At 41.1% G+C, this 144,179-nt stretch overlaps 1 protein-coding gene across 4 annotated transcripts; it reads left to right on the top strand.

The window, feature by feature from the left end:
- Positions 1 to 22,800: 22,800 nt before the first annotated feature.
- On the top strand, positions 22,801 to 143,031 carry LOC108696457 (histone-lysine N-methyltransferase 2A). Of its 4 annotated transcripts, XM_018225852.2 has the most exons (37): positions 23,197 to 23,326; positions 34,388 to 34,547; positions 51,902 to 51,971; positions 53,190 to 55,804; positions 65,376 to 65,553; positions 65,740 to 65,974; positions 66,064 to 66,128; positions 66,215 to 66,610; positions 74,267 to 74,340; positions 76,080 to 76,205; positions 76,360 to 76,473; positions 77,005 to 77,151; positions 80,781 to 80,876; positions 81,655 to 81,775; positions 82,829 to 82,942; positions 83,082 to 83,266; positions 87,671 to 87,844; positions 89,366 to 89,476; positions 90,073 to 90,146; positions 93,700 to 93,890; positions 94,844 to 94,995; positions 103,190 to 103,327; positions 104,617 to 104,775; positions 105,349 to 105,466; positions 106,432 to 106,510; positions 107,998 to 108,170; positions 109,080 to 109,262; positions 116,377 to 120,346; positions 121,185 to 121,265; positions 124,300 to 124,370; positions 124,568 to 124,735; positions 127,376 to 127,450; positions 128,519 to 128,693; positions 129,703 to 129,810; positions 132,081 to 132,164; positions 133,275 to 133,404; positions 140,408 to 143,031. In XM_018225852.2, exons 2-37 carry the CDS (start codon positions 34,476 to 34,478, stop codon positions 140,681 to 140,683), a joined length of 11,298 nt encoding a protein of 3,765 aa, XP_018081341.1. In that variant the 5' UTR covers positions 23,197 to 23,326; positions 34,388 to 34,475; the 3' UTR covers positions 140,684 to 143,031. The 4 variants fall into 4 exon arrangements, with proteins under 4 accessions (XP_018081340.1, XP_018081338.1, XP_018081339.1 ...); XM_018225849.2 differs by lacking the exon at positions 34,388 to 34,547 and having other exon boundaries at positions 22,802 to 23,326; XM_018225850.2 differs by lacking the exon at positions 34,388 to 34,547 and having other exon boundaries at positions 22,803 to 23,326; positions 94,889 to 94,995.
- The last annotated feature ends 1,148 nt before the right edge of the window (positions 143,032 to 144,179 follow it).

The raw sequence follows: 144,179 nt of genomic DNA, 5'->3' as shown, positions 1-144,179 counted from the left end.
CTGAAGAATGTGAACTGTGAATTATCAAGAGCTTACCTGTCTTTCTCTTTTTAGGCAGGCAGCCTATTTCTTCCATATTGATGTTGCCTAGAAGATAGATAAATATATAGATATATCTATGTATATATAGAAAAATAGTGTTAACAGAATATCTTCTATAATATGATGTATTTTACAACTATGGGGTCATTTATGGTGCAGAACGCAGTGTGCAAACAAATATGACACAATCAGCCACTTTTTTGCACTTTGCACACTGTGTGGACACAGGCCTCAACACTCAGGCCCAGGTAAATCTAGGGGAGGCACTTCTTTGCAGGACTGGATATAGTTGTAACTACAGAATGATACTTGTATAAATCTATTAATCCCCAACTTTGTTACGTGGCTAGAAAATGCCCTGACCTTAAAGTCATGCTTAAAACAAATCTAAATATTAAAAAATCTAAAGACTAACTAAAAACGTACCCATTTTTCTTTTTCTGTTGACTGGCCCATAGTCCGCTTTGGTGGTATCTAGTAGGAAAATATAGATAATAATAATTAATTTTATCAGCTCAGTACACATGACATACAATATAAATATAATTATGTACATGGCAGGATTTAGTAATGGTATAACCTACCAGCAGTTGGGCTCTCTAACTGGGCTTTTTTTGCACCTTGGCTTGAAGTTGACTGGCCTATCGTCTGCTTTGGTGGTATCTAGGAGGAAAATATAGATATATTTAATTTTATCAGCTCAGTACACATGGCATACAATATAAATATTAATATGTACATGGCAGGATATAATAACGGTATAACTTACCAGTAGTTGGGTGCTCTATCTCGCCTTTTTTCAAACTTGGCGTGAAGTTTTGGTTGACTGGATAAAAATAAATATTTTCCATAAAAATCATAGTATAATGATAAAATGGGAATTATAGTTGTAAAGATAAGAATCTAACAGGGTATAATGACATGAATTTGAATGCAATTCCCATTACAGCTCACTGGAGTACCACAAGCCTACACTGAAATTATCCCTACAGACAGATCAATGAAATTCCACCTACCGAAAGTTGGGCGCTGCAACTTGGGCTTCCACACTCGAGTGGTGTTCTGAAAGACTGGGAAAACATATTTATTATAAAGATCATAATGATAAACAAGAGAAATATTATTTTATATAAACACAATGTCATTTGTATTTCTTTCACCCTCATTCATATTATCTGGCCTGGATCCTCCCAGGATAACCAATCAGATCACTAGCTGCCATTTGAAAAAGGATTGGTTGCTATGGATTACTGCCAAAGTGCAAATTTGCCCAATTTTGATTAATGACAAACCTAGGACCAAAAGCACTTGATGGAAGGGCAGCCCGGTGGCACTTTAGGGTGATATTTAGGGTGAGTGTCTATCTGCTGTTTTTGTATTTATAAAAACGCAGTTTATGGGATAATTAGGTTAAGACTAATTGGACACTTCTGGATATTCTTGATATGGGTCAAAGGAAAAGGGGATGTGAAGCTAAAAAGTTCAAAACCCACTGCCTCAAACAATAAACATTTTTAAATTTAAAAAAAAAATCTTACTGATTGTATTGTTCACAACAGCCCCTTTGTCTTCTGATTTGGTGGAATCTAGAATGGGGAAATGTACAGAGATACTTTAATGAGCTCAGCACATAAAATACAAAGAGGGTTATGAGATATAAGGAGCAAATTTTACAGTTCTTATCACCTATAGCAACCAATAAACAGGTTGAATTTACTTGTCACCCGTTTGAAAGTAAAACACCTGGGTTTCTGCACCTGTGCAAGCTGTGTAAGCTGTGTGCCTTTTATTACATATGGGGCAAATACATTTATGTGAGTATAAGGCCAATGATTTGAGAGGAAACTTCTTCTTGACCCTTCTCCATATAATTTCCCAGACCTGCTAGAGTCAGTTCATAGTTGACTTCTCATTCCATTCCAGTCTTCCAGTGTCCCACATTGGCTGGGGCAAGCACCTTACATAACTCTAAAATCCCTTTGTGTCCCTACTAGAAGTCACACATGGGACACCTGAAAGAAGAAGAAGATGGTGGCATAGCACTGATGTGCCAGCCAGGAGTAATAGGTAGGCAATTAAAATCATAGAGGGGGACTTAACTTGACACCTCCCAGTAATAGTAATTATGTAATTATTAATAGCCGAAGCTTACCAGTGTCGCTTTTTGTTGCCAGGACATCTGCTGTGTCTTTATCGATGTTATCTAGCAGGTATAAATATATAAAAAGTCAATGCTGTTTAGAAGCTGAACACAAATGATAAAAAATACCATCATACAATAAATACATACAGCATCAATGGTGTATATATAGAGAACCATGGGCAAGGGCAAAAAAAATGTAAACCCTATGCTACAGACAGGGAGGTGAAAAACTAAGACTCAACTCCCTGATATGCCTAGGCCCCTATACATGTAACTGCTCCAATAAATGGCATTCGAATAGTCCAAAACTACAAATTAACCCACAGAACCTCTTCCTCCACCAACTGGATTGTATGCTAAAGGATTAGATGAGTAAAGCACAATTCATCGACTTTTTCTTATTAATTTAATAAAGATTCATACCTGCCTCAACTTCCTACTCTTTTTCTATGAGCAGATCTTTAACAGATCCCGAGTGCATAACTGAGGCTGGGTCTAAAAAAGAAAAAGTGAAAGAAAGGGTAAGTTCTCGTTATGTTTCACAGATATACCTCTGTATGAAACATTAATACAGTATATACTTGTACAGGCATGGGAACTGTTATCCAAAATGCTTCCATAATTTGGAACTTCATACTTAAAGTCTACTTGAAAATCATATAAACATTAATTAAACCCAATAGGCTGGTTTTGCTTCCAATAAGGATTAATTATATCTTAGTTTAGATCAAGTACAAGCTACTGTTTTATTATCACAGAGGAAAAGGAAATCACTGTTAAAAATGTGGATTATTTGGAAAAAATGGAGTCTATGGGATATGGCCTTTCCATAATTCTGTTTCTGGATAACAGGTTTCTGGATAATGGATCCTATACCTGTATATATAAATGTAGATATAATTATACCTGTTTTATCATCAATCTCCTCCTCTTTCACCTCTAATTGTGGGACATCAATTTGTGGTCTCCAGTCCTTTGCTGATAAAAAAAGAGAACGAAGGGTTAGCTCTAATTAGACCACACAGCAAAAAAAAAATCTTGAAAATGAAGCCATAGAAATCTATACATAGCACTTTTCAGCAAATAATTATGATTTATACCTGATGGTTCTTCTCCTTCTGCCTCCTCTCCATTTTGAACATCCATTAGAGACCCCCAAGACCTCATCACTGGGGCTTGATCTGTCATGGAAAAGTTGAAGAAAAGATTCTTAGTTGAATGAAAGTATGTTTATCTAAATTATGGGAAAAAACTCAGCAAGAGATCCCATCGTACATATAGATATAATTATACCTAATTTATCATTCTCCGTCTCTTCTTCCACCTCTGCTGGTTCTCCTTCTGCTTCTTCTCCATCCCTAAGGTCCATCAGAGACCCCCAAGATCTCATCACTGGGGCCTGGTCTGTCAAGGAGAAGTAGAGATACGGTTAATCCTCTAACAGATTGGTCTAACTTTTAGTTAAAAAAGAAGACTCCTCAAACTTCAGTTAAAGTGGACTTGTCACCCAGACATAAAAATCTGTATAATGAAAGTCCTTTTAAAATTAAGCAAGAAATCCAAATTCTTTTTTTTATTTCAGCATGAATAGCTGTTGTAAACTTATTTAAAAATCCCAGCTGTCAATCAAATACTGCCTGCCTGGGGCAGGCAATTACTTTCACTTTCCATTCAGCACTTCCTAGATGTCACTGCACTCCCCACTTTGCCCTGTTCTCTTAACCATTTAATAGTGTAGCCAGGGCATGGGGATGGACAGGTCCCCCATTCTGGTGCACAAACAAGATTTTGAGATGATACAAGGCTTTACTTAATAACAGTGTCCACAAAATGGCTCCTGTCTGCTTGTTATAATTATGAGTTCCCAGACAGAAGGAAACAAGATTCAAAAATGAAAGTTCATTCTGGTTGACTAATATTATAAAAAATGATTTGGAATATTTTTTTGAGTGACAAGTCCCCTTTAAATATACTCCTCTGTATAAATAGCCTACTAATACAGAGGTTAGCCAAATGTTGCAAAATTGGTTTGAACCCTAAACTGGATGCTGGGTTTGGTGCATTCCTACTTTGAGAAGCCAATTTTTCTAAGACATTTTAGAATGATATCATTGTATTATTCCAGAAATACCTTAAGTAACTTAAAAAGTCCATTACCTACGGTAACTAATAACCTTGTAAAAGTATACTTACTTGATGTTACTTGATTATATACAGAGACAACTGTATATAATGCTACTTTTCTGTAATACTTATGAATGCTCCTTTTTTTTATGTTATGTGTTTGTGAAATTTAATCTCAATAAAAACAAATTTATAAAAAAAAAGTCCTTTACCTAAATCTACAATATCAACATCCTCCTCGTCAAGATGTTTCTCCATTCTTTATCTAACATAGAAAAATAAAAGAAATTAAAACATTTCATGATCGCAACAATTAATTTTTGACATTTATTAAATGCATACTCATACTGCACCATTATCATATTTATTATGTCTTTATAAATTACCAACATATTCTGCAATGTTTTACAGGTATGGCACCTGTTATACAGAATGCATGGGGCCTCCATAAGGGTAAACATTAAATAAACCCAGTAGGTTTGTTTTGTCTCCAAAAATGATGAATTATATCTTAATTAAGATCAAGTACAAGGTACTGTTTTATTATTAAAGGTATGGAACCTATTATCTAGAATGCTTGGGACCTGGGGTTTTCCGGATAATGGATCTTTCAAATCTTAAGTCTACTAGAAAATTATGTAAACACTATCCTTATTAGAAGCAGAACCAGCCTATGGGATTTATTTAATGTTTTCATGATTTTCTAGTAGACAGGATATGAAATTCATTTATCTTAGTTGGGATCAAGTACAAGCTACTGTTTTATTATTACAGAGAAAAAGGAAATCATTTTTAAATATTTGGATTAGTTGATTATAATGGAGTCTATGGGAGATGGCCTTTCCGTAATTTGGAACTTTTTGGATAATGGGTTTCCGGATAATGGATCCGATACCTGTACTGAGAAAAATGAAATTATAACCAATTATTTGGTTAAAATTGAATCTATGGGAGATGGCCTTCCTATAATTCAGAGCTTTCTGGATAAAGGGATTTAGGATAATGGATCCTATACCTATAACAATAAATGAGTTTATATATTGAACATACATTGAATTACATAGATAGCAAGAGGTGGGGGCCCTGCCCAAAAGAGTTTACAATCTAGAAAGAGAAGGGGCTGAGACAGTGGGGGTCATTTATCAATACTGGGTAAATCTGCCCATGGGCAGTAACCCATGTGAACCAATCATATTGCTGCATTCATTGTTCTACTTGCAGCTGGCTTTAAAAAGCTATTCTCTGATTGGTTGCTATGGGTAACTGCCCATGGGCAAATTTGCCCAGTGTTGATAAATGAGCCCCCTTGGTGTGGGAATAGGTAAGATCAAAAGTAAGTACGAGATGTTGCATGGGGTATTGCATATTTATCTTTTTAGATAAATTCCCAGCCATGTCTTGGGCCCCTTTTGTCTTCAGACCCCATGTGTTAGGCTGGCATGGCCTGTGGTGCAACATATTGAGATTCACAAGTTGCAAGTTTTGGATAGAGGATCAAGTGGTTCTCTTTCAACATTGTGATTGGCTCTTCGACACCCCCAACTAAACAGGGGGGTAACTACAGAGACCCCATGGCTGCAGAGAACCCAGGAGATAAATGGCCCCATGATTCCCTAATTCATATATCATTTCAATAAATATTGGTAAAATAGGTCAATCTCTAAACATTTTGGGGACCTGAAAAATCATTTCTGTGGGGCCCAGAAATATCTAGTTTAACCTCTGCAACTAAAGATCTTTTACTAAACTGACACTGCTGTACTCAGGCAGAAAATAGAGTTATATGGCAAACATATTGCTTCAGGAAACTCAGTCAGTGATGGTAAAAATCTTCAACCATAGGCCTTAAAGGGGTTGTTCAGCTTTCAGTTTGATGTAGAGTGTGCAATTCTGAGTTCATTTATAATTGGTTTTCATTTTTATAATTGTGGTTTTAAGTTATTTTGCTTTTTATTCAGCAGCTCACCAGTTTGCAATTTCAGCAATCTGGTTGCTAGGGTCCAAATTACCCTAGCAACAATGCATTGATTTGAATAAGAGAAACTGAATTGGAAAGGCCCTGAATAGAAAGATAAGCATTAAAAAGGAGCATTAACAATACATTTGTAGCCTTACAGAGCATTTGTTTTAGATGGGGTCCATGACCGTCCGTGTTAGAAGAAGAAGGCAAATAATCCAAAAACTAGAAAAATGAAGACCAGCTGAAAAGTTGCTTAGAATTGGAATTTCTATAACATACTAAAGGTTATAGTAAAGGTGAACTTCCCCTTTAAAAAACTTACTGGTATTTGCTACTTTAATGGGTCAGGAAAGCAATGATTACATACATTACTAACATACACTAATTCTACTGGCTGAGCAGCCAAAATGAATGTAAGCATGGGAAGGAAACTAGAGAATAATTGTATGTTTTATGTTTGCTGCAGCTAAATACATTCCCACCTTTATACCAGATGGGAACCTAACCAATGAGGTTTACATGTACATGTTTATTTATTTTGTGTTTTCTGTGTGAGTGTCTATATCCATGCTGTTATCAACTATCACTCAGGCCCATTGCTAAAGGCAGTTGGTTTGCCGTTAATAACTGTAAGAAGGGCATCACTTCTCTATACAGACTGTAATCTAGGGATTTGTTATAATAAGAAGCACATCTATATTAAAGGTTTGTCTAGAACATGACCTGCAACTCATGTTGAATAACTCCCTTTCCCTCCAGTAAAGTCTGATTTCCTTATAAAAAGCCTGCTTGGCATACAGGGCAATAGGAAAGGACATTGCCTTTTTTCTTTCATATTTCACAATTTTAACATACGTGAAAGTCCTTATTTCTCATAAAATACACTGCTGAAGTGCAATAATAATGCTATATCTAGCAGGGAGCTCTAAGTAATAGTGATAGTGTGCCACATTTAAACAAAATTCTGATACTAATACTCAGACACTGATCCATGGAATAAGGGCTAAATGTAGCGCTTCTAGTCTACTAGAAAATCATGCAAACATTAAGTAAACCCAATAGGCTGGCTTTGCTTCCAATAAGGATTAATTATATCTTAGTTGGGATCAAGTACAAGGAACTGTTTTATTATTAGAGAGAAAAAGAAAAGCCTTTTTAAAAACAAAAATGAAAACATTTTTTAAAAATGTAAACTATTTGGACGAAATGGAGTCTATGGGAGATGGCCCTTCCGTAATTCAGAGCTTTCTGGATAACAGGTTTCCAGATAACTGATCCCATACCTGTACCAGGAACATTCTTGCAGGGTCAGACAGGCCTACCAGCAGAGTTTTTATTTTTCCCATCAGGCTCTAAATTAAAGCAATGTCATCATCCAGAGAGTCCATTTTAAGCCAATAATTCAACATTTTTTAAATTAATGAATACAAAGAAGACAAAACCTTGTATGTAAACTGAACTAAACCCCACATGATAGTGAGAGGATATACTACTGATATTATTCTCATGGTTTAATCTTTTTGCATGAATAATTAAGCTTGGGGTGCCTTCCTAAGAAACCTAGCAGTTGAAATTGCGGTGTTTTTTCAAAAGGAATAGGTTTATGTCCCCTTTATTATGCCAGGTTCATCCTCATTAAAGGGGTGGTTCACCATTTAACTTTTAGTATGTTATAGAATGGCTCATTCTAAGCAACTTTTCAATTGGTCCTCATTGTTTATTTTATATAGTTTTTCAATGATTTGCCTTCATCTTCTGATTTCCAAATCCCCATCTAAAAACAAATGCTCTGTAAGGCTACACTTGTATTGTTGTTGCTACTTTTTATTACTCATCTTTCTATTCAGGCCTCTCCTATTCATATTCCAGACTCTTATTCAAATCAATGAATGGTTGCTAGGGTAATTTGGACCCTAGCTACCAGATTGTTTAAAATGCAAATTGAAGAGCTGCAGAATAAAAAGCTAAATAACGCAAAACCAAAAAATGATAAATAATAAAAACTAATTGCAAACTGTCTCACATCATAAAAGTTATCTCAAAGCTGGACAACCCCTTTTACATTACACCTTTCATGTTACTCTCCCAATAGAATTTTGTAGATGATGGTAGTGCCGGGCCAAGGTATTTTAGCACCCTAGAAAACGTCAAACGATGCTGGCACAAGCCTGGACCCACTAAGTAGTAAAGCCAGAGTCAGATTGTAAAAGGGTTCAAAAGACTTACATTTTATTTTACATGATTAAGAACCAAGGCGGACACATTAGTCATAGGCTGCTACCCCTGCTGAAGGTCTGGGCGTGTTCACCCGGGCCCACCATATACAGCGTTAAGCTCAAACAAACGCATTAAAACTTAGTATGTACTGGTTAAATAATTGTATATTTTAGCATCCTAGGCAAGGGCTTCAATCAGCACCCCCCCCCCCTTCATTTCCCACCAGACCATTATGGTTTTATTTTTTAATAAAGAAATCTTACAAGCCATTAATGAATTAAAGTTTCCATTTATATGAACATGTAATGTTAAGAAACAAAAATAAGGTACCTGTACCTGTGCCAGTAGCCATCATACTGCCCCACAGTACCTGTGCCAAGTGCCAACAAGCCCGGCAGCCTTCAGACTGACCCCCTTTACAGTGGTGTAACTACCAGGGGTGCAGTATGGCTTAGTTCTGACAATCTGGGCCCCCTGATTGGGTGAGCTGTTTCTACAGCCTCAGCTGTACGGAGAAAAGCCAGGGCTACAGCTGATGATATCACGGAAGGGGTGGAGCCTTCATCGGTTCCTTCACTCTCCTTCCCTGGTACAGCTGCTGCCACTGTAAGCTCTCGCACTGGTCTAGAGATTTGATTTTATCGTGTGGGGGGCGATTATGTGAAACAGAGGAGCCAGATATGCTGTGACACTAAGGGTCACACTGTCAGCACCTGCTATTACTGAGGAGAGAGATAGTGATTAGATATTGTCAAAACTAAGCCATACAATATAAGTAGTACAATCGCTGTATACATTGGAGTTGTAGTGTGCCTGAGTCTGTGTGTGTCTCAGTGTGTGCGTACATGAGTCTGTGTATGCCTGAGTCTGTGCCAGTGTGAATGCGTGCTGGTGTGTATGTGTGCCTGAATCTGTACGTGCCTATGTGGATGTGTGCCTGAGTCTTGTTTGGACTGGTGGACAAGTCTAAAGAATCTCACACTGGGAGAAGCTGTGCCTCAGTATTGTGGCAAGTAATGACAACAGATGCCAGTCTATACGGCTGAGGTACAACGCTCAGCTCCCGGACTTGCCAGGGACGTTGGACGCCGCAGGAAGCAATACCGCCCATCAGCATATTGGAAATATGGGCCATATGCAATGCTGTCTACAAGTGGTCACACATAGCACTATGCATACTGTTGGACAATGCCACCACTGTTGTTTACATTAACAAACAAGGTGGCACCCGCAGCAGGGCAGCACTGCAGGAAGTGTTTCTCCAACTACTGCACTGGGTAGAAGCAACAATATCCGCAGTATTCATTTCAGGCATACTGAATTGGGAGGTGAACTACCTGAGCAGACAATCGATAGACAAGGGAGAATGGTCCGTCCACCTGAGGTGTTCAAGGAGATCATATGCAGATGGGGATGTTCAGACCTAGACATGCTTGCCTCCAACAGGAACCACAATCTAACAATGTACTGAGCCAGAACCAAGGACCCAAAGGCCAGGTTCCTGGATGCACTGGTAATATGGTGGGATTTAGAATTGATTTACGCATTCCCATCATTACCAATCCTGCCCAGGATCGTATGTTACACAATGCTGATTGCCACAGTTTAGCCCAACAGAACATGGTATGCATATTTAGTAGCACTGTCAATTTGCACACCATGGAGGCTACCCACCAGACCAAACCTACTAACACAAGGTCCCATACAACACGACAGGTTACAATCCCTCCATTTAACGGCTTGGAACTTGCTACCCTAACATGGATTAACAAGGGATATTCCAACCAAACAGTAGATATTTTCCTTCAGGACAGAAGACTGACTGCAGCTTGGGCATATTACAGAACATGGAAAACTTTTGTAGACTGGTGCTTACTGCACAGCACCAACTGAGCAGCATCAGACCCCATATAGGGACCCCACCCCACCATGGGACCTTAACCAAGTACTTGAAGCCTTATAATGGCCCCCCTTTGAACCCGTGGCATCCATAAATGCAAATTGGCTTACTTGGAAAGTGGTATTCCTAATGGCCATTAGCTCTGCTAGGAGGGTGTCAGAGTTAGGTGCATTATCATGTAGGGAGCCTTTGCTCATTACACATAATGAAAAAGTGGTCCTTAGGACAGTACCAACCTTCTTACCAAAGGTAGTGTCACAGTTCCACATTAATCAGGATATAGTTCTTCCCTCCTTCTGCCCCAGGCCAGGCAATGACAGGGAGAAATCATTACACAAGTTGTTCATGGTGAGGGCAATCAGATACTACACCCATAAAACAGCTGCCTAAAGGAGGTCTGACACCTATCACATATGGCCATAAGTCACAAGAGCAGGTGGCCTCGAAAGAGACACTAGGCACACATATGCCACTTTCTACTAAAGCAGCTAGTACCTCTTGGGCATTGAGAAACAAGGCATCTATGCAACAAACTTGCCAGGATCACTCCATGTGTTCACCAACTTTTACAGTTTGCAGATTGCAGCCTCAGCAGGTGTCGCAGGCTGCTGTCACCACTCAGAACTAATTTTCCACCCTACAGGGGATAGCTCATGGATGTCCCCTAACGTGTGCACTGACAGTAAAGGGCAACTAGAGAAAAAGGGAGTTTGGACTTAATGGAAATCCATTTCTCGTAGTTTAGTTTAGTCAGTCCCACTTTGTATTTGCATTAGTAGAGAATGGTAGTGTAGTGTATTGTTTTGTGCCTTCTCCTCTGCCTATTTCTCCATTCTACACCTTTTCTAAATTCTTCCTTTTTTCCTACCAACTGCTATACTGTACTATCCTCTTTACAACGAACTGAGGGGAAGAAGAGGAGCCAGCGGTATGTAGAAGAAGAGAAGTTTTGTCCTGCCTCCAGAGGTGTCTGCATTGACAGTTCGGGCCTATGACAAAATGATTTTCCATTAAGTCCAAAATCAATTTTTTGTACTTTTTGTACTTTTGCTCCTCATAAAATTCTTGTAAATGTGTTGATATTATGGAATATGGAATTACAGAACTGTTAATATGGGGTGTCTTCATTTTGGGGGCACAACTTATGCATATCAGGCATCAAACTATTCAGCAGATCCCTGTTGTTCATATTAAGGGTGTTTTATCTGGGTGCCTAATGATTTATGGAAGATATGATACTATAAACTGGAAGCTTTGAGGTCATTTTAAATATACGTTTAGGAAAGAATTGCAACTTTATAGTTTGGAGTACAAATATATATTTACCCATTTTGAATTCGCCAGAATCTGTTCTTTCCAACAATGTATAGTTTTCTAGGGTAAATCTACTGTTGAATGCCCCTGAAATCAGAAGTAGACAGTTGCTATTGGCACGTTCAGGAGACATGGAACTTTACAAATCTGATGTATTCTCCTGCATAAAATAAATTATGTTTCTGTTATATGTGTTTGTATTATGGGAAACATTTTAAAAGATTTTTACACTATATCTTTTTACAGAAGTGTAAATCAAAGCACATTTTGAAAGCAATATATTGTTCTTTTGGGTAAACTAAAATACCCCCCCCCCTCAGGAAAGGCCCCTAAACTGAAAGAGTGCAAAATTTTCAAAACTGGTCTGGCAATAAAAGTACTAAATCAGTCAAACTGACTGGTAGTGAAAGGGTTAAAAGTACACTTAAGAAACAGGCGGGCAGTCCAGTGAATGAAAGAAGCCACACGGAAATCTTAAGGAGGGTATAACCGTTAGCAGGCAAATTGTTCATATAAAGGTCCAATAGTCATGATTGCCTTTTCTTTCATGTAACAGTAGTGCTGGAGACTTCACTGCAGCAGGTAAGTACAGCAGAACCACCACATGGGAGAACAAGGGTAACCCAGCCAAGGTAACAGGTAATCAAACTCTGTTCCAGTAGAGAAATTCAAACTCAAGCAGGTAGAACAGAATCCCAGATCAGGAGAAAGCAAGCAAACGGTTAAACTCTAGACAGGGAGCCTGCCAGTGAATAGTTAAGGGCTCTTACACACGGCCGTTCCGACCTGCGCTCCCCTGCGTTCCGTTTTTTGGCGTTCAGCCGCAGGGGAGCGCAGGAATAGACGCAAGTAATGATTTGAAATGGGGCTGTACTCACTCAGGCGCGTGTAGGCGCCGAACGCAGGAAAAATGCAGCATGTTGCGTCTGAACCTGCGTTCGGCGCCTACACGCGCCTGAGTGAGTACAGCCCCATTTCAAATCATTACTTGCGTCTATTCCTGCGCTCCCCTGCGGCTGAACGCCAAAAAACGGAACGCAGGGGAGCGCAGGTCGGAACGGCCGTGTGTAAGAGCCCTAAAGGGCACCTTTTTGGGAAAAATATTTTTCCCCAACCAGAGGTGCTAATTGCACTCCAGTTTGGGGTAACAGTTTTTTTTTTAAAAATTGCCTCCCGCCAGCACTAGAAGGGAGCTCCGGTTCGAGCTGCCATGTTGGGGCACACACATGCTCATAATTAGCCAATGCTGTAACTTGCTCATTATGCGTGTGATGTTGACTCTATTAGCAACAGGTGCCCTTTAAACAGAATCTCTTTGCAGGGAGACCACCAGTAAATAGTTAAAGCAAGGCATGTTCCAAGGAGACGGCCAGTAAAAGTTTGAGCTCAGTATTGCAGGAGAATGCCTTCAAACAGCAAATTTATACTTCCAAACTTTTCTAGGGAAGTCAGTCTGTGAAACATCAAAGCCAGAGGGGTTCAGAATAATCAAGTCCAGGAAGCAACCAAGTCGTAGCTTTAAATTCTGTCCAAAGAATCGAAGTGCAGGAAAGGAGAAGTTGAAGCTGAGAACTTTGCTGAAGTCAGGACCAGAAACTGGAGGGAGCCGGACACAGTATCACCAGATAAAGCTGCAGAGGTGAGCCACAAACTCCAGACTGGAGCGGCTGCTTCACATACTGACATCTAGCTTGTAACCCTATGTGGCCCAATGGTTCATTCATAGTAAAGTCGTCTTTAGGCTTGGCCCCCCATTAACTAACCCCCATGGAAGAAGCCAATTCCCTAATTCTCTCTTGTAAAACACATTGCTCCCATACATTCTGTTGCTGGGATTTTTATCTTACTTAGGGTTTGGGGCCTAGTCAGAAGGCCAGATAGAGTGGTATTTGATGTCACTGTTTATTTCATCTCCTAAATATTTTAGGCACCAATCTAAAGTCCACTTAGGGCTGAACACTTAACTGCTTTCCTATATATTATAAAAATTATGTCAGGATGGCTTATACAACAGTATCAATATAGCCTTACTAAGGTGGGAGTTGGGACAGCTAGCTAGAATCATAGCAATAAAACAGGGCAGGACTGTTGCTTCCAATGAGGATCAGATAGGATATGTGCAGCCACTGGAACAAAATGCTCTGTTATGCAGATAACTAGAATCTCTGCCATAAAGCAGGGCATGACTGCTGCTTCCAATGAGGATCAGATAGGATATGTGCAGCCACTGGGACAGAATGCTCCGTTATACGGATAGCTAGAATCACAGCCATAAGGCAGAGCAGGACTGCCACGTACAATATATAAAGCTGCAAGGGAGCTTTGAGTGAGAGCCGGGCTGCAGGTTGGAATAGATAAAATGAAGGTGATTGACCCCACTGGGTGATTGATTAGACACATTTGGTTGGGGGTTGTCAATCGCTTCATTTTTGTGCCAATGGTAATTGCTTATGATATGCAGCAAAATCAGACCTTTTAGGAAGGGAACCTGCCTATAAACATATGTTTAAATTATAAATCTATCAGTGCTTGGGTCATAAGGAAAGCTGAGTGTCCTGAAACATTGGCTTTATAGATTGATCATTTGCTGCTCAGGACTGATTTTAGGCTACAGCAAAGAGGTAAACTGTCTTGGTCCCCAAACTCAGATGGGGTTCCTGTTATTTCTGTTACAGCTGACTACCATGTGGCCTCCAGCTATTGATGACCTTCAACTCAACAGCTATAGCCTCAGGCTTCCCAGGCCTGATTTCTATAGCCCCAACCCTTCAGATATTTTATAAGAAATATTCCCTTTTCTCTTTTTAGAACCAGCAAATAATCCTGTTCCTGTGTGACCCACAAAGGCCCGGGCATAGGGCGGCAAGTTTTTAGGGGTGGCATGCCACCCAGCCGCAACCTAAGGAGCACTGGGGACACGTACACCTGTACGCATAATCCCCCAGTGCTCCATTGCATACATGCACTTGCTAGGGCCTCATTGGCCCCAGGGTAAGACATGACTGTTACTTACATCGCAGTATATGATAATGAAAAGGTAGGGCAATTGATACTACTCCTCTAATTGCCCATGACCACAGTATTATTCAAGTAACGCTGGTGTGCGCTGGCCAGTGAGTAGGACTAGCAACTTTTTCTGATTGCTTTTTATTGTTCACCATTTTACAGGTTTCTGGAAGGTAAATGGATTGGGCTTTTTGGGATGCTACAAGTCTGACTTGGACTGCATGGAGGTGAATACACAGGTGAACACACCTTCATATAAGGCCGGCCCAAAATATTTTGGCATCCTAGGCAAGTGCTTCAAATGGTGGCCCCTGTGAGGTCCCGCATTACAATTTGTCCTTTTCAGTTTTTAATAAAGAAAACTTACTAAAAAGTGTATTTCTTTTTTTAGTTGTAATAATGGTGTGGAGGCAGTCATCTCAGGTCATTTTGCCGGTTCATGTGCTTTAAGAAAGAGCCAATGCTGCACTATGGAATGGCTTTCGGGCAGGCTATTGTATCTCCTAATCAATGTAACTGAAGAAGTCGCAGTGGGACATGAATTTATACTCTTGAATGCTGTTCTTATGTCTAACAGGGAGCTGTTATCTGCTTACTTTCCTACTGTTCTGCTGAAGGGCTGCTGGGGGTGAAGGGAGGGTTGACATCACTCCAATTTGCAGTGCAGCAGTAAAGAGTAACTGAAGTTTATCAGAGCACATGACTCGAGGCACCTTAGGAAACTGACAATATGTCTAGCCCCATGTCAGATTTCAAAATTAACGAATGTGTGAAAAGAACATGTTTTCCCATGACAGTATCCCTTACAAAAAAAACTATTAGGGTCCCTGGCCACCAAAGTTTTTAACTCAGGGCCCCAGGCCACCAATGTTTTTAACTCTTAAGGCCCCTTGCCACCAATGTTTTTTTTTTAACACAAGAGTTAACGCAGGGGAAGGTATTTTCATGAGAATTATCACCTGACAGTAGCACAGATTTATTGTGGGCAACAAACTTCTTTGTTTGCCATTGCCCTTATTAGGACTGGTTACTGTTTGACCAATGGATTTAACCAAATAGCTCCTATTTACACATCAGAAACTAATAAATGGGATTTAGGTTAAGTTAGGTACCTGCTTAAAGAGTCCTCCTTGATGTGGTGGAATTCATGTCCATGTAAACAGTGGTACTAAGTAGGGAGGGCCATCACGGGTCCAGGGGCACGGTTGGCCCAATTTACCCCTACCTTGCTTATTACACCTCAAATTGCTAGCTGGCCTAGCAAACAATGCATTGTGTCATTGTGGGGGAAAGAAGAAATTGAATGCTCATCCGCCACTTTAGCAGGAAACTCTCACTCCAAAAGGATGTCTCATAACCTGAAAATTAATCCAGCATAGGCATTACCGAATATCAAGCACCTTCATATACTAAATGTCTGGTGTAGTATTAATAGGCTGGTGGGAAGTGGTTGGAATTCCAATATTAAGAGAGGGGGCATGGACTTAAAAATGCTATTGCATTGTGGTCTACAGAGTAAAGCAATAGTGTAGTTTAGGGGTGCCCAGACTTTGTTATGCTGGGATGTACTCTTGACACCTGGCCCCCATCAGAAGATCTACCTTGATAATGCGCAGTGAAAATTTTTGACCACGCCCCACTAATTACCATGTTTATTTTACAGAATTTGGCAGGTTATGAAAGTTTGAACACACTCCCTTCCCCATGCTTGCTGCTCTCGGCTCTCCCTGCTGTCGACCCTCCCTTCCCCTCCATACCATGTAATACCCCTCCGTGCCTGCAGCTCTCCCTCCTCTGTCCTTTCCCTCTGTGCCTGCAGCCCTCCCTTCATGCTGTTCTTGTCTCCCCACCCTGCTGTGCTGCTCATCTTCATGCCTATCTTCTCCCTTACCTTCTCTTTGTGCAGCTCGTCTCCCCTCTCTTCCCTTTGTGCCGCTCTTCACCTTTCCCTTCTCTATGTGCCGCTCTTATCCGTCCCCTTTTTGCCACTCGTCTCCCTTCTCTTTGTGCCGCTCGTCTCCCCTCTCTTACCTTCGTGCTGCTCTTCTCCCTTCCCTTCGTGCCGCTCATCTCCTCTCTCTTCCCTTTGTCCGCTCGTCTCCCCTCTTCCATTCTTACTGCTCTTCACCCTTCCCTTCTCTTTGTGCTGCTCTTCTCCCTTCCCTTTGTGCCGCTTGTCTCCCCTTTGTGCTGCTCTTTGCCCTTCCTTTCCCTTTGTGCTGCTCGTCTCCCCTCTTTTCCGTTTATGCTGCTCTTCTCCCTTCCCTTTGTGCCACTCGTCTCCCCTCTCTTCCCTTCATGCTGGTCTTCTCCCTTCCCTTTGTGCCGCTCCTCTCCCCTCTCTTCCCTTTTTGCTGCTCTTCTCCCTTCCCTTTGTGCTGCTCTTCTCCCCTCTCTTCCCTTTGTGCCACTCGTCTCCCCTCTCTTCCTTTTGTGTGCTCTTTCCCTTCTCTTTGTGCCGCTCCTCTCCCCTCTCTTCCTTTCGTGCGCTCTTTCCCTTCCTTTCTCTTTGTGCTGCTCTTCTACCTTCCCTTCTCTTTGTGCTGCTCTTCTACCTTCCCTTCTCTTTGTGCTGCTCTTCTACCTTCCCTTCCCTTTGTGCCGCTCTTCTCCCTTCCCTTTGTGCCGCTCTTCTCCCTTCCCTTTGTGCCGCTCTTCTCCCTTCCCTTTGTGCCGCTCTTCTCCCTTCCCTTTGTGCCGCTCTTCTCCCTTCCCTTTGTGCCGCTCTTCTCCCTTCCCTTTGTGCCGCTCTTCTCCCTTCCCTTTGTGCCGCTCTTCTTCCTTCCCTTTGTGATGCTCTTCTCCCTTCCCTTTGTGCCGCTCTTCTCCCTTCCCTTCGTGCCGCTCATCTCCTTCATTCCTCTTTTCTTCAAGTCAGAGACGCCGGCCCCAGACGGTCTACCAGGAACATTAACACAAGCAACGTCCTGGGCACGTCCTGGTGTAGTTCCTTCCAATCATTAGAGATCAGTATGTGTCCTTTCAGCCATCATGTACATATTGATCAATTAACCCTGTAGACATATTAACCCATTTCCTTCTTTAACTAAACCCCTGTATCAGCACCACCACTAAGTTTTACACCACGCTGCCCATTTTGAACAGCCCCCCCAGCGGTACTAATTGCCCTGTCACACAACTGGTCAGTCATCTTTAGTAGAATGAGGCACAGGAGCACCTTCCTTCAATATTCTCCAAAGGGATTAAAGAAAAACACAGAGACATATGTATGGGGGAAACCTGGCGTTGTGCACAGAATTTATTAAAATTAATAGCCAATTTATGTTCGGACACCCTGGATCATGGCTTTATATGTTTGTTAATATACAATATTTCCACAACACACACACATCCACCCACCCCCTTAAACACAAGCACCAACCAACATACTCACACAGCCACACTCCCCCTAACAAAGGCTCCCACCCACAACTTCTACTCATGTACAAACCCACCGTCCCACACCCATGCACCCTCCCTCCTATACATACATACATACATACACACACATCCAGCCCCATACCTCCTACATGCATCCATCCACCCACCCTCCCTCCTACATGCACACACCCACTCTCCTATACGTAACCACCCATCCTCCTACACGTAACCAAGTTACCTCTAACTCTAACATTCTAACATGAATTAAAAAAGCTGATGATCGAGAGAAAGGCAAATCCCTCAGTGCTTGGGCCAATTTGCACTGAAGGTAAAAATTCCTTCCTGACTCCTAGAAATGGCAGTCGGTTCTACACCTTGGATCATGCCTTTATATGTTAATTAATATATAATACTTCCACTACACACACATCCACCCACCCCCTACACAGGCTCCCACCCACACCTTCTACTCATGTACCAACCCACCCTCCCATGCCTATGCAACCTCCGTCTCACACACATCCACCCTCCTCCTACAGACACCCAACTTCCCTCCTACACATACATACCCACTATACCACACACATGTATCCACCCACCTATATACACGCACCTATACACCCTCTCTCCTACACACACATGTAACCACCCTCCCACACACACACGCACCCACCCTCCCTCCTACACACGAACATGCACCCATCCTACATACACACATCCACCCATCCTCCCACCTACATACATGCATCCACCCACCCTCCTACAAACACACACCCACCCTCCCTCCTACACACACCCACCCTAAAATGCCCTGAAAAAGATGATAATCCAGGGGAAGGCAAAAAATCCCTCAGTGCTTGGTAAAAAATTCTTCCTGACTCCTAGAAACGGCAATCGGTCCTACACCCTGGATCATGGCTAGACACATACACAGACAAACAAACATATATATGCTCGCAGCAGGGGTGAAAGGGAAAGGATTCAGGCGATGGTGGTGGGTCGACAGCAGCAGGCGAGTCTTATGGTGCAATGCTGAAATTTAAAACGTGTTGAAATAAGAATAAATTACAAGGACAAATAATGTTTTCAGAGCACACTTTATGTTGGGCCTGTGGGGACTGTTTGGGGCTCTACACATGGAAAGCCAGGGCCTATTATGAATCTCAGTCTGAGCCTGCACCATTTATTCTATTATAGTCTTTGATCACCTGTGCCAGTCCATTACCCAGTGGCAACGATTTCAAAAGGCGGATATCTAAACCAAATGTCCAGCAGCCCTATACGAGTTACCTACCTCCACTGTTATTGGCCTTCTATAGAATCACTACTCTGCAGACTTAGATCTCAATCTCTGTCAGCAACCTTTTACAACCTAAATGCAACCATACATTGGTCTATCAGGTAAATCCTCAAAGTGATCAGCCTGAGGACTGAACAGATATGGTGTTGACTTCCTTTCTATTGTTCTCATTGAAAATGCTCAGAACAGCAGAAAGTAAAGTGGAGCTGCATTGGATAACATGAGGCATCTCTAGATGAAGAGTAATTATCAGTAAATAGATACATTACCCAAACTCTCTGGAGCCTTTTCATGATGACCTTCCTGGCCTGTTTTTTGTAGAGGCTGGCCTTTCCACCACCGGAGGGGATCTTCTCTTTTTCTTCCCTTTTCTCAGGAGCTACAGGAGATCGCTCTTCTTTTTCTTCAGGAGCTCCTTCTTGTTGTTCTTCTGCTGCAGGAGCTTGCTTTTCTTCAGTAGCAGCCCCCTCGTGCTCCTCCATCTTTTTCTCCTCTGCAGCAGGGGCTTGGTCTTCTTGCCTTTCTTGCTCTTCTTCATCTCCTTGTCTTTCTTGCTCTTTTTCATCTCCTTGTCTCTCCTATACAGGTGCTTGATGTTCATCTGCAGGAACTCTTTCTGCTTCTGCACCCTCTTCCTGCTCCTCTTCTGCAGAAGCTTGCTGTTCATCAGCTCCTTCAGTTCCATCTTTCTCCTTCAACGCAAGGGCTTGCTCTTCTGCTGCTGCCGGAGCTCCTTCTTCCTTTTCTTCAGCTGCAGGAGTTTGGTTTTGTTCTTCACTAGGTTTGAAGGGAAGAAAATGTAAAAGAACAAGTCATTATTGTAATTTGTTTCCAAAGTGTTGTAAGTACAATTCTGATCACTGGAGGATTTAAATACCCATATAGCCTTGTACCTAAGTAATAACATACCTGCTACACACCTGTCCCTATTGTAACACATTGGGCAGGTACTGAGCCTAGTAAGTTCCATGCTAGGCTTTACCCATTGATACATGCTGAGATACATACATGCCTTGGTTGTAGGAACCTAAAAAGGTTTCTTTTTACAATTAGTTTGGCCCAAACACCCATATGTTATATAAGGTACAAGAAAACATCTATTTTTTTAATATGTTGACTGTAACTGTAATTGAAACTGTTAATTGTTAATCACTCTACATACTGTGGTAGAGTGACTAGGAAAAGGTGGCAAAAGGTCACTCTAGCCTTTAATTTCTCCCCAGGAAGGGAGTTATTAAACAGAATCAGCACTCTGTTTAAAGACTTAAGTAGCCAGGGACTCCATTCCGCAGATCCAGTGCAGAGATTGGAGTTCACCTTCCACAGGAAAGCTGTCCTGTGGAAAGGCTATTTAAAGTTAATTGGAATAGGAGAGTGTGTCTCTCATTAGAGCACAGCAGGTAGGAGACCTGGCTGTGTTAGGAACTCCCAGAGGAGCCTGATACTGCATGAAGCAGAGGGAGCCTGTGGTTGTGACTAAGAGCCAGATTTGTTGTCTGTGTGACATTGAGGAAAAGCCAGGAGGCTAAGAAGTTCACTCAAAGACTGTGAGTACAGGGGTGAGCCACAACAATTGTTTTGTTTGCTGGTAGTCCACAAGGGGCCCAGCCTAGTCAGGGACTGCTTCAAAGTTGGAAGGTAGTGCCCAATGGGCTAGGTTTTATTTTATGATTTGTTTGAATGATAAAATGGTCACCCCTGTGTTTGTGGACAATACACTGTTTGTTTAAAGTTGGAAAATAAACCTGTGTTTTCCTTGAAGAAGCTGTGTGTCCCTTTCTTTATGCTCCTTTGTCATATGCTGCCTGCCTACCATTGACTAATTCCCCAAAAAGTTACGTGTTCAAGCCGCCAGCTTGCCACAATACCCAGCAGCTTCTTCTCCTTCTTCCAGATCATCATACCAAGCTGGCAAAGGTGAGGTTGTACAGTCTGAGCACAAGGATAGGAGCAAAGGGGAAAGAAAAGAGAACAGTTAATATGCCTGTATGTGTGGTGGTAATAGTACCTTTATACGCTGAGGGTATGAGATTCCCTGCCGCGTGAAATAATCAGGAAACTTATATTCTGCAGATACTGACTATGCTGCCTCCATATTTGATATCCTACTTGTGTTTCCTGTGGAAGAAGAGAGTCAATGTTAAAGGGATCCTGTCATCGGAAAACATGTTTTTTTCAAAACACATCAGTTAATAGTGCTACTCCAGCAGAATTCTGCACTGAAATCCATTTCTCAAAAGAGCAAACAGATTTTTTTTATATTCAATTTTGAAATCTGACATGGGGCTAGACATTTTGTCAATCTCCCAGCTGCCCCTGGTCATGTGACTTGTGCATGCACTTTAGGAGAGAAATGCTTTCTGGCAGGCTGCTGTTTTTCCTTCTCAATGTAACTGAATGTGTCTCAGTGAGACATGGGTTTTTACTATTGAGTGCTGTTCTTAGATCTACCAGGCAGCTGTTATCTTGTGTTAGGGAGCTGCTATCTGGTTACCTTCCCATTGTTCTTTTGTTTAACTGCTGGGGGGGAAAAGGAGGGGGTGATATCACTCCAACTTGCAGTAAAGAGTGATTGAAGTTTATCAGAGCACAAGTCACATGACCAGGGGCAGCTGGGAAATTGACAATATGTCTAGCCCCATGTCAGATTTCAAAATTTAATATAAAAAAAATCTGTTTGCTCTTTTGAGAAATGGATTTCAGCGCAAAATTCTGCTGGAGCAGCACTATTAATGGATTTATTTTGAAAAAGATGTTTTTTCCCATGACAGTATCCCTTTAAGCACTGCTTTGTACCAATGCCATTGTGCCCATGTGGCCCCTTGTAATAAAACTCTATGCAGTATCTGTGCATAACCTCTTTTTTATTGCTGGATGACACTTAGGTGGGTTTCTTTAGATGCCCCCCCAGCAGGAGATACAATAAGTAATAATGTTTGTAATTATTATAGAATGCCTTTTGTTTCTATTTTTGTGCACATTCTGTAACATTCTATTAATAAAAGTTAACTCGAAGTTGAACCACCCCTTAAAAATCACTTGCCTTCAGTACAAAGTCAAGCCTCAGTGGCGGGTAAATGTACTCTTTGCTAAACTTACATTCATCCTTTAAATAGAAGCAACTATGCGAATTGTGAAGTACAGGCAGATAGAATGAGTCGCAGACAGTTCATTTACAGTAGTTTGCATAATGTGACTTTGACAAACGGGACATTGTGCTGGTTATTGAGCCGTTCCGTCTGTCTGGCCCTTCACTAGACCCCCTACTAGGACTGTTTACATTGAGGACTGTACACATTCACATGACTGAGTCTGTGAGGCGAGAGCGTGTTATTGGCACAGGAGGAGGGTTCTGCTCGATATACTGTCTGAAATCCTATTCCCGGGCCCCACCTCTGCCCTCGCCAGGCCCTGTCTGTGTGTAAGTCATAGGCAGTGCGTGTAGTTGGGCATGTGCTTATTGTTACATGCATATTCAGGGGCCCCTTCTTGTCACAGCCCTGTGCGCTGTATATTCAATACAACGCTCATAGACTGACATAGAAAGTGTTTCCTTCTCCATAGTCTCGGCTTTTCAGTCTCTCCACCCCCAGCCCCGCTCAGTGCTGCTGCGCTCCAGCCCGCGGTGATAATAAGATCCCAGGACACAAAATGGCGCACAGCTGTCGGTGGCGGTTCCCTGCTCGGCCCGGGACTGGCCGGAGGCTGGGGGCTCGTCACCGATTATCAGCTGTACTCCTAGACGATTCGAGCGACTACAGAACCAACATTTGCGCCTTTGGAAGCGTTGGCGCAAGCTCCGCAGGAACATTGGCCCCCGGGGGCCCTGGGAACTGTTTGGGGGTTGCACCCGGATTTGATGCAGCGCTGCAGGTGTCGACGGCGATTGGAAACAACCTGAGAAGATTTAGGGACGTGTCCGGAGGAAGCAGCGGAGAGGTGAGGGGAAGGGCTGGGCGGGGGGAGGTGTACACACTGGGATAGACATGTGTGTGTTAGACGAGGGGCTAAGTGTGTTTACTACATTCAAAGGGGGCCGAGCTGCGCACTTGGTACAAATAAAGGAGCAGGGTGTGGCGGAAGAATAAATGGGGTACACTGGCTATGGTGGTGGAGGGATACGTTTGTGTAAGTGAAAGGGGGTGTGTGCGCGCCACTTGTAAGGATAGCTGTAAGGAGAGCTGTAAGGATGGGCAACTTGCGGCCCACTAGCGTTTGCTGCGCTACTACAAGTCCAACAGTCACTGGCGCCTGATTTGCTATTTGTAGATACAAATCTTCGGGTGGGTTTGTAGGTTGGGCATCCTTGGAGTTGGGCATTCTTGCCTTGGAAATTGGTACTAGGCTTAGATGGAAGGATGTGTATGAACTAGTGCAAGGGACACGTAGGAGCAGGAGGGGTAAATGTAGGCTGGAAACTGGGGGCAAGTGTCTGGAAGGGGCGGAAGCAGGGGCACAAGTATTGGGGGAGGGGTGGAAGTGACACGAGTAGCAGAGGGCGCAGGTGATGATGATGAGCGTGTCAGTTAGGGTCATAGTCACGGGTTCACTTACCCACACTTGCGCTAGGGGGTGGAGAGGAGATTATTGTACAAATGGATATGAGTAGTAGGGAGATAATATGGAAGGAGACTTGTATTTTGTAGAATAATGGTTGTGCTGGTAACTGAAGAGCATCGACATGTGTGTTGCGTATCATGTGATTGCCTGGCTGTGGCCATCTGAAAAGCTAATGGGGCAACAACAGCTGGTGACTCTGAGGTTGAGTAATAGGGCACAGAGAGGAGTGAGGAGAATGGGGCAGAGACATGAGAGTGGATGGACAAGGCGCTTCACGTGCAGCTAAAGGGGGTGTGTGGTCCCTGGAGAGAGAAGTGCGCGTAGGAGAGAATGAGCTAGAAGTCCTAGTGGTACAGGGGATGCAGGGAGGGCAGCTGAGGGGTGTGCGCTGATATACGCGGAGTGAGAGCATTTGGCAAATGCAGCAGACAAAAGGTGTAGAGGGGGTGTGTGCTATTAGGAGCTGTAGAGCACAGTGCGTGTGTGTAGCGCGGGTGTTGCGTACATGAAATGATAGAGAGGCGGGGTCACTACAGTGTCATTCTCTATCCTGTATGTATTTAGGGGAAATGCTTACTGTGTCGGGGTCAGAAACCGGAGAAGTTCATGTGAAGGTTGCAGACGTGCCATTATCGCACTAACACTAAGGTGTCTGTATAAATGTGCGGAGAGTTCCCGTGAGGGCCATTGGTACCATTACCGGGCGTATATCACTGCGCGTGCATCTCTACAGCCTCTACATACAGCTCCTTGTAAACAATGTTGATGCGTACACGCTGTATGCATAAAATATACGGCTCAGTGGAAAGATAGCCGCTCAAGACGATACCATTTGATGTGTCTTCTTTTGTATATTACATGCACATCTCTGCTGTTACTGCAGTGCTGCAATGTGTGCCGTTTATGTGTTATACTGGAGGGGGTGTGTCTCACATGTGGAACGTGATGCTCCATGGAAATGCTTCTTGCTCTATGGCCCTGTACACTTCTAAGAATATACCCTTGTTGTTGCTTGTGCAGAATAAAAACTACCAGCAAATTCTAAATACTATTAGTGTCCACATGCGGCGATGAGTTTTCAGAAGTCGCCCAAAGTTGCCTCACGAGGAAACTTCGGAAAACACAGCGCTGCGTGTGCTTTAGCGCAGGCGACTTTTCATTATAGCGAATGGGAAGACACACGGAGGCAGTTTGGGGAGATTGTCGCCCAGAAGAGGCGATTAGTCTCCAGGCAACAAAATCTCCCCTGATCTCCTTGTGTGAACTTACCCTATTGGGGATGAAAGAAACTTGGGCTTCAAGGGATGGTTTGTTCTGATGGCAGAAGAGCTACAGTACAGTAGAGTTTTCTTGCATCCTTTTTTTCCTGCTGTATTGTGGCCAACCTTTCTTTCTGTTATGACCATTTCACTTGTTCTGTAGATAAACAAAATGTTGGAGCAAGGCACTCTGATAGGTCATGCATAGATCAGACTAATAGTAGGTAAAACTATTTGAAAGTTTTATTTATGTAAACATCTCATGCCTAATGCGTTTCTTGTCACTAGGACACTTAGCCAAGCCTATGACTAAGTTTCCTAGTGACAAGAAACGCATTAGGCTTGAGATGTTTATATAAATAAAACTTTCAAATATTTTTACCTACTATTAGTCTGATCTATGCGTGACCTATCAGAGTGCCTTGCTCCAACATTTTGTTTATCTACATACGGATTGTCCGCTCCCTTGGGCTGGGGCAGGAGCACTTGGGCCACCTGTTCGATTTGGTGAGTTATTTCACTTGCAAAGTTTTTATGCTTAAATAGATTTCATTTCACTTGTTCTGCCACCTGTTACAGGCAAGCAGTCATTGCACATGCATCTTTAAAAAGCAGTTTATTTCAGGATAGGCTGTGCAGATGTGGTATGCTTACGTGGTTGGTAGACACTTTATTTCAGTTGCAGAAGTCTTTTTCAGTGCACTAACTGCCCACAAGCAGACCCGAACATCCATGTTTGCTTCTGGAATGCAAATACAAGCAAAACAATGCTTCCTGCTTGTAAACACTAAGTTGATGTCAAGGACCCAGCGAAAGTATAGGCTGTTGCTAGTAATTGAGTAGAATGCATTGTCGGACCCAGAGAGAACATTAGAGTAGTATTCCTAAATCCAACAGCATAAAGATACCTAAGCATTTGCAGAAGCCCATCCAATATATGTACACAACTGCCTCTCCCTTTAGTTCTTTGTATGACACCTAATTTGCCCCTTGGTCCTCTCTGATCAACCCTTGCCCATTATTCTGTCACTGCTTCTTTAAGACCTGCAAATGTATTGCCTACTATCCTAGGTACCTTGCCCACTATCCTAGGTACCTTGCCCTTCCTCCTTTATAAGTAGTACTCATCATCTCCCTTCTGTCAAATGCATCAGACCCCTCATTCTCCTCTGTATCCTTGTGGTATTTTATTTACAATGGCTTCCATATCTAGTAATTGTATTCACTTTGTCTACAGATACATTTAATTGTAGTCTTATTAACAGCTGTTATTTCTGTTCTTTGATGCTATACCTCCATGAAACCTCAGTATAATGTTTATAAAGAAAAGGGAAGATGCTGCTGTTGCGAAGAAAATAGTGTGTGTAATATTTTTGTTTTTAGTTTGCTAATGTATACAAAAGTTGTACCAATATTAAAATATTCAAAGCTTTCAATTTCTTTCATTAGTTAAGATGTTATGCAGCATATATACCTCCCCTGTATGAGAGAAGTGCAATTTTTAGTGGCTCAGTTGTTATTTACAGTCCTTAGTTGTAGTCATCTGCTGCTTGTACGCTACGCACTTACATATTCTGAAGCTATGCTGTCTGTGTTTCTATTGCTTTGTCACTGTAGGAACACGTGAGAAAGAGGAGGTGTGGCTGAGTTACTGCAGCTTCTAAGCAGGAAAAAAAGGGTTGTGTATTTGTATGTTTTTTGCATTAACTTGCCAATGTTTGATAAACACAAAATCTGAAGCCCTGTGTATCTTTATCAATAAATGTATTTAGCTTCACTGTATATGTTAAGGGAGAGCATGTTTCATACTGTATTATACTAAAGGTGGGCACAGTTTAAAATTACTTAGCAGGCACTCTTAACAGTTCTCTCCTAGCCCCTCTAGTTCTCTCCTACATTTCTTACTATTATTTCTATACTTATAGAAAAACTGATTTTTAAATCACTTGACATACACAATGTGTGAGGTCGAAAAGTTCAAAGGGTTCCCAAAAAGTAAAGAAACCACCATCTCCAAATCAACTTATAAAAACTTTCTTGAATAAATTCTTTGGCTACCTTATCACAGATTGTATTAAACTATAAGGTTGGTGCAAAGGTAATAGTCTGTCAAGCAGCACAGTGGTTCAGGTAGGAGGTTTTGTATTCTCTCCTAGTGTTGACTTAGGTTAAATGGCTCCTGATAAAACTGACCCTAGTGTGTGAATGTGAAAAGACTTAGACTGTAAGGGCTCTTACTCACTAGTGTTCTGACCTGCGCTCCCCTGCGTTCCGTTTTTTGGCGTTCAGCCGCCGGGGAGCGCAGGAATAGACGCATGTCATTATTTCAAATGGGGCTGTACTCACTCAGGCGCGTGTAGGCGCCGAATGCAGGAAAAATGCAGCATGTTGCGTCTCAACCTGCGTTCGGCGCCTACACGCGCCTGAGTGAGTACAGCCCCATTTGAAATAATGACATGCGTCTATTCCTGCGCTCCCCGGCGGATGAACGCCAAAAAACGGAACGCAGGGGAGCGCAGGTCAGAACGCCAGTGAGTAAGAGCCCTAAGTGCCACAGGGGGTTGGAACTAATGTGAATAAATGACAATTTCTGTAAAGCTCTATATGAATAACATAAATAAAAATGCATTAGAACGTATGTGCACAAGATGTTTTTCAGAGTATTAAACCTGTAAGCAGAGTTTCACATTTACACAATTTAGTGTTTCCTGCACAGTCAAAGTGGGACAGAGTGCAATGAGTAACATGCAAACCCCACAGGCACTTGTGAGCAATATCAGTCAGGCCTTTTCTAATCTGTGGGTGCATTTTATATACATGTTAAGTTTTTGGTTGTCACCTAAATCTACTGCTTTGTGATAATTGACCACTTGTATGAATATTGTCCAGTGAACTAATAATGAAATAAGGATCTTTAGGCTGTCAAATGTTCTATTACGATAGCCAGCTTAGCCTCAGTTTTCATTTGAATTTTAACATTCTTTCAATTTACACTTGACATTGATAACTTTTTTCTTCACTGCCCTGCACAGCAATCCTATCCAGGGGCGATCATGGTAATTTTGCCACCTGAGACGACCTTCCTTTTGATGCCCCCACCCCTCTCCACGGCACTCACCTCTTCAGTGCCCGAGGAGGTCGGGGGCGATCCACGTTGCACCAGAGGGGTCGGGGGTGGTCCACGTCGCTAGTGCAGAGAACGCGATTGTGCTCTCTGCACTAAAAGAGCCAAATTTCCGTGTTGAAAAGCGGAAATTTGGCTCTGTTACCAGGAGAGCCATTTTTGCCGACCCTGGCAAACGGGGGCGCTGCCGCCTGAGGCGAGTGCCTCAACTCGCCTCATTGGTGGAGCGCACCTGATCCTATCACTAGCTCCCACTTCGTTTTTCCAGATCACCATTAACCGATCAGTGACTTGAGGGGGGGGGGGGCACAGGGGACATAACTGTTGCTTTTGAATCTGCGAGGAATGCTGAGGATCAATTACAAACTTAATGAACATTTATGTCCTATGTGGCCCCCTTTCAAGTCGCTGACTAACTCAGAGTTAGAGAGGAGGAAGTAGTGTTCTGCTAGACATCTGCACAGAATTTATAGACTACATTTACACAGCCTATCTATTTACCCAGTTTTTATTTTTACACTGAACTGTTCCTATATCTCTAGGAGTCTAGGGCATACCTCCCAACATTTTGGAAATAAAAAAAAGGAACAAAAAAGTTGGCGCACATAGTGTGCCGATTTTTTTTACCATGCCCATTTTTGTGGCCACATATCGTAATTACCATGTTAATTTTACAAAATTTGGCAGGTTATGAAAGTTTGAACATATCTGTTTTTTCCCAGTTATTACAGTTTTGCAAATGAAGGTGAATTGCCCTTTAAAGGAAAATTCAACCCGTAACATAAAAAAACCCTACCCCCCTACCCTACGTAGACCCCTCTCTCTCCTCCCCCCCAGCCTACCTGGTACCAGAGGCAAATGCCCCTAACTTTTTACTTACCCGTCAGTGCAGATTCTGTCCTCGGGAGTTCACAGGCGCCATCTTCTTTTCTTAGTTAAACTTCAGACCGTCGTTTTCGGTGCATATGCAGTTGGGAGTAATATTCCAGTCCCGAAAGTCTCGAAAATTTTCGGAAATTTTTGTGACTTTTAAATATGCAGTTGTTTGGGACTGGAATATTACAACAACGGCGCATGTGCCAAAAAATTACGGTCTGCTTTCGAAGTTTAACAAAGGAAAGAAAATGGCGGGCGTGAAATCCAGAGGACAGAATCTGCACAGAGGGGTAAGTAAAAAGTGTAGGCGCATTTGCCCCGGGTACCAGGTAGGCTGGGGGGGAGGAGGAGGGAGGTGGGTCTACGTAGGGTAGTGGAGTAGGTTTTTTTTTTGTTACAGGTTGAATTCTCCTTTAAGCTACGAGTCTTACTTCTCCCAAGGGACCTGTTATCTTATATTGTTACAATTACTTATTTGCTTATCTCAAAATTGTTACAAAAGTATCTTATATGCAGCTGTGGCTGTTCTGGGCTCTCTGCCAAAAGCCAACTAAGTTAGAAACATTGTTTCTTTTTCCGGCTGTTCATTGCAAAAAAAACGGTACTTTCTAGTACAAAGGAGGAACTGCTGGTTGAACTGTCCCTCTGAAAATGGGACAGTTGGAAGGTATGCTCTCTAGGGCAATTAACTGTATGTGTAAGGGTTAAACCATTCTAGCTGCATCTCTGAAAAGCAAAGCCTTTGCCTAAAATAGCACTTTCAGTTGCGCCAGAAGCTCAGAATATAATTTTTGGCCCATGTGCTTTTTCTGTGAGCCTGTAGATACAAACAGCCCTATAGAAGAAAATGTTTTACACCTCCACATCGCTCTCCGTATTCACTACAGTGTGGTAATCTAAATTGTGTTCGCCTTACACTGGATCTCAATGTGGATTCTACGGTTATTAACCTTGTACAAGTACTGCTGTTTACAGAGAGGCTAAGTGATATTAAAGTTTCTCCGACTACACAGAATGATATGTATTGTGTTTATGTGGGTGTCTTCACAACTTCATACCTGGGATTTGACCAAATAAGGCAATGTACCCACAAATGTAAGTGTCATACCTCCCAACATTTTGGAAGTAAAAAGAGGGAGAACAAAAATTTTCCGCGTGCAGCATATTTTTTTCACCACACCCCCTAATTACCATGTTCATTTTACAAAATGCGGCAGGTTACGAAAGTTTGAAAATATTTCTCCTTATCTCAACTGTTTTTTTTGTGTCACAAAATGTCAATGCAAGGATGCGCAAAGTTAGTGGTTACCCTTTGTTAATACCCATCTTCCCTGAAAAACATCTGGTCTATCCTGGTTTTAACTATGTGGTGTTAAATTCACTATATTTTAGCTTAGTGAATAAGGCGAAAATATCACATGTGGAGGTAATTACACCGCAATAAAAAAGTAACGAGGATTCCGCTAATTCTCAGAGATAACTCCCACTTGATATTTTATTCGTATTATCATCTTGGCACTTGTCACAAAGAATCTTATTTGCACCTGTTAGCTGTTCTGTGCTCTCTGCTAAAAGCCAATTATGTTAGAAACTTTGTTTCTTTTTCTGGCTGTTCAGTGCAGAGAAAATAGGGACTTTCCAGTACAAATGAGGGGCTGCAGGTTGAGCTGTCAAAAGAGGGACTGTCCCCTCTGAAAAAGGGACAGTTGGGAGGTATGGTGTGTTCCCTGTGGAGAGCACTCTCGGGGAAACTCAGATTACCGGTGGTCACAGGACATGTGCATATTCAAATTCTGCACAGTCAGAACAGGCAGCTAAAAGCAACTTTACAAAATTACAAGTCTGTTAATCATTGGTGAATTGTATTTGCTTCAGCCACAATCATATAGTTAGGTTTTGCATTTGCCTGGGCTTTCAAAGGGCACAAACGCAGAACCTGTCACTAGTCTTCTAGTCCTTAGATCCAGCACCATAGATCACATAATACTAAAGGGCTTAATATGAAGTCTGTATGGTTTTTGCCATATTTATGTCTTTCTGTTCTTTGATTTCTTTTGAAGGCATAAGGAGCAGTGTTATGGAATAATTATCCAGCTTGTATATCAACAAATATATCCTAAAGTATTGTGCTAGTAGGACAGAGAAAAGGGTTCCCAGGTAGCTACTCTTACTAGAATTTACCTGTGTCAAGTTGGCATGTGTTCATTCCAGGGCTTCCTTGCATCTGTGGGCTTTTTGTAAGGCACTTAGAAGATGTGAAAAGCATATATTATTTAAAAAGCTGCTCACAGCTTCTGGCATTGCCATGCCCCATAGTTTATATATGACAAGTGAACTGAGCAACGTCAACAGAAATAATTGTGATAATACTTTATTGGTGCAGCATGCAAAAGTGAGTATTTCAGGCTCTCTATCCTTTGATCAGGTCAATGCAACATCTTATGTGCATGTATGGGCACAGTTTTAATTGCAAGCGATTTTGATGAGCCCTGTATATAGATATGGAATCCATTATCTGCAAACCTGTTATCCAGAAAGCTCAGAATCTATGGAGAGGCCGTTTCCCATAGACTCCACAGGTCCAATACCTGTATTTTATAAGCAGGTATATAATGGATTCAGTAGTATTCTGCAGCTTAGATAAGCATATAGGCAAAAAGGAGTACAAAGGTCCCTGCCAAATCTGAAAATAAACTTAGCGGTGAATCATGAGTGGAGCTTGAACTTACTAGAAATTCTTATGTAATACTTGGCTTTGCTGAAAGTTTATATAATGCTTGGAAGTGGTTATACTGAAGGGGCAGTCCTGTTGCTTTCTAAGATTTGTCTGCCAGTGAATGCACACACATTTCAGCTTCATTCCTGTCTCGTGTAGTATTCGTAAATATAAACAACATTAGTCTACGAAGGAAAAAAATGTACCCCCCCCCCAGAATCATCAAAATATCAAATTGTAGTATATTTTTCACCTACTTTTATTTAACAAGTTATTCTGATACAAAATACTTGGCTACGTCTTATGGAAATTGAAAAAAGGCTATATGGCACAGGTTAAATAGTGGATAACACATAACACCATTGTGTTCTACAGAGCTTATCTGCGATCTGCTGTGTAACCTGAGCCTTTTCTCCTTTGAATGGCTGCCCCAATTGCTATAAAGCAGCATCTTTATAAAAACAATAATCAAACACACTGCATTATACATTTATTATATTACTTTAAAACAATTAAATTTTTTGCTGTTACGTTTTCTTTACATTTCACTAAGCACATCTACTATGTATGCCAAAAATGTGAATAGATCAGCTTTGTGGTGGATGCATCTTAAAAGTGGTGGTTCGCCTTCAGGTTAAAGTTTAGTGTGTTACAGAATGGCCAATTCTAAGCAACTTTGGCATAATTTTTTTTATATATAGTTTTTGAATTATTTGCCCCCTTCTTACTCTTTCAGCTTTCAAATGGGGGTCACTGAGGCCATCTAAAACCAAATGCTCTGTAAAGCAACAAATGTATTGTTATTGCTACTTTTTATTACTCCTCTTTGTATTCAAGCCCTCTCTTATTCATATTCCAGTCTCTTGTTGAAATCGATGCATGGTTGCTAGGGTAATTTGAACCCTAGCAGCCTAATTGCTGAAATTCTAAACTGGAGAGCTGCTGAATAAAAAGCTAAATTCAAAAACCACAAATAAAAAATGAAAACCAATTGCAAATTGTCTCAGGCTATCACTCTACATCATACTAAAAGTGTCAACAACCCCTTTAATGGTCCTTGCACAGATACAAATTAGGATATGGGGAAAAATATGCTGTCATTCCCTGTCAGGTCCACCTAGTTGCTAATTGGCTGACATTCTACAGTGGTTAATAGTGAGTCACTGACTCCTGCTAGTCTAGGAAAGTATCCAGCAGGAAGTGGATTGTCTGCCTGCAAATTTTTCAGGGGAAATTTCCATTAAATCAAAAGGTGTATATAGCAAAGGCATGAACTTATTGATACTCTAGGTTCTCAATAATAGTGACAATTAAAATATGTCTACTATTAGAATTGGGTGATATTGAACTGGTATGATTATTTAGTAATCTTGTCAAACAAGCTGATCCTTCCATGAATTGTCATCTTGTATCTCAATAGCAGACTATCTGAACGAAAATATCATCTGTGAGCCGATGCAGCTGTTGTCCCAACTGCCCGATTTTCATTCAGTATGGCAGGCCCAACTCAGAGCCTCGTTGCACTGGCAGATACGCGGCTGACTGGGTCTGAATGAGTAGAATCGGCGGGTTACATCTGCCCATGTTTTGCCACCTTTAGGCTAGAAATGTTACACCTGTCTCGAGTTTTTGTACAAGACCAAATTTACCATAGTTTAACATTAAAGGGATACTGTCATGGGAAAAAAAACTTTTTTTCAAAATGAATCAGTTAATAGTGCTGCTCCAGTAGAATTCTGCATTGAAATCCATTTCTCAAAAGAGCAAACAGATTTTTTTATATTCAATTTTGAAATCTGACATGGGGCTAGACATTTTGTCGATTTCCCAGCTGCCCCAAGTCATGTGACGTGTGCCTGCACTTCAGGAGAGAAATGCTTTCTGGCAGGCTGCTGTTTTTCCTTCTCAATGTATCTGAATGTGTCTCAGTGGGACATGGGTTTTTACTATTGAGTGTTGTTCTTAGATCTACCAGGCAGCTGTTATCTTGTGTTAGGGAGCTGTTATCTGGTTACCTTCCCATTGTTCTTTTGTTTGGCTGCTGGGGGGAAAAAGGGAGGGGGGATGATATCACTCTAACTTGCAGTACAGCAGTAAAGAGTGATTGAAGTTTATCAGAGCACAAGTCACATGACTTGGGGCAGCTGGGAAATTGACAATATGTCTAGCCCCATGTCAGATTTCAAAATTGAATATAAAAAAATATGTTTGCTCTTTTGAGAAATGGATTTCAATGCAGAATTCTGCTGGAGCAGCTCTATTAACGGATTCATTTTGAAAAAAATGTTTTTTCCCATGACAGTATCCCTTTAAAACTCTGCAATCCAAACATGTTGCCAATATGCGCCTATTTTGTTTTCAGTTGATTAACTTTTTGGCCAATTGGCAGTTACTTTAGCTTAGGTACAGAATTTCAATGTACAGTACATTATATTTACAATTTAACTTAAGGTGCCCGTTTGCAGGGGAAGTACCCCGTTTCAGAGCTGCTGTCCCTGTGCAAATTGTCCCCGTTGGCTGTCCCCGTGTAGAAAAAATGGATGGAGGAAAGGAATGCAGCAAGACAGCAGCAGCACCGCTCACAAATCTGGCTTCCATGAAGTGCAGGGATCAAAGTATAGCCAGGTCAGTCAGACCCTGCCCCAGAGTAAAGTCAATCTGCTTGACCTTGCCATTCTGGACTGATTTTTCCCTCCACATAGTCCACATTTACAGTGTTGCATTGTGTACATAAAGAAAGTTTTCACATATTGTCACCTATGCTGTAACTTGTAAGTGTCTCTTATCATTCAAAATAATTTACTTAGTACTGTCTTGGAGCATTATACATAAAATTACCACTCTGCCATCCTACTATATGAGTTCTGGGAGTATTTATACATGAAATAATCTCTGTGCCAACCTACTATGAACTCGGTGATATTTATTCATGGAATTTCCTCCGTGCCGATTTGCTATGAATTCTGGGGGTATTTATACATGAAATAATCTCTGTGCCAATTTACTATGAATTCTGGGGGTATTTATACATGAAATAATCTCAGTGCCATCCTACTATGAATTCTGGGGATATTTTTACTTGAATAATCTCTGTGCCAACCTACTATGAGTTCTGGTGTATTATACACAGAATTGCCACTGCGTTCCTTTATATACTCACAGAGATTGTATTTGTAAAATAGGGAGTGGTTTGTGGGGGGGGTGTCTTGCACAGTGGGCGTGGCCTATAAATTTTGCCGCGGCGCACATAGTGCGTCGACATTTTCTGCCCTGTCCCTGGATTTCACTCTGATAATCTGGTCATCTTAATTTAACTGTGATTAGTTAATTCAGATTTACATTACATAGGAGCATAGAATTCCACATCATGATTGATTATTTCTCCTGCTCACTTTCTGACCCCTGAAAGCAGCCCAGAGCATACTGAGCATGTGCTGTATCACTAATAATCCAAAAAGTCATAACTTTAAAGGAATAGTAATACCAAAAATAGAATGTGTTTTGAAGTAATTAAATGCAGGATGCCTGTGCACATTTTGTAGGGTTAAGATTCGTTTTGGCTGAATCCTGCTGAAAAAGGATCTGATTCGGCTGAATCGGTGCATTATGATTACTAACTTTATGTTCTTGGTGTTACTGCTCCTTTAAACTCTTTAAAACTGTGGACGTGACCATTAGTCTTTATAATCATGTAATTAGGTTGGGTTTAAATTTGGGATATGGGCAATTTTTTTTGTGGAAGATTTGGTGTTTTGCATACCATTCTCTTAGTTGGCGAGCATCTTTTTAGCACAGTTTTACATAATAATCGCTATAGCACAGTGCTGCTCTGTTTTTTCAATTGTGGCATTTTGGTCATACTCTGGTATGCTCCTGACTTCTCAACACTTCCTGCATCTGGTAATTTCGGAGCAGTGTATGGCTTTTATGTCTATTATTGACCTATTAAAGGAGAAACAAACCCCCAAATGAATGAAAACCCTTACCCCCTACCTTCCATGATCCTTCCTCCCTGCCCCCACACACACACACAGGTGTTAATACCTGTAAATGCCCCAAAGTCTTTAATTACCCCTCGATGCAGAGTCAGCGCAGCGGAGCTCACGTGGGGCCATCTTCACTGCTTGGGGAGTCTTCAGTTAGCGGCACATTTGTAGTTGTAACAATATTCTGGTCCCGAACAACTGCGCATTCTCTGAAAGCCACGGAAATTGCTGAAGGAACCCGAAGATTACCGAAACACAGGAAGATGGTGCCTGTGAGCTCTGCTGCGCTGACTTGGCATTGAGGTGTAATTAAAGATTTAGCGATATTAACGCCTGTGCGGGGATGGAGACAGGGAGGGGGGACTATGGAGGGTAGGGATTTTCATTTAGGGGTTTGCTTCTCCATTTAGGGTTTACAGTTCAATACATTTGTCTGCATCAGAATACTGCGGTTGGTCATTCTAACTTTGCAAGAAATCTGCTGAAGCTTTCTAATGCCTAAATGTTTTAGATGCTTGTCCTACTGTATGTCAAGATGCTTCAATAAATATCAAAAAAGGTAATTGGCTTGGGCACAGTAGTGCAACTACGCTATGGTCTCTTCTTCCGTTGAAGACTTTCCAAATATGAGAAAATGGAACAATGGTCAACTAATTTAACATACAAATCTTTCCACTATTTTACATTTCCCAAGGGACTGCATGGATGCGGCGTGAATCTCGCAAAGCCGTTAAATTTGGGGAAAAAACACAGCTTGCTTGAATGGGATAGCGACAAAATGGTGTCAGTTCTGGGAATCTGTGAAATTGGTGGCTCTGTGGTAATTGCTTACACCATCTTTGGTGGCTCGAAAAATCTAAACTATACTATTATGTGATATGTTTTTTAGTTAAAAGTTCAGATTTTTAATTTTTTTTATATTGGCTCATCTGAATGAGTTTACCCATCGGATAATTCAAAGCATTTAATGAACCACCACCCTGACTCGCCTACCCACCTTCCCGGTTCATAAAGCACAGTTACCGGGCTGTATGTAACTTAACATGTTGTGACTTTTTATCTGATTGACAACATTCACAGATCTGAACTGATATTCTGTACCTTCTACATTACTACTACTGTTTGGTTTAAAATACAAATGGCAAATGCCAACCAACCAGGCTAATGCCCATTTAGTATCACATTTATTCAAAAGGATACCATTTGCCTGCAAGCAAAATGCACCATGTGCCATTGTGTTTAAGCATATTTTGGTAGATTTAGATGAGGACAACATTAGTCCAACATATTGTAAGGACTGACTTTATACCGTACTTGCAAAATATAATAGTGCAGTTATTCTCAAACTGTGAGACTAGTCTCACTTAATGCTGAATGCTGAAAACTTAAGCTGCCCAAGATGGTATTGGAATTTTGGCTTAATGGCTGACATAGAAAGTGTTTTCCTGTACAGGTATGGGATCCCTATCCTAAACCTGTTATCTAGTAAGAAACGAATTAAAGGAAGGCCATCTGTCATAGATTTCATTTTAAGCAAATAATTCTATTTTTTCTAAGCATGATTTACCTATTTCCCTTGTATTTGATCCTAACTAAGCTGCATACATGGGGGGGGGGGGGTGCTAAAAGTTTGGAAAAAAGTTTGTGTCCTTTGACACATCTCTGTGGTTTTATTACTTGAAATTAGGTGTACAGTAGGTACCCTTTTGCCTTATTTGAGGGTTTTATGTCTTGCGTGTCATAATAAATAATTGAATTTTCAGCTTTTGTTAATATTGCATTATTTTTTAATAATAAAAGTTGACAAACAATATATAAGTGGGAGGCAGATTATTTTTAGGAAAAAAATAAATGTTAACACATTTTTATTACCAGTATTGCCTTAAGTGAGCACAACTTACAAGGGTAATTTTGCCTTTACCTGGGATCAACTTAAGTGATTATGTTTAGTCGTAATTAATGAGGTGTTCCCGGTAGGATTTCCCATAAGGTTTCTTGAATGTACAAGAGATAAATGAGACCCACGAGAACAATGAACAAAAGATTTATGGGATCTTACTGCTATAAATGTACATATCAGCAGAGGGATATAAATAATTTCTAGGGCATGACATATATTATGGGACACCGTGAAAATAATTATCAAGCACTGAAGAAAATATAGTGGCACAAAGATAAAGGGCAGGATGGGCCTTATTACAGCCAGGTAGAAAGTTATTTGGAGTTACCAGCCTTGGGAATTATGGCAGTAATTGACCACTCCCTGCATATAACACCTATTAGAGCTATACATACTGTATATTTGCGTGTTCTTCTCAGTAGTATGTAGGCAAGATTGACGTTAAATAAAAAGATCCAAGCCTGTATAAATTTTTTTAAAAAGAGATATCTGCTATGTACCATGACTGGGTACAGTTGTGAAGAATATAATTAAGGATGGAAATGTACCTTGGGATTTAATTCCGCTTTAATCTGAAAGTGTGTAAATCTTTACTGGAATATTGCAAAGTTTGTTTGGGGCAGAGAAGCCAACCACAAATAAATTGGAGCTGATGACATCAGTCACCATAACATTTGATTGCTGTAGCTTTGCTCTTCAGATGTTTCAAAGTTAAATAGAATTTGCTTAATTTGCATCTTATTGAATCATACCTCCCAACTGTCCCATTTTTAAAGGGACAGTCCCTCTATTGATAACTCAACCTGTAGTCCCTCATTTGTACTGGAAAGTCCCGTTTTGTTTCAGCACTGAACAGTCAGAAAAGGAAACAAAGTTTCTAACTTAATTGGCTTTTGGCAGAGAGCCTAGAACAGCCACAACAGAAGATAAGATACATTTGTAACAATTCAAATGTATCTAGATAAATAATCTAGATAAGCAAGTAGTAATTGTAACAACATAAGATAACAGGTAAAGTCCTGCGCGGGTCAATTTTTTTGAGCCCGTATTCGACCCGGACACGCAACCTGCATTCTTACCCGCTTGGAACCCCTTACTCGACCCGCAAGTACCTTATCCGCAACCCGCGACCCACTGACCATTAAGAATCAGGAAGTACTGTCGCAAACCGGACGTGACATCGGAAGTAGGCATGGTCTGAAAAAAGGAGTAAAAATCGCTATCGAGAAGACCTGCGGCCCGACCCGCATCTATACCCACACCCGGAACTTCAACCAGCAGGGTACCGCAGGTTTTTGTGGCTAACCCGCGGGTACGGACCCGCTGCAGTACTCTGTGAACTTAACTTTGTGAACTGTTAATTTATTTGCACAATTCTAAAGTATACACATGTATATATCCAATTTCTGCCAATATATTTCACATTTCAAATGTTTACATATTTATTGTGTATTCTAAATGCCTTTTTGTGATAAGTACTAGCTGGAGCCACGTCATCTTGTCTCACTGTGTATTTGTATACTGCTGAGATGACAATAAAGTTTAGTTTGACTTTGACTTTGACTAATAACAGGTGCCTTGGGAAAAGTTAGACTCACAGCTTAAAGGGCAATTCACCTTCATTACCAAAACTGTAATAACTGGAAAAAACCCAGAAATATGTTAATTTTATAACCTGCAAAATGTTGTAAAATGAACATGGTAATTAGGGGGTGTGTCCACAAAAATGGGTGTGGTCAAAAATTGCCACACTAATTGCGGCAACTTTTTTTTTTTTGTGCCTCTTTATTTCCAAAATGTTGGGAGGTATGTTGAATATCTACAGAGTGTGCGGCCGTCAGTAAATCTCATTTGACCAAGAGATCTGAAGGCTGAAAAGTATTACCAGTTTACCCTTTGCCAGCTACCATTTCCATCCTCAGGTTTATTGTCCGTAAAACCTACACAATCTGCGAATTAAGCAGTAACGCAAACACATAGGGAAGCAGTCCAGAGCTTTATTTCTTGATTTTCCCAGGCAAGCAGCACTTTTTATCAGGTGTGGGTGGCATTTCTGTCCCAAAGAGTAGTTCTGTCAGACTTAATCCATGCTGTGGCCCCATAACCTAATTGAAGACTTCTTTGGGGGGGGGGGGGGGTTGGCATTCATGGACCTGTAAACACACACACACACACACACACACACACACTCTCTGTAATATGTGAATAGCATCTTTAAAATCAGAGTGGCGGGTATTTAAAAGTTAATAGTAACTCTGCAGCATCCATTTAATCACTTAGGCTTCCTTCTCCTCTAACCCACCTGGCCTCTCCATTGGAAATTTTCTACTGACTGAGCACGCTCAGTTCTTCTCAACTCAGATAACTAAACACAGACAGTGATTTTGACATTATGCACTGCAGGTATCCCTTAAAGCAGTGCTGTCCAACTTCTGTGGTACCGAGGGCCATTTTACTGGCCTATGTGGTCCACTCCCCCTTTTAACCACACCCACTGTAAACCACACCCATATTACCACAAGATCATATCCACATTAACGGCGGTAGCACACCAAAAATCCAATTTGTTGGTGCTCACTGCAGGGAAATCCCTCATCACTCATATGTGAAAAATGTAAGTTATGTTAAAAACATACCCTTAAATCCATATGCCGCCTCCTCCCCTGTGGATAATACAACAACCCCCTAACACATGATTAACACCTTAGGGGCCCTTAACAAGAATTTCCAAATGTTAAACCCCAAGAACAAACCCCTAACAGGCTTACATCCCACAGGTAGCATAGGGCAAGCAGAGAATGGCACACACAAGCAGCACTGGGCAAGCAGAGAATGGTGCTCAAAGGAATTAGATACTCGAGATTACACCTTGCTAATTTATTCCCTTAGGGAAATTGAGGTCTGAAGATTTCAGATAGAATTAAATAAATTTAAAAGAGAAAAAAAACCCTCTTCCACCAAAAGCTAAAAATCCCACAGTGTTAATCCAAAATGACACTGCATAAGGTTAGTTAATTACCACTCCAAGTTTCACCTTAGTACTGGAGTTTACCAACTATTAGATTAAAGTGCTTGTGCAGTTAATAAATAAATAAGTGAGACACAATTGATAGTACCTAAACTATATACCGTACAAGTGCTGGTATAATAGTTTATGAAAATATTTACTTTATGCAGAATTTTTTTTTTTTACATGAACAACGCCATGAAACACATGGCATAATTTATACAGCATTAAAAAATAGTATACAATATCAACCACCCATAGATTATATATGGCAAACAAGATATCAACAAGGAGCGGATACAAATTATACCATGTGTTTCATGGCGTTGTTCATGTAAAAAAAAAAAGTTCTGTATAAAGTAAATATTTTTTTGAAACCACTCTTATCTTCTAAGTTGTGTTTGTTGTGAGTGTGCGAACATACGGATAAAGTATATTGTTATAGGTTACCTTAAGTAGGGGTAACATTTGGTTCTGCACCTCTGATCATTTTCTGAAAGATTTGGTGTACCCTCCATTCACTATTTCTATTATAGTTTTATGAGCAAATGATTACCATGTTAACTCAATTGTTGATTTTTAAAGTGCAAATTCATTAATTTTCATTGAATTAATTAATTTCTTATTACTAAATATCAGTTATTAAAGTGCAGTGCTAACAGATGAATTGTACCCATATATTGGTAATTCATGAAATAATAAAAAGCAATGTGACCAAATTAATGTTTGAGGATAAATTCATTCAAATGGACTCCGTTCAAATCTAAAATAGTGGGAAATGGGGAAAAAAGAGAAGGTGGAGTTGTCCCAAAAACTTCTGCCTATATTGTTACTAATCTTGGGACACCACAAAGAGGGAATAAGGCAGGGTAACCAAGACTGTGGTCTCAAATTTAACTTGCCCAAACTTTTTAAAGAGCTATCTTAGCCTCAAAAATCACAAATCATTGGTCCCTTCGGAATCCCAGTGCGGGACTGCAATAGAAGAGAGAAAAGGAGATTGAACCAAATACCAATTCGAACTAGAGCCAGGCCTTGAGAAAGCCATTTAGCGAAACGTGCATTGGCGGAATTGCTGTGAAAACTTGTTTTTATAATTTTATTTTCAAAGCCTTTATTTAAACAACGGAATTGGTCGGGCAGGAATTAATGCTAAAGGCTGTTATACACGGACTAGCTGGATTCCCTCTCCAACTGATCAGCCCTCAGGCTGAATAGATGGAGAGTGTATGAGGAGCCATACATAATATGGCTGCCTTTGTACTGTTCCTCTTCCTTACCAGTCAATGCACTCTATTCTGGTTAACACAATGCATTGGCAGATATCAAATCCTCAAACTGACCAATATCTTGTGCAAGGATATCGGTTGGAATCGGTGGGGCCCCATACATGTGCACACAGTAAGTTGTATGATTTTATCTGTGCATGTGTGACCAGCTTTAGGGCAGTGGCATGTGTTGTGCATCTGGCAGTATCAACATTTGCGCTCAAAGTGCCTGAACCGCATCCATAGACAAGCATTGAAATTGCTTGGAAGTACTTGTCAGGTAATTGTTGCTCTTGAAATTGAAAAAAGTGTCCGCCTGGCACACAAGGACAGTTAGGGCAATGACACATGGAGTGTTTTGTTGCTTGCAAATAAATCATGGCTACCATCTGTGACAAAACGTGGCTTGTTTCTTCCAACTGGCTAAAATGCAAAACGCCAGAGGGGAAACATTCCTGACCAAACTTGCCCAAAGCTTTCTTTCAAGGAAACTGCAACCTAGCTTGGGAAGTAACAGCATTGCCTATGTTTCCCAACAGGTTATTTGCAGTTTAGACAGACGGAAACAAGGGAAGGTTTGTCATCGGGGTAACTAACATTTTATTGCATCCGACAAGACTTCCCATGTGCCATTGCCCTTGAGAGAGGAAATCTCCCACATGTCTGATCATATTATATTCATTGCATCATAGAGCTACTCGGCTAGACTTGTGGAAAAGGACATACACTTTGTGGCTCATTTATAAACAGTGGGCAAATTTGCACCTGGCCAGTAACCCATGGCAACCAATCAGATGATTGCTTTCAGTGCTCAACCTGCAGCTGTTTGAAAAAAGCTAATCACTGATTGGTTGCTATGGGTTACTGCCCAGGTGCAAATTTGCCCACTGTTTATAAATGAGCACCTTTTGGATTTTAGGGCAAGGCCAGACGTGGCGTTTTTACTTTGCGTTTGTAATAAAGCTCTGTCGGTCGTAAATACGAATAAACTGCACTGAAACTAATGGAAAATACACTATGGCAATTCTCACAGGGCACTTGCAAACTGAAATACGCCACAGGGCGCCAGTATTGGCGTTTTTTTTTTTTTATAACATTGGTTTTTATTAGAAAATTTTCATCACCATCATGTCAAGCAGATAAGATATGAAGATAGCAATTACAGTAGCAAAGTTTGCAGTGATACAGCGTATAAAATGAGTACAGTCAGGCGATCCACAAAATAATAATAGGCACATGGTAAGTCGGCTATACAATGTACACCAGAAGAGCTAGGCAGTGATGATAAATCAGTGAACTGAATCAAACCATAAAAGTATCAAAAGGGAAAAGAAATAACTTCCTGTACATGAGCAAATGGAGCGTCCGTGGAAATTGAGTAGGAATAATAGTGCAATTGGGAAATTAGCACCCTAGTGCTCGGGTGTTAGTATGCAGTTGTCCGGGAGTAATGTACTGAGGTCAGGCCCCAATTTTCTGATTACCCTATGCATGGTGAGAGAAAGCAAGCGGGGTTATAATGACAACGTAGCATGGTTAAGGCCATGGGGAAAGTTATACCGAACCCAAGGGTCCCACACCACCTGAAATCGTTTCTGTTTGTTGTGTAGTATGCTAGTCAGTTTTTCCATTATAAAGGTAGCGTTAATTCGAGCCTTCAGTTCCCCAAATTTTAAGGAAGTAGAGAGCCAGGACTTTGCTATAATCTGTTTCGCAGCTGTAAAGATATGCGTTATCAACATATGTGCCGGCGCTGGTATGTCCTTAATAGTGCAATTGAGAAGCGCTTGTGCCGGGTGTTTGGGTAGATTGATATCTAAGACTGAGTAGACTAACTGGTATATTCTACGCCAAAATCTCTGTGCTTGCGGGCAGGACCACCAGATGTGACTCATCGTGCCCTGGTCCCGGCAACCCCGAAAGCAGCAAGGGTTGGCCGTGGGGTCCCATTTCGCTTTGCGGGCAGGCACCATGTACCATCTGCTCAGTACCTTATACGAGGTTTCCTTAGCAGGTATGTTAATGGAACAGTGGTTGGACCGTTCTATTGCCTGTATCCAGTCCGCTTCCTCCAAATCAAGTTGCATTTCTTGGGTCCAGTCTATAATATATTTAAGTCCCATTAGCGGAGCAGTGTTTGTCAAATAATTATACAATGGACCTATGAGCCTTCGAGACGTAGGGTATTTTAAGCAGTAAATTTCGTAAATGGTGAAGGGTTGCTGAGAGTAGTTATTACAAATAGACTTGGAGTAGTGCTGAAGTTGGTAGAAACGGAAGGTTTCGGAGTCAGGAGCTTGAAACTTATCCCGGAACGAGGGCCAATCCTTGACAACGTCTCGGGGTAAATGAAACAATTTAGTAATGCCTTTGTCAATCCACCATTGAAATGGTGAAGAGTGTAATCCTGGTGGGAAGTCAGGGTTATTGAAGAGTGGTGAGGCAGGGTTACAGGAAGAGATGACGGAGTGTTGTCGCCTAATTTTGTCCCAGGTCAGCAATGCAAATTGTATCACCGGATTAGAAAGTGGGGGGCGAGAACTTTTTGTAATCCATAGTAGATGTTGCAAGTCCAAAGACGGGCAATGCGACCTTTCAATATCCACCCAAGCAGGAGGGTTGGTGGTTACATGCCATTTAACAAGTTGTGCCAGTACAGCCGCATGAAAGTAGTTTAAGTACTTTGGGACACCCAGGCCTCCCTGGTTGCGGTGGCGAAATACTATAGACTGAGCAATCCGTGGCCTTATACTCCCCCACAGAAACTTCTGGCTGGCTCGTTGCAACTGGGTAAGCAACCCTATGGGTGGGGTGGCTGGTAAAACTTGGAACAGATATAGAATGCGAGGCAAAACGGACATTTTAAGTGCCGAAACCCTACCGAGCCATGAGATATTATACTTCCCCCAATTTTCAAGGTCTTTGAGAAGAGATTTAATGAGCTGCGGATAGTTAGAGGAAGCTAACGTGGAATACTCCGATGTAATTTTGACTCCCAGATAGTCCATACAACTTGCCTTCCAAGTGAAGTCAAAATTCAATTGTAACAGTTTTTGAAGCGGGCGTGGTAATTTAAGTCCCATCGCTATTGTTTTGGTGGGGTTGATAGTAAGGCCAGAGACGCAACCAAAGAGGTGCAAGATACGGTACAAGTTGGGCAAGGATGTCATCGGCTTAGTGATAGTGAGTAGGATATCATCGGCATATTGACAGCATATATAATCCTCCTTAGCAAGCGTCAAACCAAAAATATCAGGGCATTGCCTAATCGCCTGACTGAGGGGCTCCATGCATAGGGCAAACAGAATAGGGGAGAGGGGACAGCCCTGCCTCGTTCCCCGTTGGATGAAAATCGGATCAGAAGTGAAATTCATATACTTAACTTTAGCAGTTGGATTCCGATACATTGCAAAAATATGATTTAGGAAGCTCACAGGAAAATTGTAATGAATCAGTGTTTCACGTAAATACACCCAGGATATAGAATCAAATGCTTTTTCAAGGTCCAAGGAGAGGAGCACCATCTGAGTGCCCCCCTCCTTGGCCCCATGTAACAAATTCACCACCCTTCTTACGTTATCACTAGCTTGTCGGTTTGGCATGAAGCCTACTTGGTCTTTGTGAATAATGTCAGTGATGAAGGTATTCAATCGGGAGGTATAAATCTTGGCCAGAATTTTCAAGTCTAAGTTGAGCAGGGATATGGGTCTGTAATTTTCAGCTTTCGTGGGATCTTTAGATGGCTTGGGTATAGCGGAAATATATGCACTTAACGTCTCCGGGCAGAAACGATCAAGAGTGCCAATATCTGCATATAAACGGCATAAATGAGGGGCTAAGAATTTTGCAAAGGTCTTATAATAGAGTGCACTGAGGCCATCAGGGCCCGGCGCCTTAGAGTTTTTAAGGCTCTTAATAGCCGAAGTAATTTCAGCAATGGATATGGGTTGTGCCAAAAATTCCTGTTGGACATCAGTTAGAGTAGGCAAGGACAAGTCTTGTAGATAGGCTTTACATTTAGCAGGAGATATAGCCTGTACTTGCTTATATAACTTTTGGTAGAAGGCCTGAAATCGCATTACTATATCCTGTGGATGGGCAGTGGGGATTCCCTGCAGATTAACAAGCTTTTGGATAGGTGTGAAGCCCGTTTTACCTTTCAATTTGTTGGCCAGAAGAGTGTCGGCTTTATTGCCTTTGTGATAAAATTTCTGTTTAGTCCACCTTAAATGCTTTTCAGCATCGTTCGTCAGGCACAAGTTCAATTCCGTCCGTTTTGTCCTAATTTTATGTGCCGTAATGGAGGAGGGAGACAGTAACTGGGAGTGCTCTAGCGAGCGCAATTCGTTAGTGAGATCGTCAATCAATTTGTGGCGCTGTTTTTTCCGTGAGCTTCCTAACTTTAGAAATATGCCTCTCATATATGCTTTATGTGCTTCCCATATTACCGACATTTTGACACCCTCAGTCATGTTAGTTGCAAAATAATAATAAAAGGAATAGCAAGCATGGATTCGTTCAGTCTCCACAGTCTCTGATTAGCTTGAACATATATACCCGTGATAGACAGTTTGACTGGGGAGTGGTCAGACCAAGAACAATATAACATGCTAGCGTGTGACACATTAAGAAGGAGTTGTTGGGAACAGAGGATATAGTCTATCCTGGAGTATGTTTTATTCGGGTGGGAGTAAAAGCTATATTCCCTCCTAAAGGGATGTCGGTCCCTCCATACGTCAGTGAGGCCATTATCCAATATATGAGTCCTGAGGGATTTAGCCGCAGGGTCTGAGGGTAATTTGGCAGGGTCATGTGGGTTATGCCTATCCAAAGTGGGCTGTAGCGCTGCATTAAAATCACCACCCACGATTACCTGTCCCCTGGCATGTATTGCCAGTGACAAAAAGAAACGCCTGTAAAATTGTGCTTGGTTGGTGTTTGGAGCATAAGCGGAAGCTAATGAAACAGGGGTGTCTTGAAGCTCACCAGTAATGATTACAAAACGGCCCTGCGGGTCTGCAATGTGTTTATTAAGGTGGAAACCAATACTTCTGTGTAAAAGGATCGCCACACCTGCTTGTTTGCGTTCCTGACTAGCCAAGTAATGCAATGGATAATTAGCATGAAAGTACTTAGGATAGGAGGCCTTACTGAAGTGAGTCTCTTGGAGGAATAAAATGTGGGCATTCAGTTTAATATAATATTTTAGGGCGAGGGCCCTCTTTACCGGGCTATTGAAGCCTTTGACATTATGGGATAGAATATTAAGTGCCATAACGATATTTGCGAACAACATAGATAGTCACCATAACAACCCAATAGAGAAACTCAGGTGCAATAGTAGGTACCACGGTAGATGCCATAAGAAGTGAAATCAAGTACAGGAGATAACAAATGAACAGTTCAAACATGTAAACAAATATAACTGTAGTGTCGCCCCAGAGGGCGAAAATGTCAATCGCAAATAGCAAGGCAATAGTGATTGTCAATGTAGCCGGTCGTGAACCCTCTCCGGATCATTCCCACTTACAAAAGTGGGGGAGAATGAAATAGCATGGGGTGCAATTTACTGATGTATAGTTACCAGTCAGAGGCAGGTGAGGGCGGTTTAGGCGAAAGTGAACTATCATCTGCAGCCCCCGGTCTCCTGGTTCCTTGGGCGCTTTGCCAATTCGGCGAGATCGGTAGTCGGGGGGACGCCGCCGTTGGGGTTGCCGGGGCTGGAGGACGTAATGGAGAGGTCGGGTCCGCCGAGGACTGTGCGGGCAGCAGACGAAGCTTTCGCATGGTGTCCATCCCAGCGTCCAGATCTTTGATACTGTGGTGTTGGTTTTGGTAGGAGAAGAGCAAACGGAACGGAAAACCCCAACGGTAGGCAATCTTCTTCTGATGAAGTGCTGTGGTGATCGGTTTCAGCAGTCGCCTCTTCTGGATTGTGGTGGAGGCAAGATCCGCAAAGATTTGGTACGCATGGTCCCCATAGCGCAGAGGTGAAGTCGTCCTCGCCGCCATCATGATCGCTTCTTTAGAGGCGTAAAAGTGCAAGCGAGCAATGATGTCTCTTGGAGGCCCCCCGGGTTTCAGCGGGCCTAGTGCACGGTGGACTCTGTCCAGTTCCAAGCGCTGCTCAGGTATATCCGGGACCAGGGTGGCCAGCAACTTCGGGATCTCTACATGGAGGTCTTTAACCACTTCTGGTAGGCCGCGGATCCTAATGTTATTTCGCCGCGAGCGATTTTCAAAGTCCTCCAGGCGGTCCTTGGTGGACTGATGATGGGACATCAAGGTATCAATTTGGATGTCGTGGTCATTGACCCGCCTGATCACCTCATCCAGCTTTTGTTCAACTTGGTCAGTCCGAGTGCCCAGGTCTCTAATTTCTCTCGTGAGCTGTTTGGTGATGGTGGTCGTGACCGTGGCTAGTTCCGTTTGTAGCAACGTCTTGAATCTAGCAAGGAGAGTGGCATCACTTAGTGGCATCGGGCTTTGAGGGGGGATCGAGTCCGGTTCAGAAATCAACGATCCCGGGCTATGCGGAGATAAGCCAGTTAGTTGCGACGCCATGTCAGGCTGTGCGGCCTCCATGGCGGCGGTGCGCACTTGTGCCTCGTGCGTGCAGAAACCCTTAATGGAGCCCTGGGTCGACTTCTTTTTCGACTTAGCAGATTTAGGCATGTCCAGGTTCTAGTCACACACACTTGAGACGGTAGTCGGCTCGTAAATCTGAAGCTTGCACCCTTATAATTCCAGAGAGGACCGGAGCAACTCTCAAGCGTGTCAGCTCAGCAGCGCATCACGTGACCAACCGTATTGGCGTTTTTTAGCAGAAACGCCAATACGTCAAACTACCAAATCAATACACTCTATGGGATCTGCAAGTTTGAATCCACACTTTTCTTAAATACACAGCGTATCTTAAATATGGCGTCCAAATTCTCTTGAGATAAATTACGCATATATGTTTTTATGGCCAGTGACGTAATTACGTTGCATGTTGCCAATTATTCCTGCTCCATTTTGCATGTAAATAGTTGTTCTATTTTTAAATAGCTTTTCTATTTCCAGCCAGTCGAATTATGGGGAATAGGAACAATGAGAAGTGCATGTTGGGAAAAGAAACCTACATGCTGAAAAACGCATGTTGCCGGTTTCAGTGGCGTATTTACGCCAGACGGAGCTTTTTTAAAAATGCAACATTTAGCCATGCCCTTAGAAGTGCTGAGAATCAGCCTGTCATCCATTTACTCCAGGGGTGTCCAACCTTTTGGCTTCCCTGGGCCACATTGGAAAAAGGAAAATTGTCTGGGGCCACACATGAAATACACAAACACTTTTGATTTGTAAAAGTAAAGAAAATACACAGAAAAGAACTACAATACCAGTTGGATAATCAGATGGAGCTATACACTGGAATATGGGACACCTGGATATTAAATAGACTTACCGGTATTATATTATTATTATATTTCCTCTGGAACTGAGCTTATCAAGCTGGGCCGCATTCATATCCATCCTGGGCTGCAGGTTGGAAACCACAGAGTTACACCAAAATCACATGCCTCCATTTGACTGTTCAATAGTATCTGAAACTACAAGGCGTTGTTACAAAGAACAAGACACTCACCTAGGGATGGTCAAAGGTGTAACATTTCACTCTGCCATCTGTCTTTCCCACACATGCCTCCTTTCTGACCATTGACATCTGGCAGCTGCTTTTCATTTGGTTAAATGTGAGATACGTTGTTGCATGGCACTCTGTAACTCTGCACTCTTTAAAGCAAGATTAGATAGGGGACACAGTCACTGTTGCTGTGAAACCACATCTATCATTCAAGAAAAACTATTGTCGGACAAAGGTCATTTTGTGTGCACTCAAAGTGCCTGAACCGCATCCATAGACATCCATTACTGGCATTATAGAAAGCACCTTGGTGATCAATATGCCCATTGGTGCTATTAAAGGAGAACGGAAGTGTTCAAATAATCCTAGCCCCCTTCCCCACGCAAACCACAGTGGACTCTCTTAACTGCATACTGTAGATTGCTGTACCTGGTTATAAAGACCATTTGACTGGGGCCATCTTGCTCAGCTTTGTGTCTTTTTCTTTTGCCAATGTCAAGTATGTACAGTTAAAGGCAAGTCCAAATACACTTCCACTGACTTTGCTTTGTGTACTCGATCTACTCTGTCTCAGAGAGGAGTACCTGAAACTGCAAGAGATGGTGATTGCTTGCACTGGTAGGCTACTCTGCATTTTTTTGTTACTAGGTATAGCAATTGGTGCAGTTATGTTATTGCTCTGTGGTGTGGTTTTGAGAGTTGGGAGGGGATGGGTTTGCAGGTGGTTAAGGCTTATACGCACCGATTTGTTCTGTACGGTAAGTGCATTCCCCGTTTGTGGCAAAACTACAGGGAAGCAGACCCTCTAGTTGTGGGGTGTGAAGGGGGGTAGTTTGTAGTGCGAGCCAGGACCTTCCAGAAATTTTTTTTGCAGGGAGGCGCAGCGCATTGTTGTTACACCACGATTCCCTGTATAGGTATAGTGAGCACAAACTCTGCTTATAGATAGGGTACAGTATCTATTCACTTTAAGCCATCCAGTTCCTATAGGTATGAGACCTGTTATACAGAATACTCAGGACCTCGGGTTTTCTAGATAAGGGATCTTTCCGTAATTTTAGATTTCCATGCTTTAAGTCTAGTAGACTTAAAGCATGGAGATCTAAAATTATCTTAAAGTTACACATTCAATTAACCCAATATTGTTGTTTTGCCTTCAGTAAGGATTAAAGGACATGTACCGTATATACTCGAGTATAAGCCAAGTTTTTCAGCATCCAAAATGTGCTGAAAAAGTCTACCTTGTCTTATACTCGGGTCAGCGGGCAGTAGCTGAGATTGCAGTCACTTTTAAACATTAAATTGGCACTAGCATGTCAGTAAAAACATGTAGTCATGTTAAAGGAACAGTAACACCAAACAATTTAAGTATTTTAAAGTAATGAAAATATCAGGTACTATTGCCCTGCACTGGTAAAACTGATCTGTTTGCTTCAGAAACACTACTATAGTTCATATAAACAAGCTGTTGCACAGAAACCAGTGCAACTAGCATCAGAATGTAATAATCTGCCCTGTAGCATCAGTTTATATTACAGACAAACTAAATTTTCTGCTTGATAATTTTCAACAACCCCTAAGCTTAGCTTCTCAACAGCTGCTTGTGAGAGCATATGAGTGTCGGAGACACTTTCCAAGATGGTGACCCCCTGTGACAGGTTTGAAATCCTGGATCATTGCTGCTATTGAGAAGCTGAAACTTTAGACTGATGCAGTAAGGTATTTTTCGCCATATTCATTTTTAGTTTAGTTCTTCCTTAAGGCCATAGATGTGTGACTGCAATGAGACAGCCCCTGAGAGTAGTAACTTTCATAGGACTTCTAGTTCATTATTTTCATCTTTATACATGTTATTGATTTGAGTAGGAAATAACAAGTATAGGATCTGTTTTCCGGGAACACTAATTAAGTGAAGGCCTTCTCTTATAGACTCCATTATAAAAATAAATACCCTTTTCTCTGTAATAATAAAACAGTAATTTGTACTTGATCGTAACTATAATATCAATTCATACTGGAGGCAAAATAGTACATTTGGGTTTATTGTTACATTGTTTTTTGGTAGAATTAGCGATATGGAGATCCAAATTACAGAAAGACCCCTTATTCAGAAAATTCCAGGTCCTGGATGAAATTGTGCTTAAATTATTATTCTGCCACTATATTTTACAAGCTAACTCAGTATATTTCTCTACAGGAGGAGCAGTTTCTAGGATTTGGCTCAGATGAGGAGATTAAAAGTCGCAGCCCTGCAAAATCACCCAAAGGTAACTGAACAGGGGTGGAATTGATCTGACATTATAGGTATATATATACTACTGAAAATATTATAGATGAATGCAGGTAACTAAAATGACAGGATTTATATATAGTATGCTCTGCGGATGCTTTGCAGATTTAAAAGAAATCCAAGGACGTCCCCCATAGGCTAAAACAGCAATTCAGCAGGTTTAAGGTGGCAAATAGTCAAATTGGAATTCTTAAAGGACCTTTACATGATAAATTTCAAAAATCGAATTTGAATTTGTTTACTCGAATTGAATTTTAACTATTCCCTAGTCTAATTTTACTTCGACCCTTGATAAATCTGCCCCTTAGTGTTAAAGGGGTGGTTCACCTTTAAGTTAACTTTTAGTATGTTGTAGAATGGCCAGTTCTAATCAACTTTTCAATTGGTCTTCATTGTTTACTTTATATAGTTTTTTTTTTTTTTTTTTTTTTAATGAATATGCCATTTTCTTCTGACTCTTTCCAACTTTCAAATGGAGGTCACTGATCCCATCTAAAAAACAAATGCTTTGTAAGACTACAAATGTATTTGCTACTTTTTTTTTTTTTTTACTCGTCTTTCTATTCAGGCCTCTCCTATTCAAATTCCAGCCTCTTATTCATCATACTAAAAGTGAACTTAAAGGTGAACATCCCCTTTAAGTTATCTTTTAGTATGTTATAGAATGTCCAATTCTAAGCAACTTTTTAATTGTCCTTCAAGTTTTTTCCTTCTTCAGACTGTTTGCAGCTGACCCCATCTAAAAACAAATGTTCTGCAAAACTGCAAATTTATATTTTATGTTTTAATATTTTTTATTACTCATTTTTATTCAGGGACTCTCCTATTCATATTCCAGTCTCTTATTCAAATCAGTGCATTGTTATTAGGGTAATTTGGACCCTAGCAACCATATTACTGGAATTGCAAACTGGAGAGCTGCTGAATAAAAAGCTAAATAACTTAAAAACCACAAACAGCAAAAATGAAAAACAATTGCAAATTGTGTCAGAACATTACTCTTTACATCATACTAAAAGTTAATTTAAAGGTGAACAACCCCTTTAAGGGATAGAAGCATTTACTCTGAAATACTTTGTTAATTGAATATTATATGGCATGCTTTATAGGATAAATTCCCTTCATCTGTATGAGTTAAAATATGTTTAGTTACTTTGTATCATGTAGTAAATTGCTCTTTACTCTTTTATCTCAGTTCAGACAACACAAAGAAAACCTCGTGGTAGACCCCGCAATAGTCTGTCTCGAAATTCTGATGCATCATCTAATCTTGCCGAAAACACCATATCAACCCCAAATAAACAGGAAACCAGACCTCCAGATAAAGTAAAAAGGGTGGAGAGTAAAACAGAAGAGAAAAAACGGGGAAGACCTCCAGCACATGGCAATGTTAAGTTTAAACTGCCACAGGAGAAAAGGGATGGCACTGAATCCATCAAAGCTACTTGTGAAGAAAAATCAAAAAGGAAAAAACCATCTGCCACATTCCAGCATGCTGCCAAAATCAAGAAGCTCAGAGCAGGCAAACTATCTCCTTTGAAGTCAAAGTTCAAGAGCAATAAATTAAAGTTGGGTACAAATGGAGGGGTCTCCATTGTCCGAAGACGTGGAAGACCACCATCTTCAGAAAGATTCAAGACTGACACACAAGGATCATTTGGAAAGCAGGTTCCTACAGAGAGAAATCAACGGGGTAATAAGGATGTTTCACCACAGCCTTCAAAAGAAGATACCAGAGTGTCGGTAAGGCAGAGCCCACGTAGAATGAAGCCTGTGAGGATAATTCCTTCCTCCAAGAGGACAGACACTGCCATTGCCAAGCAACTTTTGCAGAAGGCCAAAAAGGGGGCTCAAAAAAAAATGGAGTTAGAAGCAGCAAAACTTCAAGGCTGCAAAGGTAGGACACAGTTAAAGAACATCCGTCAGTTCATTATGCCTGTAGTTAGCACGGTCTCATCCCGTATAATCAAGACGCCAAGAAGGTTTATCGAGGATGAGGACTATGAACCTCCCATAAAGATCGCCCGTTTAGAATCGGCCCCCAATGGTAGCCGATTTAGCACTGCCTCATGTGGATCTAGTGAGAAGTCAAGTGCTGCATCTCAGCAGTCTTCACAGGCCACCTCAGATGACTCTCGCTCTAGTAGTCCTAGTGTAGACACCTCAACAGAGTCTCAAGCCTCAGAGGAGACGCCAGTTGTGTCTGAGCCACAAGGACGAGTTGCTGAGACCATTACATCAGTTCCAACCCAACAACAACCCCTAGAAAGCAATTGTGTAAGGAGCCGAAGGTTACCCGTTTGCAATAAGAACTTTAGTTCCAGGCCTGCTAAGAAGATCATTTTACGTCCATCTTTTCAGCAAACTGCCTCTGTTTCTCCACCTCCCCCGCTACTAAGTCCACCCACACCTCTACAGCCTTCTGCCAGCCTCCCTGATCACACACCTTGGTTAATGCCTGCTATTCCTGTGGCTACACCTTTTATCTCTGCCTCACGTATGCATGAGAAACGAAGGTCTATATTACGGGAACCAACTTTCCGCTGGACTTCCCTAAAACATTCCAGACTAGAGTCTCAGTACTTTTCTTCTGCTAAATACGCCAAAGAAGGGCTCATAAGGAAACCAATCTTTGACAATTTCAGACCACCTCCTCTAACTCCAGAGGATGTAGGATTAGCTACTGCATCAGGATTCCCTTCACATTCTGTTGTGGGACCCGGAAGACTTTTTTCCCATATCCATTCTTCAGGTGCTAGGTTTGATGTGCACAAAAGAAGCCCACTGCTTCGTGCACCCAGGTTCACTCCTAGTGAAGCACATTCTCGCATCTTTGAATCTGTCACCCTTCCACCATCTGCTGGTCGCTCCAGCGGGACAGCTTCCATGATGGGCATTTCTCGGAGAAGTAAAAGGAGGGTGTTCAATCCCATCCGCAGCTCTGAGCCTAAATCACCATCTCACTCCATGAGGACGCGAAGCAGGAGAGTAAGCAACAGCAGTTTGTCTGTGCTTACTTCACCCTCGTCCACGTCACTTACAGACATATCAGTTAGTCCCCTTGCCGCCAGTGCCTTAAACCCTAGTTTCCCTTTCTCTTCCTCTTCAGTGACTCCAGCATCTGTAGATATTGCAGAGAAAATTCAGAAACAGCGAAAACCAACCAGCACTCCTGCAGAACATTTCTCTTCTTCACCCAGTGGCTCTCCAGCCCTCTTCCCTTGGTTCCCTTCAAGTGTACAGATGGAGAGAGGAAAAAGTAAAAACAGGGGATCGGTGGAAGCTTCCAAAGAAAGGGAAGTTGAGAAAAACAGGGAGAAAGACCGTGAGAAAGAAAATTCCCGTGATTCTAGGAGGGATAAACGAAAAAAGACCTCTGACTCTGTGTGTAAAATAAGCAGCGAGAGAAATGATGAAGAAGGAATCATGACTGCAACCCAGATTAAAATGTCAGGAAGAAAGAAGCCTGCCACAGTGGAATCCAACATAGACATTTCCCCAGCCTCAGTCCATACTGATCAAATGCCTGCTAAAAACAAGATATCCAAAAAGGGCAGAGCTGTATCTGAAAAGCCCGAGCTGGAAATCTGTGCCAAATCTCCAACAGCAGAGACTCAAGCACAGCTCCCTGCCCAACCTGTGAGTAATCAAAAGCCGCCCTCTACATCTATTAGCTCTATGCTGGCTCAAGCAGACAAATTTCCTGTCTCTGACAAACATGTGGCTGCTCTTCTGAGAAAGGCAAAAGCCCAACTGTGTAAGATTGAGAAGAGCAAGTTCCTGAAACAAACAGATCAACCCAAGGCTCAGGTTTGTAACTCTTGTGCTTGTGTTTTCTTATAATACCATACTTTTTCCATGATTATCTCTAATCTTTTATCCAAATCTTCTTGTTCAAAGATGGTTGTTGGCCTAGGGCCAATTGATCAAATCGCCCAATATGGACCTGAATATAGATACTAAATTGGGCAATGATTAAATTAATGATTATCAAACAAGTCACAATAATCACGGCAAGCTTAAAGGAGAAGGAAAGGTATTCTTACTGGGTAATGCCAATATGTTGGCCATACCAAGTCTTAATTTGTTTACCTGAGACGTGGGGCTGGTGCTCCTGTTTGCAAAGCATTGCCTATGGCTGCTCTAGAAATGCAAACGTATAAATTACACACAGTATAGTGTTTTCAGGACTGTTAGCAGCAGACATGCATACAGCAAAACTGTTTACTTTCCTGTGGCTCCTAAATTCCAGCTTCTCACCATCGTATGATTGCATTTACAGGCACACTTCCACAGCTGCAGCTTCCACACTATAGAAAGCTATAAATGTAAATGAAATATGTTGCCTCATTGAAAATATTGAATGCTTATGAGGTCCAGATGTTTTTATATCAGTATGTTGGGCCAGCTATATTGTTTCTGCTTGGCCATTTAGTTTCCGCATGGACTTTGTATGAGCAGTTTTTTTTATTGCCTTTTTATATTGTTTAGAAATTCACAGCCTATTTTTAATATCTTAAATTTCCAGCATAATAAGCACCAATAAGTTATAACAATAATATATATATATATATATATATATATATATATATATATATATATATATATATATATTTTAGTTCCAATTTATGTAATAGGCACTACAGTTACTGCCCATCGAATAAGTTAGATGTGCTTTCCAGGGATTTAAACGAACAGTAACAACAAAAACTGAAAGTCTATCAAAGTTAATTAAAGGGTTTGTTCACCTTTTAGTATGATGTAGAGAGTGATATTCTGAGATATTTAGCAATTTGTTTTTATTATTGAAGGTTTTTGAGTTCTTTAGCTTTTTATTCAGTAGCTCTCCAGCTTGCAATTTCAGCAATCTGGTTGCTAGGGTCCAAATTACCCTAGCAACCATGCATGGATTTGAATAAGAGACTGAAATATGAATAGGAGAGGCCTGTATAGAAGGATCAGTAATACAAAGTAGCAATAACAATACATTTGTAGCCTTACAGACCATTTGCTTTTTAGAAGGAGACAGCGACACCCATTTGAAAGCTGCAAAGAATCAAAAGAAAAAGACAAAGGGGTATATTTATCAAAGAGTGAAGTTAATAGTGAAGTTCCCCATTCATTTCTATGGGATTTTTAAAGGCGTATTCATCAAAGGGCGAACTTTCACTTTCACCCATTGATACATACGTCTTTCAAAATCCCATAGAAATGAATCGAGAGCTGCGGAATTTCACTCTAGTGGCGGAACTTCACTCTTTGATAAATTTACCCCAAAGAACTATAAACACCAAAAAAAAAGTTGGTTAGAATTCGTCATTTTATAACATTATAAAAGTTACCTTAAAGGTGAACCACCTCTTTAAAATATAATGTATTGTTGCTCTGCACTGGTACAACTGATGTGTTTGCTTCAGAAAGACTACTATAGTTAATATAAACAATTTGCTGTGTAGTCATGGGGGCAGCCATTCAAGCTGGAATAAAGGCGAAAAGGCACAGGTTACATAGCAGATAACAAATAAAACATATTTGTATTGGACAGAGCTTATTTGTTGTCTGCTATGTAACTATTGCCTTTTCACCTTTTTTCTACTTGAAAGGCTGCCCCCATGGCTACACAGCAGCTTGTTTATATAAACTATAGTAGTCTTTCTGAAACAAACACACAGCCTTTACCAGTGCATGCTTACAGTATATTATATGTTAATTACTTTAAAATGCTTTAATTAGTTGGTGTTGGTTACTGTTCCTTTTGGGCAGAGACACACGTGGAGATTCGGGGAGACTAGTCACCCGACGACAAATAGCCTCTTCTTCTACTAATGCCTTCCCGCCGGCTAGAATGAAAATCGCCGGCGGGGTGGTACTTGGAGCACTTTATTTTCCGTAGTCGTCTGAAGTTTCCTCGTGAGGCAACTTCGGGCGACTTTGGAAAACAAAGCACTCCAAGTGCCATCCCACCGGCGATTTTCATTCTAGCTGGCAGGAAGGCAGTTCAGGGAGATTAGTCGACCGAAGAAGAAGCGATTTGTCGTCGGGCAACTAAATGTCCCCGAATCTCCAGGTGTGTCTCAACCCTTAAACTTGCCCCACATGGGCAGTTTTAGTCTGCGCTCTTTGAACAATCCTATTGTCTTAACAAACGTTTTACCCATCCACAGTAAATGATATGTGAAGAGACTTTGGTCTGATCTTTGTCACGTAGGCTGCAAAATTTATCATAAATTAACCAATCGCTGGCTGTCCCTTTGTTTACTTTTGCAAAAGGCATGCACAGTAAACAATCTTTCAATGATGATTATCTTGCTGCACCATTCACTGACCGATTTCATTGTTTCACAATGAAAATGTGGTTGGAATAATAGTTTACATCAGCGCTGTTCAACTTCTGTGGTAAGAAATTTTAATGGCCTACGTGGTAGAGGGCCGATAATTGAAGTCAGTGTTGACCACTCCCTCTTTTAAACCACACCCACTGTAAACCACACCCATGTTTAACACAATTACTTTTAAGATCATATCCATATTAACTGTGTTAGCAAACCAAAAAACCAAATGGTTGGTGCTCACTGCAGGGATATCACACACATGTGAAAATGTAAGCAACCCCCCAACACATGATTAAACACCTTAGGGGCCCCTAACAACAATTTCCAAATGCTAACAAACCCCCAGAACTCACCCCTACCAGGCTTAAACCCCACAGGTAGTGTAGGGCAAGTAGAGAATGGCACGCCCTGGCAGCACTGGACAAGCAGAGTATGGCACACACAAGCAACACTGGGCAAGCAGAGTATGGCACACAAAGGGAGCATAGGGCAGGCAGAGTATGGCACACACAGGGCGCATAGGGCAGGCAGAGTATGGCACACACGGGCATAGGGCAGGCTGTGTGGCACACAGGGGGCATAGGGCAGGCAGAGTATGGCACACACAGGGAGCATGGGGAAGGCAGAACAGAGCAGAAGACAAGGAAACTTATCAGGACCACTCTAAGACGTACTACATTCAGTGACACAGTGCTGGTGCCCCTCCAGCAGTTTGTATGAATGTGAACAATGTGGGCAGTTTCAGTCTGGGTCTTTCTGTTTCTCAGGTGTAAACAGTACAGGGCTTTAGTGTGTGACCAATAGAGGTGTCATAGAGGTGTCACAGGTGTGAACAATACAGGGGATTACAGTCTGAATTTGAGGTTTAAACAATGCAGGGTCTTAAAGTTTACACATGATAAGCAGACACAGCAGACTCGTGGGGGGCCACACAAGGGGGTCAAGGCCCGTGGGCTACAGTTGGACAGCCCTGGTTTACATTGATGTCATAATAAGTAGAACATTGTTTCTCTTGCAGATATCTGTGGGACACAGGGACCATGGGGTTTAGCTTCTACCTTCAGGAGGCAGGACACTAGAACAAAAACTGACTCCGCCCCCTTCAGCTATACCCCCTACTCACCGCAGGGGATCTCAGTTTTTCTAGTGTCCTCAAGGAGTCAGGATGTTAATCCAGTCAGGATTATTCTGCGGCCAGACCTTGTGTTTGGCACCAGGGGTTGTCCTGGAGTTCTCTGCTTAAGGGAATCTCCTTTTAAGGCTTCCCCCTTCGTGGGATATCTGCACTGGGGCGAATAAGTCTCTTATGGAGCGAGCCACACAGCATTTAATGGTGTCATGTAACATGAGCCGTAGCTGTCCAGAGCAGAAGGCTGAATGCGGGCATCCTGTGATATGATGGATGTCCAGGGTCTGTGAGTATTGGCGTTTTTACGCTGGAGCATTTATTTGGCGAGTAATGGTGTTTTTCGCCCCCTCAACCTCTCCCCTGGTCCTATTGTGTCTTCCGACTTCGGCCCCAGTGTGTTCTGTTAGGCGCGTGGGGAAGGGCGCACCTGGAGATTAATTCTGTGAGACTGCGTTCCACTGCGGAACGCATAGACGTAGCTCGGGTCGGCGATGACTCATCACTTCCGTCAGCGCCATTTTAAGTGCGCAAGGGATTCGAGCAGCGTGTGGGTGTTTGCGGCCAGCCGACAGTCAGCACCTCAGGGAGAAAAGGTTGTCGGCGGTTAGGAACGGAGGTGTCAACACTCCTAGCGTGCGTGTGCAGGACCCGTCTCGGTGTTACTAGTCGGTGCTTCGCTGACTCAGCAGTTGTTCTTCACGGTCAGACACAGGGGCCAGGGGTGGGGAGAAAGTGCCGAGGGGGGCAGGCACAAGGGTAAAAGCTTCCTCAGAGCTACCTCAGAGTGTGTTGGTTTTAAAAAATACATAAAAAAGTTTTTCCATCATGGCGGATAAAAAGTCTGAAGGACCGTTTGCTAGGACCAGTCATGCTGCTTCTAAAGTTAAATATTTAGCATGCTCCAAGTGCCGCAAACGCCTACCAGCTGGTCATAAAGAGACCTTATGCAGTAACTGCGTTCCGCCTTCTTCGGCTGAGGGGTCACTGAGGGCTCAGGAACTGCAGGAAACTGCTGTGACAGACAATAGGGAGGATAATTCTCCTCCGCATGTACCGACCGCCACTGCTCAAACTCACATAGTCGCTGAAGTAGCCCCGCCTGCATGGGCAACCCAGTTATCTTCCGGCATTCCTAAATTGGCGGCATGCTTAGATAAACTTCTAGACAGACTAGATCAGGGTACAGTGGAACCTAAGACCCGTGGCCACAAACGTGCAGTTCCTTCAACATCTCTGGAACTCAGTGAGGAAGAATCTATAGCCAATTCTCCTACAGAGGATGATTTTTCACAAAGTGAAGGTGAAATATCAGATGGCCAAGAGGATAATGAGGAGCCGACTAGATCCTCAGAATCTATAGACAAGTTAATTTTGTCGGTAATCAAGTGCTTGGATCTCAAGGAATCTGAGCTTTCATCAGATTCTTCTCAGTTAATGTTTAAACGTCAGAAAAAATCGGTACCAATATTTCCTTCTCACCCTCAACTAGACAACATTGTTCAGTCCAAGTGGGAACAACCGGAGAAGAGATTTCAGGCTAATCGTCGTTTTCAAAGACTTTATCCGTTTCCAAAAGAAAATATTGACAAATGGGGTTCTCCTCCATCTATAGATGCTCCGGTTTCTCGACTGTCTAAGAATACAGCTCTGCCGGTTCCAGACGCATCGTCCTTCAAGGACTCTATGGACAAAAAGTTGGAAGGACTTCTGCGTGCCATTTTTTCCTCATCGGGAGAATCCTTAAGGCCCATTTTTGCAACGGCATGGGTAAGCCGAGCTCTTCAGACTTGGATTTCATCCTTGATGGATGATATTGCTTCAGGAAGACCTAGACAAGAACTTCTGGACATCACTTCACAAATTAAGGATGCGTCTGATTATATTTGTGAGGCATCTCTTGATGCAGCCCAAGTAGTAGCGCGTACTTCAGCATTATCGGTGGCGGCACGCAGATCCTTATGGTTGAAACTCTGGTCAGCAGATCTATCATCAAAGAAATCTCTTACCACTCTACCATTTAAAGGAAAACTTCTGTTTGGGTCTGATTTGGATAAAATTATTAGTCAAGCCACAGGGGGCAAGAGCACGCTCCTTCCACAAAATAAACCTCGGTCTACTTTTCGGAAAGGACGATTTTTTCGTTCCCCACGCTACACCAAGACTTCAACTTCCAGGGACTTCCAGCCTCAGTCTTCAGGAAACAAAAGTAGATTCCAGAATAAGTTCAAGAGCAACTGGCAGAACAGACGAAACCAGGCAAAGCCGTCAGACAAGTCATCTTCAGCATGACTATCAAATCGATCTCAGTCTGCAACCTACAGTCGGTGCCAGGTTGCTTCACTTTCAAGAGGTTTGGCGAAGAACCACTCAGGATTCTTGGGTACAAAAAATTGTATCCCGAGGGTATCAGCTGGAGTTTTCTTCCATCCCTCCATCTCGATTTTTCATGTCAAGAGTGCCAACAGAACCACAAAAAAGACAAGCCTTTTTCGCAGTAGTACTCAATCTAGTACAAGAAAAAGTCATTGTACCTGTTCCCCCAAAGGAAAAATTTCGAGGGTTCTACTCAAACCTCTTCATTGTGCCAAAAAAGGATGGCTCCTTCAGACCAGTATTAGACCTAAAAAAGCTCAATACATTCATTCGACCAGCTCATTTCAAGATGGAATCCCTACGCTCAGTTATTGCCAGTATGAGACCGAACGAGTTCATGGCCGCTCTAGATATCCGGGACGCGTATCTTCATATCCCGATTTTCCAAGTCCATCAGAAATACTTGAGGTTTGCTTACCTAGGACTACATTTTCAATTCGTAGCACTACCATTCGGCCTAACCTCGGCTCCACGGATCTTTACCAAGGTGATGGCAGCAGCGGCGGCATCTCTCAGAGTACAAGGGATATCCATTACGCCCTATCTGGACGACATTCTTCTGAAGGCGCCATCTCACCAAGAAGCACAGAACAATCTGGCCCAAGTGATACAATCACTGACAAGCTTGGGTTGGATAATCAATACCACAAAGTCAAAATTAGTTCCCAGCCAAAAACTAAAGTTTTTAGGTATGATTTTCGACACAAAGAAACAGAAAGTTTATCTGCCGCAGGACAAGATAGAGAATATTTTAGCGTTGGTACGACGTCTCACCAAGACTCCGAACACTACTGCTCGGTTTGCCATGAGACTACTGGGATCCATGGTGGCCACAATAGAAGCGGTTCCCTTTGCGCAGTTCCATCTCAGGGAATTACAATGGAACATTCTAACACAGTGGAACCGAACAAATCTGTCTCAGAGAATTGTTCTACTTCCCAAGACCAAGGTGTCATTGACATGGTGGCTGAACTGCAACAACCTGTCCAAAGGGAGAAACCTTGCAGATCCCCAATGGCGGATCCTCACTACGGACGCCAGTCTAAAGGGCTGGGGGGCAGTGTTCGGCACACTCACAGCTCAGGGGATTTGGTCATCAGCAGAAACTCAACTGCCAATAAACATTCTAGAACTAAGAGCGGTGAAGAGGGCTCTCAGTTATTGGCAACAGATAATGAAGGGAATAGCCATCCGAGTTCAATCGGACAACGCGACAACGGTGGCTTACTTGAATCACCAAGGAGGTACTCGCAGTCGACAAGCACTCCAGGAAGTAAGCCAAATTCTGTCGTGGGCGGAAAAACACAATGCAACTCTATCCGCAATATACATTCCGGGCCTCGAAAATTGGGAAGCCGATTATCTGAGTCGACAGACATTGGATCCAGGAGAGTGGTCTCTAAAGCAAGAAGTGTTCACCTTGATCACAGAAAGATGGGGAATTCCGGACATAGATCTTATGGCATCAAGAGCAAAAAGGAAGGTACTACAATTCATGTCTCGTTGCCGGGATCCTCTAGCACTCGCAGTGGATACCATGACGGCTCCATGGGAGTTCCAACTAGGCTACGCATTTCCCCCTCTGCCTCTGCTACCCAGGTTAATTCAAAGAATTCAAAGAGAAAATCACACAGTGATTCTAATAGCACCACACTGGCCTCGACGAGCATGGTTTTCCGATCTGATAAATTTGTCCAGAGAGGAGCCATGGCCACTACCGAATCTACCAGATCTACTATCTCAAGGCCCCATAGTACATCCCAACTCGAAGATGCTCAATTTGACGGCATGGCTACTGAGACCCTAGTGCTGAAATGAAAGGGGTTTTCTTCAGAGGTAATAAAGACCATGATAGCAGCAAGGAAACCAGTCTCGTCGAAGACTTATTACAGAGTGTGGCGTTGTTTCAAAGATTGGTGTGTTCAGAAAGGAATACCTTTTGAGGACTGTTCAATTCCTGGCATTTTAGAATTCCTTCAAGTTGGTTTGAATAAGGGACTGTCTCCGGCATCATTAAGATCCCAAGTATCAGCACTTTCGGTTCTGTTTCAAAGGAAGCTGGCAATTAATGCGGATATTCGAACATTTTTACAAGGAGCAACTCATATAGTTCCTCCATATAGAGATCCTCTTCCTCCGTGGGACCTGAATTTGGTGCTGTCGGCATTGCAGGGTCCTCCGTTTGAACCCTTGGCTTCCATTCCTATGGCGTGGCTTTCCTGGAAAGTGGCTTTTTATTAGCTATTTCGTCAGCGCGCCGAGTATCCGAACTGAGTGCTCTATCATGTCAACCACCCTTCTTGACATTTCATCAGGATCGAGCAGTTCTACGCACCATTCCTTCATTTGTACCCAAGGTCATATCGGATTTTCATATCAACCAAGACATCACAGTACCATCGTTCTGTCCTCATCCTGAATCAGCTAAGGAGATTGCCTTGCATGCCTTAGATCCTGTAAGAGCCATCAAGTTTTATTTAGACAGAACCAAAGAATTTCGAAAATCATCTTCGTTGTTCATCATTCATTCAGGAATACGCAAAGGTTTTCCGGCATCTAAAACGTCCATATCCCGATGGATAAGAGAAACTATTAGACGCGCCTACGTGGCCAGAGGAAAAACTCCTCCAATACTCATCAGAGCCCATTCAACGAGAGGTGTCAGCACTTCATGGGCCTTCAGGAATCACGCCTCAGCCGAACAAGTTTGCAGAGCCGCAACATGGTCCTCTATCCATTCATTTACAAAATTCTATAAATTTGAGGTCTTTGCGGCATCGGATGCACGCTTCGGGAGGAAGGTATTACAGGCCGCGGTAGTTTAAAGACTTCGGCCTCGCTTCCTCCCTCCCTATTAGTTGGGACAGCTTTGGTATGTCCCCATGGTCCCTGTGTCCCACAGATATCTGCAAGAGAAAAGGGGATTTTGTGTTACTCACCGTTAAATCCTTTTCTCTTCAGCAGTCTGTGGGACACAGGGCATCCCGCCCAGGAAGCGATTCCTCAGACTGTTATTCGCCATCAAGTGGTTGTTTGTATATAGTTATGGAGTTCTATTTCTTCTTGGTTAATTCAAAACTGAGCTCCCCTGCGGTGAGTAGGGGGTATAGCTGAAGGGGGCGGAGTCAGTTTTTGTTCTAGTGTCCTGCCTCCTGAAGGTAGAAGCTAAACCCCATGGTCCCTGTGTCCCACAGACTGCTGAAGAGAAAAGGATTTAACGGTGAGTAACACAAAATCCCCTTTTTGGATACTGCTAAAATCAATCGTTTCATACAACATAATCTCCCTGTGTATGGCCACTTTTAGTCTGAACGGCAAAAGGGTTGTGACTCAATCATAAATTTTCTGCAGAGCTTTAACAGTCACGGTGTAAAACAGAAGAGCTTATTTTGTCATAAATCGTGTACTTATATTAGGATTTACAGTTAAAATTGCATTTCTTTACTGGAAAATGTATAAATATCACAAGCCCTATTAAAATACTTTTAATGAATTATTTAATACTTCTTTAAATACATATAAAAAACAAATGTGGTATTTACTTTAGGGCCAAGAAAGTGACTCTTCTGAGGCATCGGTTCGCGGTCCAAGGATAAAACATGTTTGTCGCCGAGCTGCCGTGGCCTTGGGGCGCAAAAGGGCGGTTTTTCCAGATGACATGCCCACATTGAGTGCCTTACCTTGGGAGGAGAGAGAGAAGGTCCTGTCTTCCATGGGAAATGATGGTGAGTTTATAGTTTAGAAACACGAGTAGAGGATTTGCAGTACACCGCTTCTGTTATTCTTACAAGCATCCAGTAGATTTCTTGTATGCATTCAAGGGTTGGTATTGTCATTGCTGTTGCAATGGTAATTTTTTGTGTGTGTGTGTGTGTTGACAAGTCCCTGTTAGCCCTTCTTTTATCTTACAGACAAGTCCTCCATTGCTGGATCAGAAGATGCTGATCAGCCAGCTCCGCCACTCAAACCTATAAAACAAATCACACGCAACAAGGCACAGCAAGAGCCTCCTGTGAAAAAGGGACGCAGATCTCGACGTTGTGGACAGTGTCCAGGCTGCCAGGTTCCTGATGACTGTGGCATATGTACTAACTGTCTTGATAAACCTAAATTTGGTGGAAGGAACATAAAAAAACAGTGTTGCAAGTAAGTTGTTTTTATTACTACCTCTTTCGTAGGTTAAGAATACCAACATAATATACATTTATCTTTCATTGCTTTACATTTTTCTGTAGGATGAGAAAATGCCAGAACTTGCAGTGGATGCCATCTAAGGCTTATCTTCAGAAGCAAGCTAAAGGTAAGATGAATCATATTTCATCCAGACCAGACTAAAGTTACTTGTCTTTTTTAGTTGCTGGAATTGAATATTTCTCTCTCACTCAGCTGCAAAGAAGAAAGAAAGGAAATGCAAGGTGACTGAAAAGAAAGAGTTGCCACCTATTAAGAGCCCTCCAGAACTAAAACCCGCCTCTGCCCTTGGCACCAGTTCTCCCTCTGTACAAGAAGAACCTTCAACCCCATCTCTGCTTCAAAAAAAGAATGAGCCTCCTAGGAAACAGACTGAGGATAAAGTAGAAGAGCAGATACCTGCCGCTTCCACAAGCGAAACCAAGCAATCCCCAAATTCCCGTAAATCCACCAAGCAGCCTGCTTCACAGCCTTCCACTAACCCTTTACTGGTCCCATCAACCTCCACACCACCTGCAAAAAAAGATGCTCCAAAGCAAGTTCCTCCTGAATCTAGGAAAAAGCAGCCTCCAGTGCTCCCAGAAAATACCTGTAAGTAAAAAGGCCTTCTTAACTGAAACTGTTTTGGAAAGCAAGGATAGCTTGCCTAAGAAAACACCATACTGAGTAAATGGAAACTACACCTTTTCATCTGTAAAGTTTACAATTGTTACTTTTCTTTATGCTTTGGTTCCACTGTAAAATTATGTGTACCTTTGCTAAGTAGCGGGGTGGGCGGCTGCTAGTCACGCACCTCTTCTGTTGCCAACCCCTAGTCTGGAACCTTGTCCCCCAATGCATCATGGTCAGCATGTGTGCATGTGCTCTTTTGGGGGGAGATGGTGGCGATGAGGTGGCTTGGTCTTCTTGGCCCTTCATTGCCCTTCATCTGCAGTTTATAGAGGGCTGCTCTGTAACAGACTTAATGTATAGCGCAGTACCTTCTCATTCACAAACTCAAAAATCTGCATTTTCTCATTGATTGATTAATAAATAGATGTGAGAAGTCATGGGCTGAGTAAATTATGTGGCTAGTTTTTATCAGAATGGCATTATTACTGTGCATGTGGCTTAAAGGAATTGTTCAGTATACAAATAAAAACTGGGTAAATAGATAGGTTGTGCAAAATAAAAGTATTTCTAATATAGTTAGTTAGCCAACATCTATAAAGGCTGGAGTGACTGGATGTATAACAGAACAGAACACTACTTCCTGCTTTTCAGCTCATTGTTTCCACTGGCTGGTTACCAAGCAGTAACCTGTCAGTGACTTGAGGGGGGGGCACATGGGACATAACTGTTGCATTTGAATATGAGCTGAAAGCTAAGGATCAATAGCAAACTCACTGAACAGTTATGTCCCATGTGACCCCCCCCTTCAAGTTTTTATTTTTACACTGAACTGTTCCTTTAACGTTCTTCAGTATACACTTTAGGTCTTATTTATAAAGAAGAGTTTCAGGACCATCCAGTCTTGTTCAGATTCCCTCCGTCTGGCAATCCTTTCAGGGGCTTGTTTCCATGAATCTACAAATAATATCTGTGAGGCTTTGCTAGATACAGTGCAAGTGGTCAGTCGGATTTCTGCACTGGCAGTTGCAGCACAGCATTCTCTCTCAATGAAATTGTGGTAAAGAACGAACCTACATTCCCTTCAAGGGAAAACTTCTCTTTGGTCCAGATTTGGACAAAATAATTAACTAGGTCACTGTGGGCAAGAACACCTTGCTCCTACAACCTAAGACCCTTCATTTATCAGCAAGAACATTTTGTTGACCAACAAGCAAAGACTCTAGCCCATAGCCTTCCGACCAGATATCCAGCAGCAAGTTCGGTAACAAGAAGTCCAGTACAACATTCTACATACGGGGCCTGCATACAGCTATAGAAAGATTTTGCCACTTCTCTTGCACTTAATCAAGTCCTTGGTTTACCATTTGGAATTTTACTCCTTTCCTTTTGCCTTTCTTCATGTCCAGGATCCATCAGTACCGCATGAAACACCAGGTCTTTCAAGACATTGTTTCCAATCTTCTACACACACAAGCAGTTTCTCTGATTTCGCTTGGGGATTGTTTCAAGGGCTACTGTTAGTATCTATTAATAGTTTAAAAGAAGGGAGAATCTTTTTGCCAGGTGTTAGACCTAAAATTCACCCAACCCTGGAGGTTCAAGCTGGAGTCCCTCTGGCTTGTCATAGCTGCTATGACCCCTGGGCTTGTGACATAAAGGATCTATACCTTTATGTATACATTTCCCTCTACATCAGAGGTACTTGCGATTCGCATTCTGAAGCCACCACTATCCGTTTACAGCACTTCTGTTCTGACTGCCGTCAGTTCCATCTGTTTTTACCAAGTTAATGGTGCTTGACATAGATGTGATCTTCAGCGGGAGGATTTCCATCACCCCCCTACCTAGACAATCTACACACCAAGGCTCCATTATTCATGGAAGCTGATCACATTCCCTACTCTTCTATGGACCCTCTGCAGGAGCTCAGTTGGTGCCTTAACAAATCATTCCCAGTCCCTTACTGTGCAGCAAATGTTTGTCCCAATATTATTCACTTACAGTCCTTAGTGATAGTCCTCCTGGCCAGATGCTTTATGCAACTCTTGGGGTTATGGTGTTGAACATCATCTCCCTCAAGAAATTAAACGTCTTACTTCAGAAGATTGGTTTTCCCTTTAAACCTGAGCAATGCAAAGCAACCACCTCTCCTCAGACAGGTCCCTTGCCGACCTCCTGTGGTAGATAATGTCAACAGGTGCATGCATTTTAGGCTGGGGAGCTGTCTTGAAGGATTTCTTTGTGCAAGGCTATTGGATCCTATTGGATAAGAGTCTACTGATCAGTCCTCCCTGAGCTCCGAAACATTTGACTCTCCCTTCATCACTGGCAACAGGAGCTGAGAGATTGTCCAATCGGACAACTTCACAGCTGTAGCATACATATACCACCAGGGCGGTACAAGGAGCAGAGCAGCACTTAAAGAGGTCAAGCTCATCTTTCATTGGTTAGAAACCATTTGCCCATGATTAAGTTACCTTGCAGGTACGAAATATGTAGGGCCTATGGAGATGCATTTATACTTTTAATTATGACTAATAAAGACCTTTTTAACTTGTATTATTGGCCCTGTGGATTCCTCTAAGTGCCGAATAGCCCTGTTCTTTTGCTGTGTGTTTCAAAACCCTTTTGCACTCAACTGTCTGCATCTACATTCTCGGCCATAAAAATTGGAAGACAGAATACTTAAGCCATCAGTCACTGGATCCATATTAAAAGTCTTCTGTGAGGTAACATTGAAATGGGGTGTGCTGGAAGTGGACCTCATGGTGACAAAACCAAAAGATACAAAATATCATCACCCATTACTGGGACCCGCTGGTGGGAGCTGTGGACACGTATGCCTTGACCTTTTATCTGGCTTACACCTTCTGAATGCTTCTCCTCCTTAACAGGATGATTAACGGGGATGTAAAGGCAAAAAGATAAAATCCAATTTTTTACTTTCTTTGTTGAAAAAGAAATCTATCTCCAATATACTTTAATTAAAAATGTGTACAATTAACCTGATTGTATGCAGTGAAATTCCCTTCATTTTATTTGCTTTGATTGCTGCCGATAGGAAACTTCAGACGGTCCCTAACTGCTCGGCAAGATATCGATTGGGGAAGCCCATCGGAGGGCCCCATACACGGGTCAATAAGCTGCTGACTCCGTCTGTCAGCAGCTTATATCGGCCCATGTATGGCCAGCTTAAGACTCCTGTTTTCTCTGGTATGCAACTAGTCCTAGCTATACCGGTTTGGGAGTATAGCTAATAGAGAAGTTTGTTTCTTTTTTTGTTATGTCCTGCCTCCTAGTTGTCCCAGCTATATGCCACTGTTCTTCTGTCCCCTAAGTGATTGAAGAAAATGATTTAACAGGAAGTACACTAAATCTTCTTATTCTCTACTTTTAACTTGAACTATCACCATGTTAAAATCTCAATTCAAAAGATTAGTAAGTACTAGGGTAGTAAGAATGTGAGTGAAACATTGCATAAACATCTGTTTATGGCTAGTAAAACCAGTGAGTTTATAAAAGTTATTTGGTGGTTCCACTGAAGTATAAGGTTTTGGCGTAAATTCGCGGTAAACCGTTTTGTAATATACAAGTTACACCAAAGAAGACCCCTGGGATTCTTTTAAAGTGGAAATTTTCAAATACTTTACTACTGCACATACACAACAACGTAATACAAATCAGAATGAATTAATCATTTGGATGGGTATAAGTGCTCATCAATGGCCCACAGCAGCAATGACCACTAACACCCATTCAAAATGAATGTGTGGGACAGCTTTGAGCAGGACACATTGTAATAAATGTGTACATTTAACAGTTAGGAAAGGGTTGATAAACAGGAGTATGGCCACCATTAAAAATCACGGGGCCCCATACAACATTTTTGGGGGCTCTGCCCCCAACCCCAGACCCCGTCCCCTATAAGTTTAAAAAAAAACAAAAAAAAACAAACATTGGCACCAGGGCCCCCCATGAAAGTGGGGTGGGCAGAGCCATTCAGTCGTGGGCAGAATCTCTAGTCCATGACATACAAGAGGGCTCTCCTAGATCAGATCTACTATAAACAGCAAGGTCAATGCTGCAGGCATCGGACTACTTGTGTGCGGCCATTCTGAACGCAGTTCAAATTATTGCACATTCTTCTGCGCTCTTTGTGGTGGCATGGCAAACACTCTGGTTAAAGAACTGGTCAGCAGACATCGGCTCAAAGAAGTTGCTTCTCTTCATAGGGGAGTCTCCTATTCGAAGAGGAGCTAGAGAAAATTATCTCGCAGGCCACGGGTGGGAAGAGCACCCATCTTCCTCAATCCAGGGCCCGCTCGGTCACGCTTTCAAGACGTGGGAAATTTGTGCGGACTGCTTCACCACACTTAATACCTCTCCACAGAGATCTGGCTTCAAGAACATACCAGGAGAGCGAAACTGTTACACATGGAAGCCCAGCAAATCACATAACAAGCCCCCTTGTTATGTGATATTTATGCAATCTTGAACTATCACCATGTTAAAATCTCAATTCAAAAGATTAGTAAGTACTAGGGTAGTAAGAATGTGAGTGAAACATTGCATAAACATCTGTTTATGGCTAGTAAAACCAGTGAGTTTATAAAAGTTATTTGGTGGTTCCACTGAAGTATAAGGTTTTGGCGTAAATTCGCGGTAAACCGTTTTGTAATATACAAGTTACACCAAAGAAGACCCCTGGGATTCTTTTAAAGTGGAAATTTTCAAATACTTTACTACTGCACATACACAACAACGTAATACAAATCAGAATGAATTAATCATTTGGATGGGTATAAGTGCTCATCAATGGCCCACAGCAGCAATGACCACTAACACCCATTCAAAATGAATGTGTGGGACAGCTTTGAGCAGGACACATTGTAATAAATGTGTACATTTAACAGTTAGGAAAGGGTTGATAAACAGGAGTATGGCCACCATTAAAAATCACGGGGCCCCATACAACATTTTTGGGGGCTCTGCCCCCAACCCCAGACCCCGTCCCCTATAAGTTTAAAAAAAAAACAAAAAAAAAACATTGGCACCAGGGCCCCCCATGAAAGTGGGGTGGGCAGAGCCATTCAGTCGTGGGCAGAATCTCTAGTCCATGACATACAAGAGGGCTCTCCTAGATCAGATCTACTATAAACAGCAAGGTCAATGCTGCAGGCATCGGACTACTTGTGTGCGGCCATTCTGGACGCAGTTCAAATTATTGCACATTCTTCTGCGCTCTTTGTGGTGGCATGGCAAACACTGGTTAAAGAACTGGTCAGCAGACATCGGCTCAAAGAAGTTGCTTCTCTTCATAGAGGAGTCTCCTATTCGAAGAGGAGCTAGAGAAAATTATCTCGCAGGCCACGGGTGGGAAGAGCACCCATCTTCCTCAATCCAGGGCCCGCTCGGTCACGCTTTCAAGACGTGGGAAATTTGTGCGGACTGCTTCACCACACTTAATACCTTTCCACAGAGATCTGGCTTCAAGAACATACCAGGAGAGCGAAACTGTTACACATGGAAGCCCAGCAAATCACATAACAAGCCCCCTATGGATAAGACCACCTCAGTCTGACAGGGCACGCCCTCCGGAAATCCTCAGGCCTGTTAGGGGGAAGACTGTTGACAGAGGGGTATTGTGCCACAGCACAAGAGATTCTTTAGTTTTTACTCCAGCCTGTTTATCATCCCGAAGAATGACAGATCAGTTCGTAAAGTCCTGGATTTGAAGGGCCTAAACAAATTCATAAGATTGCGTTCAAAATACAGACATTGCGGTCGGTGTTCCAGGCAATGTAACCAGGACAACTCTGATGTCCCTGGATATCAAAGATGCCTACTTGCATCTCATCCAAACCATCAAATGACATTCTTAGGACTGGAGTTCAACACCTTGCTACAGTCAGTGTCCCTTCCCCAGGAAAAACAAGACAGGATCCAGAAACAGATACAGTTACTGATGCACACCCAGACTCACTCAGCCGAAATCAACTAGATCCAGGGGAATGGGAGCTTCACCTAGAAGCCTTCCAGGAACAGGTGTGCCATTGGGGCATCCCTCAGATAGACCTGATGGCGTCCAGAACCCACAGAAAAGTGTCAGTGATAATGGTAGCACCCTATTAGCACCCATGGAACGTCCAATACAGCTAACCCCTAGGAGGGATCTTCTTCTACAGGGACCCATTGCCCATTACAACCCAGGCTTCTTGACAGAATGGCTGTTGACACATTTGGAGACTTAAGGGACTTTCAGAGAAGGTCATAGACTATGAATATGAGCCTGTAAGCCGTCCTCGTCCAAATCCTATCATAGGGTCTGGAATTGGTGCAGAGAATTCCAAGCACTGTTTCTCCAGCTTGACATTACACGAGTGCTGATGGCACTTACAGTTCTTCTTCAATCACGAATAGCGCTAGACGACTCCATTAGAACATTTTTGTAGGAGTGGCACATCTGGCCCCCTCTTCTGACCACTGGTCCCAGGTTGGGATCTTAACCTTGTGCTTGAGGCTCTACTTGAACCACCCTTCAAACCCTTGGATTCAATCTCTGACACATGGAAAGTGGTACTAGCAATATCCTCCACTAGAAGGGTGTCCGAATTGGGAGCTCTGTCATGTGACCCCACATTCTTGATTTTCCACAAAGACAAAGCAGTGTTGCGCACCGTTCCATCCTTGCTGCCCAAAGTATTTTCTGCCTGCCATATGAATCAGAAACTTGTAGTTCCATCTCTTTGCCCATATCCCAGGAATCAGAAAGAAAACACCCTGGATGTGGTCAGTGCCTTGCACAAATACTTGGAGCGCTCCATGCCTTTTCGTCGAACCCAGGCCCAGGAAAGATCACGAAGCGTCCAAAACGTCCATTGCTAGGTGGATTTGGAAGACTATTCGGCATGCCTACTTGTCAAAAGGAAAATATTTTCGTCAACTGAGGCCTCTCTTGGCCGAAAGGTTCTGCATTCAGTGGTGCAGATATCTCTATGGTATCCCATCCTACTGGAACTGGGGCTGCTTTAAGTCCCCATACATTCCCTGTGTCCCCCTTTAGACAGCTGAGAAAATAGGATTTTTGTTACTCACCGTTCATTCCATTTCTCTCTTGTTGAAACGGGGACACAGGGCTTCACACCCTGTAAAAAGAATGAAAATCTTCATAGTCATCCCCTTTCTATGTTGTGCCTTATAGGTATTCAAGTTATAAAAGTTAATAGTTATACACATACAGACTTTGGTACCAAATGATGATAGGCAGAGCTAGGTGTAGGAGTAAGCCGAAATGGGCTGGCACATCCCCTATGCAAATTAGCATTGCGTCCTGCCTCCTAGAGGATGGAGCTTAACCTCATACGTTCCCTGTGTCCCGCTTTGACAACAGAGAAATGGATTTATCGGTGAGTAACAAAATTATTTTATAGTGCCAGCTTTGGCATTGTTTCAAGCATTTGGTGTGTTGCTAGCACTGTACTGACATATCAGAAATCTGACATGAAGCATCACTGAATGTTGATTCTTTTCCAAGAATAAGCATATGCTAATTTAATGAGTTGCTGTGATGAAATAGCAATACATTTTATATTTATGCAATCCTTCCTAAACGGACATATCATTTGTTACTTTTAGCAACTGAACAGAACAAACAGAAAAAGCTGGCAATGAGGCTTGGGGCTCTGCTGAAATCTAAAGGCAAGGAGAAGGTGAGGAGATTTGTATGGATGGAAGGTTTTTACATGCCAATATAAACATATTGGTAATGTAAATGTCTTCCTTCTCTATGTATACCTATGTATTATGCATATTTATCCTGAGTGTCAATATAAAACCAGAATATGCAAATACTTCTCCTTAGACAAGTAAAGTATTATTTTTTTATATATAATAGTTTATTTTTGTTTGAAAACAATGGTTGTACATCCTCTCTAGCAATTAATCAACTCCAGAGTTTATTAGTCTGACCGCTGAAAAATTAGCAGCTAGATGACACTACAGCGTGGTTTAAACCGATTACTCAACATCCCATTCTTTTTTTCTTATTCTTTGAGTACCTGTGTGGGGCTGGAAGTACATGCCATAATATCCAAGGGTACAATTCTTAAAACCTTGTTTGTGATGATGAGTGCTAAGGCCTCTATAGTCTTAGCTTGAGCAGCACAGTGTAGCCCCACTGCATGGGGTCATCTGCTGGAATCTAAGAAAAGCAGCGGTGACTAAATCTTTTTTTCCGGACCAAATATCTTTTGGCACAGCCATTGGAAAGCGGGTAAATGGGGCTTTAGGGGATATATTTTGTACAGTAACTAGATTTCTCTCTGTTTACAATTTCACTCTTGCCACTAAGATTGAGCTGATGCTGAATACTTTGTACTTTTTTAGTTTTCTATGACAGCTGACTCCCAATTATGTGTTTAGCACCTGTTCCCTTATGACATGGAAGGCCTGCCACTAAAGCTTCAAGTGAACAGCAAACCAAAATGTGCATCCCTTGCTGGATTTTTACTCACAGAGCAAAAATGAGTATTGGCACTCTGCCTTTCTAATGCTGATAAAACATCAGAATTATTATTGATGCCATGTTGGTAGTTTTAGTGACTGACACGGAGTGGCTTAGCTAGCAGTGCTAGTGATGGCAAAATTCACTGAGCAAAGCAATCTATGTAACATAACTCGGAGGAATTCTTTAAAGTTTCTTTTGTTCAGATTAAACCTGGAGAAATTAGAAATGCGGTTTTGTTTATGTGCTATCTCTTTTTTCTTTTTATGAAGTATTTAGTGTGCTGGTGTGTATCTGGTATAGCAACCATCATTGTCTTGTCTGGTTAGCAGTTTGCATTTCTGCAGATGTTAAAACATACATTTGATTAAGTGGCTTATATCTGATCCTTTTTTATATTAGGAAGGCTCATATTTTACTGCAATATATTGTTTTCATAAAATAATACCCACCACTTTATTACTGTGTCCCTTCATGCATCATTGTCTGTTTAGAGAGTTGTGTTTCAAAACAAGTTTAAATTTGGTTTTACTTCTAAGCATTTAGCATAGTGCGAAAACAGAAAAACTCACTCTAAACATTCCTAAGGGATTTTTGGAAGAATGTATATAATTCAAATGTTAAACTCTAACTTTCACTCATTGATAAATGTGTCTAAAATCCCATAGAAATGAATAGAAGGTGGGTGAGTTTTTCTGTGGTAAGCTTCAATTTCACCTCTGATAAAGTCCCCAAGAAAGACTGAAGCCTGTTAAGATTATGCACTTTATCCACCATGTATGCTGTACTGATTTCTGATGGTTTTAAATTGGAAGAATAAATGTGAATGCATTTCGAGATATTGATTTAGATTGATTATTAGTCACTTTCGTTTTAAATTCTACTTTCACAATTTGCTAAATCTGTCCCAAATCTGTAAATAAGATGTTCAACCTGTTGTTATAGGACAAACCTCAAACTCCCAGCAAGCCTGAAGTCAGTTTTAACCTCCTGAACACTTCATGTAATGGTGGAACCACCAAACAGAAACCTCCTTCTGATGGGGTACATAGAATTTGTGTAGATTTTAAGGTATGTATTACTTTCTACATATAGAGCTGATAACCCAAGAAGCAGTAACCTGTTTGATACATAATTATTTATTCTGTATGGATTTATTATGATACACTAGTACATTTTTTCTTTTAAAAATGTGTTCTCCCAACCACCCTCCCTCCCCATACAGCACGATTTTGAAGTAGAGAACGTATGGGACATGGGAGGCATCAACCTGCTAACAACTGCACCTGTCACACCACGTGTCGTCTGCTTTCTCTGTGCTAGCAGTGGGCATGTTGAGGTTAGTTACCCTGGATTCCTTTTGCCTTTTATACCAGTATTTCCATTATTACTGCATACATACATAATGTAAATGCCTTACCTTTTAGTGGACCATGCTATTCTTTAGAACAAAAAACACATCTTGCTGTGGTAATTTGCCATAAAAATAAAGGTTTTATTTTCTCATACTTTTTGAGATAGAGGGGTTATTAGTGTGCATCCTCAGCCTAACAATTTCTCCTGCTGCAAACTCTTACTTGTTGTATAAGAAAAAAACATTTTGGTTGAGGCTCAGCTCACAAATAAATTGTGTAAAAACGAATCCAAAAGACAAAACTTTGTAAAGTCGATTTATGAAACATTACTAAAGTTAATTAGATTTTTATGGATATGTACCCCTTTAAGTTTTTTTTTTCTTGTTATTTAAACGGAATTCAGTTGTTTCTCTGCCTTTCACAATATTCACTATATTATTTTCTGCACATCTTTTTTTAGTCTTTCTCCATTAATTGTTCTGAGATGTTCTGATTCTTGTACCCTTCCTTCTTAGTTTGTTTATTGCCAGGTGTGCTGTGAACCATTTCACCGCTTCTGCCTAGAGGAGAGAGAGAGACCTTCTGAAGACCAGCTTGAAAATTGGTGTTGTCGTCATTGCAAGTTCTGTCATGTATGTGGGAGACAGCAGCAGGCTACCAAGGTATCATTAATGAGATAAGATCTTTTATTTTTTGCCTCTTCATTAAACGTGCTGGAAGAATTGGCAAACGCTTTGTAACTACCGTCCAACATTGCACAATTTAATTTAAAGGAGTACTGAAATATAATCACATGATATGGCTTTAAATGCAGTATTTACTGAACGTACTGTGTCCACAGCTCAGCAACTCTATAACAAGCATATTGTATCTTCTGATCTTCTAAGGGCATCTTTTGTGTTCATTAGCAATCTTTCATAGAAGCTGCTGCTACAGAGTAAATTCATTCTGATGCAGAATCCTCTGGTTTCTATGCAATAATGAAACTAAGTTAAAATTACAAAGCCTTAACTTTAAATTTTATATTGTATGGACTTACAGTATATTCTGCGTATTATGCGTCAGTGACTAAACTCTGGCAACTGAACAGAAAAGAAGACTTTGGAGGCATAGATCTTCTCTAGTAAGGTGCGATGCTGGCCTTGACTGGTATAGAAGACTAAATCTTGATGTGTAACATGACAGTAGCTGTAGAATTATTTCTACAGCTACTGTCTATTTTTAAAGGACATGTAATGCCAGAAAGTGAAAATTTATTTTGGCGTTTTAGTGTGAATGGCTGCTCCCATAGTTTCGGGATTTGGCCTTTTTCAGCAGGATTTGGATTCGAACGAATCCTTCTGCCTGGCCGCACCAAATCCGAATCCTAATTTACATATGCAAATTAGGGCCAGGGAGGTAAATAGTGTGACTTTTTGTCACAAAACAAAGAAGTAAAAAAAAGTTTTTGCCTTCCCACCCCTAATTTGCATATGCAAATTAGGATTTGGTTCGGTATTAGGCCGAATCTTTCACAAAGGTTCGGCCGAATCCAAAGTAGTGGATTCGGTGCATCCCCAATATATAAGACCACATGGTCTTGAGAAAGTCTTAGGAACAGACCGAAATTTTGACCCCCTGTTCTTAATATATTTAAATAAAGACATGGATATTTAATTTTTCAAAGGCTCCCTGTGTGCACCTTCATTTTTGATAATTAAAGGCTCTATGCATTTTTTTGTTGGTTAAAATTTGTTTATTTTAATTTTTTTAGAAGTAAAATAATTTGTAGTATAGTGCCTACAGTTAAATCTCAGAAGATCTAGGAAATGCTTATAAACAGAATATAATACTGGGGTTTATTTTGTCTTCCTTATTCTATTTCATAAGCAGTTTAGCAGTAGTGCATTGATTATTATTAGTAATAAAATGAACACATATTTATAAAGCGCCAACATACACCTCAGCACTGTATAATAGGTGCAAAAACCAAACATATACATTACATACAAAATGCAACAAATACTAGAGTTTAAATGTTTAATGTCGAAGGTAAATGTAATACAAAGTACATTTGTATTACATATAAATTATAAATGTAATACAGTGTATTTTTTGTTATATACATCTTTAAAATGTTTTTCTGCTTATATAAGGGCATTAGTAGATTTGAATACCCCCATATTAACACATATAAAAGAACATGCTGGAATATCAAAGTTGGTAATACAGTACTATTAACTATTATTAACAAAATAGTTAAGGCTGTAAAAGGACAGGAGTTCAGCTTTACATGGATGCAATTGCATAAATATAAACAAATAAAAGCATAAATCACAAGAGTTAAAAACTCTGCTAAGCATTCGAGAAGTTTTGACACAAAATGGAGGCTGTGTACAGGCTGGTGTAATAATGACATAACTCTAAACATTTAAAGAATTACTGACTTTTTTAGCCAAATATATCAGGTCTGTCATTTGCTGATTGTAAATATTTTTCACATAAATGTTTGGCTATAAATGTATTTTAAAATGTCTTACTGTTCGTATATTTATATTTTCAATATATTTACTAATGCATATTTATTTCTTAAAGTTGTATATATGTATGATAATTTGAGGAACCTGAAAGCTCCAAATATAGTCAGAGTGTAAAGCTCTTGTCAGATGTAGGTTTTTTTAACTTCCACTGCCATTTTGTGGAAAACAGTGGGGGTCAAATCACTCCTGGCCACCTGACCCTGTTTTCCATACTAGTCTATTGCAAACATTGTGCCTAAAGCACATGTAGCAGTGACTGATGGACCTCTGCTTAGAAGGCAGAAACGTCAGTATCAATAAGGTGGCTTGCAACATTGTTTTTAGGAGTGAAGTGTGTGTAAACAGTCAGACATATATACGGCTTTTAAAAACGTAGAATGTCAAGTAGAGTCCTGCATCGGTTCGGGCAAAAAGTCCCAGATTCCTTGGCCATTCGTGTAGTCCGCTGGTGACACATTTAGATACCCAAGAAAAGTGCGGGCTTGATTCCTCCCACCCACCCTTGTGGTTCTTCAAGTTTTTAAATTTTTGTTTGGGAAGATTCGGCACTGGAGTGACATCACTTGTGTCAAATGTGACTTCACTTCCTGTTTTGCGTGTCCCTGGGTCGGAGGGCTAGTTGGCCTATTGTGGGTCTGGTAGCGGGTCAAATTGCGGATACAGGTTTCAAAAAATGGACCTGCACAGGACTCTTAATGTCACGGTAAAGCATGCTGTCAGCTGTGGTTGTGAAACATAATGGTTGTATTAAAGTAACATTGTTCAGACTGTGGCTGCATTGAATGCAAAATTACAATCCAATAAGAGTCCCACATGATCTTTGTTCCTGCAACTAGAGCTGGAAACAATGCAACACATTTTCCAAAGAACTGAACAAATGAGCCCTTTAACCCATGTTAGTAATATAATATATTGTAGTATAGTGTAATATAGTGCAGCGAAAATGACAATCATTTTGGCAAAATGACTGACATAGTGCTACTAGTCTGCACTATCATTGGTGAGTTTTCTCATATTTATAATTATACATATAGTCATTTTCTGTAGAAAAATAGGGGGCACATTTTCTTTAAAATCATTGAAAATTTGTATTTAAAAGAGACCTGCCACCCATACATGAAACTTTTATAATAAGTTATTTTTAAAATTAACTGAAACACATTATTTTTGGCTATTTTTTTTATTAAAACACCCATGCTATAAACACACTTAAAAATCTCATCTGTCAGACAGTCTTCCCAGCCTCAATGCCAGAAGTACAGCACTCTTTCACTTTCAATTCTGCACTTCCTAGATGCCCCTGCACCCCTCACATACCGCCTATTTATTAACAGTCTGTTTTGTGTAGACCAGTGCATGGCCAAAATTTTTCTTAATAACGGAGCACCCACCTTCTTCTTTTGTTTGTGAAGTGACTGAAGGAAATAAGATTGAAATAATTTGTAAAGTGTATGCCAATTGTACATGTATTTTTATTCAAATATATTTATCAAGGTATTACCTTTTGTTACTGTGACTTTTTTATTATTATTATTACCAATCAACACATGACAAATCACCTTTAAAGCTTTTGCTACATTCTAAGTGAATCAGTAAAAAATCTCTTGAGCAATGTATAGCCAGATATTCCTCTCTTGATTACATAATAATTGGTTCTTCTGTTTGACAAACTTGTTTTAGATACCTGTTTTGAACTTGTATTAAATATTGTGTGATTCTTTCTGCTGTATTGTCTGCGGTAACTTACATGAACCCATTTTTTCAAAACACAGCAGTTACTGGAGTGTAACAAGTGCCGCAACAGCTACCATCCAGAGTGCCTCGGACCAAATTACCCAACCAAACCCACCAAGAAGAAGAGAGTGTGGGTAAGTACTTAATGTGTGTGGAAAAACACAGTTGCCCCATGTTTGCAAATGATCATTTTAACAGACCGTCCAGTCACCCTAGTTGGTAAAATTTGGTTTTCCTTTAAGTATTTAGCATGGTTTTTTGGATATAAGAGAATCCTTACAGCTCTTTTGAGTGGTACAAAAGCATGTCCCTTACCTCACACACTTCATTTGAAAAGTAGGTTATAGAAACAACACTATTTATTTGCAAGCTTCTGTACACATTGTGTACTCGAGGAAGGGAGTTGTTCCCCCCCAAAACTTTGATTGAAAAATAGGTTATCAAAATATTTTATTTGCAGGCTTCAGTACAAAGTGTGTGCAGTAATACACATAGTCTGATCCAACAGTGGCTAGCTAAACAAGACTTCATTGTCACCACTACATTGAATTCAGCTGGTGTTACCAACCATTTGTTTAAACTCTAAGGCAGGTTGATGTGATGAGAATTTAAGGGTTGCAACAAGCACGGTTTCATCTCACCTACCCTTCTTGTTGCACTGCTCATGCATCTGAGGGGCTTGCATGGTTCTTCAGGCATATCAATTCCTCGAAAAAGATTACAAATTGATTTTTAGTAATGTAGAATAAGCCTAAGGGAATAAAAACCAACTTTGATGATTTACATAATACATTTTAAACAAACAGTGACTTTTCTTTTCTATATGAAGCGGAACCATCACTTTAGGCTTACTGATTTCATGAATAATAGTCTATTTTTTCTGCAAGGGTATTCTCTTTGATTGTGTTTCAGATTTGCACTAAATGTGTGAGATGTAAGAGCTGTGGTTCCACTACACCTGGGAAGGGATGGGATGCACAATGGTCACATGATTTCTCCCTGTGCCATGACTGTGCCAAACTTTTTGCCAAGGGTAAGACAATTGGCTCTTTAACAACTATGTGTTATTTTGTACAGCTTACTGCTTTTTATTTATTGATTATGTGTAAATGCATTGCTTCATCAGTTTGTCTTAAGCCGTCTGTATAGTTTTGTATCTTTCTTGTTATATCAAACTCTATGACCTGATGCAGCCATCACCTGCGCCACCCACTGTTTAAAACACGAGAGCAGGGATTAGTTTGCATTAGATGTAACATAAGTAAAACTCTGACTAAGCAACACTAGTTGGTACAGATTAGAAAAGCTATTGTCAACAATCTCATGATTAGCATTAAGAGAACCCTATAATGGTGCCTCAGCAGCATCTAGCTACCCCCAATTGGCAGTTTTATAGGACGGAAGTATAGAAAAAGATTTCTTCTGTTGTACCCGAACTTTTTGTGCATGTCTTGCAGCCTAAATGCATTTTAAGGATTTTAGTACTTTCAGAATGGACATAAATGTGCTTTTATTTTCTGGTGAATGTATCTTTTTTTCCACGTTATTTAACCTTGTTTTAAGAATTGTTGCATCTTTTCTTTACACACAATAGGGGATCCTGACAGTTACCTCTAAATGTAGTTGTCATTTTAACAGTGCATATTTTGCTGTTTCTGTCTTCACAACAGTAAAATCATAACTTGACATTTTTTAAAACAATATTTCATTTAATGTACAATGAGGAACATATTTTATATATAGATATATATATTTTAATATGTACAGATGAGCTAAGCAATGCTGGAAGTACCTGTGCCGAGTCTAGTCTGGCTTTTAGGTTCAAAATCTGTTGTTAACAGATACTGCTTTATAACTAGTAAGAAAAAAAAAAAGACACGTTGGAAAGAATGATAAAAAAAGAAAGATGGGAACAGAAAAAAAATAGGACCAATATAATGTACTGTATATAAGCACCACTACTGTAAAATGGTATTTCTTATCTGGCACTTAACAAAATGGAAGTGTAAGCCGGAGATTGTATTTGACTCTTCTTTAGTACATCTAGTGCTTCAGGCTAAATTACATGCTAATCTGCTTCCACCAGGAAACTTCTGCCCTTTGTGTAACAAGTGTTATGATGATGATGATTATGAAAGCAAGATGATGCAGTGTGGGAAGTGTGATCGCTGGGTGCATTCCAAATGTGAGAACCTCACAGGTGAGTCCCTGAAAAAACATACTTACCTATGACTTCATTTTGCATATACATTTATGAAGATGTTCACTCAATATTCTGTAGTACTGCATTATTGTCGGTTAGTACTCATGCATTAAGTAGCCTGTTGTTCATTTAACAGATGAAATGTATGAGATTCTCTCAAATCTTCCGGAAAGTGTGGCCTACACTTGTATAAACTGTACAGAGCGGCACCCTGCTGAGTGGAGGATGGCACTGACAAATGAACTTCAGGCCTCTCTCAAATATGTACTTACAGCTGTTCTGAATTCCCGTACCTCCAGCCACCTGCTGCGCTATCGGCAGGTAAGACACGTAACTGTGCTAAAAGGTGAAAATCTGAATATGTATCTGTGGCAGAATTATCCAGACTGTTGGGTTGGGTCCCCAAGGGAAGGATAGATCTGTGGGTGGTCAGTCTCACAACCTCTACAGCAGGGGTGCCAAAAAGGTAGATCGGGATCTACCAGTAGACCTTTAGATGGTGATCAGTAGATCTCAAGACACTGACACCAAACAGCTTGTCTAAATCAACCTCCCGTTTCATGCTTTTCATTCAGATATTTATTATATCCAGGTTATGTAACATAATTGTTTGATAAATATATAGTGAATAAAGTACCCCCTCTTGTAAAATATAAGGATATTATAAGTTACCGAGGAGTTTCATGACCATATAAAAACACGAGGCTGAAGGCCGAGTGTTTTTATACAGGTCATGAAACTCCAAGGTATTATAATACACAAGTTTCAGTGAGTCATGTGACAGAAATTACATCAGAACTCACCATTTATAACTGATGACATCAGAACTCACCGTTTATAAGGATATAATTTACAAGATGTTCATGGCTTTTGTGTATTATAACAATATACATTTTCTCATAAATCAATATTTAAAGGGGAACCCAGGCTTCCAAACCAAAATTTGATAAAGAGGCACATACAGCACAGAAACCCCTAATATACCAATCACAGTCACCTGTTTCTTCAAAAAGTATGAATAAATGCAATTTTATATGCTGAAATCCAACTGTTTAACAGTTCTTTTCTTTCTGCATGATTGTAAAAAAGAGAAGAGAAAAAAGAACCTTGTTTTGTGACTGTGAATTGCCTTCAACGGTTAAAACTAACCCTCACTTCTGTAAGCTGTGGCGAAACGCGCGTTGGGGCAAGACTCGACTCTTGATTTTCTTTCAATAATTATTTCACCTCGGTGAACAGAAATTGCACCTTTTTAAACAAACAGGTATCTTTCCTGTAACTTTATCTTAAACCTGTTTTCTCTCCATGAACTGAATGAATTAAGAGGTTTTTTTTATCAACCAATGCAGCACAGGCACTTTATAACTTATATTAATCAATTATAATTCATTAGTTAACTAATATAATACTACGAATTTGCTAATTTAATTGGTACTAGCTTTTTTTTATAGAATTATTAATTGATAAAATACACACAGAGCCGGTGTAGGGACAATCAATATTTTATTGGTTGTATTTATTTAAGCACATGCACTTTATATTTATTGGCACAAGGTGAGAAATTTACATATATGTATTAACTGATGAAATGAAAAAGTTGGTCACTTAACGAATTGACACACGGTCTACAGAATTGAGGGTTAGTTTTATCCGTTGAAGGCAATTCGCAGTCACAAAACAAGGTTCTTTTTTCTCTTCTCTTTTTTACAATCAATTTTATCCTTGTGTGTACTGTAGTTTTACGAGACACTTTAATAAAGAAAGTTAGTGAAACCCTATTACTACTTCTTTCTGCATGATTTGAAATCCTGGCTGGGAAGGAGAGACTAAATACTGATGTTACAAATTGTATCAACTTCTCCAAAGCTTACAGACAGCATGCAGGAACTACATAACCCAAAATGCATTGCACTGTGATGTCCCATTCCTTATTGAAATTGTGTGTGCAGGGAATTGTGGGGTTTTGAGGATGCAGGCTGAGGACAGGTGGCTGCTGATATAAAGTAACAGTAGTCAGCCAGCTCAGCAAAGTAGTCAGAAAGATCAGCAGGAGAGCAGGGGGTTGGGCTTAGGGAACTGTTCCAAACCATTAAAATCATTAAAAGTCTGCATATTTTTTAATTAATGTATATTGCAAAGTTACTTGAAATTATGTTTACTTTGCAAAAAGCTCAAGTTATATTGTGTTGAGTTCCCCTTTAAGTTATATTTTCCATGGCACAGAATGGTAACAATGCTTTTATGGATGTAGATCATACTGCGACAACATCACTAAAAGTAGATCTCGTATTAGTAAAATATGGGCACCCCTGCTCTACAGGCTATTGTCAACAAATAGAATGTAATAGAATGCTAAAAATTGAGTATGAAAAGTGGTTCAGGCACCCTTCCAAGTGGATTATTAAAGGGAAACTATACATCTGTACATTTCAGGTCTCTATAAAATATCACATATAAAAGCACATATGTACAACACTATTCCACATAAATAAAGCCATTTCACAAAAAATATACTTTGCTAGTAGCATGTGCCATTGGATATTCCCAATTAGAAAAGCTTGTTGCTCAAATCCAACTTCTGTCTCATGTACTATTGTTGACACATACAAACCAAGGGCACACATACATGCTAGGTAGGTTACATCTGTCAATGAATGGACACAACTCTGCCTTTTGCTCTGACTTCTTCCTATTATGGTTAGAACATGCTTCCTATCAGGTGAAAGAGCATCATAAAATGGTGGCTAAAGGGCAGTATTTTCAAATATGTATTTGCCGTTTCGTAAGCTTCTTTAATTGGTCACTTATAAATTATCTGTTGGTTAAGTATTCTTTTTGAAGGTAAAGTTTTCCTTTTAATAACTATTTAAAAGTTGCTACTAAAGCAAAATGTCTGATTTTCGTCATCCTTTAGTCTATCAGGTGAAGGCTGTGCTGGGGTTAAACATGTAAGTTGTTGCCAGCAATATGGCACAGGACAAGGAGTTTGTTTGTTTTTCCCATACTTGCTTGGGTTTCCTCCCACAGGCAGGTTAAAGGGCAAGTCAACCCCAAAATAAAAAATGCCTAATAAAAGAAAACCTAAATCGAAGCAACTTTCAATATACGTGTATTAAACATTGTCAGTGCTTTTAAGGTTATTTGCAAAAACAGTTGCTATTAAAAGCAGTTACTTTTTAAACAGTGTTGCAAAAGTGTTTGTGCCCCAGCAACCATCAGTTGCCTTGTCTTACGTTGTTTCAACAGTCTGAGCCACCAGGGCAGAGAATAAAAAGGGACATTAGTATTATAAACTCTAACTGACAGGCTGAGAAGGGACAGTCAGGTTGGCAAAACAGTCAGATTTAGGAAGTTCAAGTGACAATTACTTAGTGTCGGACTGAGGGGGGTCCAGGGCCCACTGGACTGCTGCCTCCGGCCCCCCTACTGTGACGGGCTCAGCGAGTAAATAATAATCAACATGATCTATATAGGTAACTTTTAAAGTAGATTAATATTTTGAAAAGAAAATTTTTAGTGTCAGTATCACTTTAAGGTGAACCACACCTTTAAACAAGAGGGGTATACAGTCCATTTGAAGCCTGTGTGGTGTTCTGGCCTATTGTAATTAATGTTATATGTTTAGTTAGAATCTGTATCTGAGAAAGCAGCACTAGATGTCTTAAAGGAGAAGGAAAGCCAAAAAACTACTTTAGCTCTAAATGTTGCCAATGTATAGTATATATAATTACCAGCAAGCATTCCCTCATTAGTTTTTTCCTTAAACTTTTTACTGCAATCGATTTTTTAAAAAGTTTAGACATGTATGAAAAAGCATACCCTTGTTTCTGTAAGAAATCCGTCTGAATAGGGCACACGCATGCGCAATAGCTTCCAGCCGTGCCCTGCGCATGCACACCAGAGTCTTTTGTCTTCCTTGTGCAGCGTTGAAGATGCAGTCACGTGACAAAGCCGTTCGTCATTGCTGACCTCTCTGCCCCTGACTCATTAATTCATCCTCCAATAGCCGATGCAGCTTCCCCGTTACCAGGAAACTAATGGAAGCTTTGAAGCTCCTGCACTCGCTCTGTTTTTGATTTACAGTCTTTAAGTTAGCGAGTGCACGAGCTGAGGCGGGGAGGTTTAAAAAAGGCAGCCAACGATCGGGTCTGTCTGACTGAGGTCTGGTGTAGCTCCTTGTTTGCAGTCTGAATGCGCGAGTGATTACATCATGGGGGTCACAAAGGAGGCGCATGCGCATTGACGACGGATCGCACGGTGGAAGAGATTAAAAAATGGCGGCGCCAAACTGTTATAAAGGGCAAAACTACAGAACACTTGTTCACAGAATCAGCACTGATTTCAGAGTTTATATTGAAGCGTTTCAGGAGGGGGCCTGATGGAGTACATAGTGAAGGTAGTTTCGTTTTTTGTCTTTCCTTCTCCTTTAAAGACCTGTATGGACTGGAGCCTCTGTGCATGTAGTGCAAATTCTCTATTTTTCTGACCTGATTCTGACTATTGCTTGTTTGGAACTTTATTGGGGGTTTTGCTTTTTTGTTTTTTATTTTTTAAATCTTTATAAGGTTTTGTAAATATCCCTACTTTTATGGTATTTAAATATGCCTCTATCTTTAAGTTGCATATAGATTTATGAGAAACAGCATCTACCAAAATAGCCTGCTGTTAAACTAAATGATTATCTACCTTCACAATACCTCAATGTTTTCTTTCTCGTCTACACAGGCAGCAAAACCTCCTGATTTAAATCCAGAACCAAATGAGAATATGCCATCCCGTATCTCCTCTGAAGGGCCAGATCCTCCTGTTCTGACTCAGGTCGGCAAGCAAGATGAGCAGCCACCTCTCGATCTGGAGGGGGTGAAAAAGAAAATGGACAACAACAATTACACATCAGTGGTACGTTCATCACAGGGATGCTCACAAAGTTATTTTATTCTTAATATTAACTTTCAAAATTATAGTATGTTATGAGGCTTTTGTAGTCGTTTGATTGCAGGAATCTTATATTAAAGGGGACCTGTCACCTAAAAAAAGTATTCCAAATCCTATTTTATCATGTTAGTCAAGCAAAATTAGTTTTAATTACACTGTATAAATTATTTTAATCTTGTTTCCTTTGGTCTGGGAATTCATAAGTAGGGTTGCCACCTGTCCAGTTTTGACCCGGACAGCCCGGTATTTTGAGGGGCTGCCCGGGTCTATACTTCCTGCCCGGTTTTCCAAATAAGGAAAACCGGGCGGGATTCCCTTGATTGACACGGTCTCAGCCAGACATAAAGGTGGCAACCCTAATTAATTCTTGCATCATCGCAATCCTATTTGTGCATTCATGTTGTACTAAAAGCGATTGAGAGAAACTTGATTTTTCTGTTAAGGGGGACCTGTCAACCAGAACTAAGAAGTTATAACATAAACCCAAAGTTTTTTATTAAAACATCCATACCTGTTATAAAGGTATCTAAAAATCTGCCTCATATTGACTGCCCTTTTCTGTGTCTTAGTAATAGAGGTGGGCAGACAATTGCTTTCACTTTCTATTCTCCACTTCCTTAATGTAATGCACTCTTCACATTCCCCCTCCTTCCTCACAGCCTATAATTGTGTAGCCTGTGCATGGGTATCAGATCCTCCATTCAGATTTTGGGATGATGCAATCTTGCCTTTATAACAGTGTCCATAATATGGCAACTGCTGCCTTGTTATAACTGTGAATTCCAAGACAGTAGGAAACAAGATTTAATTAATTTATATAGTGTAAGTAAAGTTTATTTTACTTTACCACCATTAAAAATGATTTGTAATTATTCATTAGGGTGACCGTTTCCCTTTACAGGATAATGGGAAACCCATACCCCCTCTTCCAAGCCTCATAAAGCACTTCGCCTGAGGTTACCCCTTAATCCAATACCTGATTGAGATGATGTGATGTGGCCACCCTGCTGTGTTTCTCTGCATTTTATGGGCAGGGAAAATTCTCTGCAGTAGAACTTGATGCAATTGGGGGGGAGGGGGAAGGCAAGCCTTTGAGGGTTATGCTGGTGAAACTGGTGTGGGACTTGCAGCATCACCCTAGTTAAAGACCATTATGTAGACGGTTCTATACCTTAAACCCATCATAATCTGCAAGAAATAAGTTAAATAAGACAAAGAATCAGATGGAGGTTATTTTCAAATGATATAACCAAAGTTTTGGGCCTGCACCCTCTTCCTCCCCCCCCCCCACAGTCATGGTTGGTAACCTGTGGCCCCAATCAGATGACCCTAACATAGTGTTGTAATATTGTCATACAAACTTTGGTGCATAATTACAGCTGCTCAATGCACCATCTGGTGTAGTTGTAGTGTGTGAATTTTGGAAGTTGTCGCTAAAATGTAATGTTGCTGTTTTATGTTCTAAAAATGTTAACAATCCTTTAGCTGGAGATGAGTGATGACATTGTGAGAATAATCCAGGCTGCTATGAATGCAGATGGGGGCCAGCCAGAGCTGAAGAAGGCCAACAGTATGGTGAAATCCTTCTTTACAAGGGTAAGCAAGAGTTCACATATCTGTTCTGTTTTATTAGCAGAGACAGCAACAAAACAGGGGTCTTAAAATAGATTAAAATATATTTCTCTGGATGAGGGACATTCCTACAATTATACAATTATACAAATGTACTGTTACCTACTAGGTAGAATCAATTCAATGGAAATGTATTTCTTATCCCTGACTTGTATTTGCTTGAAGATGCTATGAGTATTGCGGAGAATGAGATAAATGTAAAGGGGAAAAAAGAAAATTAAATGAAACCAGAACTTATAAGGCATAAAGCACCTAGTTTACTCAGCTTGTCTGTACATCACTCAAGTGATCAGTCAGTTCCCAACTATGTCACCACAGTGGTGAATCAATGCCCTCCATGCCTGGTACTGTGTGCATTATCACAGTAACCAGGAAATTCAAGTCATCAAAGGCAATCTTGGATTTTTGCTGGTTATCTGGTGGTATAATAAACATTTTTATTTTATCCTAATCATGTTGTTTATTTAGTACATTTTATGGGTTTTTTTCTGGATATTTGTGACTGTGTGTCTCTCTTTTCTTTCTTTTGCATTCTAATGTGTAGTTTTCCTTCCCTTTAGCAAATGGAGCGTGTTTTTCCATGGTTTAGTGTAAAGAAGTCCAGGTTTTGGGAACCTAACAAAGTTACCAGCAAGTAAGTACAGCAACAGCAGAAAAGGTCAACTTGCTTGAATTGTGAAGATACATTTGCCATTGACCTCTATAGCATCTCAAGGGGATTTAATGTAACAAAATTGTGATATAAAATCTGCAATTACTGATCAATCTTACCTATGTTATGAGTTCAGCACTGTGGGCAGTCAGAAAAGTAAGACACTCATTTATAGTTTGTTTTTTAATCAGAGTGTTAAATGCATGATAAAATGTTCCTGCATAGTTAATAAAAGTTTACGGATGTTATAAAGGACATGTCAAACCTCCCCCCATATTCCAAAATGGCACCTTCCATTGCCAGTGGACCACATCAGTACTGATTCTAACATTTCACCAGTGTTATTTTTTGTATTACATGTGTCACTTGCTCATTAAGCAGTTCAACACTTTTAAGTGCTAGTACAGGTATGAGACCTGTTATCCAGAATGTTCGGGAGCTGGGGTTTTCTGGATAAGGGTTCTTTTCATTTAAATGTTAATTAAACTAATAGGATTGTTTTAACTCCAATAAGGATTCCTTATATCTTGGTTGAGATCAAGTACAAGATACTGTTTTATTATGGCAGAGAAAAAGGAAATAATTTTAAAAAGTTTTTGATTATTTCATTAAAATGGAGTCTATGGGAGATGACCATCCCATAATTCTGAGCTTTCTGGATAACTGGTTTCCGGATAACAGATCCCATGCCTGTACTTTTTGTTTGATGATTTCAGTGTTGGGGCTCAGCAGGGTCTTCCCCTCTATAATTATACCACTGGGTACATTTATTAAAAAAAATGTGATTGTCCTGCAATTGCTGTTGTTAAAACACTGATCTCAATCCATCTGAGAATCTGTGGCATCTGTAAGGTACACAAGAGCCATCCAACAAACCTAAACAATAACAATACCTATCCAAGCAAAGAAATGTGTTGGCCAAAGACCTAGTAAATTCTAAAATACATATTAATTTTATAATCTGAGTCTTAAGCATATTTGAAATCAGATCCACCACTTAAAGAGATACTGACACAAGAAATTGAACCTTTTTTTTTACATCTACCATAAAATTTACTTTGCATGCTTCTTATAATTTTGCCATAAAGTATTTGCTCAATGCTTTTGCATTACCTATCGGACTCGTGATATTTGTGCAGCAGGAGTCCGTTTGCATTAGAAACTCTAACTGACAGGCTGAGAAGGGACAGTAAGGTCGGCAAAACAGTCAGGGTTCTAAGCAAAAAACAATCAGCATGACCTATAGGCAACTTATAATGTACATTCATATTTTAAAAAATAGTTTTTAGTGTCAGTATCACTTTAAATAAAAAATATGTCTGACTTCCTTGACTGCATTAAATTGACAAATTATTGACTATAGGAATGATTAAAAGTGACTGCAATCTCAGCTATTGCCCACTGACTCGAGTATAAGCCGAGGTAGACTTTTTCAGCACATTTTGGATGCTGAAAAACTCGGCTTATACTTGAGTATATACGTTATATGTAAAGCTGGCCATAGATGGTAATATTTTAATCCTTGTATAATGAATATCATAACATTCATATTTTAAAAAGTAGTTTTTAGTGTCAGTATCACTTTAAATAAAAAATATGTCTGACTTCCTTGACTGCATTAAATTGGCATTACTGTTTGAACTTGGGGCAGCCATCGGTAGTTCCTAATTCATAATTTAGATTAGCATGGTTACCGTATATACTCGAGTATAAGCCGAGGTACCTAATTTTACCTACGAAAACTGGGAAAACTTATTGACTCGAGTATAAGCCTAGACACAGCTACAGCCCTGTCTCCCAGCAGCGCACATTCCGCCAAAGCGACCCCCGCAGCGATCAACCGGACTTCTTTGCAAAGTTGATGGTGACAGAGAATTGCCAAACGGATTACTGTGTGCATTGTCCCACTACCATGTGCAGAGGGCGCTGTGTGATATTGCCATCACTGTTAATTCTTCATATAACCAACAGAGGGCGCTGTGTGATATTGCAGTCACTGTTATTCTTTCATATAACCAACAGAGGGCGCACTGTTATTCTTTCATATAACCAACAGATGGCGCTGTGTGATATTGCAGTCAGTTATTCTTTCATGTAACCAACAGAGGGCGCACTGTTATTCTTTCATATAACCAACAGAGGGTGCTGTGTGATATTGCAGTCACTGTTATTCTTTCATATAACCAACAGATGGTGCTGTGTGATATTGCAGTCACTGTTATTCTTTCATATAACCAACAGAGGGCGCACTGTTATTCTTTCATATAACCAACAGAGGGCGCTGTGTGATATTGCAGTCTCTCCCCAAGTGAACTGTTGGTATAGGAATGATTAAAAGTGACTGCAATCTCAGCTATTGCCCACTGACTCCGAGTATAAGCCGAGGTAGACTTTTTCAGCACATTTTGGATGCTGAAAAACTCGGCTTATACTTGAGTATATACGTTATATGTAAAGCTGGCCATAGATGGTAATATTTTAATCCTTGTATGATGAATATTTGAATAACGATTAACCTTTCAGATTTATATTGTAGGATTAACCTTTCTAAAAATAACAACTTGGATGATGTTCTGGCCATCAATTGACAGACAGCAATCGTATGAAAATTATGTTCTGGAAATAGTGACAGTCACCCATAGATATTGTCAGATAGTCAGTACATGCAAAGATATTATCTTTACTCGACAGAAATTGTCTAACCTGTCTGATAGAAAAATCATTTTTTTGTACCTTGGCAATTGGTCTTTTAGTCAGAGTCCCCACAAGGTCTGAAAATGTTGTTTTATACGACTATATCTGTGCGTCTATGGCAGCTCAAGTTTCATGGGAGATCTGGCCAACGTTATTGCCATACATCTTGATCATATATACATTTGAATTACCAGATGTTTCTTGAATGCATTTACTGTTTCAGTAAAAACTCGCTAAGGTCAGATCTCTCTCTCTCTCTCTCTCTCTCTCTCTCTCTCTCTCTCTCTCTCTCTCTCTCTCTCTCTCTCTCTCTCTCTCTCTCTCTCTCTATATCTATATATATATATATTAGGGATGCACCGAATCCTTGTGCCTAATTTGCATATATAAATTAGGGGCGGGTAGGGAAATCACATTATTTTTTGTCACAAAAGAAGAATTATTTCCACTTTTTCCTTTCCTGCCCATAATTTGCAAATACAAATTAGGATTCTGTTTGGTATTCGGCGTCCTTCTAAAAACATACCTTCAGGTAAATACAACCCTACCTTACCTTACTAAAATGATGAGCTTGAGCTATGGGTCAAAGGGATTAGTCCATAATGAGGCGAAAAGCTCTCTGGTTCAGCATGTCTTTTCCTCCTGTACTTTGCATAATGTTTTTTCTAACCAAAAATATGGATTGCTTATGTTTTTCAAAGGCCCAAGGTATAACATGTTATTGCTGGGATGGCCAAAAAGTTCAGTATACTTGTGACCTTTTGTAATGGTATTGCACTATTTGTAGTGAATACATTTTATTTTTCCTTATTTTGAGCTAAATCGTCATCATCTTTTACAGCAGCAGCATGTTGCCCAATGCAGTGCTTCCTCCATCTCTGGACCACAACTATGCTCAGTGGCAGGAAAGGGAAAACAGGTTGGCGATGCAGCCAGTGCTGATGAAGAAAATAATACCTGCTCCAAAACCTAGATCTCCAGGAGACCCAGAGTCTCCACATCCAATACAACCATCAACCCCACCAGCACGAAGTAAGTGAGAAAATGTGTCCTCCTAAGTAATTGAAGGGATACTGTCATGGGAAAACATTTTTTTTTTTTTTCAAAATAAGTAACATCAGTAAATAGTCGTGCATCAGCAGACTTCTGCATTGAAAATCCGTTTTTCAAAAGAGCAAATGGATTATTTTATATTTGACTTTGAAATCTGACATGGTGCTAGACATATTTTAATTTGAATACATTACCATTGTGTGGTGGTCATGAATAAAACATGCATGTCATAAGTGCAATGTACAAACAGCAGGTGGTACCAGCAAAAAACACAATTAAGCAATCCCATATCAATGCCTTTTTAATGTGCCCCAGAATCCTCAGCAGAGTAAGCCTGGTCTAATGCATTCTGTCCCACCATGATCCCCATAGTGGATTACGTGCCTCACATGACCTTTCCTACTTTTAATGCTATGTAGTATGTGCTTTTCTAAGACACTTTGAAACTGGAGTTAATTTTTTACTTGTGGTTTTTTAATTATTTCACCTTTTGTTTAGAAGCTGTCCAGTTTGGAATTTAACAGCTAAGAGTTCAAATCACCCTATAAACCAGTCAGGGTTTTGAATAAGAGACTGGAATATAAATAGGAGAAAGCCTGAACAGAAAGAGAAGTAATAAAATGTAAAATTAAATTTTAACCTTACAGAGCAATTGTTTTTTTGACTACATGGGTCAGGAAAGCAAGAAATTTAAAAATAACTATAAGAAATAAAAAATTATTTGAAAAGTTGCTAAAATTGGCCATTTTATAACATACTAAAAGTTAACTTAAAGGTGAACTATCGCTTTAAGGGTAAAACAGGCTCTCAAAAATACATGTAGGCTGTAGGTTTTTCTGATTTATAAGGTTTCAAGCTGGGACCAGGTACAAAGCTGTCCACTAGTCTGTAATGTCCGTTATCCTTTCTCTCATGTGTTTGCATGTTTGCAGGTGAATTTCCACATGCTGATCTCTTTGTGGTTTGTCTTCCTGCAGCCACAGAGCATAACAGGGAGGAGAGTCCAGAACTTCCTCCTCCACCAGGGTTGGAAGATAACCGTCAGTGTGCTTTGTGCTTGAAGTATGGTGATGACAATGCCAATGTGAGTAGATCTCATCGTTTTAGGGTGCTGCTGAGAGTTAAGAAAATTTAAAGTTAAATATACCCCAGTTTTTGAACATAAACATATTCAGTTGGCATTGTGTAGAAAATGTGCACTAACACTATACGAATAATGATGTATGAAATTTTTCGCCAAGTTTCTCCACAAAAATGACGCCTATAGACTCTAATGGGTGAAAAAAATTGTCTTGTGTCAAAAATTTGTCGCCCATAGACCAATTCATTTTAGCGAATTTCCGCTGTTTCACAAATTCTTTGTGAAACAGGTGAGATTTGCCCATCACTATGTACGAACTTCCAAAAACAAATATAAATGTGTTTTTATCCGATTCCACAGATTTTGTCTTATCATCCTTTAGTCTTGACAGTTTAATGCAAACCCTTCTTCAATTTGTTCAATTGTTAACAAATTGATTCTGGGACTTGAAGTCCCTTTTCATAGTAGGAACATAAATTCTCTGGCAAGCAGAGCAACTTCCAAGTCCCATTACCTCTCAATGGACCAAGGTGAGGGAGGGGTCGAATGAGTCTGTGAGACCAAGGAGACTATAGAGAAAACGCTTAGTATGCCACTAGCCAAAGTAATAGATTGGAGTTACATAAGGGATTTTTTTTCAGTACCATGGCTGAAACATCTCTTTCTAATTAAAGGGCATGTAAAGTCTAAAATAGAATAAGGCTAGAAATGCTGTATTTTGTATACTAAATATAAACATGAACTTACTGCACCACAAGCCTAATCAAACAAATAATTTATGCTTTCAAAGTTGGCTACAGGGGGTCACCATCTTGTAACTTTGTTAAACATCTTTGCAAGACTAAGACTGTTCACATGCTCAGTGTGGTCTGGGCTGCTTAGGGATCGTCATAAACAAAGCTGCTTGAGTTCTGCATGGCTGGAAAGTAATGCGGGGGCTCCCCCTGCTGTTCATAAGTATGATTGTTTCCCTGCTCAGCAGTTAGGGACCGTCTGACAATTCTTATCCACAGCAGTAAATGAAGGGAGAATTTCACTGCATACAGTCAGGTTTCTTATAAAAACAGTACACATTTTTTAGTTAAAGTATATTGGAGATAGGTTTCTTTTTCATTAAAGAAAGTAAAAATTGGATTTTATTTTTTTGCCTTTACATGCCCTTTAAATATTATTTTCATTCTATTACTTTTTTTTTAATTATTTTTTTTTTTTGTGTTCAAATGTTATCCCTAAAGCTTTTAATGATCCATAGCACTATAGAAGTAACACTTCTTAGAACAAAGCATTAGAACAATGCTGTAGGATGATTATCTGTTAAACACAAACGTTGGGTTATTATACTAACGCTTTAATACAACAATTGTTTTTGATTAGATGATCATCACATTTAGGTATGTTTTACCTGTTCAGATAATTGTTTTGCTGCATGTTTTTCTACAGAATGACATGTTAGTCTTCCAAACCTACAAGTATTGGATAGACATTTGCGTTTGTATTGAATGACCATATTCCTTAAGATCATGCCTAGGGTTCAAGGTAATAGATGTTGCAGAGTTTGGCCCAAGCCATAACCCGGTCATGCAACAATTGCTCTATTCTGATTTCAAAGCAAATATATGGTTGCTGAAGTTTATTAGACCTGATTCAAACTTTGTTTATTATAATTTTACCCCCTCAGAATTATTTAGTATCGACAAAGTATGCTGCAGTCCATTTAATCACAATAACTAACAATTTGTTTGCTCATTATTATTATATCTGTATGTCTCTTTCATTAATCTGTGCTTCAATATTAAAGGCTAATGGTTGATTGATTGCAGTGGTATACTGTCCACTGCAATCAATGCCTACATTGCGATCATGCCTCTTTTCTCCAGGTCATCTTGGGGGACACAGGGACAGTGGGGTATAGCTGCTATCACTAGGAGGCAGGGTATAGCTGCTATCACTAGGAGGCAGGACACAACCTTAAGAAAACAACTGACTCCTCCCTCGCTGGCTATACCCCCAGCAGGCGGAGCTTAGGTCAGTTTTAGTTGTGTCCTCAGGAGGTTAGGATGTGATTTATTTTCAGTCAAGTTTTTTGCTGACACCTGGGGGTTGTTTTGTACTTTTACACTGAGCAAAAGTCCTTATTAACACCCTCCAACGTGGGACCTGTCTCCGGGGTTACCGTGCTTGCACACACCACCCAGCTCCTAAACATGTCCTTCCTCTACAGGAGGAGTACACGCTGGCCGGAGACAGAGAGAGCGAAGACCAGCTCCCAGGTAAGCTTATTGGGCGACTCTTCCCATTGCTGCCCACTCCTCCCCCCTCTCCTGCCAAACTCCGGCAGCCATTGCAGGTATGCAAGCTTCTTCACGGAAGCCCTGCACAGGGGGGAGGGAGAGTTGGGATAAGGTTCTCTCTCTCCACTACCATGTGCTGGCCTATATACTTATGGCAGCACTCTTACTCAGAAGCGGATCGTCAAACCTCCCTGTTTGGCGCCCCTTCTCTGCCTTGTGGGCCGTTTTCCTCAAGTGGGCGGTGGCAGCCCCAGGGAATCAAAGTAACGGCCGCCATTTTCTGGGCTGCATCTATGTCAGCGCATCGCCGAAAGCGGCGCTCGCGCTCTCACAAACTCTCGCGCGATCTTCAGCGCGCCTCACACTGCTGGCGGCCATTTCCTACAGCGCGCCTCCCGCAGAATAACGCTCCTGTTAGAGCAGCCCTCGGGACACACGGGTACAGGCTGTCACACACGCTCAGCCTATACAGCGCTCCTTTTGGAGCAGGGAGGAACACACAAGCTTAATAAAAGAGCTACTCCTCCTTCCCTGACTGTCTCTAAAGGTTAGTGCACAATTTCCTAACAGGGATTTCTCATCCCCCAGGCACAAAATTACCTCTGGCAATTATTCTTCCACTGGTACCATGTCTGAAGGAACCAGTGACGGTCCTTTTTCCAGGGCAGCACCTGTAGCTTCTGTCAAGTATTTGGCCTGTGCCAAATGCCGCAAACGTTTGACTTCCGGTCACAAAGAACCATTTTGTGCAAAATGCAAACCACACCAATCAGGTGCAGAACCCCCAGTACCTACACCACCTCAGGTGAACCAGGCTACTCAGGCGGAGCCTCTAGTCTCCAGCAGGGAACCCTCTCCTCACAGAAGGCCTTCCACTCCCGAGTGGGCATCTCATTTGGCCACCGGAATTCCCAAGTTGGCTCAATCATTAGACAAGCTGCTTGCTCGTCTGGAAAATCCTAAACCGAGACCCTCTAAGCGTAGAGCCCCTTCTCCTTCCGATGAAGAGAGCAATTCTCCTCTCAGACCATCTTCTCCCATACTAGACTCCGGGGAAGATCACGATCGTTCCGAGGGCGAGCTGTCCTCCGGTTCGGATAACGAGGAGGAACACTCTGCTAGGATCTCTACAGAGTCTGTAGACACTTTGATTTCATCAGTGCTGGAAACTCTCCATCTTCAAGAGCCGGAAGCCTCTAGTGAGTCTTCAAAGTCTCTTTTCAAGAGGCACAGCAAATCATCACCGGTGTTTCCCTCACACACCCAGCTTGATCTCCTCATTCAGCAGGAATGGGACAAACCAGAGAGACAGTTCCAAACCAACCGCCGTTTCTTGAAGCTCTACCCATTCCCGGCGGAGCTTACTGAAAAATGGTCGTCTCCTCCATCAGTAGACGCACCTGTATCCCGACTCTCCAAGAATACAGCCTTACAGTCCCTGACGCTTCTTCATTCAAGGACTCTATGGACAAAAAGTTAGAAAGCCTGTTACGCTCTATTTTTTCAGCTTCTGGCTCGTCCCTTCGTCCAGTTCTAGCTATAGCATGGGTTAGCCGAGCAATCCAATCATGGACTGGCTCCCTCATCAACGCCATTGCTGAAGGAGCGCCACGTCATGAACTTTCACAATGGGCTTCCCAAATCAAGGAAGCGAATGACTATATATGCAAAGCTTCTCTGGACGCAACTCAGGTGATCAGTAGGTCTTCAGCCCTGGCGGTGGCAGCCCGCAGATCCCTATGGATGAAATTATGGTCAGCTGACTTTTCCTCTAAGAAGTCTCTAACTGCCATCCCCTTTAAAGGGAAGCTCCTCTTTGGCCCCGACCTGGACAAGATCATAAGTCAGGCTACAGGAGGTAAGAGCACTCTACTACCTCAGCCTAAGGCACGGTCTTCCTTTCGTAGGGGAAAGTTTTTTCGTGGCTCTCAAACCAAAAATTCGAGATCTTCTCCCCCGAGATTTTCAATGTCATTTTCAAGCAGAGGGCGCTTTACAAACAAGCAAAGACCTCCCTGGCAGACTCGAAAGCAAACTACAAAGACCACAGACAAGAATACCACTGCATGACACCGCCTCCACAGGCCCAACGTCAATAGGGGGGAGATTAAATTTTTTTGCCGACGTCTGGATCAGGCTTACCCAAGATTCCTGGGTCCACAAAGTCGTATCTCAAGGATACCACCTGGAGTTTTCATCCCCCCCCCTCACAGATTTTTCATGTCAAGACTCCCAAAAGAGTCGAGCAAACGCACAGCCTTCCAGGAAGTCATCTCCAATCTCATTCTTGCAGAAGTGATTGTTCCTGTACCCAGCAGCGAGCTCTTCAAGGGTTTCTACTCAAACCTATTTGTAGTTCCCAAGAAGGATGGATCAGTCCGCCCCATCTTAGACTTGAAAGAACTGAACAAGTTCATTCGACCGCGGAAGTTCAAAATGGAGTCCCTGAGATCTGTCATAGCGGCAATGTCCCCAGGCCAATTCCTTATGTCCCTCGACATAAAGGACGCCTATCTGCATGTACCCATTTTCCCTCCGCATCAGAAATACTTGCGTTTTGCTTTCCACAACCACCATTTCCAGTTCACAAGTCTCCCATTCGGCCTCACCTCGGCCCCTCGGGTCTTTACGAAAATCATGGCGACAGCCACAGCAGTGATTCGCAACGAAGGAATCTCCATCACTCCCTACCTGGACGACCTATTAATCAAGGCACCGTCCCTCCAGGAGGCCCAAAGGTCGCTACAGATATCCATAGACAGACTGCAGGATCTAGGTTGGGTTCTGAACCTCAGCAAGTCCTCTCTGATGCCCAACCAATCCATGATCTTCCTAGGCATGAGATTCGACACACAGACACGACGGATATCCCTCCCTCTGGAGAAGATAATCCACCTTCAAGGTCTAGTGAAAGCACTGCTTCAGAAGCCACGTCACACAGCAAGATTCTGCATGAAAGTACTGGGAGTCATGGTCTCTACCATAGAAGCAGTACCATTTGCCCAATTCCACCTCAGGGAACTACAGTGGAACATTCTCAACACTTGGAAACGAAAATCCTTACTACAGGAGATTCCGCTGTCTCAACAAACGCGGACTTCCCTCCTTTGGTGGTTGCAAGCTCCCCATCTCACCATAGGAAGAAATCTAGGGGAACCCTGTTGGCGCGTTCTGACGACAGACGCAAGCCTCTTCGGCTGGGGGGCAGTTCTCGAGGGAAGATCAGCCCAGGGAAAATGGAGCCTAGTCGAAAAACAGTTGCAGATCAACCTGCTCGAGATCCGGGCAATCCGACTAGGATTACTCCACTGGCAACAAGACCTAGAGGGCCAAGCCGTAAAGATAGTCGGACAATTCCACAGCGGTGGCTTACCTCAACCACCAGGGCGGGACACGAAGCAGAGGAGCACTCAACGAAATAAAACTCATATTTCAGTGGGACGAGACACACCAGGTCCAGCTGTCTGCCATCTACATTCCAGGGTTGTTGAACTGGGAAGCAGACTTCCTAAGCCGACAGTCCCTGGATCCAGGCGAGTGGTCGCTCAACGTGGAGATCTTCCAAGAGATTACCAGAAGATGGGGGCTACCAGAGGTAGACCTGATGGCAACCAGGCACAACAGACAGGTTCCAGCCTTCCTGGCACGGTACAGAGATCCTCTGGCTATAGATGCGGATGCTCTGACGGCCGACTGGCCCTTCAGTCTGGCCTACGCCTTCCCACCTCTGCCTCTCATACCACGAACCATCAGGAAATTACAACGAGAACGGACCACCCTCATTCTGATAGCTCCGAGGTGGCCATCGACGAGCGTGGTTCACAGATCTACTGAACCTCTCCTTGGAAAAGCCATGGACCTTGCCTCCACTTCCGGACCTTCTCACTCAGGGTCCCATCAGGCATCCGAATCCAACATATCTACATTTGACGGCATGGCTCTTGAGACCGAAATTCTAACCCAGAAGGGTTTCTCCAGAAATGTTGCACGCACGATGTGTGCAGCCCGGAAGCCGGTTTCCGCTAGGGCTTACCACAGAGTCTGGTCCACTTACCGTCAGTGGTGTATTAGACATAAGATGAAGTTCAGACTGCTATCCATTCCAAACATTCTAGAGTTCCTGCAAGAAGGCCTCTCCATGGGCTTGTCCTTAGGTTCTCTCAAGTCGCAACTATCAGCTCTATCTGTACTCTTCCAGAAACGGCTAGCATTGCTTCCAGATTTCAAGACATTCATGCAGGGGGTAGCTCATATAGCTCCTCCCATGCGAGCTCCAGTCCCCCTCTGGGATCTAACCTTAGTTCTTCGAGCTTTACAAGACCCGCCTTTTGAACCACTTGGATCAGTGTCTCTTCAGTGGCTTACCTGGAAAACTGTTTTTCTCATGGCTATCGCTTCAGCAAGACGTGTCTCGGAGCTCAGTGCTCTTTCCTGCAAGGTGCCCTACCTAGTTATCCACCACGACAGGGCTGTCCTTCGCACCATCCCATCTTTTCTGCCGAAGGTTGTCTCAGAATTCCACCTGAATCAGGAAATAGTTCTTCCCTCCTTCTGCCCCGCACCGGCCAACCAGAAAGAGAGGGCACTGCATACTCTGGATCCTGTGAGGGCTCTGAAGTTTTACTTACACAGAATTCAAGACATCCGCAAGTCTGATTCGCTATTCATCATTCCCTCAGGGTCGCGTCAAGGCGCTCCAGCTTCAAAACAGACTATATCTCGTTGGATTAAACAAGCTATTCACAGAGCATACACAGCAAGGGGCAAAACTCCTCCAAGCAGAGTCACAGCCCACTCCACCAGGGGTGTGAGTACGTCCTGGGCGTTTAGAAACTAAGCTTCGGCTGAACAGCTGTGCAAAGCAGCGACGTGGACCTCAGTCCACTCGTTTTCCAAATTTTACCATTTTGATACCTTTGCGGTCTCTGACACTCGCTTTGGCAGCAGGGTGCTTCAGGCCGCGGTGGTTAGCTCTACATAGGCCTCTTTTCTCCCACCCGGTTCTTATTAGGGGAGAGCTTTGGTATGTCCCCACTGTCCCTGTGTCCCCCAAGATGACCTGGAGAAAAGGAGATTTTGTGTACTCACCGTTAAATCTTTTTCTCTTCGGTCTCTTGGGGGACACAGGGCTTCCCTCCCTGGATTGAGGCCCTCACTTCCGTCAGACATGATACGGTTGTTTTTTCTATTATAGTTAAAAGTTATGATTATCTTATATCCTGTTGACTTTGGTACAAACTGACCTAAGCTCCGCCTGCTGGGGGTATAGCCAGCGAGGGAGGAGTCAGTTGTTTTCTTAAGGTTGTGTCCTGCCTCCTAGTGATAGCAGCTATACCCTGCCTCCTAGTGATAGCAGCTATACCCCACTGTCCCTGTGTCCCCCAAGAGACCGAAGAGAAAAAGATTTAACGGTGAGTACACAAAATCTCCTTTTTTTTATGGTGGAGCTTACTCTTTACCAGTGCTAGGGTATATGTATGGTTTGGTAGCCATAATAATGAAACTGCCATAATGTTAAATACAACCACTGATCTGAGATATTGATTTAATTTACATGTTTGTAACATTGTTTCAAAGGACATTTAACATTTTAAGTGCAATATCAGACAAGCTGTTTTGGGCACTCTTAGTGCTGTATTTTTTAAAGCAGAAGAAGGCAATAATCTTCTGTGTGTGACTGGAGGGCACTGGATCTCAATGTGTGGGATCTCAAGGCACTGGAAACCTCTAATTCTGATATTGTCCTTAAACAGACTTATGTTCTGACAGCAAGGAGAATTGGTGGAGTACATACAATTTAATTATAGCTGTCTTGGTGATTTGAGCATTGAATTATAGTATTATAAAGTAAACTGAAGTATACTATGCTGGTGATTTTTAAAATTATTGCAATTCTATTTTTATAGGATGCTGGTCGACTGCTTTATTTAGGACAAGATGAGTGGACACATGTAAACTGCGCCTTGTGGTCAGCAGAGGTATTTGAAGATGATGATGGCTCCCTTAAAAATGTTCACATGGCTGTAATCAGAGGCAAACAGCTGGTAGGTACTATAGGAATGGTATGCCACATGCTAGCATATACTAAAATCCATTTTTAAAGCCTGGTTGCTGGGGTCAATGACCATGGCCAGAACTTAAACTCCAGGTTGAAGAAAAAAAAAAATACAAAAAATGGTTAGGGTATCATTGCTCAGGTAACATCAATTCACCACATACTTAAGAAATAGTTCACTAACAATTTCATTTTTAAAATACATTAGGAATAAATTTAGATGCATACGGAACCCCCAAAATTCTGTCCCTTTAATGCAAGTCATTCTGTAGCTAAATATAATATATATAGGGGGGCCCAGGAGGTATAGGGGCCCCATGGGCCCTAATTCATATACAATTTCAATAAATATTGGTAAAACAAGTCAACCTCTAAACATTTTGGGGGCCTGAAATAATTTGCTGCAGTAATATCTAGTTACGCCACTGGGCATGATTACACTTTGCAAGTATATTAGAAGACATTATAGACAAATAGCAGGGGACCTTTTTACCCATAAAGAGGATCACTTCTCCAGAGATCACCCCTTTAGACGAAAAAAAGAACTTTCATTTGAAGCAACGTAGGTGGTTCTTCACATGACAGTGAGGTTGTGGAATGCACTGCCGGGTGATGTTGTGATGGCTGATTCAGTTAATTCCTTTAAAGAGTGGCTTGGATGATTTCTTGGACAGACATATCAAAGGCTATTGGGATACTAAAATCTGCAGTTAGTATAGATATTGGGTGGTCGGTGTGAGTGTGTGTATGTATGGACACTGGGTTTCATTTGGAGGCAGTTGAACTTGATGGACTTTGGTCTTTTTCAAACCAATTTAATGCTGTAGATCAAAGGTCCTTGCACCTATACACTGTTTTTGCATTACACTAATTTAGGCTGGCTTGATGCATTGTGTGCAGTTTGCAAAATTAAGGGCACACAGATACAATGAATATCTGGTGCCCCTTGTGTAACATACAAATGCTATTTTATTAGCAATTGGTTTTAGAAATTGGTTACTAAACTTAGAGAGCATTCCATCTTAGCATATTATGTGAGTGGACTACTTGATGACTTACTGTATATACAGCAATTTCTGAGCATTCAAACATTGTGTGACCTTCAACCCTCAAATATACGCAAACACAAAGTGAATAGCTAGGCCTTTGTTTCATGCAGTAAAAAAAAATCTAAAAATATTAAATGTCAGCATTATAAGATGTTTTAAAAATCAGTTTTGTCATCAAGTTTTTCATGTATTCATTTTGTAACTCTCCACTTTTTTTTTTCTTCCTTAGCGTTGTGAACTGTGCTTAAAGTTGGGTGCCACAGTTGGATGCTGCCTAACTTCTTGTACTAGCAACTACCATTTTATGTGTGCACGTAAAAAGAACTGTGTATTCTTAGAAGACAAAAAGGTTTACTGTCAGAAACACAAGGATTTAATTAAAGGAGAGGTGAGTGAACAGTTATAGTGGTGCGTTTGAGTAGCGTAAACTTGTTTTAAGTACTGTACTTTGGTAGCTTTGACAGTTTTGTGTATTTGTGTATATATGTATCTTTAGTTTAATGCTAATATATGAATATCCCTCATTTATAATACAGGTATGGGACATGTTATCCAGAATGCTCGGGACCTGGGGTTTTCCAGATAACGGATCTTTCCGTAATTTTGGTCTTCATGCCTTAAGTCTACTAGAAATTCTTTAAACATTAAATAAACCCAATATGCTGGTTTTGCTTCCAATAAGGATTAATTGTATCTTAGTTGGGATCAAGTACAAACTACTTTTTTATTATTTCAGAGAAAAAGGAAATCCTTTTTAAAAATTTGGATTATTTGGATAAAATGGAGTTTATGGGAGACAGCCATTCCGTAATTCGGAGCTTTCTGGATATCGGTTTCCAGATTAGGGATCCAATACCTGTATATGCATATCACTCATTTCAATTAATTGGCATGCTATTTATTTTTGTAAGTTTCATAAGAGACTACCAAGCTATCTATTATTTGTATTTCTTTTCTGCAGATTGTTTCGGATAATGGCTTTGAGGTCCTAAGAAGGGTTTTTGTTGATTTTGAAGGGATCACCCTACGCAGAAAGTATCTAAATGGATTGGAACCAGAGAATATTCACATAATGATTGGTAAATTAAGGCATAGGTTTCATTTACCCTTCTTTTGCAGTTGTGCTGCTCACATGGTAATATAGAAGTTAGGTTGAAAAAAATACATGTCCATCAAGTTTAATCTTTTATGTCTATATATATATATATATATATATATATATATATATATATATATATATATATATATATATATATATATATATATATATATATATATATATATATATATATATATAACCTGCCTAACCACTAGTTGATCCAGAGTAAGGCAAAAAAAACAAAACAAAAAAACATCTGGTGCCTCTAATTTGACGCAGAAGAGGAAAAACTCCCATCCTGACTCAAAGATGGCAATCGGACCAGTCCACATACTATCTTCATAACCCTGTATTTTCTCACTTTCCAAAGAACCATCCAACCCCTTTTATAGGCTATCATTTAATAAAGCTGATTCAGGTAGAGAATTTCAAAACTTCGCAGCTCTCACTGTAAAAAAAACAAAACAAAAAAAACCCTGTTCAAATATTTAGACTGAACCTCCTTTCTTCTAATCGCAATGGGTGCCTTTGTGTCTGCTGGAAGGACATACTGGTAAATGAAGCTTCAGAGATATCATTATCTCTGATGTTCATCTCCTAAGTCATTAATGAAGAAGTTAAATAAAAGCGGCCCCAATACAGAAATTTGAGGGACCCCACTAACAACCTTACTCCAAGTAGAGAATGTACCATTAACTAGCACTCTCTGTAGTCGGTTTTCTATCCAAGTGCAAATCGCTTCTCTAAGACCAACAGGCCTTCGTTTAAAAAGCAGCCATTTGTGGGGCATAATCCAAATAGATCTGCTGTAACCCCACTGATAACCTCTCCATAAATAGCAATACAATTAGTCTGACGTGACCTATCCTTCATAAAGCTATTCTGATTACTGTTCATAATGCCATTTTCTAGAACATCCTATTTGTTTTTTTGCTGCTGTTTTAGGTTCCATGACCATTGACTGCCTTGGAATCCTGACTGATCTCTCAGACTGTGAGGAGAAACTTTTCCCCATTGGATATCAGTATGTGTTTTATTTTTGTCATATCTACATGTGCAATAACTTGGGGTGTTGTTTTTTATTATTTAAATGTTTTTATTTACTGGTTTCATCTTTAACATACAGAGGAACAGGAGAACAGTCCAGTGACACTTAGAGCATATATTGGTTGATCAAACAGGTTAAGTCAGGAGTCCCCAACCTTTTTTACCAGTGAGCCACATTGAAATGTAAAAATAGTTGGGGAGCAGCACAAGCATGAAAAAGTCGCTTGGGATGACAAATGAGGGCTGTGATTGCCTATTAGGTAGCCTCTATGTGGACTGGCAGCCTACAGGAGGCTCTACTTGGCACTATACTTAGTTTTTTATGCAAATAAAACTCGCTTCCAAGTCTGGAATTCAAATATAAGCACCTGCTTTGTGGACACTGAGAGCAACATCAAAGGGGTTGGAAAGCAACATGTTGCTCACGAGCTACTGGTTGGAGATCACTGGGTTAAGCAGTTCTCCAAAGTAACAAACCAGAACCGCTGGTGCTAGCAGTGAAAGATAAAACCATATTAGTTTACAAACTAGGTTCTGTAAAAGGGGGGGAGGGAGGGGGATTGGGCCGTGAGGTGTGCGTCGGTACCTGTTCATGCTTTAATGGGTAATATCCTGTTAGCCACTAGCCTGGGGTCTGATTGTACTAAGCGTGTCGGCCCACGCACCCCATATTTCTCTGGGCATCATCTGTTAATATATGTTAACTTGTAAAGGGGAAGCTCTTGATTTATTAAGGATTTCCAGCTCTATAGGGTGGGTGGGCAGTTTAACTTTAACCTCTGATCATCATACAGTTGACCCACATATTTCATTTTATACTTGGCCCAGAGTAATTTGGGGGTGTTTTTACTCCAAATAGGTCCCATGAAAAGGCTTCAGTAACTAATAATTGATACAAAATCACAAAAATAGATTATTTTTACTTTTGCTTTTATTTAGTGAAAACCAGCCTTAAAAGGAATTAAAGATTGTACAAAAATGAATTTTAATTTGAAGAAACCTTTTTATTCAGGGATTATGTAGGTTTTGTGACATTCTACTATATATGCTCTATGGTATAGTTGCCCAGTGTACAGCATTTGCCCTTGAATGTTTAATAATGATGCCATACCTTGCCAAAATGGCATATTAAAGCTGCTTTTCCTTGATAAAGTTGGCCATACACATGCCAACGTAGCATGTCAACTTGGCTACTCCAGACCAGCCTAAATGCCTGATCAGTGGTTAGGCAAAATTATTTTTGGGCAAATTTGTAAATAGTTTCATCCAAGGGTAATTGGGGCTTCTGGTGCTGTCTTTGCACAGGCACCTAATGTGATATGTCCTTGTTATTTAGCTTCCTCTCCAAATGGGGCCAGCTTAACCATGCTTTGTATACATGTATGTTTACATTTATTGTTTGGATTACATAGTGCCAGGTTTTATAAAGTTAAGATAAGTGATTTGAGTGTTTCCTGTCCTTAGGTGTTCACGTGTGTACTGGAGTACGACAGATGCACGTAAGCGATGTGTGTATACGTGCAAGATACTTGAGTGTCGCCCTCCACCTGCTGATCCGGATATTAATAGCACAGTACAACATGAAGAGAACCGCACAATTGCACACAGCCCCCCAAGCATCCCTAGTGATTTACAAGGTGAGTAGCAATAATAGTATTATGGTTTGGTGTTTTGCCTCACTCTTTTAAGCTCTATTTTAACCTTGCATCTCTTTCTGTGGGTAAAACTGATGCAAAATAAGTGATCATGGTGCTCCTCTTTGTAGAAAGTGTCCAGTGAAATGTTAGTTATTATCAGATGTATAGTGCCTCAACAGAAACTGTTTACATGTTAAAATAAGTAGTAAAAAAGCTTTGCAAAAAAAATGTAAATCCTCCATTAATGGAGCAGTACCTTCTAGCAGAGAACTAGGTTCATAAATGACAATGACTTATCATCATACAGAATCCAGTTGATAAACTGACGCACTGGAGAATGAAAAACTACAATAATTGCTAGTGCCCTTCAAATATAATAAGTGGTGAGCACCTATTAAAGGAGGCTCCACATAACTTGTGAATATAGAGGGTCCCAACCCAGTACAAATATACCAGTGTTCACAGAGTGGGGACCAGTAACTTATTGTATGATTTTAAAGCATAGTCCCACAATTAACTTCCTTATTAACCACTGTCCATATCTGATATCTTATATAAATATTTGGCAACACGTGTTTAATAGGTAATGGAAAGTTTAATAGAATGCACACATTTATTCCTACATTTATAGGAATTTACGCGTAGGTAGACCGCACCTGTGTCACTGTGCTATATTGTCAGTAACATCAAACATTGCTTACTCTGTCTGTCTGTTGTGAAAAGAACAATTAGGAGAAAAAACAAGTAGGTTTATTCTTCTGGCTTGGGAGCACTGTTGTACCTGAAAACGCAGTGCAGATGCTAGGAAATGGATGTAATAGTGGATGCAAGAGCCCTAGTATATAGTTTTTGTCTACTTATGCCACTAGAAATGTCAATGTAAGTTTATGCTTCCTTCCATCTATACAGAAAATCAGAACTCAGATGGTATAAAATGTATAGAGACCCTTTGCCTCCCATCTCCGGATTCAGTCAGCGCCTCCTCAGTTTCCAAACCTTGGGAAGTGGCACGACCTCCTGGATGTAGAACCCATATATCACGCCATTCCCAATCACAAAGATCACCTGGTTCTCGACCTCTGCCATCAGCTGGTAAGATTTTTCTTTCAAGCAAACAAGATATTCTAACTACTATTCAAATGATGTTGCATGTTTCTTGAAAGATGCCTTCAGTCACCACAACCCTGCAATATAGATAATGTATCATGATTGCATAGGTTTTATAGAGCTATATACAGGCCCGGATTTGCAGCAAGGTTAAGACAGTTTCAAAGACTTGGAAAAAGGTTCCTGGGCTTACCACCCATTTAAAGCATAAGTTATCTGGTTGAAGGTCCATAGATGAGTGATATGTGGGAGTAAGATGCGTTCTATGTATCGTATGGTATAAGGATATTAATTACACTGGGTAAGTATGATTAGAAAAAGGTTTTGTGTTTTCTACAATTACATAGGGGTTGTTCACGTTTAAATTAACTTTCTCTTGCAGATATCTGTGGGACACAGGGACCATGGGGTTTAGCTTCTACCTTCAGGAGGCAGGACACTAGAACAAAAACTGACTCCGCCCCCTTAAGCTATACCCCCCACTCACCGCAGGGGAGCTCAGTTTTTCTAGTGTCCTCAAGGAGTCAGGATGTTAATCCAGTCAGGATTATTCTGCGGCCAGACTTTGTGTTTGGCACCAGGGGTTGTCCTGGAGTTCTCTGCTTAAGGGAATCTCCTTTTAGGCTTCCCCCTTCGTGGGATATCTGCACTGGGGCGACTAAGTCTCTTATGGAGCGAGCCACACAGCACTCAATGGTGTCATGTAACATGAGCCGCAGCTGTCCAGAGCAGAAGGCTGAATGCGGGCATCCTGTGAGATGATGGATGTCCAGGGTCTGTGAGTATTGGCGTTTTTACGCTGGAGCAACTATTTTGGCGAGTAATGGTGGTTTTTGTGCCCCCCTCAACCCCACCCCGGGTCCTATTGTGTCTTCCGACTGCGGCACCAGCGTGTTCTGTTAGGCGCGTGGGGAAGGGCGCACCTGGAGGTTATTTCAGTGAGCCTGCGTTCCACTGCGGAACGCATAGGTGGTTCTCGGTTGGCGATGACGCATCACTTCCGGCAGCGCCATTTTAAGTGCGCAAGTGATTCGAGCAGCGTGTGGCTGCTTGCGGCCAGCCAAAATTCAACGCCTCAGGGAGTAAAGGTTGTCGGCGGCTAGGAACAGCATTCCTAGCGTGCGTGTGCAGGACCTGTCCCAGTGTTTCTAGCCGGTGCTACGTTGACTCAGCAAGACAGTACTTTTTCACGGTCAGACACAGGGGCCAGGGGCTGGGAGAGGGTGCCGAGGGGGGCAGGCACAAGGGTAAAAGCTTCTTCAGAGCTACCTTAGAGTGTTGTGGTTTTTAAAAAAGATTTAAAAAATATATAAAAATTTAAAAAAAAAAAAAAAAAAATTTTCCACCATGGCGGATAAAAAGTCTGAAGGACCGTTTGCTAGGACCAGTCATGCTGTTTCTAAAGTTAGATATTTAGCATGCTCCAAGTGCCGCAAACGCCTACCAGCTGGTCATAAAGAGACCTTATGCAGTAACTGCGTTCCGCCTTCTTCGGCTGAGGGGTCACTGAGGGCTCAAGAACTGCAGGAAACTGCTGTGTCAGACAATAGGGAGGATAATTCTCCTCCGCATGTACCGACCGCCACTGCTCAAACTCACATAGTCGCTGAAGTAGCCCCGCCTGCATGGGCAACCCAGTTATCTTCAGGCATTCCTAAATTGGCGGCATGCTTAGATAAACTTCTAGACAGACTAGATCAGGGTACAGTGGAACCTAAGACCCGTGCCCACAAACGTGCAGTTCCTTCAACATCTCTGGAACTCAGTGAGGAAGAATCTATAGCCAATTCTCCTACAGAGGATGATTTTTCACAAAGTGAAGGTGAAATATCAGATGACCAAGAGGATAATGAGGAGCCGACTAGATCCTCAGAATCTATAGACAAGTTAATTTTGTCAGTAATCAAGTGCTTGGATCTCAAGGAATCTGAGCTTTCATCAGATTCTTCTCAGTTAATGTTTAAACGTCAGAAAAAATCGGTACCAATATTTCCTTCTCACCCTCAACTAGACAACATTGTTCAGTCCGAGTGGGAACAACCGGAGAAGAGATTTCAGGCTAATCGTCGTTTTCAAAGACTTTATCCGTTTCCAAAAGAAAATACTGACAAATGGGGTTCTCCTCCATCTATAGATGCTCCGGTTTCTCGGCTGTCTAAGAATACAGCTCTGCCGGTTCCAGACGCATCGTCCTTCAAGGACTCTATGGACAAAAAATTGGAAGGACTGTTGCGTGCCATTTTTTCCTCATCAGGAGAATCCTTAAGGCCCATTTTTGCAACGGCATGGGTAAGCCGAGCTCTTCAGACTTGGATTTCATCCTTGATGGATGATATTGCTTCAGGAAGACCTAGACAAGAACTTCTTGACATTACTTCACAAATTAAGGATGCATCCGATTATATTTGTGAGGCATCTCTTGATGCAGCCCAAGTAGTAGCGCGTACTTCAGCATTATCGGTGGCGGCACGCAGATCCTTATGGTTGAAACTCTGGTCAGCAGATCTATCATCAAAGAAATCTCTTACCACTCTACCATTTAAAGGAAAACTTCTGTTTGGGTCGGATTTGGATAAAATTATTAGTCAAGCCACAGGGGGCAAGAGCACGCTCCTTCCCCAAAATAAACCTCGGTCCACTTTTCGGAAAGGACGATTTTTTCGTTCCCCACGCTACACCAAGACTTCAACTTCCAGGGACTTCCAGTCTCAGTCCTCAGGAAACAAAAACAGATTCCAGAATAAGTTCAAGAGCAACTGGCAGAACAGACGAAACCAGTCAAAGCCGTCAGACAAGTCATCTTCAGCATGACTACCAAATCGATCTCAGTCTGCAACCTACAGTCGGGGCCAGGTTGCTTCACTTTCAAGAGGTTTGGCGAAGAACCACTCAGGATTCTTGGGTTCAAAAAATTGTATCCCGAGGGTATCAGCTGGAGTTTTCTTCCACCCCTCCATCTCGATTTTTCATGTCAAGAGTGCCAACAGAGCCACAAAAGAGACAAGCCTTTTTCGCAGTAGTACTCAATCTAGTACAGGAAAAAGTCATTGTACCTGTTCCCCCAAAGGAAAAATTTCGAGGGTTCTACTCAAACCTCTTCATTGTGCCAAAAAAGGATGGCTCCTTCAGACCAGTATTAGACCTAAAAAAGCTCAATACATTCATTCGACCAGCTCATTTCAAGATGGAATCCCTACGTTCAGTAATTGCCAGTATGAGACCGAACGAGTTCATGGCCGCACTAGATATCCGGGACGCGTATCTTCATATCCCGATTTTCCAAGTCCATCAGAAATACTTGAGGTTTGCTTACCTAGGACTACATTTTCAATTCGTAGCACTACCATTCGGCCTAACCTCGGCTCCACGGATCTTTACCAAGGTGATGGCAGCAGCGGCGGCATCTCTCAGAGTACAAGGGATATCCATTACGCCCTATCTGGACGACATTCTTCTGAAGGCGCCATCTCACCAAGAAGCACAGAACAATCTGGCCCAAGTGATACAATCACTGACAAGCTTGGGTTGGATAATCAATACCACAAAATCAAAATTAGTTCCCAGCCAAAAACTAAAGTTTTTAGGTATGATTTTCGACACAAAGAATCAGAAAGTTTATCTGCCACAGGACAAGATAGAGAATATTTTAACGTTGGTACGACGTCTCGCCAAGACTCCGAACACTACCGCTCGGTTTGCCATGAGAGTACTGGGATCCATGGTGGCCACAATAGAAGCGGTTCCCTTTGCGCAGTTCCATCTCAGGGAATTACAATGGAACATTCTAACACAGTGGAACAGAACAAATCTGTCTCAGAGAATAGTTCTACTTCCCAAGACCAAGGTGTCATTGGCATGGTGGCTGAACTGCAACAACCTGTCCAAAGGGAGGAACCTTGCAGATCCCCAATGGCGGATCCTCACTACGGACGCCAGTCTAAGGGGCTGGGGGGCAGTGTTCGGCACACTCACAGCTCAGGGGATTTGGTCATCAGCAGAAACTCAACTGCCAATAAACATTCTAGAACTAAGAGCGGTGAGAAGGGCTCTCAGTTATTGGCAACAGATAATGAAGGGAATAGCCATCCGAGTTCAATCGGACAACGCGACAACGGTGGCTTACTTGAATCACCAAGGAGGTACTCGCAGTCGACAAGCACTCCAGGAAGTAAGCCAAATTCTGTCTTGGGCGGAAAAACACAATGCAACTCTATCCGCAATATACATTCCGGGCCTCGAAAATTGGGAAGCCGATTATCTGAGTCGACAGACACTGGACCCAGGAGAGTGGTCTCTAAAGCAAGAAGTGTTCACCTTGATCACAGAAAGATGGGGAATTCCGGACATAGATCTTATGGCGTCAAGAGCAAACAGGAAGGTACAACAATTCATGTCTCGTTGCCGGGATCCTCTAGCACTCGCAGTGGATTCCATGACGGCTCCATGGGAGTTCCAACTAGGCTACGCATTTCCCCCTCTTCCTCTGCTACCCAGGTTAATTCGAAGAATTCAAAGAGAAAATCACACAGTGATTCTAATAGCACCACACTGGCCTCGACGAGCATGGTTTTCCGATCTGATAAATCTGTCCAGAGAGGATCCATGGCCACTACCGAATCTACCAGATCTACTATCTCAAGGCCCCATAGTACATCCCAACTCGAAGATGCTCAATTTGACGGCATGGCTATTGAGACCCTAGTGCTGAAACGAAAGGGGTTTTCTTCAGAGGTAATAAAGACCATGATAGCAGCAAGGAAACCAGTCTCGTCGAAGACTTATTACAGAGTGTGGCGTTGTTTCAAAGATTGGTGTGTTCAAAAAGGAATACCTTTTGAGGACTGTTAAATTCCTGGCATTTTAGAATTCCTTCAAGTTGGGTTGAATAAGGGACTGTCTCCGGCATCATTAAGATCCCAAGTATCAGCACTTTCGGTTCTGTTTCAAAGGAAGCTGGCAATTAATGCGGATATTCGAACATTCTTACAAGGAGCAACTCATATAGTTCCTCCATATAGAGATCCTCTTCCTCCGTGGGACCTGAATTTGGTGCTGTCGGCATTGCAGGGTCCTCCGTTTGAACCCTTGGCTTCCATTCCTATGGCGTGGCTTTCCTGGAAAGTGGCTTTTTTATTAGCTATTTCGTCAGCGCGCAGAGTATCCGAACTGAGTGCTCTATCATGTCAACCACCCTTCTTGACATTTCATCAGGATCGAGCGGTTCTACGCACCATTCCTTCATTTGTACCCAAGGTCATATCGGATTTTCATATCAACCAAGACATCACAGTACCATCGTTCTGTCCTCATCCTAAATCAGCTAAGGAGATTGCCTTGCATGCCTTAGATCCTGTAAGAGCCATTAAGTTTTATTTAGACAGAACCAAGGAATTTCGGAAATCATCTTCATTGTTCATCATTCATTCAGGAATACGCAAAGGTTTTCCGGCATCTAAAACGTCCATATCCCGATGGATAAGAGAAACTATTAGACGCGCCTACGTGGCCAGAGGAAAAACTCCTCCAACACTCATCAGAGCCCATTCAACGAGAGGTGTCAGCACTTCATGGGCCTTCAGGAATCACGCCTTAGCCGAACAAGTTTGCAGAGCCGCAACATGGTCCTCTATCCATTCATTTACAAAATTCTATAAATTTGAGGTCTTTGCGGCATCGGATGCACGCTTCGGGAGGAAGGTATTACAGGCCGCGGTAGTTTAAAGACTTCGGCCTCGCTTCCTCCCTCCCTATTAGTTGGGACAGCTTTGGTATGTCCCCATGGTCCCTGTGTCCCACAGATATCTGCAAGAGAAAAGGGGATTTTGTGTTACTCACCGTTAAATCCTTTTCTCTTCAGCAGTCTGTGGGACACAGGGCATCCCGCCCAGGAAGCGATTCCTCAGACTGTTATTCGCCATCAAGTGGTTGTTTGTATATAGTTATGGAGTTCTATTTCTTCTTGGTTAATTCAAAACTGAGCTCCCCTGCGGTGAGTGGGGGGTATAGCTTAAGGGGGCGGAGTCAGTTTTTGTTCTAGTGTCCTGCCTCCTGAAGGTAGAAGCTAAACCCCATGGTCCCTGTGTCCCACAGACTGCTGAAGAGAAAAGGATTTAACGGTGAGTAACACAAAATCCCCTTTTTAGTATGATGTAGACATTAATAATCCAAGACAATTTGTAACTGGTCTTAAATTTTTTTGTCTTTTTTCAGTAAACTGGTGTGTTTGTTCAACACTGCAGTACTATAGTTTATATAAACCAGCTGCTATGTAGCCATGGGGGCAGCCACTCAAGGCACAAGTTACTTAGCAGATAACCGATAACTCTGTAGAATCTCATTCTTATCTGTTATTTGCTAAGTAATCTGTTTCTTTTCTCCTATTTCAGCTTGAATGGCTGCCCCCGTGGCTACACAGCAGCGTATTCATATAACTATAGTAGTTTTTCTAAAACAACCTCAGACGTTTTACCAATGCAGGACAGTACATTATATTTTAATTGCCTTAAAATGCTTTTATTTTTTTGGTGTTACTGTTCCTTTAACTGATGCGTTTCTCGCGACATAATCCCTTTAAAGCATATTATATGACAGTATTGTTTTAGTTTCAGCTATCCTAAACCTGATAATAGTTCTATATTTCTTTGTTCACACAACATTTGTTGTTTATGGAAAATATGTTATCTTTGCATATTATTTTTGTTTGCCATAAATTATTTTAATTAAGGCAAGGGACACACGCTAAGATTCAGGGAGATTTAGTCGCCCGGCGACAAATTGCCTCTTCTTTGGGCGACTAATCTCCCGGAAAAGCCTTCCTCACAGCTAGAATGTAAATTGCCGGCGGGAAGGCACTCTGAGTGCTTTGTTCTTCGAAGTTGCTTCACGAGGAAAGTTCCGGCGACTTCGGAAAATGAATCGATCCGAGTGCCGTCCCACCGGCGATTTAGATTCTAGCTGATGAGAAGGCTTTTCGGGGAGATTAGTCGCCCGAAGAAAAGGTAATTTTTCACCGGGTGACTAAATCTCCCCGAATCTTAGCGTGTCACCAGCCTAAATGGTTACTGTTGTATACTAAATAGCTGCTTGTATTTATTTTTAGGAAGTCCGTCTCCAGTTACACATGAGATTGTGACTGTTGGGGATCCGCTTCTATCTTCTGGCCTACGCAGAATTGGTTCAAGAAGGCATAGTTCCTCCTCTTTGTCTCCCCAGCAACATAAAAAGCTCTTTACCCCGCATCCACAGACTGACTCATCTAGATTTGGCCAGGCCCTGCAAGGTATCACTGTAAACACTCTTGAAAGCAGTGGAAATGGAGACCCTGTGTGTGTGGGGACATCTATGCTATCAAGTAAGAGTATTTCTTCCCCTAACATTGGCCAAAAAATCAATGAATGCAAACTGGAGAAGACACCAGAAGCAAGATGTGCTGGTCACCTTGAAACCCTTTCAAAAGTCTCAACCCCCAAAACAGATAAGGTAAAATTAGTTAGTCCCAGAATTGCTGATCTATCCACTCAACATCCAAACACCAAAGTTCCCTCTCAAGTGCAGGAGATGACAACAGATACTAGCAAAAACAGAGCTGGACATCTTAAGGACAATTCTGTCGCACTTCTAAACTTTAAATCATCACCTAATCTACAGCACCAAAAAGTAATAAGAAGAGATAATCATCAGGCAGTCCTAACACAAAGTGACACACCTTCATTGGAAAAGGGAAAAAATTCACAAATTCAAGCAAGCAATCATGGGATCTCAGTCCACAAAGATAAAATAGTTAAATCCAAGAGGTCTCTGATAGACAATTCAAAAGAGAAACTTTCATTTAAACCCCTTTCTGACAATGAGCATGCATCAGATAATAGACAGAATGAACCAGACACTAATGGCAATCACATCATATCTGACACACACACACTGAAAAAACCTAAAGACAATGGTATATCTTCTACAGGCAGCTCACAATCAGAGGAGCCTAGTCCTGGGAAGCTAGTTCAGATAAAAAACGTAACCGACGGTGTATGTGATATAGAAACTGAGAAACAAACTTCAAACTCTGCTAATCAGTCTGCAGAATCGACTGACAGTGAAAAACAAAAGTGTGCTTCTGATGGCACAGGAGATGTGCCAATAAGCCAAACAAACTTAAATGCAGACTCTGAACCCCAAACTGGCAGTGCATACCCTATTCAGGAATCCACTCTGGTCCACCAAGATGGAAGCAAAACTCAGGAGGATGGCTCTTATAAAAGGAGATATCCAAGAAGGAGTGCCAGGGCACGATCAAACATGTTCTTTGGACTTACCCCACTCTATGGAGTGCGTTCTTATGGTGAGGAAGACCTGCCTTTTTGTAGTAGCACACCTGGAAAAAAACGAGGGAAGAGGGCAGCTGAAGGGCAGGTAGATGGTGCAGATGACATAAGCACATCTGATGATGAGGATGTATATTACTATAACTTTTCTAGAACAGTGGTAACTCCTGGAGATGAAAGATTGGGTATTCACAGCCTGTTTAGACCAGATGATCAGAGAGATCTTCACAAGATTCCACAGCTTGATGGAGTTGATGATGAAGCAGAGAGTGATAGAAGTGTAAATGTCACAAAATCCAATCAAGCAGGCAAAAGAAGTGGCAAACAAAATGGAGCAGAGAAACTGCAAACACCAGAGGGGCATTTAGAAAAATCTCATGTAGGCAAGGGTCAAAAGTCATCTGAGCCAAAACTAGAAAACTGTCACCCAGTAAAGCAGGATACCCTTGAAGCACAGCTGTCCTTAGATACTCCGCGTAGGGGCCATAGTGGAGCTGAAAAGAATTTGTTGGATACTTTTAACTCTGACCTACTTAAATCTGACTCTGATAATAACAACAGTGATGACTGTGGAAACATACTACCCAGTGATATCATGGATTTTGTGTTAAAAAATACACCATCCATGCAAGCTCTTGGGGAGAGTCCAGAATCATCTTCATCTGAGCTTCTGACATTAGGGGATGGTTTGGGCCTGGACAGTAACCGTGGCAAAGAAATGGGCTTGTTTGAAGTTTTCTCCCAGCAACTGCCCACATCAGAGCCAGTTGATGATGCTGTTTCAACCACAATATCAGAAGAAGAGCAGTTTGAGCTACCACTAGAGCTGCCTTCTGATCTTTCAGTATTAACTACTCGAAGTCCAGCTCTTCCTAGCCAGAACCATAGCAGACTTGAAGTCATAACTGATTCTCAGCTGTCCTCTACTGGTGAAAGATCTCTTTTGGCTATTTCTACATCTTCAGACACAATGGAGAAAAGAGTGACAGTCACAGAGAAGTCTGGAACCCCTGGTGATGGGGATTCTTCCCTTTTGGGTCAAAATGTGGACAGGGCCTCTGAAGGACACATAACCCCAGATAGGTTCATCTCAGGGCATATAGATCAAGAGCATATTTCCAGTCCAACTTGTGGACAGGTCGACCATGCAGGAAGTCAAGAAAGAGCACGGAATAGTAGTACCCCAAATCTTCAAGTTTCAGTTTCCCCATCTGTGTCAATTCAAAACCAGAAATATATGCCCAGCTCATCAGAAAGCCCAGGGACATCACAAATTCCTAGCATCAATACCATTCAAAGTACACCTCAGCACCTTAAATCCCCAGCTGAAAAACTTGTTGTAGTAAATCAGAATATGCAGCCTCTCTATGTCTTGCAAACATTGCCTAACGGAGTAACTCAAAAAATACAAATTGCCCCCACTGTATCAACAGGCAGCAGCAGAACAGAGGGAGAGGTGCCTGTTCTGAGTCCAATGGGTGGAGGACTCACTTTGGCGACAGCCCTGAATCCTAACCTTACTTCGTCTTTTCCTTCTGCCAGCAAAGGCCTCCTTCCAATGTCTCACCATGCACACCTTCAACCTTTCTCTGGTGGCCCCCAAACTACATTCCTGCCTAACCTCAACAACCAGCCATCTGGTCTTCTTATCGGTGTGCAACCATCCAGTGAACCGTCCCTTCTAGTTTCAGAAGCAGGACAGAGATCAGATGTTGGAAGTACTTCCAACACATCTGCTCCTGGCATGAATAAGAAAAGGCAGATCACTCGCTTGCAAACCCGAAAGACCAAAAAGCTAGCACCTTCTGTATCTCCAGCATCCAGACATGCCCCAGATGTTGTTTCCAATATGACTCTTATAAACTTTGCTCCTTCTCAGATTACAGGAGCATTAACTAGTCACACAGGATTGATTGACTTGGGCACCATAGGAAATACTGCTCCACATCGAAATATTCCCAGCATCATTAAAACCTCTAAATCTGGGGTGATGTATTTTGACCAGACTCCACTCCTCCCGCAGAGTGTTGGTACCTCAAGTTCTATGGGTACTGCACCCAGTGTCATTGGTTTGGATACAGGTCACCTATCTGGACAGGTCACAGGCCTAGCCACTGGATCTCCTGTTCTAAATGTTGTATCCATGCAACCAGCTTCTGCTGCTACTCCAGTTTCAGGTCATGTCACTTTAACTAGTCCAGGGATTCTCAATCCGTCAGAGTTGAACTCAATAAGTAATTTTCTCATTAAAACAAGTCCACAGAGTTTGGGTATCCAAGATAATCATGTCACTCTTCCCTCCGGACCAGGAATGTTTTCTCAGTGTTCTACATCAGCAACAATAGCTACCACCTCCAGTTTATGTGTGGTACCTAGTTCTCAGTCTGTTGGCATTACTCTTTCCCAACCTGTTAATGATCCAGATTGTCATTACCCACTTTCCCATCACATGAATAGGCTTCTTAATAGCAGACCGCAAATGCTTCCTGAACCGTCAAGTGAAACGAATTCCAGGTCTCCGGCACTGCAGTTATTAACAGAATCTGACGCAAAATTAACAGTGCCCACTTCTGCTCTTGGACTGCAAAGAAATCCAGTACCGCAGAAAACAAAGAGCAAAGCCAAGAGGCAAACTACTCCAACTGACAAGACAAGCAGAAAAAAACAGAAGACTTTGCATCTCACTCGTAACCCTACCACAGTTCGAGAATCTGAAAGGGATGAAAAGCCAGCGGCAACAGATCACATAGGGTACGTTTTGTTTTTAAGGAACTTTTTAAAACATTTGTCTGTCTTCTAGATCAGAGCCTTAAGCAATACTTAATTCTTACATATTTTTTTCCAGATGGTTAAGTGCATCAAAAGATATTTGCTTTGTGTTTTTTTAAGTGCATCGTAAAATAATGTAGGTTTGTTATCTAGAAACTCATATCCAGTTACGAAATATGGAAATTCAGTATTACTCAACTATTTGCTGATTTCCTCCGTAATAATGTGGTACAGTATATTGTAGTTGATATTAACAAAGTTATCCAATATACTGTATATTATACATATAGCCATGCTGATGCCAAAACCCCACCTATTGTGTTTTTTAAATGGGTAAATATTTTTAGTAGCCTCAAGGCATGTAAAGATCCCTTAATCCAGGGAAAAACTTGCATATTCTTCCCTCTGTATGTATTGCTATAAAAGGATACACTGAAATCAGTGTTGAAAAATCTAGGGGTTTAAATAGTTATGATACAGCTCAAGATAAATGTTATTTAAACTTTTAATTAACTAATTTGTAGATATTTTACCTAGTGGTGGGGGTTCATATTATGTACACTACACACATAAGCTCTTCATTTTGTGACCCTATATTCAAAATTACCTTAAAGGTAGACCAGCATTTAATTGTGTTTTTCAGTCTTTCTTTTATTTGATCATTTGTAGTCTCTCATGTAGCCATAAAAGCCAATGGCATGTGTTGCGCATGTTGGAGTGCACCATGTGGAAACCATGTGAAGAAGCGCTCAAGCATACATGCTTTAAAATAAGCTAGTTCACTGTGGAGACACTAAATATTAAATTGTATTATTCTCAGCACCCACGTGGAAAAAGTGGATACTGCTGAACTAATGGTACCATCCACCAGAAACACTACTGAGCCCACACTGCCTTCTGGGTGAGTGATTTTGCTGTCAGAGTCATATACATTTTTCATGGTCGTGCCATCATGATGTATGCTGTTTTTTTCCACATATGTCTTGAAGTACCTGGAAGTGAAGATAATTTGCATTTAAAATAATATTTTACTGAATTGTTATCATGGTCTAATGTACCAATACATTATCTTTATTATGTGAAAATTCAGTTGCATAAAGATTCAAATATGATTAACAGTGTAAAGCACTATATCATCACTATATTTCTGATATATTTTGGTGTGTATAGACAAGAGGTGAATAAAGTAGGTAATTAAAGTGAGGAGGAAAAAAGTTTTGAGGGTTGGCCTGGAGTCTAAGAATAGTGGACTGCTAACACCCCACAAATCCCATTAGGCAGATCTCAGGTGTTAGGGCTCCTGGTAAAAGTACCTGATTTGTTACGTATTTGACCAAATTGGTCTAGTACTTATAGATTATCAGACACGCCCATATCATGTGATAGAAGTTTGTGTCGGGGTATTCACATTTTAAGACAGCTTGCGGTACGGTTCCTACCCATGGCTTTAAGCGGTAGCAGGGTAATATATGTTCTATGGATAATTTTGAACTGGACCAGTTTGTCCGTGGTGGAGATTAAGAAACTGTAAAGATCGGTTGTAACATCTTCCCACATATCAGGAATGTGCCATATTTTTAATAATAACTTAATTATGCACCTGGAAAAATTCAGGCTTATGTACTTTGTGATCAAAAAGCATTTATACCTGCAACAACATTATTATCAAAGTTTGGGATATATTACCCACACCTGACTTTTGTTTTTGAAGAACTTCCACAGGCTGATGGTCATTGTCATATTCTCACTTATTTTCTTAAAGGGATAGATCCAGTATTAACAGAACATGTCACTATGCCTATATAGATCCTAATATTACTCATGTTTCCTAATGAAGATACCTCCCTGCCATCCCCCAGTTTACAGTTTACTAATTTGTATTGATTAATGTCATGGCTTTATGGAGAGCAGATTCATGACTTATGTCACACTTGGGGATTATTCTGCTGGGGCACTGTTTATATTTGTCCTCCAGTTTTTCTTCATAACAAAGAGCGGTACAGGTTAGTAAGTAGTGAGTTTACAGTGAGGGGGAAACACTTTCATTAGGAAACACTAGGATTTATATAGGCATAGACTATTAGGGTCTATATCTTAAACATACAGATTACATACAAATATTGACTGACCGATAGAGATATAGGTAAAGAGTACCCTGCTCATTTGATATTATAATTTAAAGGGGTTATGTAATAAAAAGTGCAAAGTTAGTTTAATGTCTAGTTTCCTATAAAAACCAATGTCCATCCCCCTCTTTTATTGAAATGTAAGTTCTACCTTTGTATGTTTATTATAAATTTTTTAATAAACTTGAATTAAAAAAAAATAAACTTGAATTAAAAAAAAATAAAAAAACAATGTCCAGAAAGAATTTACTTACCTGGGCAAACTTAATGTATTTTATTCCATATGAAGTAATTGACTTAAAGGGATACTGTCACGGGAAAATTTTTTTTTTTACAAAATGTATCAGTTAATAGTGCTACTTCAGCAGAATCTGGCATTGAAATCCGTTTTTCAAAACAAGAAATGGATTTTTTTATATCTAATTTTAAAATTTGCTATGGGGCTAGACATTTTGACATTTCCCAGCTGCCCTCAGGTCATGTGACTTGTGCTCTGATAAACTTCAGTCACACTTTACTGCTGCACTGCAAGTTGGAGTGATGTCATTACCCCTCCCTCCTACAAGCTGCTGTAATGTAAATAGAGCCTTGTCTGCTGAGCCTGTCAATTGAACAATAGGCAGGAATCAAGATAAGCTCCCACTGACACCACTTCAGAAGGACTGAAATAAGAGTCCTGTGATCACTGCCCCCTCTTACGTTTAAAAAAATAAATATATATATATATACACACAATTCATTTTGGACACTGGAAAAAATATTTTATATAGATAGTTTATTTATATTTGTTTACACAAAAATGAATGGCAGAAACACAGGAGTACACTCCCAGGACTGATGACAGGGAATAGAAAAAAAGGATAAAATAAGGAGGACATACTTGAAAACCAGGAAAATTTAAGAGGAAGTCTAGGAAGGGTTAAAATAGCTCAGGAGAAAGGAGGCAGTAAGTAGTTAATGTAAAAAGAAGTATTGCAGGCAGGAAAGGAGCAAGGTCTGTGTGTGGTGGATAGCAGAGGGAACTCACAGCTCCTTTACCTCATCTAGTAACCAGTAAAACTAACTAGGAAGGCAGCAAGGAGAGAAAGCTCCCCCCTCCAAAGGAAAGCAGAGAACAAACTTACAGAACGGCAGGAGCTTTGATAGTGTCTGTGGGAGGAGGGGCTGCTAGTGCAGCTGTAGCGCAGAACGTAGGAAAGTGAAAGTAATTGCTTCCCTGCAAACCATGTGACCTCTCTCCTCCAAACATCACACAGCAGAGAGGGGAGGGGGAGTGTACAGCTAGATTCTCATGTCGTAGTGCGACTTGGCTTTTCATTACAGAGTGGCTGCCTCCAAGCACACAGGTAATGCTGTGCCTGCTGTTAGAGCAGCACAGGATGAATGTGTAATGAGCAGAAATGGAAGCCCCCATGACAAAATACAAACTAAAATAATTTATGCATGGATTTGTGGATTAACATTTTATTTGCTAGACAGTGTTTATGGATGTGTGTTTTTTATAAAAATGCAAAAAAAAAAAAAATTTTTAAAATGACGACAGATTCCTTTTAATGAGCAACCTAATGCTCCACAGAAAATAAGGCAAGAAATGATTTACTGTGGGAAGGTGTAATACCAAGTAAAGGTACAGCGGCCATCTGGCAATGAATATTCATATCTCAAAAACTGTTCCCTTATGTGTCATATACTACTGGAATTTCTGCTACAATTGGAATTTGTGATGTTTGGGTTATCTTAATTCACAGATGTTACCATAAAGTTCTTGCTGTCATCCTCGATTTTTTTTTATTTTCTTTCCATTTGCAGACCATTACCAGTAATTTCAGACCCGGAGCCCCTTGTAAAGGATCCGTGTCATCGAGACCCAAAACATGATGGTATGTTTATAATATTGCTGCTTAGTTAAAAATAGCCTCAAAAGCAGTTAAACCACTACTTCTGGAATTTCTGATGTTAGTGAAATATATTTTAGAACATTCAGGAAACAAATGGAAAAGCAATCTGTATGAAACAGTAGTTTCATAGAGTAAACTGTACATTCAGGACATACAAAAGTTTTCTTCTCCTTCTGCAGATTCCAAGCAACGAGAAGAAGACACAGGGTTCAGCTCACCTCTAATGAGACTACTGCAGCAAGAGAGAAACCGTCAAGGCTCCCCTAAAGAGGCAAAACCCAAGACCGGACTTTTGTTTGAGATATCCAGTGATGATGGCTTTCTGATTTCTGCAGGCAGCATCGAAGGTAAAGAGAAAAGAGGACACCACTTAAATTGCTGTATATAGGCCACTTGCACTTTATAGTATCTTATAAAGAGACCATGATAAAATGTCCTAAATATGAACAGTTTGATAAAGCTGTGTGGCCTATAGAGACATCAAAATGAAGATATTGTACACCATTTTATAGGCAAGAAAAATACAGAATGCAATAAAATCAAAGCCTTAAAATCTGTGGCATACATACTACAATATGTAGCTTGCATAAAACTCCCTGAAGTGTAACTGTGCCTATATATGTTGTGGGAATTCACTCAAATGGCAGCCTTGGCAATAACTTCTCAAATCTTGCTTGGTGCCAGCTTGCCTAGAATGTTGATGGCTGCTAACTCCATGAGAAACGGTCAATAGTGGGAGTGCATAAACTAACAAATTGCTGCACTTGTCTCCTTATGGGTTTTGAATGCTTCATCTTACATCATAACTGAGCGCCACTTGCCTCATAAAATTATTGTGGATGGTGTGTGTACTGCTCGTACCTAAGTAGCATGAGCACTGGTGGTCAGGCCCTGCTACAGCTAGCACAGGGCATAGTAAAGTTGTGCATGCATGTAATCACAGGTGCTCATGCAAGATTTTTGGCTCAAGATCACTCAGGTAAGTACTTTGCTTGGTTATTGGAAGTAAGGTGAATCCTGTTCCGAAGTGTCTAACTTGCGCAGTACTTTAATGCTGGCTTTAATTTCATCCTTGGTTTGGGTATCTGCATCTATTACAAGTTCTTCTCTGCCTTAATTAATTAATGGTTTGTGCTCAACATAGCATTTGGTTTGCATAATGGATTCCTACTTACAAAACATGATGGTATGTTTATAATATTGCTGCTCAGTTCAGCACAAGCCCTATTTATTGAACTCATGTTGGTGCCAAAGGGGTATACTGCTCCCTTCTCCGTTTTGCTATATTTAATTTTTCTGTTGTCATCGAATCCTTCCATGTTTCCCGAACCCAAGCCTTCCTCTGCCGTACTTGTTAGAACAATCCTGACCTTCATGCAGTACTTTTTGACACATTCCTGTCCTGTCCCACCCTTTGTAGCTTCTCGATTCCATTTATGTGGGAACCTTTGTGTGTACTTGTCATTCTGTAGGTTCTACACATCGAGCCATTTCTTTACAGCAGCAATATTAATGGCAACTGGCATTTTGTACCACCCCAGACGTACTATGGTTATAATGTCTGTATTTGCCAGTCACCAGACCTTCATTAGTGGTAATCCTGTGTACTGAGTCCAGGAAGCACTACATGGGAGGGTACAGTTGACATTCCTGCAAGAGGCTGTTTGAGTTTCTTTACTGCACCTTACACATGTTAAATACCATCCAAAACTATTAACTATTAAACTATTAACAGCAAATTCAAAATAGGATTTTGAAATGTTCAATTTGAAGTTTTCAGTCATCTAAAATCAGAATTAAAAATAACATGTAATCAAGATCTAATTCAAAAGGAATGGGTAAACCATATAAAAATAAACAACTTTTTGTATACGTAGCTGAAACAAAAATATGCAATAAACCCACACAGATCCTTGCAGCTGGGTGATATTGACAATGTCTGATTTTTTTTCTGCATATTTTTATTAGTGCGCTGTGAAATACACCAGAGGGAACTTAGAGAAATAGTTGTCTTTTATTATTCTGGTTATTATTATGGTTCCCCTTTAATTTAACTTTTAGTATGTTATAGAATGGCCAGTTCTAAGCAATATTTAAATTGGTCTTCATTATTTATTTTTTAATATTTTTTTTTTTCATTTGCCTTCTTCTTTTGACTCTTTCCAGCTTCCAAATGGGGGTCACTGATCCCATCTAAAAACAAACGTTCTGTTAGACTACAAATGTACTGTTATCGCTACTTTTTATTACTCCTCTTTATAGTCAGACCCTCTCCTATTCATATTCCAGTCTCCTGTTCAAATCAGTGCATGGTTGCTAGGATATTTTGGACCTTAGCAAGCAGATTGCTGAAAATGCAAACTAGAAAGCTGCTGAATAAAAAGCTAAATAACGCAAAAGCCACAAATAATACAAAATAAAAAGCCAATTGCTTGCCCCCTCATATCTTGTACCTGGGGGTCACTAGAAGCTGTTCTATACAGGTATGGGATCTGGTATGTGAAACCCCAATATTCAGAAAGTTCTGAATTACGGAAAGGCCGTCTTCCATAGAATCCATTTTATCCAAATATTCAAAATTTTTCTGTTTAATAATAAAACAGTAGCTTGTACTTTATCCCAACTAAGATATAATTAATCCTTATTGGAAACAAAACCAGCCCATTGGGTTTATTTAATGTTTACATGATTTTCTAGTAGACTTAAGTTGTGAAGATCCAAATTACGGAAAGATCCAATATCCGGAAAACCCCAGGTCCCGAGCATTCTGGATAACAGGTCCCGTACCTGTATTAGAAACATCTGTTTTACCAGAAGGCCAACTATTACAGGGGAACCTCTTAAACTTTTGCTCTAAATGACACTGCGCTTTCTAAATGGTCTTACATTTGGAACTATGCAAGTTTTTTTCCCTAAACATTTGCTGATGTGCTCAAAACCTTCATACTTTACAATAAATTCTCCACTGCTTGATTCTTATTTTGCAGAGGCCTGGAAATCACTGACCGAGAAAGTGCAGGAAGCACGATCTAACGCCCGATTGAAGCAATTGTCTTTTGCAGGTAACACCGAATTTTTCCATTGATACAATGACGACATTGATGTTTACAAGACAACACTTTGTCACGACAGGTACACTTTAAAATAGTAACTGTAAAAAGGAGGACAGGACCAACAAACACCTAGTTTAATAGATAAATTAATTGTTTTGTCCGTCTCCAGTAGGGTTACCGAAGTGCTCCCTAATAGAATAAAATGGGGCCATAGTTACCTGGGGTCTCATCAAATCATACAATCTCGCAGTAGGATTAGGAACTAAAAAATCAGTAATGAACAGCAAATATCACATGGATGGCTTACTGCACCTGGGAATATGTGGTGATTAGGTGCAGTTACATCTGACACTCTAGTTGCAACATAGTGAACACAAACTTAGAATCTTGTAGATAGTAATTCTTTTTCAGTTAGTGGTAAAAATATCTACTTTCAAACCACTAATTGGTTGAAGGCTCATCAGTATTTCTTAGGGAGCCTCATGAGGAAACTTCAGGCAACTTCGGAAAACGGAGCACCGCGAGTGCATTGGCCCTAGCGTTTTGTCATTATAGCAGGCAGCAGGTACGGCAAAGGCAGTTCGGGTCGCCCCGCAGAAGAGGCAATTAGTCGCCAGGCGACTAAATCTCCCCGAATCTGCCCGTGTGCTTGAGGCCTTAGGGACTTCCACTCCTAATGGGTAATCTTTGAATGGATTAAAGAGCAGGGCTATCAGTCACAGTGTAATGCGGTTTAACTTAAACAAAGTGTAAATATATTGCACCTACATAAGTAAAAACGTGGTGGGTGTTTACTATTGTAGTACATACGTTAAGTTCTATTTGAAGGAGGTGTAAGCGAAGCTGACAATCTCTTCCTGTCCATGTCTGTCAATGACTTCATCACAAGTGGTTTGATTTTTTGTCAAGCAACAGATCTCAATGTAATGATCTCGTACTGCCACCACTATTTAATTAAAGCACATTCAAAATGTGTGTTTTTATTGCTAAAATGAATTAACAAAGTAGGGATAAGTAAAGTAAAATGCAGAAGGGTTTAAAAAGGTTTGAGTGCAATCTCTTCTTCTGTTTTCTAAGGTGTTAGTGGACTGAGGATGCTTGGAATCATACATGATGCAGTTGTATTTCTGGTAGAGCAGTTGTACGGAGCAAACAGGTGTCGCAACTACAAATTCCGCTTTCACCGGCCAGAAGGCGAAGAGGAGCCGCCAATTAATCCGCATGGGTCAGCTCGAGCAGAGCTTCACCGAAGGTAAGCTTCCATTTTTAAAAGATAAAAAGTGATTCTTAAAAGAAAAACAAAATCATGTTAAAGATTTCCTAATAAACTAGAGAGGTTTGGATGGTGAGATATCTGATGTTCATTGCTTCATTGGTACTGAAATAAAGTGCTAAGATATGCAATATGCAGTTTAAAAATATACAAGTAACAATTGCTTCACAAAAATGAGCAGTTAATAGAAAATATTCTAATTCAGTAAGAAGCTTTGCAGGTCAGAGGGTCTAAAACAGAATTTTACATAGCTTACATAATGTGCAGTATAGTAAAAACCATTAGTTTTGGAATGTTCTTTTCTTTTTCAACATAGCCTTTTTTCTTTATTTTTCTTCCTCGTTATGTTTAGGATTTATTCATGCTTTTGTAACTATCCCTGCCTGAGAACTGCACATTTCACACTCTGCTGGCTTTTTAATTCATCCTTTTCAGCAGCAAATTCCTTTTCTCTGGACAACACTGCACAATTCAATTATTGTCTGTCACTGGACAGTAATACAGGCTGATGGACACTTTACTGTTCTTGATTGTGTCTGTCACTGGACAGTAATACAGGCTGATGGACACTTTACTGTTCTTGATTGTGTCTGTCACTGGACAGTAATACAGGCTGATGGACACTTCACTGTTCTTGATTGTGTCTGTCACTGGACAGTCATGATGGCTGATGGCCAGTTTATGAAACTCCTGCCTGAACGATAACCACAATCATTACAAGCTGTGTGTGTGCTGTTGTACAAAAGAAGGCAGGACGTGAGCCTAACTGGGGTAGTTAAAAGTGTCAACAGTACTCTGAATACATAACTTCAACATGGTAGGAAGGGAGGGGAGGAATGACTGCCAGCCTAAGTAAAGACTTAAAAATATTGTAGTTCAGATGCCTAATTATATCATGCTTTGTGGGAATGCAATGGTATAAAAATGGAAGATAGATCCTAATTCCAGTATAGGGTGTTGACTTAAGAAATATTTGTTTTTTTCTCAGGAAATCCACTTTTGACATGTTTAACTTCTTAGCATCCAAGCATCGTCAGCCACCAGAGTACAAACCAAATGATGAGGAAGAAGAGGAAGTACAGCTTAAGTCTGCTCGGTATATTTTTTGCTCTATTATGTTTCATTTTATGAAATGTGTTTTTGCAGCCCCAAAGGAATCATGTACAAATGCAATTTGTGATAAAGATTTTAACTATTTTACTTGCTACATATTTTAGTTTGTGCCAAATATATTTGTACCATTGCACTTACAAATAATGTCCCAGTTTTGTCACAAAATTAAGACAAGTGTTATGGTATTCACAGTATTTTGTTTAAAGTTGAATAACACAAAAACCTGAAAAGCATTACTAAATCTTTTCTTATTCCACACACAAATCCTAAAATGAACTGGACAAAATTAGTGGCACCTTGTAGAAGTTGTAAGACATTTTTGTGTTCTAAGCAGTTGATTTTCATTTAATTAACTAGTCTGAACTGAGAAAAGTTGATTCTCAATATAGCTACATTCTCTCTTTATGCACCACACTGAACATGGAGAAAAGAAAGAAAAAAAGAAAAAATCTGAGAAGTGTTTGGAGGAGGTGAAACAAAATTGTAAAAAAAAAAAGAACAATCTCAAGGTTACAAGTCCATCTCTGGAGACCTTGTATTGTTATCAAGATGTTTGAAGTCAGTTGTGTTATAGCCAGTCTTCTTGGACATGGGCACAAGGAAAGCATGGATCAAAGATTGCAAAGAATTTTTGCATTACGGTTAAAAAAAATTCACATAAGGGTCAGGGCACACAGGCAGATTAGTCACCCGGCGACAAATCTCCTCGTCTTCGGGGGCGAATAATCTCCCCGAACTGCCTTCCAGCCAGCTAAAATGTAAATCGCCAGTGGGATGGCACTCTGCGTGATTGGTTTTCCGAAGGTGCCTCACAAGGAAACTTTGGGTGACTTTGGAAAACGAATCGCGTCAAGTGCCATCCCGCCGGTGATCTACATTTTAGCTGGCGGGGAGGCAGTTTGGGGAGATTAGTCGCCCTTGAGAGTCTCCCTGAATCTGCCTGTGTGCCCTGACCAAAGGGGACTCTATGGTAAAATACCCTAAGGGGAAGGCCACACGAGATTCGGGGAGATTTTGTCGCCTGGCGACTAATCGCGAGGCAATTTCGAGCGACTTTGATAAACGTATTGCCGCGTGTGAATAGGCGCAGGTCGACTTTAGCGCTAGCGGGTGCGAGATACCAGCAAGCCATTCAGGGAGATTAGTTGCCTCAAAGACGCGGCAATTAGTCGCCAGACGACCATTCTCCCTGAATCTTCCCCTGTGGCCCTAGCCTTACTGAAAGAGAAACATAAGAAAGCATCAATAGACTTATCTGTGAACAGATAAGAAAAAAAATCAGAGCTTTGTTTGTGGTAATTAAAGGAACGGTAACACCAAAAAATGTAAGTGTTTTAAAGTGATGAAAATATCATGTAGTGTTGCCCTGCACTGGTAAAACTGATCTGTTTGCTTCAGAAACACTACTATAGTTCATATAAACAAGCTGCTGTGGAGCAATGGCGGAAATTGAAAAACGGCTATATGGCACAGGTTAACTAATGGATAACAGATAACACCATTAGACAGACAGCTTATCTGCTATCTGCTGTGTAACTTGAGCCTTTTCTCCTTTGAATGGCTGCCCCCATTGCTACACAGCAGCTTATTAATATAAACTATAGTAGTGTTTCTTAAGCAAACACAGCAGTTTTACCAGTGCAGGGCAACACTCCATTATATTTTCATTACTTTAAAACATTTTTATTTTTTGACGTTACTGTTCCTTTAAGTTTTCAGGCAGTGACACACCAGGAGATTAATCGCTAGCGATAAATCACTGCTTCTCTGGGCAACTAATCTCCTGCACTCTATAGTATAAAAGCTTTACGATAGGCAATAATGTGATCGCTGGTGGTAAAACCCATGTGTCGCTCCAGTCTCCCAAAATCGCTTGAAGTTTCCTCTTGTAGCACATGGGTTTTACCATCAGAGATTCACATTGTTGTCTATGGGAAAGCTTTTACTTGAGAGTACAGGAGATTAGTTGCCCAGAGAAGCTGCGATTTATCGCTAGTGATTTATCTCCTGGTGTGCCATTGCCAAGGAACACATCAAACATGGAAGGGTTGCTCTGCTACAACTGGAACCATTTTCCTTGAGTCTGCACTTGGCATCAGAAAATCATTAAAAAAATATGTATATATATCTACATTTTTCTATAAATTTTAAATATGTATTTGAGGTAATGGTTCTCATCTGTAGTTAGACGAGCAGGAGAAGATTTGTTTGTTTGTTTGTTTTTTAACCTGATCACATTTTTTTTTGCTTTAGGAGAGCCACCAGCATGGATCTGCCAATGCCTATGAGATTCCGCCATCTTAAAAAGACCTCAAAAGAGGCTGTGGGGGTTTACAGGTGAGAATAATCTGCTGAGTATCAAGTCTGTAATCAGATGGCTTCTATTATGGGAGTCTGAGCCAGTAGTGAATTATAAACAGTTAAACAGGTAGTGTGTTCAATTAAGTCTGCAAATAATGGTTTTAAAACCATTGCAATTAATGCATATTGTATTGCGTAAAATTAACTTTTCCATAATACGTACTGCATTTTCTGTCCGAGATCTGTTTTTCACTGCTAGAGTCGGGCATATTCCATTTGAACAAATGACCGGCTGCACAGCAACATTCAGGCACTTCTTCACCAGCTGAAGAACGTTAGTAGGAGAATCCCTCTGTGTGATATGGGCCCTTACCCTTCACTTGTACAAGCTGTGTGACTGGTGCAAACTGTTTTCTTTTATTAACTTGCATATAGTTTCTATATAAACCTGTTATCCAGAATGCTCGGGACCTGGAGTTTTTCCAGATAACGTATCTTTCCATAATTTGGATCTTCATACTTTGTCTACTAGAAAATCATGACAACATTAAATAAACCCAATAGGCCAATTTTGCTTTCAGTAAGCAATAATTATATATTAGTTTGGATCAAGTACATGGTATAATTTTATTATTACAGAGAAAAAGGAAATCATTATTAAAAATTTGGATAAAATGGAGTCAATGGGAGATGGCCTTTCCGTAATTTGGAGCTTTCTAAATAACTGGTTTCGGGATAACAGATCCCATGCCTGTATAAGCTGCTGTGTGGCCATGGGGCAGTCTTTTTTTGTGCTTAAAGTAGCAATGTACCACATTCTCAACATGTGTGCAACAAGTAGGGTTTGTATAGAATATGCTTTTTGCCTGTTGTTTTAATAAAGAAATATCTATGGTTTTTGTTAGTTTTTTTTGTTTTTGTTTTTTTAGCTAATCAGGGCAAATGGAAAGATTGAATGTACTCCATGTTTGAGCTCTGGTAATCTAATTATCTACCTTGTGTGGGTCAGATAATCTTTCTGCACAATTAACATTTATCTGTGCTCTGGTTTTTTTTTAAATTGGTGTACTTTAAACTGTCATAAAATATATTTTAATAAGTATAGGCACAAAATATATCCATTTTAACAAAATTCTTTGTTCACAGGTCTCCAATACATGGTCGGGGGCTATTCTGCAAGAGGAACATTGATGCTGGGGAGATGGTGATTGAATACTCTGGAAATGTAATTCGCTCAATCTTGACTGACAAAAGAGAGAAATATTATGATGGAAAGGTGAGTTGGGGCCAAGGAATGTTTGTCTTAGAATTGCAGCCAAATGTAACACATTAGGCTTTATTTAACAAAAGGTAAAATTGGAGCTCACTACAATTTGCCAGTGGGAAAAATTCACAACTCTATTCATTTGTGTAAGTGTGTAAAAAAAAAAAAAATGTGCAGAATTGTAAGTTGCAAGCAGGATGCTACCACTTTGCACAGCGATTTGACCAGTTTGGAAAACTGTGCAGCAAACTGCAAAATGAGGTTCAATGTTAATTTTTGCAAAGTTTTGAAATAATATAAATGCGACAAAACAGATTAAACTAATGAAATATGCAGTGCAGTTTTCCGATGTAAGCAGCAAAAAAAAATCCCATTTTACTTTCTTTAATGAAAAACAAATCTATCTCCAATATACTTTAAGAAATGTGTACCTTTTTTATAATAGACTCAGAACAGGCAGACAGCACTTCTGGAATAGGTTTATTGGGGTTGCTGCTGTAGAACCTAACGCGTTTCGGGAGTAAATCCCTTAATCATAGGTAACCTTTTTTATAATAAACCTGACTGTATGCATTGAAATTCCCCCTTCGTTTTACTTGCCCTGACTGCTGAGGATAGAAAACTTCAGATGGTCCCTAACTGCATTGTAAGGGAAACTATCATACTTTCAAATGGAGGGGAACCCCCCCCCCCCCACCTTACTTCCCAGAACTCGAGCAGCTTTGTTTGCTTGTAGAGCAGCCGGCGACAGCGTAAAGATTTGTATCCACAAGTCCAGTGCAGTCTGCACATTCTGATTATTAATCAGTCTTGCTGTGTCAGCTACTATGACAGAAATTATTTGAATTGTGCTGTTTTGATCATTTTTGGTGATCCTTATGCTTAACCTCCCAACAGACGCCCAGACCACATGAGTATGTGCATGGTCTTGGTCTTGCAAATATGTTTAACAAAATAACAAGATGATGACCCCTTGTGGCCAACTTTGAAAACATAAATCATTTTAGGCTTCTGATGCAGTAAGTTTGTTTATATTTAGTATACAAAATACAGCATTTCTAACCTTAATCTGTTTTAGACTTTTTAGTTACAGTTCTATTAATGAACTGTAGAGAGTGCAGACATGCAGCTAAACTGGTCAAGGGGATGGAAGCTAGAAGCTAAAGTTTATAAAGTTACATGGAGTGGCATTTTTGCCACCCCTAGTCACCAACAGAGTGCTGCTGTCTGAGGCACGTTTCTCAAATCGCCTCATTGGCGCAGCTCCTTTGATTAGAGGGTATTCTAGATAGCGGAGGATCTTTTTTCCCCAAGCTATGTTACCTAAAAATGTGGTTATTTATTTTTTGTTTCTCTTTCTTTATTCATTTTTTTCTGGTCTTCTAGTCAATGCCAATATGTCATGTGTCTCTGATCAGTTTTTTTGTGCTGTATTATGGCTTTAAAGTTTATCTAAAAAAGATGTAGTGTGTATTCTCCCTCCTTCACATGCTGTAGAAGATATCTGCTCTATTACAATGTTTGTCCCATTCATAAAGAATAACTGACCACAATATATTCCATAGCCCTCAAAGCAGAATAAAAGTGCAGCTCCACTAATAGGCAAAGTGAGAACTTTGCCTCAGGCAGCACTTTTATCAGGAGTGGTAAAAAAAAAGAAACATGGTTAGGAATTTTTTTTGTAATACTGATTTTTTTTTTATTGAATATTCCACTAAAAATAGAATGATCAAACAGAACTTGTTTTTTCTCTTGCCTAGATTGGGGGACACAGGCACCATGGGGATGAAGATCCTGTTGCTTAGAGGATGGACACTAAACCGTTAAAAAAGCTCCTCCTCTTGCACTGGGCTTTATTCCCTGCCTACTTCCTGTACCCTCAGTTTTACTTTAGTGTCCTCAGAAGGAGGACAGATACTTACTGGCTGGGAGCAGTGGTACTGATTGTCTAATGTGCCATGCCAGCAGTGGGGGCCCAAGTTTTCCCCCCAGCCAAAGATCGCTGCAGTGCCCTTAATACCTTCCAGCTCCACCGAGGTCTGCAGGCTGATGCTCCCTCACCATCCCAGGACTACCGGTTCCTGCTCCACGGAAGCTGCACCAGTAACCCAGAACGTGGTACGCACCAAAATCAGAGCACGGATGGCTGGCACTGAATGGTAAGTACCTTAACGTTCACCCTTTTTCACCCCCATCCATTGGGCCGGCTGGTGTACTTGCCCAGTTAGAACAGTGGGCAGAAGTGCCGCAGGGACCTAGGTGGGACTGTCACCATGCTCGGTCTCAGAAGAGTCTTCCTGCGATCAATAAGTCAACATCTTTGACTCAGGGCTACCTCATCGACTTTATACAGATCACACCACAGAGATTGTTTGTGTCACACCTCCCCTCGAGGGTGCCAAAACGCTCAGTTTATCGACAGATTTTTCACAACCTCTCAAATTCGGGGGTCATACAACAGGTACTGCCACTAGACAAGGGCCGAGGTTCTTACTCCAGCCTGTTTGTCGTACCCAAGAAGGACGGGTCCTACCGTCCCGAGCTAGACCTAAAGGCAACAAACAAATATGTCAGAAGGCAGCACTTCAAAATGTAATCCATACAATCAGTCCTGTTATCCCTAGAGAACGGGAAGTTCATGGCTGTGATCGACATCAAAGACGAATATCTTCACATGCCAATACATTCCAACCACTACTGATGCCTTAGTTTCTCTTCGGGCTATCCTCAGCACCGCAAGTCTTCACAAAGGTAATGGCAGCAGCCCTGCCAGACCTGAAAAACCAGGGTGTGGGGGTCATACCATACCTAGACAACCTCCTAGTCAAGACCCCATCCCAGTACCTAACCAAAACCACCTCCAGACGGTGATGTAAAAACTGACAATATTCACACCATCACAGAGGACAAAATACCTAGGTCTCGCTCTAGACACATCACTGGGGAGAGCATTTCTCCCGCCTTCAAAGATATCCTCATTTCACACAAGGCTATTGACCATTCAGAAGGAGAGATACATACCCTTATGGGTAACCATGAGAGCGATGGGGACGATGGTAGCGTCATTCCCCACAGTACCTTATGCTCGGCTACACACAAGACCACGGCAGATACTGATCCTACTGCATCCGAGAAGGATGGGGACAGAGCTGTCCCTATGGACAGACAACCTGAGAGGTCGACCAGTCAGTAAGATTCCAATCGGACAAAATGACAGCAGTAGTCTACATAAATCACCAAGGAGGCACAAGAAGTCAAACGGCCCTTGCAGAGGCACAAAGGATACTACTACGGGCAGAGAGGAACGTACCAGCCATCTCCGTAGTGCACATCCCAGGAGTAGACAACTGGGTAGCAGACAGTAGATCAGGGCAAATCGAGCCTGCACCCGAAAGTATTACAAGAGATAGTAACACAGTGGGGTATACCAGACGTCAGGCCCGGACTGCTATAAGGTGCCATAGAAAGACGGTATTTAGTTGGCTGGTTAGGGCTGTTTGGGCCTCTATGTGGGCTGAGTGTACCTGAAATGCCAGGGCCTATTTTAATTCTCAGTCCGGATCTGCCAGAGGTGGATGTGATGGCATCACGATACAACAACAAACTAGCAAACTTTATGGCAAGAAGCAAAGACCCGTTGGTAATAGCGGTAGATGCACTAGTAGCGCCATGGCCATTTCACAGGGTATGCATGTTCACACCGCTCGCCTTGCTTCCAAGAGTCATCAGAAGGATAAAGAAAGATAGAGAAGAGACAATACTGGTAGCCCCATTCTGGCCGTGCAGATGCTCCATTCCGACTTCCAATCAGGGGAGACCTGCTCTCACAGGGATCGATTGTCCACATGAATTCTCCACGGCTGGATTTAACGGCGTGGCTCTTGAGGCCCTGATACCCACCTTACTGAAGGCCAGAAAGCTTGTATCAACATGTATTTACCACAGGGTATGGAAGACCTTCATATCATGGTGCGAGAACAATACCATGGATCCACAGGTACTAGATGAGGGAAACATACGGTGTTTTCTTCAGGAGGGATTGGATAAGGGTCTAGCCCTTGGCTCATTGAAGGACATCACCAGATTCTGGGTTTCCTCCTTTTTAATGCTCTGCCAGGCCTTTACTGAATTGACTTTCAATTGCTGTTTATTTGTGGGCCTTTCTGTCCGAAGTTTAGTCTTCAACAAGTGAAATGCATGCTCATTTGGGTTCAGATCAGGTGACTGACTTGGCCATTCAATAATATGCCACTTCTTTGCTTTAATAAACTCCTGAGTTGCTTTGGCTGTATGTTTTGGGTCATGAAACGCCCCCAATTAATTTGACTGCATTTAGCTGGATTTGTGCAGACAGTATGTCTCTGAACACAGAATTCATTCCTCTGCTTCTGTCCTGTGTCACATCATGGATAAACACTAGTGTCCCAGTGTTACTGGCAGCCATGCATGCCCATGCCATCACATTGCCTCCGCCATGTTTTACAGATGATATGGCATGCTTTGGATCATGAGCTGTTCCACGCCTTCTCCATACTTTTTTCTTGCCATCATTCTGGTAGAGGTTGATCTCGGTTTCATCTGACCAAAGAATGTTTTTCCAGAACTGTGCTGGCTTTTTTAGTGTTTTTTTTTTTTAGCAAAGTCCAATCTAGCTTTTCTATTCTTGATGCTTACGCGTGACTTGCACCTTGCAGTGCACCCTCTGTATTTACTTTCATGCAGTCTTCTCTTTATGGTAGACTTGGATATTGATACGCCTAGCTCCTGGAGAGTGTTGTTCACTTGTTTGGCTGTTGTGAAGGGGTTTCTCTTCAACATGGAAATGAGTCTGCGATCATCCACCGTTGTTGTCTTCCGTGGACATCCAGTACTTTTGCGTTGCTGAGTTCACCAGTGCTTTCTTTCTTTCTCAGGATGTACCAAACTGTAGATTTTGCCACTCCTAATATTGTAGCAATTTCTCAGATAGGTTTTTTTCTGTTTTTGCAGCTTAAGGATGGTTTGTTTCACCTGCATGGAGAGCTCCTTTGACCGCATGTTGTCTGTTCACAGCAAAATCTTCCACATACAAGCACCCCTCCCCCCCTCAAATCAACTCCAGGGCTTTTATCTGCTTCACTGATAATGATATAACGAAGCAATTGCCCACACCTGCCCATGAAATAGCCTTTGAGTCAAATGTCCAATTACTTTAGAGCCCCCGAAATGAAGTGGTTGTGTTTAGTTCCTCGCATTTTTATGCAATCTTTTTCTTCAACCCACTGAATTAAAGCTAAAAAGTCTGCAGTTCAACTGCATCTGAGTTGTTTCATGTACAATTCATTGTGGTAATGTACAGAACCAAAACTAGAAAAAAGTTGTCTGTCCAAAGATTTATGGGCCTCCTTGTACATACCTTCTCCTCAGCAGAAGCAAGGTTTGGGAGGAAGGTGCTACAGACGGTTGTTACCTGAGCATTGGAGTTTAAGTCCCGCCATCAGGGGTAGCTTTGGGACATCTCCATGGTGCCTGTGTCCCCCAATCTAGGCAAGAGAAAAATGGATTTTTGTACTTACTGTTTAATCCTTTTCTCTTGTCCTACATTGGGGGACACCGGCCTTCCCTCCCTGAATTATCAACATTTTTAGTTCCATAGTTATGGTTCCTTCCATTTAAATACGCGCGGTGAGCGTGGAAGCATTTTTATTAGAAATAGTTTATAGGTGGTGAGAGTTCTTCTTTGTTCGCACGTGGTTATAGTAGGGTTGTCCTTCATTCTTCGGCCCGAAAAATGAGGGTACAGGAAGTAGGCAGGGGATTAAGCCCAGTGCAGGAGGAGAAGCTTTTTTAACTGTTTAGTGTCCATCCTCCAAGCAACAGGATCTTCATCCCCATGGTGCCTGTGTGCCCCCCCAATGTAGGACAAGAGAAAAGGATTTAACGGTAAGTACAAAAATCCATTTTTCAAGGTCCTATAGTAACCAGAAAATTAGCTCTCTTTTTTTTTTTTTTGTTAGAAATTTTGTTTTTAGTCAGTTGCGCTTGCTGTGCTAGTAATGCATTTGAGCACAGAGGAAGTAAGCACCGGGGGGTGGGGGGGTTGGGTTAAGGGGGTCTGCTGCCTCATGATCCTGTTGGGCCAGAAATTCTCTTACTTTAACTATTTAGTGATCCTTTCTGGCACCAAATGCCATTTTTAAATTACACGCAATAAAATAACTAAGCATTTCTCCAATATGGCATTGGCAATTACTCTAAAAAAAATATTTAAAACCTCTGTTAATCTCGTGGCATAATTTGCTAGTTACTCAGTCTTGTTGTTATCCTTCGTTTATTTGGTTTCATGCTTATCATCCAAAATTTCCATATTGTGTGATGCATCTGTGGTGTTTTTTAAGACAATTTATATTCCATTTAAAAATGTTACCTGATGGTTGCAGTTGTTTTATAAAAGACTGGAAGAAGAATTGGAAACAACATTGGGGGGTGGCTGCTTTCCTTGCCCTGTTTCCGCATATTGGAAATTCCATATTCTGTATGCAAGTCTGTCTTCGGGGCGGGGGTTCACTTGCCTTGGCCTGGCATTGGGCATGAGAGAAAAGTATCCTTACTAAATAAGCCTTTTCTTCCATTTTCTGTTGGCTAGGATGAGCTGTCTTATGAGCTGGTTTCAATTTTATGGTCAGAGAATGAGAATAGGCACAAAATTTAGGCGCCAGTTTACAACCCAGCAACAAGTTAAATTGTGAAGTGAGCCTCCCACTTTCATGTTAAATGTGGCTGCAAATATTTGTTTCTGGTTTTTACTCTTTTGTTTCATAATAGGTAACAAATAAAAATTGGCACAGTTACATCAGAATTTCCTAATTAATGCACTTGGTATTTCCCTAAACTAGTCCTAGGTAACTTAAAACCCTGTCAAATTACTGCCATGTATTGTGCCTACATTCTCTAAGAAGCTTTTTATTGTTGGCATCTAACAATGTTATCACATTATTCTCGTGAGATTATTAATGTTAGTGGTTATCTCTTTCAGGGCATTGGTTGCTACATGTTCCGTATCGACGATTCTGAGGTGGTCGATGCCACAATGCATGGAAACGCAGCTCGCTTTATCAACCACTCTTGTGAGCCCAACTGCTACTCTAGAGTCATCCCTATCGATGGTCAGAAGCACATTGTCATCTTTGCCATGCGAAAAATTTACAGAGGGGAGGAGCTTACTTATGACTATAAGTTTCCCATTGAGGATGCAAACAACAAGTTGGCCTGTAACTGCGGGACCAAGAAATGTCGCAAGTTCCTGAACTAACTACAGTTCTTCTGTCACCTAAATTAAGTACAAAGTAGGCATTTGCTCTGTTACTTACACAGGTCTGGCCTGTTTCTTTTTAAATAAGCAGTCCGTACCTTCACTGCTTCAGTGGCCATGAATGCAACGCTACTCTGTCTACTTCTAAATAACACACAGTGCTGTATAGTGATGCTGAGTATATTTATACACTCATAGGGAGCATGCTGTGCTGTATAATTATGCAGAGTATTCCTGTACATCATTTTGCTGTCCTTTGGCAGTGAAGAACATCTGAGTTTATTTTCTATTTTAATCTATTTTTGTATGTACCTTACATTGCATGGCACTGCTGGGACTCATAGCTGTGAATACGACCTACAGAAATGTGCTCATAATACAGATGTGGGGGTTTTGACTCATAAATTGGTAAAGAAGCCTTTTTATGTTCTGTCTCCTGCTCCTACCCCCACATATTTTAGGAACAACAGGAGATAATGGATATAGGGCTTAGGCATCTATAGTTGTAGGTGTCTGTACACAGTGGGCTTCTGAAATGTTGCCAGTCATTGGCATGATTTGGTTGGAACCAAGTCATGGTGAGTTGCAAGAGACCTTTCTCCTACAGTCTTGTGGAGACTGCATTGTTCTGCTCCTGGAGAAAAGGTTGTTCTCAAAATGAACTGCAAACTGGCAATGCAGAGGAAACAAAGTTTTACTTGCTTTGTGACCAGTGACCATTCACTCCAGGGTCCTTCTATATACCTCTTCCCCTCCACTGAGGTATGCTCCTCCTGTGCTAAGCAGGCAGTGGCAGTATATGCACTGACCAACAAGGTAGTTTTAGAAATCTTCAGGGACTTGTGTCTCTTATTTTTATTGGAGGTTAATTATACAAGCATGCAGGGGGGTATTCAGAAATATTCACATTTTCTTGCAGTTAGTATTATTAAGGCACTTAAGGGGTGGGCTACCCTAAGGGCATTAAAGCAGATGCCTATAATTCGTCAAGTTGGCTTGCCTGGATTTCCAGTACAAGGGATGAACAAAATTCCAGACCCTCATCATAATGAATAAATAGGAGGCTTACACTCCATCCTAAAAGTCTGTAAACAACCCAAGGCAATATTAATGTTCATTCCTTGTTCATTTTGAATTTCTTTCTTTAAAAACATGCATTGTAACTGTGTCTTACGATTCTCTCTTAGCGAATACAGAACAGGAATTGAAGTGACACGTGAGAGAAATTAGGGATAAAAAATGACTTCAGCAGGAAACTTGTATCATATGTTAGAGAGTTGCAAATCATGCAATACCGAATTGTTCATTCTCCTGGAAGGGGCACAAGAGATAATGTTTACTGTGGTGGGGTTCTTAATACTACACAGTGCTTCATTTCTCCCCACAGTGCAGAGCCCTAATATCTTGGATCATCCAATCCAATCCCTCCCTGGTGTATCTGACCAAGGAGAGCAGGTTTAAATTCCTTCAACACAAGCCCACTCATGTGAGATCCACCTTCCACTTTCTGTGAGATATTCTTCACCTCCCATGTTCCGTTTACATGTTCTGTGTTTTTTCGTAATATTTAAAAAAAAAAAGGAATTTTTTTTACAAAATGTATATAGACTCTATTTTTCTATTGGAAGCACTTATTAGTAAAGGAAGCACTTAAAGTGGGGAGGGCAAGGACTGAAAAGAATTTTGGTTCTTAAGGTTTATTTTTGAAAAGGTAACAGATTTTTTCTTTAACCTGTAAAATCTTATTTTATCACAGGCTGCTGCGGAAGAGATATTTTGGTTAGTATCTGAGTCTTTGCTTTGCCTCTCATTCCTCTCCCTTTGTTTTACATTGGGCACTCGCAGAACTGTAGAATTAGAAGCAAATTTTATAATTAAGTGGGATAAACACTGTGCCATAAACCTGTTCATGGCATTTCATTTTTATGCAAAGATTATGGGTTGATTTGCATTCAGCAAATGTTGCTTATTGCTGACTGTATGGAATGAAAGCTCTTGTAGACAGGAATAATGTACTAAAATGCATCTTGGGCCGAAATGTGTTCTACCCATAGTTTTAACTAATTATCTTTTATTCATTAGTGAAGAGCAGGAACTCTCCAGGAGTTTCTCCCTCATTCTCTATGTTGGGCCTTAATAAAGAAATTCTATATACAGAGGGGAATGAATGGGCAAATCCTTCTCTTCCCCAGTAACTCTACCGGCTTCAGTGGGGAGGAGGGAGTTTCTCCAGGAACAGTGTTTAATAACAGACAAGATAATTAATGACTTTCCCTTGGACTGACGCTGAAATGAGGTGTCTGCTGTCCCTTCATAGTTCTTATCCTTACTTGACAAGTTTGTTTTCATTTAGAATGAAACTTCCTGATCTTATAATACTAAATGAAAGGCTCTCTAATCAAGTATCTATTTCATTTCTGAATTCATCATCTCTAGTAAACACTACACCGGGCGCTAGTTAATTTCATTGGCTGCACAGAGTAAACTTTGTCTCTGTGATACACTCTTTTCCCAAAGTCCTTTATACAGTTATGGGGGTCTATTGCCAAGGATGCTTGGCACCCAAGGTTTTACAGATAATGGATTATTTATATAATGTGGAACACCATGCCTTAAAGGAAAACTATACCCCCGAACAATGTAGGACTCTATAAAAAATATATTGCATAAAACAGTTCATATGTAAAACCCTGCTTCATGTAAATAAACCATTTTCATAATAATATACTTTTATAATAGTATGTGCCATTGGGTAATCATAAATAGAAAATTGCCATTTTAAAAAATCACAACCTCCCTGGGATCGTACGATTGACGGTGCACACAAACATACCAACAAACCATACATGTTAGATCACATGAGCCAATTAATGGACAGAGTTCTATCTTTTGCTTCAACACTTCTTCCTGCTACAGTTAGAGCTGCATTATTTCTGGTCAGGTGATCTCTGAGACAGCACACAGACCATCACAAAATGGTGGTTCAAGGCAAGAGATGTAAAAGGGCAAGTTATACTTAAATTTATAGACCAGTTTGGTAAGATTCTTTAATATGCCACTTAATATGATGTAAACTATATGTTCATTTTGGGGGTATAGTTTTCCTTTAAGGCTACTAACACACATTTAATTCATTAATAAACCGAAGAGAATTATTTGGCACCAGGATAGATCTGAGCTAGCTTCGTTATCATTTAACATACATAAACAGGTAAGGGACCTGTTATCCAGAATGCTTGGGACCTAGGGTTTTCTGAATAAATGATCTTTCTGTAATTTGTTCATACCTTGTCTAATAGAGAGTCATGGAAACGTTAAATAACCCCAATAGGCTGGTTTTTCTTCCAGTAAGGATAAATTATATCCTAGACTTGATCAAGTACAAGTTACTGTTTTATTATTAAAAAGAAAATTATTTTTAAAAATTTGGATAAAATGGAGTCTATTGGAAACAGCCTTTTCTGTAATTCAGGGCTTTCTGGATAGCGGGTTTCCA

This window comes from Xenopus laevis, chromosome 7L, assembly GCF_017654675.1.
Source record: "Xenopus laevis strain J_2021 chromosome 7L, Xenopus_laevis_v10.1, whole genome shotgun sequence".
NCBI lineage: Eukaryota > Metazoa > Chordata > Amphibia > Anura > Pipidae > Xenopus > Xenopus laevis.
Note: the sequence above shows the minus strand (reverse complement) of the source record. Positions and strands in the feature narration are given on the sequence as shown.

Coding starts and splice junctions, on each gene's coding strand:
- LOC108696457 (XM_018225849.2), top strand. CDS start 23,039: ATGGCGCACAGCTGTCGGTGGCGGTTCCCTGCTCGGCCCGGGACTGGC. Junction 82,943..83,081: donor CAAATGTGAGAACCTCACAG/GTGAGTCCCTGA, acceptor TTCATTTAACAG/ATGAAATGTATGAGATTCTC. Junction 106,511..107,997: donor CTTTTCCCCATTGGATATCA/GTATGTGTTTTA, acceptor TCCTGTCCTTAG/GTGTTCACGTGTGTACTGGA.